Source organism: Somniosus microcephalus, chromosome 7 (genome assembly GCF_052327205.1).
Source record: "Somniosus microcephalus isolate GS21.2 chromosome 7, FLI_Smic_1.0, whole genome shotgun sequence".
NCBI lineage: Eukaryota > Metazoa > Chordata > Chondrichthyes > Squaliformes > Somniosidae > Somniosus > Somniosus microcephalus.
In genome coordinates, this window is record NC_140993.1 from 260,396,682 (window position 1) to 260,500,566 (window position 103,885).

Here is a 103,885-nt window from a genome sequence, read left to right on the forward strand (position 1 = left end):
ATTTCACAGTTCTTAGGACCGCCACACCCACATTGGGCGGGCGCGACTGAAGTTCCGGATTGGGGCGCACAAAGGGCGTTGCACGAGGAAATGACGTCATAATCTGCGCGCGCAGCTGAGCGCGCGCAAACACTTTGCGCCAGCGCTAAATGTCTACTGAAGTTGGGCGTAGGCGCAGATCGCGCTGCGCCCGGCCGCTAAGTGCCTAGCGCTCGAGATCTACTCCTCCTAAGGCGCTAACGGCTGGCGCACGCAACTGAATTTCTAGGCCAGTGTATTTAGACTTCCAAAAGGCATTTGACAAGGTGCCACACAAAGGATTATTGCTTAAGATAAAAAATCACGGGATTGGGGGTAATATTCTGGCATGGATAGAGGATTGGCTAGCTAACAGAAGGCAGAGAGTTGGGATAAATGGTTCATTCTCAGACTGGCAATCAGTAACTAGTGGTGTTCCGCAGGGGTCAGTGCTGGGTCCCCAACTCTTTACAATCTATATTAACGATTTGGAGGAGGGGACCGAGTGTAACATATCAAAGTTTGCAGATGATACTAAGATGGGAGGGAAAGTAGTGAGTGAGGAGGACATAAAAAACCTGCAAGGGGACATAGACAGGCTAAGTAAGTGGGCAGAGATTTGGCAGATGGAATACAATACTGGAAAGTGTGAGGTTATGCACTTTGGCAGGAAAAATCGTAGAGCAAGTTATTATCTTAATGGCAATAAACTGGAAAGTACTGAAGTACAAAGGGATCTGGGGGTCCTGGTGCACGAAACTCAAAAGGTTAGTATGCAGGTGCAGCAAGTAATTAAGAAGGCCAATGGAATGTTGGCTTTCATTGCTAGGGGGATAGAATATAAAAATAGGGAGGTATTGCTTCAGTTGTACAAGGTATTGGTGAGACCGCACCTGGAATACTGCATACAGTTTTGGTGTCCATACTTAAGAAAAGACATACTTGCTCTCGAGTCAGTACAAAGAAGGTTCACTCGGTTAATCCCGGGGATGAGGGGATGGACATATGAGGAGAGGTTGAGTAGATTGGGACTCTACTCATTGGAGTTCAGAAGAATGAGAGGCGATCTTATTGAAACATATAAGATTGTGAAGGGGTTGGATCGGGTGGATGCGGGGAGGATGTTCCCGATGATGGGTGAAACTAGAACTAGGGGCATAGTCTTAGAATAAGGGGCTGCTCTTTTAAAACTGAGATGAGGAGGAACTACTTCACTCAGAGGGTGGTAGGTCCATGGAATATGCTGCCCCAAAAAGCTGTAGAAGCTACATCATTACATAAATTTAAAACAGAAATAGACAGTTTCCTGGAAGTAAAGGGAATTAAGGGTTACGGGGAGCGGGCAGGAATTTGGACATGAGTCCAGGTTCGGATCGGACATGGCCCTGTGGGTAGCGGAGCGGGCCCAGGGGCCGTGTAGCCTGATCCTGCTCCTATTTCGTGTGTCTAATTCTGTTAGATTCAGGAGATGGTTCTGTGATAGTGGATTGGCGGTTAGGATCAGATCAGCCATGATCTTATTGAATGGCGGAGCAGGCTCGAGGGGCCGATTGGCCTACTGCTGCTCCTATTTCTTATGTTCTTATGTTCAAGCAGAGTCAGCATGGTTTTATGAAAGGGAAATCATGTTTAACAAATTTGCTGGAGTTCTTTGAGGATGTAACGAGCAGGGTGGACAAGGGTGAGCCAGTAGATGTGGTGTATTTGGATTTACAGAAGGCATTCGATAAGGTGCCACATAAAAGGTTACTGCATAAGATAAGAGCTCACGGAGTTGGGGATAATATATTAGCATGGATAGAGAATTGGCTAACTAACAGAAAGCAGAGAGTCAGGATAAATAGGGCATTTTCTGGTTGGCAAACGGTAACTAGTGGGGTGTCACAGGGATCGGTGCTGGGGCCTCAACTATTTACAATCTACATTAATGATTTGGATGAAGGGACTGAGTGTAATGTAGCCAAGTTTGCAGATGATACAAAGATAGGTGGAAAAGCAAGTTGTACAGAGGACTCAAATAATCTGCAAAGGGATATATAGACAGGCTAGGTGAGTGGGCAAACATTTCAGATGGAGTATAATGTGGGAAAGTGCGAGGCTATCCACTTTGGCAGGAAAAATAATAAAGTAAATTATTTAAATGGAGAGAGATTACAAAATGCTACAGTTCAGAGGGACCTGGGGGATCCTTGTGCATGAAACACAAAAAGTTAGCATGCAGGTACAGCAAGTAACCAAAAAGGCAAATGGAATGTTGGCCTTTATTGCAAGGGGGTTGGAGTATAAAAACAGGGAAGTCCTGCTACAACTGTACAGGGTATTGGTGAGACCACACCTAGAGTACTGTGTACAGTTTTGGTCTCCTTATTTAAGGAAGGATATACTTGCATTGGAGGCAGTTCAGAGACGATTCACTAGGTTAATTCCAGAGATGAGGGGGTTGACTTATGAGGAAAGGTTGAGCAGGTTGGGCCTATACTCATTGGAATTTAGAAGAATGAGAGGTGATCTTATTGAAACATATAAGACACTGAGGGGGCTCGACAAGGTAGATGCAGAGAGGATGTTTCCCCTCATGGGGAAATCTAGAACTCGGGGGCATAGTTTCAGAATAAAGGGTCACCCTTTTAGAACTGAGATGAGGAGGAATTTCTTCTCTCAGAGGGTCGTAAATTTGTGGAATTCTCTGCTCCAGAGAGCCGTGGAGGCTGGGTCATTAAATACATTTAAGGTGGAGAGAGACAGATTGTTGCAAGATAAGGGAGTGAAGGGTTATGGGGAGCGAGCAGGGAAGTTGCTTTGAGCCCAAGATCAGCCATGATCTTATTGAATGGCGGAGCAGGCTCGAGGGGCCGAGTGGCCTATTCCTGCTCCTATTTCTTATGTTCTTATGAGTCAGGAGATGGGACACTCGCCGCAGAACACCCAGCCTCTGACCCAGTCTTGTAGCCATAGTATTCATGTGGCTGGTCCAGTTAAGTTTCTGGTAAATGGCGAAAGCCCAGGATGTTGATGGTGGGGGATTTGGCGATGATAATGCCGTTGAATGTCATGGGGCGGTGGTTAGACTCTCGCTTGTTGGAGATAGTCATTGACTGGCACTTATGTGGCGCGAATGTTACTTGCCACTTATCAGCCCAAATCTGAATGTCGTCCAGGTCTTGCTGCATGCAGGCATGGACTGCTTCATTATCTGAGGAGTTGTGAAATGGCACTGAACACTGTGCAATCATCAGCGAACATCCCCACTTCATCCCTTATGATGGAGGGAAGATCATTGATGAAGCAGCTGAAGATGGTTGGGCCGAGGACACTGCCCTGAGGAACTCCTGCAGCGATATCCTGGGGCTGAGATGATTGACCTCCAACAACCACAACCATCTTCCTTTGTGCTAGGTATGACTGCAGCCAGTGGAGAGCTTATCCTGATTCCCATTGACTTCAATTTTACTAGGGCTCCTTGATGCCACACTCAGTCAAATGCTGCCTTGATGTCAAGGGCAGTCACTCTCACCTCACCTCTGGAATTCAGCTCTTTTGTCCACGTTTGGACCAAGGTTGTAATGAGGTCTGGAGCTGAGTGGTCCTGGCCAAACCCAAACTGAGCATCAGTGAGCTGGTTATTGGTGAGGAAGTGCTGCTTGATAGCACTGTCGATGACACCTTCCATTACTTTTCTGATGATTGAGAGTAGACTGAGAGAGCGGTAATTGGCTAGATTGGATTTGTCCTGCTTTTTGTGGCCAGGACATACCTGGGCAGTTTTCTATTTTGTCGGGTAGATGCCAGTGTAGTAGCTGTACTGGAACATCTTGGCTAAAGGCACGGCTAGTTCTGGAGCACAAGTCTTCAGCACGACAGCTCGGAGCCCACAGCCTTTGCTGTATCTAGTGCGCTTAGCCGTTTCTTGATATCACGTGGAGTGAATCGAATTGGCTGAAGACTGACTTCTGTGATGGTGGGGTCCCCAGGAGGAGGTCAATATGGATCATCCACTCGGCACTTCTGGCTGAAGATGTTTGCAAACGCTTTGGCCTTGTCTTTTGCACTCACATGCTGGGCTCTGCCATCATTGAGGATGGGGATATTCATGGAGCCTCCTCTTCCCATTAGTTGTTTAATTGTCCAGCACCATTCGCAACTAGATGTGGCACAACTTTAATCTGAATTGTTGATTGTGGGATCGCTTCGCCCTGACTATAGCATGCTGTTTCCGCTGTTTAGCATGCGTGTAATCCTGTGTTGAAGCTTCCCCAGGTTGGCACCTCATTTTTAGGTACACCTGGTGCTGCTCCTGGCATGCTCTTCTGCACTCCCCGTTGAACCAGGGTTGGACCCCTGGCTTGATGGTCATGGTAGAGTGAGGGATATGCCAGGCCATGAGGTTACAGATTGTGGTGGAATACAATTCTGCTGCTGCTGATGGCCCACAGCGCCTCGTGGATGCCCAGTTTTGAGTTGCTAGATCTGTTCTGAATTTATCCCATTTAGCACAGTGGTAGTGCCACACAACACAATGGAGGGTGTCCTTAATGTGAAGACGGGACTTTGTCTCCACAATGACTGTGCCATGGTCGTTGCTACCAATGCTGTCATGAACAGACACATCTGCGACAGGTAGATTGTTGAGGACGAGGTCAAGTAGGTTTTTCCCTCGTGTTGGTTCTCTCACCACCTGTCGCAGGCCCAGTCTGGCAGTTATGTCCTTCAGGACTCGGCCAGCTCAATCAGTAGTGGTGTTACTGAGCTATTCTTGGTGATGGACATTGAAGTCCCCCACCCAGAGTACATTCTGTGCCCTTGCTACCCTCAGTGCTTCTTCCAAGTGGTGTTCAACATGGAGGAGTACTGGCTCATCAGCTGAGGGAGGGTGGTAGGTGGTAATCAGCAGGAGGTTTCCTTTCCCATGCTTGACATGAAGCCATGAGACTGCATGAGGTCCGGAGTCAATGTTGAGGATTCCCAGGGCCACTCCCTCCCATCTCTGGTGAGTCCGTCCTGCCAGTGGGACAGGACATACCCAGGGATGGTGATGGAGGAGTCTGGGACACTGGCTGAAAGGTATGATTCTGTGAGTATGACTATGTCAGGCAATTGTTTGACGAGTCTGTGGGACAGCTCTCCCAATTGTGGCACAATTCCCCAGATGTTAGTGAGAAGGACTGGGCTGGGTGTGCCGTTGTCGTGTCTGAAGCCGGTGCCTAGGTCGATGCCGTGTGGGCCATCCGGTTTTATTGCAGCGGTTTTGTACAACTGAGTGACCATTTCCGAGGGCAGTTACGGGTTAACCACATTGCTGTGGGTCTGGAGTCACATATAGGCCAGATAAGGATGTCAGATTTTCCTTCCTTAAAGGGCATTAGTGAACCAGGTGGGTTTTATACATCAATCCGATATTTTCATGGTCACCGTTACTGATACCAGCTTTTTATTCCAGATTTATTTAACTGAATTTAAATTCCCCAGCTGCCGTGGTGGGATTTGAACTCACGTCTCGTGGATCATTAGTCCAGGCCTCTGGTTTACTAGTCCAGTAACTTAACCACGATGCTACCATTCCCAATTTCTTGGGTTTCCCTGCGTTCTCTAGTTAGGTAGAGATATACAGAAAAGAGAGCCAATAGAGTAAAGAAGAGAATTATTGAAAAAGTGATTGGTAAAAGGTGAAAGAGAGGGAGTCAGTCACGGAGATGCAGACATCACGATGAAGAAACTGAGAGAGAAAGAAACAAGAAAGAGAAAAAAAAAGGAAGAGCAGATCAAGGAAAGTAGAAGGCAAGCAGAAAGACTGAAATAGCATTACATAGAATTTACAGAAACAGGCCATTCGGCCCAACTGGATAATGCCTTTGTTCATGCTCGACACGCGCCTCCTCCCACCCTACATCATCTCACCCTATCAGCATATCCTTCTCTTCCTTTCTCCCTCAAATGTTTATCTAGCTTTTCCTTAAATGTATCTATACTATTCGCCTCAACCACTCCCTGTGGTAGCGAGTTCCACATTCTCACCACTCTCTGGGTAAAGAAGTTCCTCCTGATTTCCCCATTGGATTTATTAGTGACTAGCTTATGGCCCCTAGAAAAGGAACATTATGTGGAAACCTTTTTTTTTACTGATTTCCACCAATAAATTCCTGGACTTTTCTAGGTTGAGAAAAAAACAATTTCTTCCCCATTCTGACCTGCAAAAAGACCTTAATGGATCCTGAGACACGTTTGCATTGTGTTGGTGACACCAATTATGATGATGTAGACAACAGCACCAATTATGATGATGTAGACAACAGCACCAATTATGATGATGTAGACAACAGCACCAATTATGATGATGTAGACAACAACATGTGCAGTAACGTGTGCATCCTGCGACCCAAATTTCAGCCAGCAAAGTTTGCCAAGAAGATAACTTGAGGCAAGTTCAACAAGCAGTTGGAAGATTTTGAGAGAGTTTTAAGGTGCTTGCCACACCTGACCAAGGTGGCAGGCAGCATTCTGATAACTGACCGCACAAGCATCGGCCTCAAGTACCCCACTGATCAACAACCGAGAGACCCAATTCAACAAAGTAAGAGCATTAATGGTTTATAAGGGAGATGACACAAGAAATGAATGAAAATGTGCATCGCGATGCATGTCCACTAAGAACTTTTTACACTGTGGAATGTTAGGTGCTGTAGCTGAGGGCCCCCCACTACCCAAACCCCTCGGAGTGAAGGACAGGGACAGCAGAGACTCACTTTTTGCCGCAAACAAGTGGAGGGCCCCCAGAAAGAACAGCAGTAGAGAACGGGCATATGTTCCAAGAACTGGAAAGTGTTATTGCCAATTCCTATAGTTGGCACACAGCCACTGAATGTTGCAAAATGTTTAATGGCCTTAACAAGTCAGGCAAACGGAGAGGACCCATAATAGTTTACAGAGCAGAAGAAGGCCATTCAACCCATTATGTCTATGCTGGCTCTTAGACTAGAACTAGCCCAAATTAACCACATCGTCCAAAAATGCACTGTCTGCTTCTTTCTGCTCATCAGCCTTATCTGCAAGTGTTCTTTGCCTGCATCTGTGACAGAAGGGAGGCAGGGCCAGGTTGTCTATGCTGCAGCGCAAGGGATGCCGACAACAGCAGATCCATCTCAGGATTTAGTTGCTATGAAATGACAGCCACCAAGAAGCTCACAGCAGCCAGCCATCCTGCCATTCAGTTAGCACCTGGAAAGAGAATTAGTTTGCACATCTGGCACCAAGGGGAAGCATAGTGGTAAGAGGCATGAGGCACACACTCTGGAAGTGCCTTTCATTAGGTGTTTTGAATGGGAGCTGAGTTGATGCACCAAGTGAAGGGTGTGCAGTAGATGGCTGGGGGAAGAAGTTGACAAGACTGTTAATCTAATGGCCAGAGAAAGAAGTCAAGAGGTTTCCCACATGAAAGTAACACGAATGTCTCTTGCAGCCAACCACTGGTTCTCCTCCATAGTCTCTTCAGGCTGTTGCTGCCCCTCTTGACTAATCCCCCTGCTGCCGCCCTTGGATGCTTTACTCCTCTGGAGCCCCAACAATGAGGCCTCTCTCTAAGGCAAAGTTGTACAGCAGGCAGCCCACAACCAAAACCCTTGAGACCTTAGCTGGGCTGTATTGTAGGGCACACCTGGAATGATCCAAGCACCCGAACGGTGCTTTTCAACTTTCCAATTGTGTGCTAATTGATGTTAGTCATCTGGTATCCTGGAAAACGTACAGGTGCTATCAGACAGGGATAGCCTTGATCTCCCAGGAGTAACCCCGAGACTTCCCTTTCAGCGTGAAAGGCTGATGGCCGGCTGAATTACCTCGGTCTTCACTTGCATGATGCAGTGCTGCTGGTTCCAAATGAACTGGACATTGCAAGTGGAATTCCTTCCTGTTGGTGGGAGAGAGTATGTTTGGCAACGTGGGTACAATGTACGAATCAGGATGGTAGGGGAATCCTGATGCTCTGTAAAATTACACTGCTTTCTCACATTGACAGTTGGTTGTCCATGGGAATGTGGACCAAATGGCTTGTTCCAGCGAAATATGCCTGTGCTTGTTCCAGCGAAATATGCCTGTGCTTATTGGCTAATGTTAGTGATCTCCCCAGTCCGGGTCGGGAACGAGTCTACAGCATAGAAGTTCAGGGTGGTTTTGAACAGCACAGTGCCCAACCTGGAGATAGGCTGCAAGTCAGGTTGCAGCACATGGCATAACTTGCTGATGGCTTCCTTTGTGAAGCACAGTCTGTGCTCGTGGGACAAGTGGAGATTTGGTGTAAGGCTATCAGTGGCGCGTGTACCTTGTGCTGACTGGTCAGCCTGGCCCCCCCCCCCCGCCACACCCCCCTCCCACCTTCATCTGTTGCTCCTCATCCTCCAAAAACAAAGATATGAGGGATTTGAACTGGGAACAGTAGAATGGGGGAAGAGGGCATTTGGAGCCCCACAGCAAAAGACACAAAGGCAGTTGGCAAAGCAGTTATGAGCAGTGAGAAAACAAAAGGAAAGCTAAAATGAGCTGAGAAATAAGCTTCACATCAATGCTTAGAAAGTACCTGCTGGCCCCTTCAAACACGCTCGGACCATTTCTATTATGCTTCAATAAGTTGAATGCCCGTTTTACATGGGCATGATTGCCAATGAGTGTAACCTCCATCGAGATCTGTGCCCCCCCCCCCCAAATTCTGGCCTTCTACGTATCCCCGATTCTCATTGCTCCACCATTAGCAGCCGTGCCTTCAGCTGCCTAGGCCCTAAGCTCTGGAATTCCCTCCCTAAACCTCTTCACCTCTAAAACGCTGCTTAAAACCTACCTCTCTGACAAAGCTTTTGGTCGCCTGTTCTAAATAGCTCATGTGGCTGTGTCAAATTTTGTTTGATAACGCTCCTATGAAGCGCTTTGCGACATTCAAGTTGCTATATCAATGTAAGTAGTTGCTGTTGGTAACGATGGATACAAGGACATCAGGCCATTACGATGCTATTTAAATGTGTGCGCCATGGTCGGGCAGGCACTTCATCCGTCTGCCGGAAATTGTGGCAGTAAATTGGGCAGATACTAAAATAGACAGGGATCTGGTGTAACGGATTCCCATCCAGTTTCCCACTTCTATGCAACCTAAATACTACAGAAGGAAAATCTGGCCTTTCAACTCCTGCCCCAACGGTTGGTCTTCCCGGTTGTTTCTGTATTGCTGATTTCTCAACTTTTCTTGATGTATTCTCATTCTGCTGTTTTCCCCATACATTTTAGAGCCATGTCTGTATTACCCTTTTGTCTTTCCCGTGCCTTGTAAAATACTTGGTTCAGGTGACTGTTGTGAGGTATGGTGTGGAGATGCCGGAGTTGGACAAATGTAAGAAGTCACACAACACCAGGTTATAGCCCAACAGCTTTATTTGAAATCACAAGCTTTCGGAGCGCTGCTCCTTCTTCAAGTGAAGTGGAGAGATGCATAAAGACACAGCTTATATAGTCAGAGAATCATGTCAGATGTTTACAGGTAATGTTTCCAACTGCCATTTATCACACCTCGGCAGAGAGATAATCACAGCAATCAAAGGTGTGAATGGTGTCCAAACAGGTCAGTCAGGAAAACATGACATCAAAGAACAATGAGGTGGGGTCAAATGTTGCAGATGCTGGGGTCTGTATGAAAAACAAAAAAGTCAAAAAAACATTTTTTTTGGCTGGAAGTCACAGCAGGTCCGACCGCATCTGTGCAGAGAACAAGCCAACGACGACTCGAGTCTGGATGACCAGTCAGGTGGGGTTACATGTAGCGTGACATGAACCCAAGATCCAGGTTGAGGCCGTCCTCATGAGTGCTGTGATTATCTCTCTGCCGAGGTGTGATAAATGGCAGTTGGAAACATTACCTGTAAACATCTGACATGATTCTCTGACTATATAAGCTGTGTCTTTATGCATCTCTCCACTTCACCTGACGAAGGAGCAGCGCTCCGAAAGCTTGTGATTGCAAATAAAGCTGTTGGACTATAACCTGGTGTTGTGTGACTTCTTACATTTGTTGTGAGGTACACACTCATTTAAACTGAAAACTCCCAAGTAAAACAGATGAAAATGATCAAACCATGTTATTTTATGGAATTTATAAATTACGAGGAGAGATTGCACAAACTAGGATTATATTCCCTGGAATTTAGAAGGTTAAGGGGTGATTTGATCAAAGTTTTCAAGATGTTGAGGGGAACGGATGGGGTAGATAGTTCCGCTGGTTGGGGAGTCTAGGACTAGGGGACAGTCAGAGTCATAACGGCACAGGAGGCCGCCATTCGACCCATCGTGCCCGTGCCGGCTCTCTGTAGAGCAATCCAGTCAGTCCCATTCCCCCGCTCTATTCCCGTAGCCCTGCAAGTTTATTTCCCTCAAGTGCCTGTCCAGTCTCCCCTTGAAAACATTGAGTGTCTCCACCTCCACCACTTCAGTCGGCAGCGAGTTCCAGGTCCTCACCACTCGCTGCGTAAAAGTTTTTCCTCACATCCCCCCTGTATCTCTGCCCAAAACCTTAAATCTGTGTCCCCTAGTCCTTGTACCATCAACTAGTCTAAAAATTAGAGCCAGATCTTTCAGGAGTGAAGTTAGGAAACACTTCTACATGCAAATGGTGGTAGAAGTTTAGAACACACTTCCGCAAACAGCAGTTGATGCTAGATATATTGTAAATTTTAAATCTGAGTGATAGATTTTTGTTAACCAAAAGTATTAAGGGATATGGGCAAAGATAGGTATATGGAGTTAGGTCACAGATCAGCCATGATCTCATTGAATGGTGGAACAGGCTCGAGGGGCTAAATGGCCTACTCCTGTTCTTATGAATAGACTTTCAGATACTTGGGGCCAGAATTCTGCGACTGTTCCACAGGACCCCTGCTGTAGCTTTGCAAGGAGCCCACTGGAATGCCCACAAACTCCATTGGGTCCCAGGCTCATGGTTGGAGTCCCCGACGCCTCTTACAAGGCTATTCATACAAGGGGACATGGAGCCAGGGCGAGGACACTCCAAGGTCAGGAGTTCCTAATGCGTTGGCTCTCAGTCGTAACCTGGCGTAGCATCGGTTAAAATATGCCCAGTCTCAGCAGGTGCACTTTCCATCAACCAGGAGGAAAAAGGGGACCTAGCTGGGGGTTGCTATGGGAGAATGAAACCGAGAGAAAAATCTCAATATATGTAGGGAACCAATGCAGCATTTTAAATGTACTATATACTGCAGCTTTTTAAAAACTTTTTCCCCCTCTATTTGTATCAGCAAAGATTATGGATAATTAAAGTTAATCAGTGCTTTGAATATGCAAATTTTGTATTGTTTTAACACCTTTGTATCAACATACTGTATATAATTAATAGATTAAAAGTGGCCAGTGATGGAAGTGTAAGTGGAATACTATAAAGGGAGCAACAACTGTACTATAAAGATAGCAACAAGACTATACTTTCAAAACAGTAACCAGCCACAGCAATCATTTTTAACCTCACAATGCTACATCAGTGCAGTTCTGTGGACCACTAATTGGCACATTAGACATGAAAATAAAGATGGAAAAAAACTTGAAAATCTGGTTAACATTTATTGGCTATATTCTTACAAGATAATATGCAGAATAAATGTCCAAAGATATTTTTTCATTAACATGAATCAACTGTCTCACCATTCAAAATGTTGCCATATTCAAGAGGTCAATCTCCGACTGAAATACTTGCAAATGTGTAGCTCATGGCAATAACAATTTAACTTTCTCTTTTGCAAAACCAGATAGAAATAAGTAGGAATACGCAGTGCAAGAAAAAGACAAGTGACCATTGCCTAACATTATAGTCAATTAGAGGCATCAATGAACATATACACTTGATGCCTATATTAATATATATATATTTATTATGGTTGCTATTCTTACACTTCATAGCTCTTATTGCAAAGGTAACAACTCGCGCATCCACTGCACCTTTAGGTTGAAGGGCACCACAGAATGAAAATGAGACAAGGAATACTTTTGAAATTTCAGTAACGAGTAGCATTTCAATAGCATATGAATCGGAAAAGACAAGTAGACAGAGTACATGGTGGTTTAACAGATTCACTGCCAATAAGACACCATTCAGCATCATCTGCACAGCATCTCTGGTCCCAGAAACAGAGCGCAAAGGCGTTGCTACGGCATCTGTCCAGAGTGTGGATGCAGTTCATTGTAACTGAGATAATAAGGGCAACGTGGAGTGAATGAGCCAATGACACTTGGATAATGAATGTTCCCAATTACATGGATTAGATACTGTAATACTTTGTAAAAAATGAAATTGACTTCAGGTAGCAGCACAAACTGCACATCAAAAAGCAGCTTTACAATGGATTTAAAAAGAAAAAAAATCTGTCGTATGCAAGTGATGTTTTGTAGGACACAAGAAAACCTTTATTGGTCATTTCGCTTCCCCTAGACCATTTCCCAATTTTAAAAATAGCAAATCTCAAAATAGAAACCATTAAATTCTAACTTCTGTCAAATCAACTTCAGCAGTGGGATACCTAAAAAAAAGTACAAAATAATCAATTCAACTGTTATTGAAGCCAAAGAGTTACAACAAATTGATAGTAAAAGTTATTTACTGTTATGTAAAAATAGACCCTTGTGCTAGACAGAATTTCTACCATTAAAAAAGGTACATTTAACTTAATTGAGACCTTTTCGCCAAATAGTTTTACATATGCCTGAATACCGTGAAAATGTGAAACTGATATGATGCACAAACATATTTGATATCCTAGTACAGTATTTGATCTTTCAGAAATCTCAAGATCATAGCAGACATATCAGCTAATGAAGCTAGATGGTGTGGCTGTTGACCAACTCACATACCAGATTAAGTCAATAGTTTGTTCTTAACTAAACCAGCACAAAACCCCCAAAAAACCAATTGTTTTCCCCCTCCTTTCAACTGTATTTTTATGCTAACATGTGACAGACAATATTTGTTGCACATTATTATACACTTGTCAATGCTGCAATGTTCTGATACTCAGTACCATGAAGATCTCACTCTCAAAATTGTGCTCTTTAAACTGGTGCCTGACGTGTACTTCAATGCTATCTTCAGTCACGAGCACAATTTGTTCAGTGGACTCATTTCCAATTTGTTCAGTGGACTCATTTCCAATTGGATTTGGGATTTGAGGTATGCTAATGTACATTCTCCCACCCACACCCCAAACAGCTGTCTCTTAGCAGCTCAATGGGTGAACAGCTCAAACTCTTCCATTTCACCCAACATAGTTAAGAGGGTTGGGTCCGAGTACTGGCCAACACTTGTGCCTGACTGAACGGTCGTCGGTTTGTAACTGGGCTACGAAATGTTGATCCAACCATCCTTTGGGCAAGAGAAAAGAAGAAAATTGACACTCCATTTGACTCGACCAGTGGCAGCAAGAGTACGGTCACCATTCCACAGGGTTGCAGTGGATACCAAAGCTAATTTTCTCTGTACTGATACTGGTATAGGGTCCGAGAGGCTGCGATGACCCTTTCCTTTAAAAAAAAAGCTGACTACTTTTTTTTCCAACATATGAAAGTTTCAAGGGGAAATTGCCAAGTAATGCTTCACACCAGAACAAGCAACCAGTCTGTTTACAGTTATCCAAGATCATTTTTTTTTCAGCATTTTACACAAGAAATTTAAATCACACAAGAGTCCATAGGTTTTTTTTCTTATTAAAACATTATTAAGGTGCTAAATAGCCACGTCAATTTGGATCAGCATGTAAAACGTGGCTGTCCTTTAGGAAATGGGGGCAAGGGAGAAGGGGGAGGCGGAAGAGAGGAAAAAAAGAGACACACATCGCTATTTTCTGACACTTGCTTATTGAGATGGAGTTTTTTTAACAACACAAATGTATTTAATTAGCTTGGTCCTTGTGCAATCCTGCAATATGTACAGATGAGGGAGACCGTCCAACCCATTCAGACAAAACACCATCTTTGAAGATCAGATTCTTGGCTGGAAGTGGAACTCCTACTTCAACGGACGATGATTGAGTAAATAAAGATGTAACACTATCTGAGTCGCCAGTTTCCTGAACACAAAAAAAAGTTATGAAAAGCGAGCTTCGCAAAAACACCGTTCCAGAAACACATCCATTATACTCAATATTTCCTTATCGATCTCGTCTGTTGCTTTCTTAAAATTCACACTTATTTCAAGCAGTTGGTTCCCTTCTGATTGTTGCAAGCATTTACTGTAATACTTGACGGGCAACTCTTAGGAAGGGCAGACATTTAGGAAGGACAGACGAAAAGGAGGTGGCGCAGCGCTGTTAATAAGGGATGAGATTGGTACGGTAGAGATAAAAGATCTTGGCTCGGCAGATTGTGATGTGGAACTGGAATCAGTTTGGGTGGAGCTAAGAAACAGCAAAGGGGAGTTGTGTATAGGCCACCAAACAATAGTGGTAATGTAGGGCACAGTATCAATCAAGAAATTAGAAGTGCATGTAGCAAGGGCAATACGGTAATCATGGGGAACTTTAATCTACATATTGACTGGGCAAATCAAATTACCACTAATGGTGTGGGGGACGAATTCTTGGAATGCATGCTAGATGGTTTCCTAGATCAGTATGTGGAGGAACCAACCAGGGAACAGGCTATTCTGGATCTGGTACTGTGTAATGAGAAAGGGCTAATCAATAATCTTGTGGTAAAGGGACCTTTAGGGACAGGTGACCATAATATGATTGAATTTTACATTAAGTTTGAGAGTGATGCAGTCCAATCTGAAACTAAGGTCTTCAATCTAAACAGAGGAAACTACAAGGATATGGGGGACAAGTTGGCCTTGGTAGATTGGGAGACTACACTAAAAGGTATGAAGGTGGGCATACAATGGCTAACATTCAAGGAAATAATGCATAATTTGCAACAAACATATTCCTCTAGAGCATAAAAACCCAAAAGGAAAAGTGATCCAACCATGGATAACAAAAGAAATTAAAGCTAGTATTAAGTCAAAGGAGGAAGCTTATAAAGTTGCCAGAAAAAGCAGTCAGCCTGAGGATTGGGATCGTTTTAGAAATCAGCAAAGGGTGACCAAGAAATTGATAAAGGGAAAATGGAATATGAGCACAAACTAGTGAAAAATATAAAAACGGATTGTAAAAGCTTCTATAGGTATGTGAAAAGGAAACGACTGGCGAAGGTAAATGTAGGTCCTTTACAGTCAGAGACGGGATCATTTATAATGGGGAATGAGGAAATGGCAGAGAAATTAAATACTTTGTTTCTATTTTCACGGAGGAAGACACAAAAAACCTCCCAGAAATACGAGAAAACCAAGGGTGTGGCGAGAATGAGGAACTTAAAGAAATTATTAGTAAAAAAACAGTACTAGCAAAATTAATGGGACTAAAAGTCGATAAATCTCAAGGACCAGATGACTTACATCCTAGGGTTTTGAAAGAGGTGGCCATTGGGATAGTGGACGCATTGGTTGTCATCTTCCAAAATTCTATAGATTCTGGAACGGTTCCTGCAGATTGGAGGATAGCAAATGTAACCCTGCTATTTAAGAAAGGAGGGAGAGAGAAAACGGGGAACTACAGACCTGTTAGCCTCACATCAGTAGTTGGGAAAATGCTGGAATCTATTATAAAGGATGCAATAACTGGGCACTTAGAAACGAAGAAGATTGGGCAGAGTCAACATGAATTTATGAAAGGGAAATCCTGTTTAATAAACCTATTGGAGTTCTTGAGGATGTAACTAGTGGAGTAGATACTAGATGTGGCGTATTAGGATTTTCAGAAGGCCTTCGATAAGGTCCCACACAAGAGGTTGGTGAACAAAGTTAGGGCACATGGAATTGGGGGTAATATACTAGCATGAATTGAGAATTGGTTAACAGACAGAAAACAAAGAGTAGGGATAAACAGGTCTTTTTCAGGATGGGGTACCGCAAGGATCGGTGCTTGGGCCCTAGCTATTCACAATCTATAACAATGATTTGGATGAGGGGACTAAATGTAACATTTCCAAATTTGCTGATGACACAAAGCTAGGTGGCAGTGTCAGTTGTGAAGAGGATGTGAAGAGGCTTCAAGGGGATCACGACAGGCTCAGTGAGTGGGCGAGAACTTTGGTAGAAAGGCAGAGTATTTCCTAAATGGTGAAAGATTGGGGAATGCAGATGTTCAAAGGTACCTGGATGTCCTTGTACAGGAGTCTCTGAAAGTGAATGTGCAGGTGCAGCAAGCCATTGGGAAGGCAAATGGTATGCTGGCCTTCATTACAAGAGGGTTTGAGTACAGGAGTAAAGAAGTCTTACTCCAATTATATAGGGCCTTGGTGAGACCACACCTGGAGTATGGTGTACAATTTTAGTCTCCTTACCTAAGGAAGGATATACTTGCCATAGAGGGAGTGCAACGAAGGTTCACGAGATTGATTCCGGTGATGGCGGGACTGTTGTACGAGAAGAGAACCGAGATGAGAAGAAATTTCTTCACATAGAGGGTGGTGAATCTTTGGAATTCTCTACCCCAGAGGGCTGTGGAGGCTCAGTCATTGGGTATATTCAAAACAGAAGTCGATAGATTTCTGACTAGTAAGTAAATCAAGGGATGTGGCAATAGGGCCAGTGAATGGAGTTGAGGACGAAGATCAGCCATGATCTCATTGAATGGCAGAGCAGGCTCGAAGGGCCGAATGGCCGACTCCTGCTCCTATTTCTTATGCTCTTACTTTCTAACACAAACACACCAGCAATAGTATGTATGTGAATTAATGTGTAACCTACATTTCCATCAAGCGTATTCACGAGAAGTTTTAATTTCAGCAGTTTGCGAGAACATTTGTGTGTAGTTTACAACTTGGGAGCATTTCTTCCCACAGAACAGCAGAAATCAGGAACGTGAATGTTAAGCACCTGCAAAGTAGTTAATAGTTTAACAATGGCTGAAACTCTAATTGATCAGGGTCCTGAGGAAAGACTTTGCCCTATTTGGATGTTAGTTCCCTTTTGAAATTCTTATAGATTAGTCAGACCAAAAATGAAGAAATTTATTGCCAACCATTTGAGATAGTTGGTGTGTCTTTTTATAGTTACTTTGGGATGGGCTCTTTGCCCATGAATGGGTGGGTGAGACTGCTGTACAAGGCAGGAAATTCCAAAATGCTAGTATGGTAACCTAATGCCAGTCTCTTCATTTTCGTAAGCATAGTCACAACTCTATTCATGTTAATTCTATGAACAACCACTACAACTTGCATTTATATAGCGTCATTAACACAGTAAAACATCCCAAGGCGCTTTCACAGGAGTGTTATCTGTCAAAATTTAACACGAGTCACGTGAGGAGATATTTGGACAGGAACTTGGTCAAAGAGGTAGGTTTTAAGAAGCATCTTAAAAGGAGGCGAGGGGGAGGGAGGTAATTCCAGAGCTTAGGCCACAAGTGTCAAAAATATCCTCCATTTTTCAATATTTAAAAATACCAATACAGAAATATTCAAGTGCTATTGCATGCAATAATTATCCAAAAGCCAGATGTGAATGTACAGCAGCACGTGTGTTATTTGGTCAGGTCTACATACTATTTGCATGGCATCTTCTATAAAAACATCTTTTCTTCAAATTATTAGTCTTCATTTGTTCATGGCAAATGAAATTTAATATAGATAAGTGTGATTTTTTTTGTATTCGTTTATGGGATGTGGGAGTCGCTGGCAAGGCCAGCATTTATTGCCCATCCCTAATTGCCCTCGAGCAGGTGGTGGTGAGCCGCCACCTTGAACCGCTGCAGCCCGTGTGGTGAAGGTGCTCCCACAGTGCTGTTAGGGAGGGAGTTCCAGGATTTTGACCCAGTGACGATGAAGGATTGGCGATATACTTCTAAGTCAGGATGCTGTGTGACTTGGAGGGGAACTTGGAGGTGGTGGTGTTCCCATGCGCCTGCTGCCCTTGTCCTTCTAGGTGGAAGAAGTCACAGGTTTGGGAGGTGCTGCCGAAGAAGCCTTGGCAAGTTGCTGCAGTGCATCTTGTAGATGGCACACACTGCAGTCACGGTACGCCGGTGGTGGAGGGAGTGAATGTTTAAAGGTGGTGGATGGGGTGCCAATCAAACGGGCTGCTTTGTCCTGGATGGTGTCGAGCTTCTTGAGTGTTGTTGGAGCTGCACTCATCCAGGCAAGTGGAGAGTATTCCATCACACTCCTGACTTGTGCCTTGTAGATGGTGGAAAGGCTTTGGGGAGTCAGGAGGTGAGACACTCGCCGCAGAATACCTAGCCTCTGACCTGCTCTTGTTCTCACAGTATTTATGTGGCTGGTCCAGTTAAGTTTCTGGTTAATGGTGACCCCCCCAGGGTGTTGTTGGTGGGGGATTCGGCGATGGTAATGCCTTTGAATGTCATGGGGCGGTGGTTGGACCCTCACTTGTTGGAGATAGTCATTGCCTCGCACTTCTGTGGCGCGAATGTTACCTGCTACTTATCAGCCCAAGCCTGAACGTAGTCCAGGTCTTGTTGCATGTGGGCATGGACTGCTTCATTATCTGAGGAGTTGTGAATGGCGCTGAACACTGTGCAGTCATCAGCGAACATCCCCATTTCTGACCTTATGTTGGCAGGAAGGTCATTGATGAAGCAGCTGAAGATGGTTGGGCCTAGTACACTGCCCTGAGGAACTCCTGCAGCAATGTCCTGGGGCTGTGATAATTGACCTTCAACCACCACAACCATCCTCCTTTGTGCTAGGTATGACTCCAGCCAGTGAAGAGTTTTCCCCCTGATTCCCATTGACTTCAGTTTTACTAGGGCTCCTTGATGCCACACTCGGTCAAATTCTGCCTTGATGTCAAGGCAGTCATTCTCACCTCACCTCTGGAATTCAGCTCCTTTGTCCATGTTTGGACCAAGCTGTAATGAGATCGGGAGCCGAGTGGTCTTGGCGGAACCCAAACTGGACATCAGTGAGCAGGTTATTGGTGAGTAAGTGCCGCTTAATAGCACTGTTGATGACACTTTCCATCACTTTGCTAACGATTGAGAGTAGACGGATGGGGCGGTAATTGGCCGGATTGGATTTGTCCTGCTTTTTGTGGACAGGACATAACTGGGCAGTTTTCCACATTGTTGGATAGATGCCAGTGTTATAGCTGTACTGGAACAGCTTGGCTGGAGGTGCGGCTAGTTCTAGAGCACAAGTCTTCAGCAAGACAGCAGGGATGTTGTCGGGGCCCATAGCCTTTGCTGTATCCAGTGCGCTCAGCCGTTTCTTGATATCACGAGGAGTGAATCGAATTGGCTGAAGACTGGCTTCTGTGATGGTGGGAACCTCAGGAGTAGGCCGATATGGATCATCCACTCGGCACTTTTGGCTGAAGATGGTAGCAAACACTTCAGCCTTGTCTTTTGCACCCACGTGCTGGGCTCCACCATCATTGAGGATGGGGATATTCATGGAGTCTCCTTTTCCCGTTAGTTGTTTAATGGTCCACCACCATTCATGACTGGATGTGGCAGGACTGCAGAGCTTTGATCTGATCTGTTGATTGTGAGATCGCTTCGCACTGTCTATAGCATGCTGCTTCCGCATGCATGTAGTCCGGTGTTGTAGCTTCCCCAGGTTGGCACCTCATTTTTAGGTACTCCTGGTGCTGCTCCTGGCATGCTCTTCTACACTCCTTATTGAACCAGGGTTGGTCCCCTGGCGTAATGGTAGAGTGAGGGATATACCAGGCCATGAGGTTACAAATTGTGGTGGAATACAATTCTGCTGCTGATGGCCCACAGCGCCCCATGGATACTCAGTTTTGAGTTGCTAGATCTGTTCTGAATCTATCCCATTTAGCACGGTGGTAGTGCCACACAACACGATGGAGGGTGTCCTCAGTGTGAAGACGGGACTTCGTCTCCACAATGATTGTGCGGTGGTCATTGCTACCAATGCTGTCATGGGCAGATGCATCTGCGACAGGTAGATCGGTGAGGACGAGGTGAAGTAGGTGTTTCCTTCATGTTGGTTCGCTCACCACCTGTCGTAGACTCAGACTGGCAGCTATATCCTTCAGGGCTCGGCCAGCTTGGTCAGTTGTAGCGCTACCGAGCCACTCTTGGTGATGGACATTGAAGTCCCCCACCTACAGTATGTTCTGTGCCCTTGCTGCTCTCAGTGCTTCTTCCAAGTGGTGTTCAACATGGAGGAGTACTGATTCATCAGCTGAGGGAGGGCGGTAGGTGATAATCAGCAGGAGGTTTCCTTGCCCATGCTTGACCTGAAGCCAGGATACTTCATGGGGTCCGGAGTCAATGTTGAGGACTCCCCGAGCCACTGTGCCGCCACCCCTGGTGGGTTTGTCCTGCCGGTGACAGGGCTGGTGATGGAGGAGTCTGGGACATTGGCTGAAAGGTATGATTCTGTGAGTATGACTATGTCAGGCTGTTGCTTGACTAGTCTGTGGGACAGCTCTCCCAATTTTGGCACAAGTCCCCAGATGTTGGTGAGGAGGACTTTGCAGGGTCGACTGGGCTGGGTGTGCCATTGCCGTGTCCGTAGCCAGTGCCAAGGTCGATGCCGGGTGGTCTGTCTGGTTTCATTCTTATTATTGAGTTTCGTAGCGGTTTGTTACAACTGAATGTTTTGCTAGGCCATTTCAGAGGGCAGTTAAGAGTCAACCACATTGCTGTGGGTCTGGAGTCACATATAGGCCAGACCCGGTAGGACGTCAGACTTCCTTCCCTAAAGGACATTAGTGAACCAGATGGGTTTTTACGATAATCCGATAGTTTCATGGTTACCATTACTAATACTAGCTTTTTATTCCAGATTTATTTAATTAACTAAATTTAAATTCCCCAGCTGCCATGCTAAGGTAGTACATTTTGGTAGGAGGAATAAGGAGGCCATATACGCCGTAGAAATAAATGTCTAAATGGGGTAGAGGAACAGATGGCTTTGGGGGTACAGATACACAAATCATTAAAAGTAATGACTCAGGTTAATAAGGTCATTAAAAAAAACAAGCACTGGGGTTCATTTCTAGAGGGAAAGAATTGAAAAGCAGAGAAGTTAAGTTAAACTTGTATAGAACCGTGGTTAGAAGACACTTGAAAGTATACAGTTCTGGTCTCCATAGTATAAAAAGGATATCGAGGCACCAGAGAAGGTGCAAAAAAGATTTACTGGAATGATACCAGAACTGAGACATCATACCCATCAGGAAAGATTGAACAGGCTGGGGCTCTTTTCTCTAGAAAAGACTGAGGGGTGACCTGATCGAGGTCTTTAAGGTTATGAAAGGGTTTGATAGGGTAGACTTAGAGAAGATGTTTACAATTGCAGGCGAGACCAGAACTAGAGATCATAAATACAAGATCGACACTAATAAATCCAATAGGGAATTCAGGAGAATCTTATTAACCCAGAGAGTGGATAGAATGTGGAACTCACTACCACAAGGAGTAGTTGAGGTGAATAGCATAGATACATTTAAGGGGAAGCTAGATAAACACATGAGGGTGAAAGGAATAGAAGGATATGTTGATGGGGTTAGATGAAGAGGGGTGGGAGGAGGCTGGTGTGGAGCATAAACACCGGCATGGACTTGTTGGGCCGAATGGCCTGTTTCTGTGCTTGTAATACTTTTGTATGATTGCTTTTGTAGTCATCGAGGTGCGGGATGTTCATGCTGGATAATGGAACACCGTTTCATTTCAGGTACCCAGTGTCACACTCCCAGGCCAGGTACATCATAGTCCGATGCAGAATAAAGCTTCCTATACTCTGCCACGGCGTGTCTCAGCCCCAATGTCAAATGAGAACCAGCTGCACTATTTCCCACAGCCATTCTTTGACATTACTAGTTTAATATCAAATTACTACTAGTTCAGTACCAATTATGGGCAGTTAGGAGCTGAATTTAGACTGGGATTGTTAAAGCCAACCTAGTTGATTTTCCTCCTGGACTTGAAACCAGGTCCCAGAAGTGAAGGGGTAGTGTCTAATCCACTTCTCCTCCCTCTTATCTTATCCCAATCATATATTTTAAAAAAACTTCAATTTCAACCAAACACAACATTGAGTGCTTTGGACAATTTATACCTGGAATGACTGTACAAAGCTGAGGACTTGCAGAGATAGCTTCCTACTGGAATGCAAGAGTTTCTGAAGGCTGTGGAGAGAAGAGTACACAGTACATTAACACTTTGCAAACACATTCGCCACCCAGTTAGACAAGAAAGTCAACATGGAAGGAAATTAAATAACGCAAGTCTACTTTATAGTGCTATGCTCTGTTTACAGTGAGAAAAGGTCCAAATTGTCATGAAAAATGTAAAGGACCAGGTTTTAGCCAAGCAAATTCAGAGCGTTTGAATTCTTTTTAAAAAATAACCTTTTCGTGGGTTTTGTTCATTTTGAATGACCGAGACGGGTTTCTACCAACGCGTTAACTAACTGCTAAAACTACAAAATGTGCACTGACCCAAAACTGTCGGCCTCTCCAATCCTAGTTTTTTTTTTCTCTAACAGCTTAAGCTACTCTCACCTGGAACTGAATTTCATTTCTGGTCATAAGATTGCAAGTTCTCCTCTTCTAACTCCATACATTTTTTTCCAAGGCTAAAATGCCCAGAAGTAAGGACGAGGAAGAATGGGATCATAGCAGATCAACAGGAGGCTGGCTGGCTTGAGATTCTGGGGTCGACAGTGTAGTGTGAAAATTCTGAAACAGGGCCCTTGAACAACAACTTGTTTTTAGGTAGGTTAAACTGAGTACGCCCACGATCTCGGCATTAGGCAGTGCAGATCGGAGAGTTCAGCCTGCAGGGTTCCAGCTCTATCCTTGGTCTGTGTATCTTTCTAGCAAGGGACGACTGAATTTATCAATTTTGTTCATACTGGGTCAAAAAAAAACATTTTGGGCCGGAATCTGCAGCGAGTAATAACGGCGAACTAACAGCAATTGCTGTTATTACCCCTTTGTAACTGACCGCAACTTCAGGACGTAGTACATGCGCATCCTAACGTGGAAATCCTGAAATTGCGGTCTGTCATTCATTGCTCCAACACTGGCTGCGCTGTACACCCACCCCCACAACCGTAGCCAGCAATCAGTGAAACTGATGAAACCGTGGGCTTTTCCGCGGTAACATCGCGGTTAAATACCCCATAAAAAAAGTTAGGCCTTGTTGAATTAGGTGCAACTGGGGTTTTGAACAGCGTATTGACTGCTAAACAAACATTATGGCCCTGAAAAACAAATTTTAATTTTGTGGAGTGTCAAATTTCTCCATTATGATAAAAAATACAACTTTTAAGAAACTGTAAAAAAAATGTTTTTCAAAAGGTTGTTCGTGATATTTCAGGTTCTACCTTATCCCCACGTGAGGACCCCAATCTTTGTTTTGCTCTCTAACATTTTTAAAAAGTCCGAATAAAAGCAGCTTCTCCATTTCCTGGTTCCCTGTGAGCATTCTGCAATGTGATTGGCTGCTTAAACAGCTTGTTGACGTCACAGCAGCTCGCGCTAGGGAATGCCCCATTATGTTGCACTGAAATCACTTGCGCGTCGAAAAAGGCAAACTTCTTGCCACACAGGTCACAAGATCCCTGTGGGCAGCTTTCTTCAGGGCCAGCGGCGAATGCCTTTGCTTCGCTGTTGATCACAAATTCCAGACCAGTTATTTGGTGTTCCTTGTCTTCTGTTTTACAGTGGGTGCAAATCTTTTTTTAAAATGGCAGCAAAATATGCATAATCAATTGGATCACTGCTCAAAAGTCTGATTAAAATCTGCCACAGTATAGTATGCCAAGTTAAGAAAACAGTTATTCAATGAGACAGCACTACCGTTACTCATCACAGCTGTTACTTTTAAGCATTATAACTTTAAGTGCTCAATTAAAGTGCATATATATTTTGACAAGGGACCCGTATTATGTATTTCTAGAGTAGTACCAGGGATGATGGGCTTCAGTTACATGGAGAGACTACAGAAGCTGGGATTGTGCTCCTTGGAGCAGAGGAGGTTAAGGGGAGATTTAATAGAGGTGTTCAAAATTGAGGGGTTTTGATAGAGTAAATAAAGAGAAACTGTTCCCACTGGCAGGAGGTTTGGTAATCAGATGACACAGATTTAAGATAATTGGCAAAAAAAGCCAGGGGAAAGAGATTTTTTATTTTACTCAGCGAATGCACTGCCTGAAAGGGCGGTGGAAGCAAATTCTCTAGTTACTTTCAAAAGGGAATGGGATCTCTATTTAAAAAGGAAAAATTTGCAGGGCTATGGGGAAAGAGCAGCGGATGGGACTAATTGGTAGCTCTTTTAGGAGAGCCGACACAGGCACGATGGGCCGAATGGCCTCCTTATGTGCTGCATGATTCAATGGTATAACTTAGCCGTGTACTAGCAAAGGAACAGAAAAACTATGTGCAAACCCGAGACAAAATTTACCTTTCCTTCCCACATAATCCATGCGTAGCAATTTTCTGACAAACACTTCTGTTCAGTTCTGAAACAAAGAGCGGGATCCCGAAGCACAGCTCCAGTGGAATCCATTCCAGCTCCATTGCGGAAGCTGGAAAATTAGAATATTGCAAAACTCAGCACACCAAATTTTCCTTTTCCCTCATTCTGGTGCAGTGTTCAGCGGGTGCCAACAGCGATCTGGTGCCTTGCCCAAATAGGCCATTTTGGCACATGGAAGCCTTGACAATAAGTGGCAGGAGGCTATTTGGCCTGTGGGATATCACAGCTGAGCCTCATCCTTTCCTCAACTGACACATGTACAAAAACAACACCTTGCATTTATATAGCGCCTTTAGTGCAGTGAAACGTCCCAAGGCGCTTCACAGGGGCGATTATCAAACAAGATTCGACACCGAGCCACATAAGGAGACATTAGGACAGGAGACCAAAAGCTTGGTCAAAGACGTAGGTTTTTAAGGAGCGGCAGAGAACTTTAGGGAAGGAATTCCAGAGCTTAGGACCTAGACAGAGTAAGGCATGGCCACCAATGGTGGGGCGATGAAAATCGGGGATGCGCCAGAGATCAGAATTGGAGGAGTGCAGAGGTCTCGGAGGTTTGTAGTGCTGGAGGAGGTTACAGAGATTGTGAGGCACGCATTAGTCACTGGATAGCAATTAGAAGCAAGAAGCCTAGCTGATTCTTCCCCACTCTAGCTTAAGAGTCCAAATAGTGGCTGAGAGCCACTAACTCAGCACAGACCAGGAATCAAATGTGGGGTACCACATCAGTGTCCGTGTATTCACCGAGTAGCAGGAAGCCCAGATTTTTTTATTTTTTTTATTTTTTATTTTTTTAAATTCATTCTCGGGATGTGGTCATCGCTGGCATTTATTGCCCATCCCTAGTTGCCCTTGAGAAGGTGGTGGTGAGCCTTCATCTTGAACCACTTCGGTCCATGTGGTGAAGCTACTCCCACAGTGCTTTAGGGAGGGAGTTCCAGGATTTTGACCCAGCGACCAGGAAGGAATGGCAATATATGTCCAAGTCAAGATGGTGTGTAACTTGGGAGGGGAACCTTAAGGCTAAAGGGATCAGGGGATATGGGGAGAAGGCAGGGACAGGGTCCTGAATTTGGATGTTCAGCCATGATCTCATTAAATGGCGGAGTGGGCTCGAGGGGCCGAATGGCCTACTCCTGCTCCTAGTTTCTATGTGATGGTGCTCCCATGCACCTGTTGCCCTTGCCCTTCTAGGTGATGGAGGTTACAGGATTGGGAGGTGCTGTATTCTAACTATTAGCACAGACCTAACATTACAGTAATTGTCTTTACCTTCAGCAATTCTTTTCGGCACAGAATCAGCCACGGGCTCATCTGTTACCAACTCAAAGGATTCTGTGCTGCCTTGAGCATCAGAGCCAGATGGGGATTCAAATTCTTCTGAAAAATATTTAAATTCATACGACAATATACTTGAGAGAAACATTATTTAAGGTGGTTTCTAGCTGAATAAGAATCTGAATGAAAATGACAATTGAGCAAATGTATTTGAAGAACATATTGGATGGGCTGGATGGGAGAGTTTTATGGTCTCAAAATGTATTTTGTTGCATCAAGGCAAATCAATATTTTTAACTTTTAAAAAAATAACCTAATTTAAAGAAAAAAATAAAATAAAATACTTGAATTTTTAATAGCACCTTTCATGATCTCTCAGGACATCCCAAAGCACTTTACAGCCAATGAAGTACTTTGAATTGTAGGCAATATAGTAATGAAGGAAACGTGGCAGCCAATTTGCGCATAGCAAGCTCCCACAAACAGCAATGAGATAATGACCAGATAATCTGTTTTGGTGATGTTGGTTGAGGGATAAATATTGGCCAAGACACCAGGGAGAACTCCCTTGCTCTTATTCAAAGTGCCATGGGATCTTTTACGTCAACCCGAGAGAGCAGACGCAGTTTAACACCTCAGCCAAAAGACGGCACCTCCGACAGTGCAGCACCTCCCTCAGTACTGCACTGGGAGTGTCAGCCTGGATTTTTGTGCTCAAGTCTCTAGAGTAGGGCGTAAACACAAAACCTTCTGACTCGGAGGCGAGAGTGCTGCCCACTGAGCCACGGTTAACACCATTTAAGACAATTAACGTACAACACCGTCAAAATTGGATTTCAGCGGAGGATTTTAAAAGACCAAAAAATACGAGAGATTAAAAAGTTGCTCATCAACAACCGTAACTGTCAAAGAGCAGCAACCAGGCAGACAGACTGCTTATTGTGCTTTGCTCAACAGAGGACCTAAAGATGTTGGAAACAACTGTGCCTATGGCCCACGCCTTCACTCAGCTCCTGTTCTCTGCTTTGGCATCGCCTCAGGTGTCAATAAACTGGTTAGTTGTGAGCCCAGCTTTACTGAGATCGTACTAATTACATTAAATAGTTAAGACAGTAGTAATTGAAGGGATTGAACGGATATAAATCTACGACAAGGAAACCCAAGCAGTTTATATACCGATAATTGAGAGTTTTGTAATCTAACTGTGCATTTCGTGTAATGGATTTAATTTTCCATCAGATCAATTTCTGCTGGATGAAGCTGTTGCATCTGACCACAAAGCCCAATGTTAAGTCAATATACATAATGATCCAACATAGGATGTACAGCACAGAAACAAGCCATTAGGTCCACGTTGGTGTTTATGCTCAACACGAGCCTCCTGCCACCTTAATTCATCTAACCCTATCAACATATCCTTCACTTCCTTTCTCGCTCATGTACTTATCTAGCTTCCCTTTAAATGCATCTATGTTATTCGCCTCAACCACTCCATGCAACTTCTTTACCCAGAGTGGTTAGCATGTGGAAGTTGCTACCACATGTAGTAGTTGAGGCGAATAGCATCGGTGCCTTTAACCGTGGCTCACTGGGCAGCACTCTCGCCTCGGATTCAGAAGGTTGTGTGTTCAAGTCCTGCTCCAGAGACTTGAGCACAAAATCTAGGCCGACACTCCCAGTGCAGTACTGAGGGAGCGCCGCACTGTCGGAGGTGCTGTCTTTCGGATGAGATGTTAAACTGAGGCCCCGTCTTCCCTCTTGGATGGATGTAAAATATCCCACGGCATTATTTCGAAGAATAGTGTTCTATTCGAAGAATGAGTTCTCTCCAGTGTCCAGGTCAATATTTATCCCTCAACCAACGCCAAAAAACAAATTAGACTATCTGGTCATTATCTCATTGCTGTTTGTGGGATCTTGCTGTGCATAAATTCGCTACCTTGTTTCCTACATTACAACAGTCTTTCATTGATTGTAAAGCGCTTTGTACATCTGGAGGTCATTAAAGGCCCTATGGGCCCTATGGAAATGCAAGTATTTAAGAGGCAACTAGTTAAGATCCTGAGGGAGAGAGGAAAAGAAGGATATGCTGATAGGGTTAGATGAAGTGGGGTGGGAGGAGGCTCGTGCGGAGCAGAAACACCAGCATAGATCAGTTGGGCCGAATGGCCCGCTTCTGTGCTGTACATTCTATGTAATGTGGTAGCGAGTTCCACATTCTCACCACTCATCAGCTTTTCATTAATGTGCGATTTTACAACAATATTACAAAGCTTTTTAAATGGATTAAAATATTCAATGATTTAGAACAAACTGGTGCGCAAGTTTATTTCCAATGTAGTTTTGATTGTGCAGAGCTGGTCTTTGCGTACCTTTCTCATCCAAGTCTTCACTGGGGTGCCTGCCATTGGTGCGTCGAACACGAGAGTTCAGCATATTCACAAACCCACAGAAATGGTCCAGATCCACTTTCCTCCTCAATGCTTTCAAAGCTCGGTGAGCACACATGTTACTGCGGGAAAATTCTGCAGCAAAACCAACACAAAACATTATTCAGCTATTTAAAAAAATAAACATGTTAAAATCTCATTTTATGGTCCTTCAAAATGAAACAGTTTGTCAAATAAATGTTATACATATATGGGACTGGAAACATTTTTCTACATGGTTCTATTCTGTTATGTTCCAGTCTCCGTATTATAAAAAAGGATATAGAGGCACTGGAGAAGGTGCAAAAAAGATTCACAAGGATGATACCAGAACTGAGGTAATAACTGACATAAATCGTGCCATTTATGTAGAAAGGACTTATGAAATATACTGGGCGGCCTGCTGGTGGCGCTGTCCAGGGAGAGTATAAATACTCGGGCACGGGCCCAGCTTGCTCAGGACATTTTGTAAACAGGAACTAGTGAAGGATAACTAAAGTTCCATGTTGTGAAACAGTCAATTAAAGCCTTGTTTAATACTCTGACCAAGTGCCTAGTAGTTTTCTTACGTCAATAACCATCAGGAAAGACTGAACAGACTGGGGCTCTAGAAGAGGAGAGAGAAAGCGGAGGGGTGACCTGCTCAAGGTCTTTAAAATTATGAAGGGGTTTGATAGGGTAGACGGAGAGAAAATATTTTCACTTGTGGGCGAGACCAAAACTAGGGATCATAAAGATAATCACCAATAAATCCAGTAGGGAATTCAGGAGAAACTTCTTTACCCAGAGAGTGGTGAGAATGTGGAACTTGCTACCACAAGGAGTGGTTGAGGTGAATAGCGTAGATACATTTGAGGGGAAGCTAGATGAGCCCATGAGGGAGAAAGGAACAGAAAGAAATGAAGATAGGAAGAGGGGAGGCTCATGTGAAGCATAAATGCCGACATGGGCCAGTTGTGGCGAATGGCCTGTTTCTGTGCTGTACAGCCTATGTAGTATAGATGTAAAAGGGGTTGTGAAAATTATCTTACAGCAGCAGAAAGATTTATTACATCAAAGTTCCATTATATAAAAGGTAACTGAATTATGCATCCCTTAAAAGGAATCTGGGAATGGAGAAAATGTAAGTAACACAGATTCCAGTGCATCTTAAAACAGAGTCATGCATCAAAGTTGATTTAAAGAGGAAGAGTTGATCAGAGATGCTGCAAGTATTTTCCTGCAATGCATGCTTTAATCAAAATTGATAATGGAAAGTAACTACAGTAGAAATGCTCACCGCCTTTCATCTCTACATCGTCAAAGGGAAATGGAACATAAGTAGTTTCTCCATCACCATGGATACCATAACCCTAATAAACAACAATGTATTAGTTTGTTTTATTAAAGTTATACAAGGAGTCAAACAAACACATTTCAGAGATGTTGAATCATAAAAAGTACAATGTACAATCTTGTTGGAGGAAATACCGCTTTAAAAATATATCAATAAAATTTCTTAGTGGTTTGCTGAGAAATAAAAAAAATACACAACCAAGATTACCCCACGTTATCACACACTTTCTTGTAGCTCTATATCCAGATACCAAATTTTGCTCCAACTGTGTCAGCTGTGGCTCAGTGGGTAGCACTCGCGCCTCAGAGTCACTGGAGCGCAAAAATCTAAGCTGACACTCCCAGCGCAGTAACTGAGGGAGCACTACACGGTCTGAGGTGTTGTCTTTTGGATGAAATGTTAAACCGAGGCCCCGTCTGCCCTCTCAGGTGGATGCAAAAGATCCCATGGCACTATTTCGAAGAGGAGCAGGAGAGTTCTCCCCGGTGTCCTGGTCAATACTTATCCCTCAACCAACATCACTAAAAAAGATTGCCCGGTCATGATCTCATTACTGTTTGTGGGAGCTTCCCGTGTGCAAATTGGCTGCTGCATTTCCTACATTACAACAATGACTACATTCAAAAGTACTTCACTGGACGTAAAGCACTTTGGGATGTCCCGAGGTCGTGAAAGGCGCTATATAAATGCAAGTTCTTTCTTTATTGATGCAACAGTCTCAAGCCTTCCTAACATGCACAAAAAAGACTATTCACAGCACTGACAGAAACCCTTCAGAAAACTCTGTCATGTACCTACTCCAAGTATACATCAGTTTTGTTAGCTTACCGACAGCATTCTTGTTAACTGAACATCAAAAAAAAACCCACACCTCTCCCCGAGTCAGAGTACACGTTTTCCAGCAATTCACGTCAGCAGGTAAGATGCTTGGTTTAAGGGAAATTCAAAGTAACCAGCGTCTAATGCTTTACCTGTATTAATACAGCTGAATGCGTCAGTGCATCATTTAGCATGCTGAGCACGTTTGAAGTGGGAACAACACCGGGATCATGTCCCCAAGAGGTTATAAGCAATCGGTCATAGCCCTGGGAAATAAAAGGGGGGCGGGTGGAAAATTACTGCATTTTTATCAATTCTAAATGATTCTGACACAGCACAAAAATAAACAAAATCATTGCATGTGTAAACAGGAAAGTTATGAACAAATTTGTTTTCTCAAAAATACCTGAAAAACATCTGGAAGTTTTCTAAGCCTTGTTCCTTTTGAAAGTAACAATGATGGGGGTCCTTGTCCAGTAATATGATAGATGTAAAGTTTAAACCAGATTGAACTAACTTCTGGGATGGCTGGTCCTAAGTGCTAATTATTTTGAAGAAAAAAAAAGTTATTGATTTACTAAAAGGATGATGTATATATTGAATTATTCGGTCATATCATACAAAATATGAATCACATGAATCATTAACCTGTCTTTTGCTTTCAGAGGCTGAAGGAGATACTGTATTTCCAGCATGATTTCATTTTGCAGTTTTTCCTTTTATCTTAAGGTACCAACATACCTGTATAAAATGGCTAATAAAATATCAATAGGGCCATAAAATATCAATAGCATATTCATTTAAACTCTAGCAAGTAATGATTAATTAATTAGAGACACATTAACACACAGCTGAGTAAAATCCAACAAATTAGTTACCTAGTCAGTCGTGAATTCCGAGCAAAGACATATGCACCAACGGGTATATAAAAGACCAGAATAGAGGTAGAGGCCCACACAGGAGATAGAGGCCCACAAATAGATAAAAGCTGCCTTAAAGTGCCTATCAAAAATAAGATCCAATGATGCATGATTCCGAATAGGCTATAAGATGAATAATTCGGTAGTTTCACTGGAGTCTGTGTGACATCATTTCATAGACCCACAAGATTCTCTGCCTCATCACAGAACACTCCAGTTACATGAAATAAATGCTAGCCCTCCACACCCACTTCCTTGATATGTTTATACAGGAAACTTTGTGCAATCCGGCACCCACGGGACTGAGCTGCTGCTGTTGCCTCAAAACTGCCGTACTCTCCAGAGTTAATGTTGAGAGATACGGAGATTCTTATCTCCGTATTTGACAACAAACACTGTTGCTTAGCAACAGCTTCTAAACACTCGGATGTGGCCTGCAAGCTCTGTAGCTGAAGCTGTTGCTATAGCTACAGACCTTGCAACGCTTGACTGTTCAAACAAAGCAAAAAATAAAAATAAAAAACGGCTGCTGATTTTTGCCGGTGGCTCCAGATTGCCGGATAGCTCACCTCCGGATAGCACAAAGTTTCCTGTATTTTGACTCAGGAAAAATTACTATGTAGCCATTGGATCTTTTTTTTACTGGAAACATATCTGAGGTTTTAAAGATGCAAAAGAAGATTAAAGCTGGGTTTTGCAAATGACAAAGTAAGTATTTCAGATAATTGTATGTCCTTTCATCAGCCCACTATTCTATTTCTGCGTACAAAACCCAAGTGTATGCTATCTGCAAGTGTACATTATATATGCAAAATACTTTTACAAAGTAGCTCTCAAATGAGACTTGCGTATACATGCATCTGGGGAAAGGGGGGTGGAGGAGAAGAGAGAGGAGGGTGCGTGAGAGAGAGCGAGAAAGAGATGTTGTGAGTGTACTGTCTACTCTCAATTATTTAAATGCTGTAGGGGAAAGGAAAGAAATAACAAAGTGCAGTTTTTGTAAAACGAACTATCTTTCACATATTGTCTGCCCAATTGACACCTTTGAAAGTGATCATGTGGCCTAAGTGGTCAATCTGATAGGCCATGCCACTTGAGATTTTCATGGGTATGAGGAGGATTTTAAGACCAGACACCATTTACCTCATTTAGACAGTTTCACAAGCCTCAGAAGGTCTTTGGAAATGTTAAAAAGTTTTCAAGAGGTTAGAAAAATCCAAATGAACAGAGAAAATGTTTAAGAACAGTTAAGTTATTTTTGATCACGAGAAGTAGAAACTCTAGTGTGTCGCAGCAGCTAATTAAATAGTTCTAGCCACAGTAGAACGTCTGACAGGGAAAGCAAAGTATACGCAAGGTTAGCTGAAGTTAAGGGATTACAACCAAAGAAAGCTGATGGCCAGTCATTGCATACATTGTGCTGATGACAGATTCTGTTAAATATCTGTACGGCTTTACTGTAATCACTAATACACCTTGCAATGGTACCTATCACAGTATCTTCAATCAAAGGTTAAAGGGGCATTTTTGCCAAGTGGTTAAAAATTGGCAGAGACATATCACATCATAGTCAATAAAGTGAAATCAAACACCGAGTTTGCTGCACATTTAGAAACAATAAGTACACAGAAATTAAAAATGACAAATACTACAACACTGTTAAAAGAACAAAACCAACTAAATCTTCCAGTCTCCCTCACTCAACTTCTCATTTCTAGTCTTCCATTTATTATTAACGTTTTATTGTGGCTGATTGCATCCTTTATGTAATTCAGAAGCTCCCACAGGGGAGTTAAACATGTGCGTTGGTGCAGAGAGAAGTGGAGGGAGATGCTGGGTATTTATCCCTACTGCGACGTTCAGTTCATGTTATGGATTGTAATTATAAGTCATGTTTCACTGGGGCGCAACAGGACAATAAAAATATTAAAACTACAGTAGTGTTTTGTGCATTGCTCGTAGCCGAGCATCAACAGCCCGTATAACAGGCCAGCAAATGAGGCAGTGAAGCGGTCACACATGCACACCTCTTGGCACCTGTTTTTGGATCAGATCTTCAGAACTGGCACTTTGACCCCTGCAAACAAAAAGTATGCAGTTCTGTGCATTGCGTAAACCTGACTACGCCTCCGACATACAACTGTTATAGATGCCCGTTCAGTAATTAGACCAATAGCAGGTACAGCTGCCCGATAGCATCCTAGAATCTCTCAGCACAGGGAGGCCATTCTGCCCATTGCGCCTGTGCCGGCTCTTTGAAAGAGCTGTCTGATTAGTCCCACTCCCTAGACGGTCGAGAAGCAAAAAAAAGGTCATACTGGGAGATCAGTGGGCCATTCTGCAACCCGTGTGTTTACCTGTGGGGTGCAGCTGCTTATTGGTCGGATTTCATTGCTAAGCGGTGCCATCGAGACCAACATTGTGTAATTCTTGTTCAGGACTCTGCTGCAGGTGGCAGGATCCAATCCCAACAAGCTCTCGCAGCGCAACAGATCTAATGGAAAACCTGAAGCAGAACAATCTCGTCAGAAAGCAAAAATTTCATTCATAGAACCACTCCTTAAAAAAAAAACACATAATAGGTTCGCTATTATTGACTGGTGCCAGAAAAGATTATTGTCAAAGCATTTAATTCCCTAACTGGCTGTCATTTTAATAGGACTTTCCAATATACCAAGCATGTAGTTATATATAACTGTATACCAGTTATACTTCCAGCAGAGTTTTAAAAAAATCAGAAACTAAACGGTTGAACTTTTCCAACCTCGATTTTGGGGACAGGGGGATTAAAAACGATTAAAATTAGACAAGTAATTAAAAAAGTAACAATTCATTTAAACTATTCTTCAATCAATGAACACTTTATTACAATGATTTTATTATATATGTAGTAATAAAACTGGTTGGTCAAGTTGACGAGTATAGAGATCCACAAGCTTCAAAACCAGTTTCTTCTGGGACTTCATCATATTAACGAACACAGATGTAGAAATAACACGCAATCACTTTTTACCCTCCACAAACTGCATCTCATTTAGAATACTGATGCCCATGTTCTTACCCACTGAAAGTTCTTCTTGCCCTTGGCAAGCTCAAATGGCTCAGCCTTTAAGGACCATCTTCAGGATCATTGTCCTTACCATCAATTCACTACATCTTTACCCATCCTATTTAGTGTCCTCCTTCAACCACATCCCCCCCCCACCCCCCGCCCCACTTGCACCCTTTACTCCTCAAGACACTGGTCCACACCTCCTCCCCACCTCCTCCCCATCCTCTTTGTTCCACTATTGGTAACCACTTGTTCCAGCCACTGTGACCTTGCCCTCAAGCTCCCGCTTAAAATCCCCCCGCCTTACCTTCTCCCTGCTTTCAAAGGCCTAGTGCAAGACTTTATTCTTCAGCCAAACTCAGCCCTGCCCCAAGGTCCATACTACCCATTCTTTCTCCCCTGTCCAATGCCCACTTTCTTCTCTGTAAAATACAGACATCTTACCAGTCTAAGGAGTGCTATATAAATGTAAGTTATCATTGAACCACTAATACTACTTTCCTGGCATGAATCTCTCAACAATAATCAGAAGTCAATCCCACTTTTAAAGCATGCTAAAATGGATTTGAACATTTGCTGATTAACTTTACATAGAATGTACAGCACAGAAACAGGCCAACTCGTCTATGCTTGTGTTTATACTCCACACGAGCACCCTCCCACCCTATGTCATCTCACCCCATCAACATAATCTTGCATATCTTTTCCTCTCGTGTTTATCTAGCTGCCCCTTAAATGTATCTATGCTAGTCCCCTCAACTACTCCATGTGGTAGCAAGTTCCACATTCTAACCACTCTCTGGGTAAAGATGTTTCGTCTGAATTCCCTACTGGATTTATTGGTGACTATTTTATATCTATGGCCCCAAGTTTTGGTCTCCCCACAAGTGGAAACAACATCTTTACGTCTACCCCATCAAACCCCTTGATAATCTTAAAGACCTCTATCAGCCTTCTCTTTTCTAGAGAAAAGAGCCCCAGCCTGTTCAATCTTTCTTGATAGTTACAACCTCTCAGTTCTGGTAGCATCTTTTTAAATCATGTTATGCACCTTCTCCAGTGCCTCTATATCCTTTTTATAATATGGAGACCAGAACTGTGCACAATACTCCAAGCGTGATCTAACTGAGGTTCGATACAAGTTTAACAGAACTTCTCTGCTTTTCAATCCTATCCCTCTAGACATGACAAAGTAACATCCAGTAAAACGATAGCTATAGTGATTAAGTCTTAAACTAATGATTAACCACAGTAAAGTGACCATTGCATCCTTTTAAAAGAAAAAATTAGGCTTTGAACAATTGCTTTCAACAGAGTATAAATCCTACCATTGTTTGGCTGTTCACCATCTGTAACTAGCTCCTTATTATGTCGCAGGAAAAGTATAGTGTTTCTCAGGGTTAGTGCATGATCAAAATACCTCTGGGCTTCCCCCTCACCAGTGTTTTGAACCTTAAATATAAAACAATCTGGTTACTCTGTTTCTAAACTGCATTAAAAACAAAACGTTTGAAACAAAATGACTGTACTATGGTGACAATCAGGGGAAATAAGTCAAATTCCATTTTTATCACGAGATTCCATGATTTTGTAACTGACATTTAAGGGGTTGCAAATCATTAATCCTTCCACTTTTCCGTGAAAACTGCAAACCAGTGGCCTTGGGCACAGTATAAATGTAAACACATTATGGAAGTTCACGAGAAGTCCCCACCACTTATGCGAGTGCCAGGCCATTTCTCTTCACCATAGGAGTCAACTACAAAGGCACCGCTTACAAGGTATTGAGCATGCCAGCTATTTCAGGCAATTCAATAAGCTTTTTGCACCTCCTTAAAGTGAGAGTACCTTAAATACCTAATCCTCTCTGCTGACCATTGTAAACGCTCCGATGATTTCAGGCAAAGTGAAGTGTTTCTTAAATGTCTTTCAGCTTGTACTGCTAACTGTTCACCCGGTATGTAGGAGCAACGTGCCCCAGTGTTGCAGTACAGTCAGACACTGCGACTAGTTTGTATGCGGGGCGAGATAGTGGCCGATTGTCGAGATTACCTGCATTTACTCATTGCAGGGGCTTGATTTTTATTGTCCGGACTCTCCTCTTTAGGATGTTAATGACGCTCCTTGGCCTCACCCCTCCCTATCTCTGTATCCTCCTCTAGCCCTACAACCCTACAAGGTCTCTGTGCTCCTCCAATTCTGGCCTCTTGCACATCACCTTCGCTCCACCATTGGCGGCCGTGCCTTCAGCTGCCACGGTCTTAAGCTCTGGAATTCCCTCCCTAAACCTCTCCGCCTCTCTACCACTCTTTCTTCCTTTAAGTCGCTCCTTAAAACCTACCTTTTTGACCAAACTTTTGGTCACCTGTCCTAATATTTCTTTGTGGCTCGGTGTCAAATATTTTTCTGATAATTGCTCCTGTGAAGCACCTTTGGACGTTTTACAATGAGAATGGCGCTATATAAATGCAAGTTGGTGTTGTTTACTCCTACATGAACAAGGTAGAGCTGAAAAAATGTGCTTTGGTGCAATTTTGGGCTGGGTACTATAGCAATACTGACACGCTCTTCATTCGGGACTTCAGTTTTACCACACACTGCGTACAGCGGGCAAATTGTGTCAACACCAATGCGTCCTCTATAAGCAGTGGGAACTGTACCATAACTAAACTCGGTACAATATATTATACTGTTGATAAAATTGAGCTCTGTATGGCTTTGCTACATTCTAAACAAAATAAGCACTTTTCTAACGATGAATTTAAATTAATAGTGATTTGAAAAACCTCAATTTTGAATGACTAAAAATTCAGTTATTTCAATTTAATATTTTAAAGCCTCCTCTGTTCTAACAGTTTGCAATCTAAAGCTGTATACGGTATTGTCTCTAGATCTAAATTATAATTATCATTGTCACAGCTGCAAATGTACATGAATACAGAAACTTTGCATTCTAATCAGCTCAGAGAATCTTTTTGCTGGTTTGATCGAACATGCAATGATGCCCAACAAAAATAATATATCACATTATAACGTGAATTGAATGTAGTGGGTATGATTAAGAAGTTTGCAGATGGCTTGCATCCCAGGTTGCTAAGGGGATTGGGGGAGGAGATAGAGGAAGGGTTTGCCATAATTTTCCAATCTTCCCTAGATGCAGGGGAGGTGTAAGGACAATCCTGGTAACTACAGGCTGGTCAGTTTAACATCAGTGGCGGGTAAAGTTTTAGAAACAATAAATCAAGGAAAAAAATTAACGAGCACTTGGAGAGGTTTAAGCTATTTAAGGAGAGCCAACACGGATTTCTAAATGGCAGATTGTGTTTGACTAATCTAATTGAATTTTTTGATGAAGTAACAGGGAGGATTGATGAAGGGAATGCAATGGATGTTGTCTGCATGGATTTTCGGAAGGCGTTTGACAAAGTACCACATAGAAGGCTGGTTAACAAAATTGAGGCACATGGAATAGGTGGGTCAGTGGCAGCTTGGATAAGGAATTGGTTTAAGGATAGAAAACAGAGTTGTGGTAAATGGCTGTTTTTCAGACTGGAGGATGGTAGACAGTGGTGTTCCCCAAGGGTCAGTGCTGGGGCCACTGCTTTTTTTGATATGACCTGGATATTGGAATAGAGAGTAGAATTTCTAAATTTGTCAATGACGCCAAACTTGGGCTTGTGGCAAACAGTGAGGATGATACCAATCGATTGCAACAGGACATAGAAAGGCTAACAGAATGGGCAGACAAGTGGCAGATGGAATTTAATACAGAGAAGTGTGAGGTGATGCATTTTGGCAGAAGGAACAGGGAGAGGCAATATACACTTAATGGCACAGTTTTAAAGAGTGTGCAGGGACAGAGGGACCTGGGAGTTAATGTGCATAGGTCCCTGAAGGTGGCAGGACATATTGAGAGAGTGGTTAGCAAAGCATTTGGGATCTTGGGCTTCATAAATAGAGGTATTGAGTACAAAACTAGATAAGTTATGCTGAACCTTTATAAAGCGCTGGTTAGGCCACATTGGAGTTCTGGTCACCATACTTTAGGAAGGATGTGAAGGTCCTTGAGGGGGTGCAGAGGAGATTTACCAGAATGGTTCCGGGGATGGGGGATCTTAGCTACAAGGACAGGTTGGAGAAGCTGGATTCGTTTTCATTAGAGCAAAGGAGATTGAGGGGTGATTTGATAGAGGTGTACAAGAAGATTATGACGGGGTTGGATAGGCTAGACAGGGAAAGGTTGTTCCCACTAGTTGATGGTACAAGGACTAGGGGACACTGATTGAAGGTTTTGGGCAAGAGATACAGGGGGGGATGTGAGGAAAAACTTTTTTATGCAGCGAGTGGTGAGGACCTGGAACTCGCTGCCTACAGAAGTGGTGGAAACGGAGACACTCAATGGGAGATTGGATAAACACTTGAGGGAAATAAACTTCCAGGGCTACGGGGATAGAGCAGGGGAATGGGACTGACTGGATTGCTCTACAGAGAGCCAGCACGGACTCGATGGGCCGAATGGCCTCCTTTTGTGCCGTTATGACTATGACTAAAATCGGCTGTGTGGTTGATAACGAAGAAGAAAGCTATAACAAGGCATGGGAATACACATTAAATGGTAGGACACTGAAGTGTAGAGGAACAAATGGACCTTGGAGTGTAGGTCCACAGATCCCTGAAGATAGCAGGCCAAGTAGATAAGGTGTTTAAGAAGGCATACGGAATACTTGTATTCTATCCCTCGGCTAATAAAGGCAAGAGCAGGGAGGTTATGATTGAACTGTATAAAACACTAGTTAGGCCACAGCTAGAATACTGCATGTAGTTCTGGTCACCACATTACAGGAAAGATGTGATTGCACTAGAGAGGGTACAGAGGAGATTTACGAGGATGTTTCCTGGACTGGAGAATTTTAGCTATGAGGAAAGATTAGAATGGCTGGGTTTGTTTTCTTTGGAACAGAGGAGGCTGAGGGGAGACCTTATTGAGGTGCATAAAATTATGAGGGGCCTAGTTAGAGTGGATAGGAAGGACCTATTTCCCTTAGCAGAGGGGTCAACAACCAGGGGGCATAGACTTAAAGTAATTGGTAGGAAGTTTAGAGGGGATTTGAGGGGAAATTTCTTCACCCAGAGGGTGGTGGGGGTCTGGAACTCACTGCTTGAAAGGGTGATAGAGGCAGAAACCCTTACCACATTTAAAAAGTGCTTGGATGTGCACATGAAGTGCCATAACCTACAGGGCTACGGACCAAGAGCTGGAAAGTGGGATTAGGCTGGATAGCTCTTTGTCGGCCGGCGCGGTCACGATGGGCCGAAATGGCCTCCGCCCCTGCTGTATATTTCTATTCTATGATTCTATGAAAATAGTCTTCACGTACATTGCCACACATCATAGAATCTTACAGCACAAAGAAACATAGACGATAGGAGCAGGAGTAGGCCATTCGGCCCCTCGAGCCTGCTCCGCCATTCAATGAGATCATGGCTGATCATCCAAATTCAGTACCCTGTCCCTGCTTTCTCCCCATATACCTTGATCCCTTTAGCCTTAAGAAATATATCCAACGCCTTCTTGAATATATTTAATGAATTGGCCTCCACTGCCTTCTGTGGTAGAGAATTCCACAGGTTCACCACTCTCTGCGTGAAGAAATTCCTCCTCATCTCTGTCCTAAATGGCTTACCCCTTATCCTTAGACTGTGACCCCTGGTTCTGGACTCCCCGACCATCGGGAACATCCTTCCTGCATCTAGTCTGTCTAGTCCTGTTAGAATTTTATAAGTTTCAATGAGATCCCCTCTCATTCTTCTAAACTCCAGCGAGTACAAGCCCAATCAACCCAATCTCTCCTCATACGTCATTCCTGCCATCCCAGGTATCAGCCTGGTGAATCTTCGCTGCACTCCTTCCATGGCAAGAACATCCTTCCTCAGATAAGGTGACCAAAACTGCACACAATACTCAAGATGTGGTCTCACCAAGGCCCTGTACAACTGCAGCAAGACATCCTTGTTCTTGTACTCAAACCCTCTCGCTACGAAGGCCAACATACCATTTGCCTTCTTAACCGCCTGCTGCACCTGCATGCTTACCTTCAGCGACTGGTGCACAAGGACGCCCAGGTCTCGTTGCACTTCCCCTTCTCCCAATCTATTGCCATTCAGATAATAATCTGCCGCCTTGTTTTTGACACCAAAGTGGATAACCTCGCATTTATCCATGTTATATTGCATCTGCCATGCTTCTGCCCAATCACCCAACCTGTCCAAATCATCCTGGAGTTTCTCGGCATCCTCCTCACAGCACACATGCCCACCCAGCTTTGTGTCGTCTGCAAACTTGGAGATATTACATCTAGTTCCCTTGTCTAGATCATTAATATGTATTGTGAATAGCTGGGGTCCAAGGACCGATCCCTGCGGTACCCCACTAGTCACTGCCTGCCACTCGGAAAAAGAGCTGTTTATTCCAACTCTTTGCTTTCTGTCTGCCAACCAGTTCTCTATCCAAGTCAATACCTTGTCCCCAATCCCATGTGCCTTAACTTTACACGCTAATCTCTTATGCAGGACCTTATCGAAAGCCTTTTGAAAGTCCAAATACACCATTCGGCCCACTGTGCCTGTGCCAGCTCTTTGAAAGAGCTATCCAATCAAGTATTTATCCAATATCTTTGAAAATTACTATTGAATCTGCTCCCACCACCCTTTCAGGCAGCGCATCCAAGATCGCAACAACTCGCTGCGTAAAAAAATTTCACCTCATCTCCCTCTGGTTGTTTTGCCAATTACATTAAATCTGTGTCCTCTGGTTACCAACCCTCCTGCCACTGGAAACAGTTTCTCCTTATTTACTCGATCAAAACACCTCATTATTTTGAATATCCAGTGACTTGTGGAATACTTTAAGGCTAATTGCAGTAACCTCTCCCCAACAACAGTAACATCTCCCTAATAACACATACCTTTTCAAGTTCCACAAGGAAGCTGTCCAGTGACTCATCGGATAACTTCCCAACTTCAAACATCGTGACAGCATGGCTCTTCAGGTTCTGCAGAAAACGCAATGAAACATGAACAAAACAAACACACAAAATACAGACAAGAAACTTTTCGCATTAAAAATGCCAAATGTTTGCAGTAATGCCACGTGGAAAATGGCCCAAAATTTACCCTACATTTCTAAATTTATTAATTTGGTGAAAACTAGTTCATGCTATTTAGCAGCTCCAACATACACAACATCAAAATTTCACACAACATCTAAGCAACTGTAGCACTGTAAAACAAATATTGTTGATCTGTGACACTTGGTTCCTTTTCTTTACCACTTACTTGGCGTTGAATGACTACAACATTGAAATTTCATATGTAGATTATTATTATGCCACATCATCAAGTCCCACTCCAGGAACTGGAGCACATGATCACGGCTGATACCTCAGTGCAGTACTTAGGGAATGCTGTACTGTCGGAGGGGATGTTAAACCGAGGATCTGTCTGCCCTCTCGGGTGGACTTAAAAGATCCCACGGCACTATTTTGAAGAAGAGCAGGGGAGTTCTCACCACGGTCCTGGCCAAAATTTATCCCTCAATCAACATCACTAAAAGCAGATTATCTGGTCATTATCACATTGCTGTTTGTGGGAGCTTGCTGTGCACAAACTGGCTGCCGCGTTTCCTACATTACAATATAACTACACTTCAGAATTTCTTCATTGGCTGTAAAGCGCTTTGAGACATCCTGAAAGGAACTACAGGAAACTCTCGTTTAAACGGCACCTAAATATCCGAAATTCTCTATTAACCGGCAAAATTCATACTCTGAAAATAACTTAATAACCGGAAATATTGCCGAGTCCGAATCAGAGTCTCCCGCGGTGGCCGAGTTAGTCAGTGGGGGTCCAAACTGCCACTACTCGGCTTCTTGACGCTGTTGGAAGTCCAATTACTGTACACTGCACATTTCTTGATTTTTTAAATTTTTGTTTGTTAAAAATAGCCTCGATAGATAACCCTCTCCGTCATCCGGAATTTTTAATCAACCGGTACCATCCTGGTCCCGTCGGTGCCAGATACCAAAGAGTTTCCTGTATATTATATATACACACACACACACACACACACACAAGTCTTTCTTATATAATAGTACTAATCGCTATACAACAAGGAAGGAAGATTTTAAGACACTTCACCGGTGAAAGGTTTCCCATCATTAAAAACGCAGTAAGGGTTGAATCAAACAGGAAGGCGATTCGTTTAGTGTGTCCACTGGGCAGGCTCAGACTGCTCACGCTAGCAGTGTCAGCTGAAAATCAAGAAAACAATGATCGCTTAAACCCAAAATAAAGTTATAGACACTCAACAAAGCTAGCAAAATACTTGAATGACCTATCAGCTCTGATCTGCAAAGGGCACGACATATGGAAGTTCAGTGCCAACTCGACTTCTTCACAAAATTTACTGCAGATTTTTTCTGTTCTTCACTTTGCGGTGAAGTGTTTGAAGGCTTGAAAAACCCAAAAGATTAGAAAGCCATTGAAGGACAATGGCCCGGATTTTGCGGTGGTAATGACGCTGAAAGCATCAGCATTCGTCGCCATTACTCCTCTGAAAGGGACAGCAACTTCTGGAATCAACACATGCGCAGATAAATGCAAAAACCCAGAAGCTGCGGTCAGTCATTCCCTGCTCCTCCACAGGTTGCATTGTGGAGCTTCCCAGAGCCGGCAATCAATTCAAATCCTAGTTCCTGAAGAAAACTTCCCCCATTATACTGGAATATCACTGTTAAACCCCCCTGAAAAGTTAAGCCTTGTTGAAAGAGGTGTAACTGGGTTCTGAATGGCATATTGACTGCTGAACAACCGTTCTGGCCCTGAAGAACTAATTTCATATTTGTGGAATGTCAAATATTTCCAATAAAATATGATAATTACATGGCTTTTAATATAATTTTTTTTAAAGTTTGTTTATGATATTTCAGCTTCTACCTTAATCCTATGTGTCTGTCTCAAACTTTATTTCGCTCTCTAACATTTATAAAAAAGTAAATTATAATCTGTGCATTTTACTTCCTGGTTTGCTGTCTGAGAATCCTTTAATGTGATTGGTTGCTTAGCCAGCTTGACGCCATCACTGTTGCTGGACGCTGGAGATTCATTTGATTTGGCGCCAGATTCAAACTGAGGTCGGGAGAGCCGAAATTCAGGCCAGAGATCATTAGATCTTTGTGGGCAGCTTTCTTGGAGGTCAGCGGCGTTGCTTCGCCGCTGACCACAAATTCCGGGCCTATGTCTTTAAAGTGCCAATCGGACACAGTTTGCTTTGCTTTTAAGTGCAATAGCTTTTTAGGACAAGTTACCACATACATTTTGAGAACAATTATCAAATAAGTTATCTAAATGTATGAACATTGTTCAGTACCACATGTTGTAAATATGATAAAACTAACTCCAAGACATGTACTAACCTATGTCTTCTTGACTAGCTGTATCCGTGTCTGTTGTTGATGACGTTACGTCATGCACAGGACTCCGGTTTTCCGTCCCATCCCACGACAGCAGCATCTTCTGTGGGTCCATTGCACACCTACATGAAGCAACAAAGCACCACTGATATTAACACAGCTTTGGGTGGAGTTCTACTTAAACAACTACAAAGTTGCACACTTGGAATTTGTTATGTGCTCAGGTTTAAAGAATGTTTATTTCACTGAAGAAAATAAGAGATAGAAACTATGCAGAGTGTTTTATAGGCGTTTACTGCAGTAACTGATTACTATAAATCTTGATGGTCTCAAATCTACCCTCCATTTTTGCCTCTTATTTCCAGTGACAGTCAGTGCTGAACACGGGTTTGAAACACATCCATTAAAAACAAGAGCTGGAATTATTAGTGTGTTCTGCATTTCATACTTCAAACACACGACCAGGTGGTACAATACAGACAATATAAATATTCTAACAAATATCTATAGAGTTTAACACAAAAGCAAAATACTGTGGATGCTGGAAATCTATAGAGTTTAACATTGGATGCAAAATGTATTTTGAAAATTACAGGCAAAACAGTGAAAAGGAGGGGGAAGAGAACAGGAAAGGCCGGGCACCCCAGGCAACAGAAAAAAGATAGAATTACAAAAGAAAGGATTTTTAAAAAATGACAAAGAATGCAAATGAAGAACTTTAAATAGCTTGTACAGTGAAGTGTACTCAACAGATATCAAAGCACTGAACTGGGTTCTGACAGCAATGCATTAAACCCCATTTCTTTCAGATTCATTTGCAAAACATTAGCTGATAAACATTTAATTTTTATTTTCCCTGGTATCAACAGAACTGATCAAATTTTGTATTGCAGCGAAAAGATTTTGTAGACAGAAATGCTCTTAAGCAGGATTTGATCTGATAAGAAATTATCTTAAAAGTTCCATAATCTTGTGTTTAATGATTATATATATATATATATATTCACCACTTACTATACTATAGTATAGTAAGTGGTGAATAGCTTCAGCAGCTTAGGACACTCATTCATAAAGATGCAAAATAAAACAAAGTCTGATCTGTTAACATGCCAAAACGAACAGCACTTACCAGGTTTTCCTTCGCCAAATCCATATTGGTGCAAGCAAAAAATTATCAGAATAAACTTCAAAGCATCATCCCATAAGAGCAATACAAACCAACAGATGTAATGCGAAATATCCTTCACTCCAAGGAGCAAAGACTATTTTATCTGTATCTCATTGAGGTATACATGTTTATAGACTGCAGCTTTCTTTTCAAAAGCTAAGTTCCGAGGTCGGGTTCATCTTTGGTGCGGGGTGGTAGCCATTTTCAATTAAGTGATGTCGTAGCTTGTACAATTGAAAGAACAACTTCAAAATGCTAGTGCAGCTCGTTAATGATTAAATGTACAACCATCAAGAAAGACTGAACAGGCTGGGGCTCTTTTCTCTCGGAAACCAAGAGACGGCTGAGGGGTGATCTAATAGAGGACTTTAAAATTATGAAGAGGTTCGATAGGGTAGACAGAGAAGATGTTTCCACTTTTGGGGGGGGGGGGGGGCGAAAAGAGAGAGTCTAAAACTAGGGGCCATCAATATAAGATAGTCACTAATAAATCTAATCAGGATTTCAGGGAAAAACTTCCTTACTCAGAGTGGTGAGAATGAGGAACTCGCTACCACATGGAGTCGTTGAGGCAAATAGCAAAGATACATTTAAGGGGAAGCTAGATAAGTAAATGCGGGAGAAAGGGATAAAAGGACATGTTGATAGGATGAGAAGTAGTAAATAAAGTGGGAGGAGGCTTGTGTGGAGCATAAACACCGGCATAAACAGGTTGGGCCGAATGGCCTGTTTCTGTGTTGTAAATACTATGATAGGCCCTGAGTGGTGCAAAACGGTGTGAAGACGGTGAAAACAGTTTAGTGTGTATTTTATATAATGGCTGCAATTTTAGAAAACACAAGTAGGGCAGAAATTCTTGTACAGAAAACTTTCGATTTACCGGCACCTAAATAACCGGAAATCTCGGTTAACCGGCAAAATTCAGGAGTAGGTTCAGGTAACTTTTATTACTTTTTTTTTTACTCCATTTGTTGCTGTGCAAGGGTGTGGCTGCAGCTGTTGCTAAGCTACAGAGACGCTTGCAACTTGTGCCCATTGTTCTGAAGACAGGGTTTGTTGCTTTATACGGAGCTCTCAGCTCCGTATCTTTTACTATAGCGTTCGGTTATCCGGAATTTTTAATGAACCGGCACCACGTCGGTCCCGTCCGTGCCGGATAAAAAAAAGTTTCCTGTATCTCAAGAAATTCAATTGCTCATTTTCTCTTTATTCTGTGGCCAGGGAAATAATAAATTCCGTAGAATTCACGAGAGAGAGAATCTAGGTCCCAGTTCAGACCTCCCTGGGTGGGAACAGGTTTTATGCTAATGCATCTGCAAAAGTGTGAGCAGCAGCTGCAAATTTCTGAGAAGTTTGTAATGGTGTCCAATAATGCTAGGGGGGTTAGGCAGCTCTTCACCTCTTCAAGATCACTCAGCAGGTTAGAAGGCACCGTTTTAGACAAGGTGAGTGAAGGGAGGAACTATTAACATTGCTAAAGACAATCACAGCACCGCCTACAGGTGTAACAGGTACTGCAGGTGAAGGTTGTCACTTTTAAAATGAGCGCTCCCATTGACAAGCCTACAAAAGGAGTTTTCAATGCACTGAGGTAGAATGTTGTGACTTATCATTTTTAATATGCAATAGATACATTTCTAAATTAGTACTTAGTGAACAATTTTGCTTCAGTGAGCCAACATATTGCTGAGTCTCAAATTAACCCAGATTATACAGGTGAAGCAAGTTTTCATTTCTCACCTTCCCAGTTGAAGAAAATTCACAATCTATAGCTATGTAGAGTGTGATCCGTATAGATTTAGTGCAAAAGCCTTCCCTTACTTTAATCTGTTGACAGATGGAACATTCCTCCATGTTGGATGAAGCTGCTCTGCATTTATCACTTGTCCTTTTCTGTGTGCAAACCCCAGCCGACAGTACATGGACACTGCATTCTGAAGAATCAAAATGAACATTTCCATAAATAGGTCCTCAAATAATGATTTTCCAAAAGAATCACCACCAAATATATCTAAAGGACACATTAGGGTATCTTTTCCTTTCAACGCAGTTCCAGGGATGAAGGATTAGTTACGTGGGCAGACTGGAGAAGCTGAGGTTGTTCACCTTCAAGCAAAGAAGGCTAAGAGGAGATTTCATAGAAGTGTTCAAAATCATGAAGGGTTTAGATAGAGTAAATAAAGAGAAACTGTTTCCAGTGGCTGAAGGGTCGGTAACCAGAGGGCACACATTTAAGCTGACTGGCACAAGAACCAGAAGCGACACGAGGGAAAACTTTTTCAAGCAACAAGTGGTTAGGATTTGGAATGCGCTGCCTGATAGGGCGGTGGATACAGATTCAATAGTAGCCTTCAAAAAGGGAATTGGATAAATACTTGAAGGAGAACAAATTGCAGAGATATGAGGAAAGAATGGGGGAGTGGGACTAACTGGATTGCTCTTCGAAAGAGCCAGCAAAAGACTCAATGGGCCAAATGGCCTCCTTCTGTGCTGTACTATTCTGTGATTCTACAAGACCAAGATGATTTCTTCTCATTAACGACCAATGGAAAATATGCCATATAGCGTTGTGCATTAAATAAAATAATAGAAATTGCCTATGTAAACTTGTCACGCTCTAATTACACCCTCCTGCCAGTGACAGCGCTGCAGTCCCCCACTGGTGTAATTACAGCCGGACAAGTTTTACACGGGTAGTTTCCAGTATCAAAGTGGGCTCGGAAATTTATAATGGTAAATGTTAGACAGGAAATGTATGCAAATGTTAAGTTTTTTAATATAATACTGGGAGATCTCGTGTGGCATTGCTTGCAGTGAGTCAGAGTATTCAATGTTTTATAATAATAGGACTGTTTATATCATGTAGTGGGATAAAGGCCACTGACTTCAGTGACTGAGTAAGTGAAATTCCATTTGTATTAAATGGCATTCCGGAATTTTTACTGGTATTTTAGAAATTCAATTTCACAACTATAAAAAAGTAGTACATATATGTTAATCAAACTTGCTTGCATCTACACTATTGTTCCTTGCAGCATTTTGAAATCTCAAGTCATATCTCTGGAAATGTGAGACAACTTAAAACATCACACAAGCAAAAGTGGAATAATTCTAAAAAAAAGGTTTAAGATTACACTCACCTTTACCGTGTCTGGGGATCTGAACCTTAATTTATACATATGTAAAGCATCATACATACCTTCACAAGGGATAGATCTATTTCCAGCACATTCGCCAACTGAAAAACATTAAACAAATCATTACATTCTTCAGAGATATACTTTCTGAACTATAGGCTCCTGAATTTCTGCAAAGGTTATTCCCACCCATACTGATGATGACTGTCCCTCAATCTTGCCATCTCCCATGAATGAGCAAACTGACCATGGCATCATGGTGAAGGAGACCATTCAAGTGGGGGGAGTGAAAAGGAATGTAGTTCTGGTAGGGGACAGTATAGTGAGGGGAATAGATACTGTTCTCTGCAGCTGTGACCGGGAGTTCCGACAGTTGTGTTGCCTGCCCGGCGCCAGGGTTAAGGATATCTTGTCGCGGCTGGAGAAGAACTTGGGAGTGGGAGGGGGAGAATCCAGTTGCTGTGGTCCACGTGGGAACCAACAACATAGGTAGAACTAGGAATAAGGTTCTGCAGAGGGAGCTTGAGGAGCTAGGATCCAAATTAAAAAGCAGAACCACAAAGGTAATAATCTCTGGATTGTTACTGGAGCCACGCGCAAATTAGCACAGGGACAAACAGATTAGAGGTTTCAATGTGTGGCTCAGAGTGCTATGGGAGGAAGGGGTTTCAGTTCATGGGGCCCTGGCACCAGTACTGGGGGAAAGAGGGAGCTGTTCCGTTGGGATGGGCTCCACCTAAACCGGGCTGGGACCAGTGTCCTGGCGAATCGAATAACTAGGGCAGTAGACAGGGCTTTAAACTAATGAAGGGGGGGGGGGGGGGGGTGTGAGATGATTCAGGAAAGAGTAAATTTAAAAGCAGCAAGAGAAATGTCAAGGCTCTAGAGCAGAGTAGAGCTTTGGGTAAAAATAAGCAGAGGGGGTCAGGAAGGGACAGAGAGTGTAACAAAGGTAATAAGGCATCAGTGACTAAGGTGACATCAGGGAACAATAGAAAAAAGTCAAAGCTAAGGCACTATATCTGAATGCACGAAGCATTTGCAACAAAATAGATGAATTAATAGCGAAGATAGAAATTAATAGGTTTGATTTAATAGCCATTACAGAGATGTGGTTGCAAAGCGACCAAGGTTGGGAACTAAATATTCCCGGATACTTAACTTTTAGAAGAGATAGGCAAAATGGAAAAGGAGGAGGGGTAGCCCTGATAATAAAGGATGGGATAAAGAGAAGAGAGAGAAAGGATCTTAACTCTGAAAATCAAGTAGTAGAATCAGTTTGGGTGGAGCTAAGAAACAGCAAGGGGCAGAAAACATTGGCGGAAGTGGTTTATAGGGCTCCAAACAGTTGTTGTAATGTAGGGCAGAGTATAAATCAGGAAATTAGAGGTGCATGTAACAAGGGTAATACAGTGATCATGGGTGACTTTAATCTACATATAGACTGGGTAAACCAAATTTGCAGTAATAGTGTGGCGGACGAATTCATGGAATGTATGCAAGATAGTTTTCTAGGTTAGTATGTTGAGGAACCAACTAGTGAACAGGCTATTTTAGATCTAGTATTGTGCAATGAGAAAGGGTTAATTAATAACCTTGTAGTAAAGCGGTCCTTAGGGAAGAGTGACCATAATTTTATATTAAGTTCGAAAGTGATTTAGTTAAATCTGAAACTAGGGTCTTAAATCTAAACAAAGCATACTACAGGAAACTTTGGTTCATCCGGAGGTTGTATGTCCGGAAACCTCGATCTACCGGCAGAAATCAGGAGCGGTTTTGTTAGGTTTTTTCTTCTTCGAGGTTTTTTCTTCTTCTCGTGGTTTTGTTTTCAACAGTCGGGCTCTGGAAAGTCTCTCTGAAGCTGTTGCTAAGCTACAGAGATGCTTCCAAGGTACAGGCCGACTGTTTACAAGCTGTTGCTAAGCAACAGTGTTTGTTGTCAGATACGGAGATGAAAACCTCCGTATGCTTCAACATTAACTTTGTATGTCCGGCAGTTTTGATAGATCGGCAACAGCTCGGTCCCGTCGGTGCCGGATATAACAAAGTTTCCTGTACATAGGTATGAGGGGCGAGTTGGCTAAGGTAGATTGGGAAACTATATTAAAAGGTATGACGGTAGACAAGCAATGGCTAGCATTTAAAGAATTAATACATAATTCACAACAAATATACATTCCTTTAAGGCACAAAAACCCCACAGGAAGTGGTCCAACCGTGGCTAAGAAGAGAAGTTAAAGATAGTAATAGATCAAAGGAAGAGGCTTATAATGTTGCCAAAATGAGTAGTAAGCCTGAGGATTGGGAGGATTTTAGAATTCAGCAAAGGAGGACCAAGAAATTGATAAGGAAAGAGAAAAAAGAATGAGTAAATTAACGAGACATAAAAACATTGTAAACGTTTCTAATAGGTATGCAAATAGGAAGAGATTAGCGAAGGTAAACATAGGCCCATTCAAGGCAGAGACAGGAGAAATTATAATGGGCAATAAGGAAATGGCAGAGACGTTAAACTTGCCATAGAGGAAATGCAACAAAGGTTCACCAGACTGGTTTCCTGGGATGGGGGGATTGTCCTATGAGGAGAGATTGAGTAGACGAGGCCTATATTCTCTAGAGTTTAGAAAAATGAGAGGTGATCTCATTGAAACATACAAAATTCTTACAGGGCTTGACAGGGTAGATGCAGGGAGGATGTTTCCCCTGGCTGGGGAGTCTAGAACCGGGGGTCACAGTCTTAGAATAAGGGGTCGGCCATTTCCTAGGAAAAAAACTCTCCCAAAAGTCACTTATAAGTGCACTTTCTAAATCCCAACTGCCTAGCCCTGTACAATTAAAAAAACTCAAATCTCCTCTTAGCCTTCCCAGCTTTAGTGGAAATAGTCCCAATTTCTCATGTCCTTCCTCGTAATTATAATTTCCTATCTCTAGCATCACTGTGGTCAATCTACGCTATTCACTGTCTATAGCCCTAATGTTCCTTCTATAATGTAGCACTCAAAACTACACACAGTACACCAACTGTGGCCTAATAGGAACATAGGAGGCCTGTATACTTTACTACTACTTTTAAACTCTTGCATTCTATATTCCTTTTAATAAAACCCAAAATGAATGACCTGGTTTCAAAACTTCCACTGAATTTCACTACTTTCTAATGTCGTAACAGTATTTAGTTTCTAGTCTAGGACTTCAAAGGAAAAAGTTGCTCATATAACAGGCACACAAAAGAAACAAGTCAGATGACGTGAATATTTCAGGAAAGAAAGCAAGAAAGAAATTGCATTTGTTTTGCGCCTTTTACAACCTCAGGACATCCCAGACTGCTTCACAGCCAATGAAGTACTTTTTTTTTTGTTAAATGTAATCACTGTTGTAATGCTGGAGACACGGCAGCCAATTTGCACACAGCAAGGTCCCATAAACAGCAATGAGATCATGACCAGACAATGTTTGTTTTTTAACCGGACGTTGGTCGAGTGATGAATGTTGGCCAGGACACCGGGGAGAACTCCCCTGCTCCTCTTCGAAATAGGAAAATGGGATCTTTTACATCCACCTGAGAGGGCAGATGGGGTCTCGGAGCAACGTCTCATCTGAAAGACATCACTGCCAACAGTGCAGCACTCCTTCAGTAATAAGAACATAAGAACATAAGAAATAGGAGCAGGAGTAGGCCAATCGGCCCCTCGAGCCTGCTCCACCATTCAATAAGATCATGGCTTTTTTTTAAAGTTTGTGTGATTGCTTGTTTGCACTGGGTAAGAAAATACATAGTACAAGATTTCTACTGTTTGTCTCCCCTACCTCTGCAACATTGGTTTGCTCATCGATAGAAACAAAAATCTTGTAGAGAAGCGTTTCAAAGTAATCACCTTGGACCCGGTTCATCACAAAGCCCTCCAATGGTGGAACTAAACAGGAAGGGAAAAAATTACATTTCCAAGATTAATTTTCCAGCACTCATATAAAGCTTATAAATAGCGGAAACACTAAATTTGAAATTGACAATTACAAAAGGATTAGGTGTTTCCCCAATGAAGGGGCTTTCATAATCATCCCTCCCTCCCCACAGCACAAAACGCAACTTCACGAGAGACCAACCAATAAGAACGTACATAAGAATATAAGAAATAGGAGCAGGAGTAGGCCATTTGGCCCCTCGAGCCTGCTCCGCCATGCAATAAGATCATGGCTGATCTTCGACCTCATCTCCACTTTCCCGCACTATCCCCATATCCCTCGATTCCCTTAGTATCCAAAAATCTATCGATCTCGGTCTTGAAAATACTCAACGACTGAGCCTCCACAGCCCTCTGAGGTAGAGAATTCCAAAGATTCACCACCCTCTGAGTGAAGAAATTTCTCAGTCCTAAATGGCTGACCCCTTATTCTGCGACTGACGTCTGGTTCTCGACTCCCCAGTCTAGAAGTATCTGATTGATGGGCCACAAGTAACTTTTTTCCCTTCCTTTTTCTGTGATCACCCCATGCCAAAAATACTTATCCAATCTTCCCTTAAAAGATGCAATACTCTCTGCCGCTGCCACGCCCTGCGACATCTTTAAATTGTTGAAGCTCACTGTCATGCTTGTGGACTGAACAGAGCTGTTCTGCAAAGCGATCGCCCAATCGGCGTTTGGTCTCCCCAATGTAGAGAAGACCGCATTGTGAGCAGCAAATACAGTATACTAAGTTGGAAGTACAAGTAAATCGCTGATTCACATGGAAGGAATGTTTGGGGTCCTGGACAGTGGGAAGGGAGGTGGTGAAAGGGCAGGTGTTGCATCAGGGCGTCTGGGAGTGGACAAGGTTTGAGCTGGTGCTTGGGGTGGGGAGCCCCATCAACACAGGGCCAGAGGGATGGTCCGCACTCCTGGGGTCTACCCAGCTTTCTACATAGGATTATATAGGATATACGGCACAGAAACAGGCCATTCGGCCCAACCAGTCCATGCTCCACTCAAGCCTCCTCCCGTCTTTCCTCATCTAACTATCAGCATAACCCTCTATTCCCTTCTCCCTCATATGCTTGTCTAGCCTCCCCTTAAATGCATCTATACTATTTGCCTCAACTACTCCCTGTGGTAGCAAGTTCCACATTCTCACCACTCTCTGGGTAAAGAAGTTTCTTCTGAATTCCCTATTGGATTTCTTGGTGACTATCTTATATTGATGGCCTCTAGTTATGCTCTTCCCCACAAGTGGAAACACTCTCTCTGTATCCACTCTATCAAAACCTTTCATAATTTTAAAGACCTCTATTAGGTCACCCCTCAGCTTTTATTTTTTCAAGCGAAGAGAGACCCAGCCTGTTCATCCTTTCCCACCACATTCCCAGGCCACGGGAGCTTCCCGCTGTAATCATTTACACCTCCTCTGTACCCATCTTTTGTTTCTTTACTTGTCCAATTCCCACCCCCTTTTGCCTTGCACCAAAACTGTTAAAACATCTTCCAGTTCTGATGAAAGGACAACAACCTGAAACGTTAACTCGGTTTCTCTCTTCACCGATGCTGCCTGACCTGCTGAGTGTTTTCTCGCATTGTCTGTTTTTAATCCCACAAACAGCAATCTGTTTTTGGCGTTCCTTGAGGGATGAATGTCAGCCACTACACAGAAATCCTCAGCTCCTCTTTAAACAGTGCCATGGGATCTTTCACGTCCACTTGAACATTTAGATGGAGTCTCGGCTTAACAGTGCACCTGGAAGACAAACCACCGCCCCCCCCCCCCCAACCACCTTCAACAATGCAGTACTGCACTGGTGTCAGCTTAAATTATGGGCTCAAGTAGTACTACACAGTGAGGTTTGAACCCACAACATTCCAACTCAAGAGGCGAGAGTGCTACAAATGAGCCAAGCTGACACTGGAGACCAAATTAAGACATTGCTACCAAATCCTTTTACACAATTTAAAGAATTTATATGCTTAAGAGTTTTTTTTTTTATACGTCATAATAGGGACTCAAGTGGCCTGTTGAGAAGATTCCAAAAGAAAGGACATCAACCCTAGGATTCCATCTTAACTAATATTAAACCGCTGGCTTCCTATGATAGATTTTGGAAATTACTTGGTGGGAAGGGGGAGGGAAGAAAAAACCCAAACTAGGTCATGGGGGCAGCACGGTGGCATAGTGGTTAGCACTGTTGCCTCACAGCGCCAGGGACCCGGGTTCGAATCCGGCCTCGGGTGACTGTCTGTGTGGAGTTTGCACATTCTCCCAGTGTTTGCGTGGGTTTTCTCCGGGTGCTCCGGTTTCCTCCCACAGTCCAAAGATGTGCGGGTTAGGTTGATTGGCTATGATAAATTGACCCTTAGTGTTAGGGGGATTAAATACGTGGGGTTATGGGGATAGGGTGGGATATGTGTTGGTGTAGGGGTTACGGGGATCGGGTGGGATATGTGTCGGTGCAGGCTCGATGGGCCGAAATGGCCTCTATCTGCACTGTGGGGTTTCTGTGATTCTGTGATTTCTGTGATATGGCAACACAGTTAATGCATCACAGAAATGGTAGAGCACAGAAGGAGGCCATTCGGCCCATCGTTTCTGTGCCGGCTCTTTGAAAGAGCTCTCCAATTAGTCCCACTCACCTACGCTTTCCCCCATAGCCCTGCAAATTTCTCTTAAGTATTTATCCAATTCCTTTTGAAAGTTACGACTGAATCTGCTTCCACAGCCCTTTCAGGCAGCGTGTTCCAGATCATAACTCGCTGCCTAAACATATTTTTCTTCATGTCGCCTCTGGTTCTTTTGCCAATTACCTTAAATCTGTGTCCTCTGGTTACTGGGTAGCAACGTCTTAATTTGGTCTCAAGTATCAGCTTGGCTCATTTGTAGCACTCTCGCCTCTTACTGGAAACAGTTCCTTTTATTTACTCTATCAAAACCCTTCAAGATTTTGATTCTATCAAATCTCCCCTTAACCGTTCCTGCTCTAAAGGAGAACAATCCACATTTATACCACTGTTAAAATCATCAACACAAGGGATTAATTAATTCATAAGTCCACTCACATCATATGTTCCATTGTAAGGCTAATCATGAGGGTTACCAAAGCTCACGTGAAAGGAACTGCTCACCTGCTATGCAGCTGTCATCAGATATTGGTACATCAAGGTAAATGAAACCTTTGTTATACAAACCTGCAAGGTAAGAGGCAAACCAATTAAATGCAAATAGAAAATCTTGATACATGCTGCATGGAAAACACAAGTGTGCAGTTTTGCGCCACACACAAAAAAAAAAAAAAATCACTTATTGGTTGCAATTTGCTTGGCAACATTAAATAAAAATAGTGAGGTGTTTTAATGTTGAGAAGCTGAACACCCCCCCCCCCACCCCACTTTGGGCATCTCAGATTAGGTATAGCCTGGTTAGACATACAGTAAAGCACCCTCTACTCCTCCCCAACAATCTGTCTTCACTCCAATCTCAGAAGAGGACTCCCTACTAGAGCAGTGTGACATTTTTCCATCTCCATCAGTTATCCTCTGACATTTTATTTTATTCATTTATGGGATGTGGGCGTCACTGCCAAGGCCAACATTTATTGCCTATCCTCAATTGTCGAGAAGTTGGTGGTGAACCGCCTTCTTGAACCACTGCAGTCCGTGTGGTGAAGGTACTCCCATAGTGCTGTTAGGGAGGGAGTTCCAGGATTTTGACCCAGCGACGATGAAGGATCGGCTGATATACTTCTAAGTCAGGATGGTGTGTGACTTGGAGGGGAACTTGGAGGTGATGGAGTTCCCATGCGCCTGCTGCCCTTGTTCTTCTAGGCAGTAGAGGTCGCGTGTTTGGGAGGCGCTGCCGAAGAAGCCTTGGCGAGTTGCTGCAGTGCATCTTGTAGATGGTACACACTGCAGCCACGGTACGCCGGTGGTGGAGGGAGTGAATGTTTAAGGTGGTGGATGGGGTGCCAATCAAGCGGGCTGCTTTGTCCTGGATGGTGTCGAGCTTCTTGAGTGTTGTTGGCGCTGCACTCATCCAGGAAAGTGGAGAGTATTTCATCACATTCCTTACTTGTGCCTTGTAGATGGTGGAAAGGCTTTCAGGAGTCAGGAGGGGAGACACTCGCTGCAGAATACCCAGCCTCTGACCTGCTCTTGTTGCCACAGTATTTATGTGGCTGGTCCAGTTAAGTTTCTGGTCTATGGTGACTCCCAGGATCTTGATGGTGGGGGATTCGGCGATGGTAATGTCGTTGACTGTCAAGGGGCGGTGGTTAGACTCTCACTTGTTAGAGATAGTCATTGCCTGGCACTTTTGTGGCGCGAATGTTACCTGCCACTTATCAGCCCAAGCCTGAACGTCGTCCAGGTCTTGTTGCATGTGGGCATGGACTGCTTCATTATCTGAGGAGGTGTGAATGGCACTGAACACTGTGCAGTCATCAGCGAACATCCCCATTTCTGACCTTATGTTGGAGGGAAGGTCATTGATGAAGCAGCTGAAGATGGTTGGGCCTAGGAAACTGCCCTGAGGAACTCCTGCAGCGGTGAGCTGGGGCTGCAATGATTGACCTTCAACCACCACAAGCATCTTCCTTTGTGCTAGGTATGACTCCAGCCAGTGGAGAATTCCCCCCGCCCCACCCCGATTCCCATTGACTTCAGTTTTAATGGGACTCCTTGATGCCACACTCAGTTAAATGCTGTCTTGAAAGCGAGAGGGTTTGAGTACAGGAACAAGGATGTGTTGCTGCAATTGTACAGGGCCTTGGTGAGGCCACACCTTGAGTATTGTGTGCAGTTTTGGTCGCCTTATCTGAGGAAGGATGTTCTTGCCATGGAAGGAGTGCAGCGAAGAATCCCAGGTTGATACCTGGGATGGCAGGAATGAGGAGAGATTGGGTCGATTGGGCTTGTACTCGCTGGAGTTTAGAAGAATGAGAGGGGATCTCATCGAAACTTATAAAATTATAACAGGACTAGACAGACTAGATGCAGGAAGGATGTTCCTGATGGTTGGGGAGTCCAGAACCAGGGGTCACAGACTAAGGATAAGGGGTAAGCCATTTAGGACAGAGATGAGGAAGAATTTCTTCACCCAGAGAGTGGTGAACCTTTGGAATTCTCTACCACAGAAGGCAGTAGAGGCCAATTCATTAAATATATTCAAGAAGGAGTTGGATATATTTCTTAAGGCTAAAGGGATCAAGGGATATGGGGAGAAAGCAGGGACAGGGTACTGAATTTGGATGATCATCCATGATTGCATTGAATGGCAGAGTAGGCTCGAGGGGCCGAATGGCCTACTCCTGCTCCTATCTTCTATGTTTCTATGTTTGATGTCAAGGGCAGTCACTCTCACCTCACGTCTGTGATTCAGCTCCTTTGTCCATGTTTGGACCAAGTCTGTAATGAGGTTTTGGCAGAACCCAAACTTCAATAAGTGGGTCAATTTAATACCAATCAATGTTGAAAAAGAGCCAAGTTTGTTCTGTGAACGCATGGTCACCATGAAGATAAGTACATGAGGGAGAAAGGAATAAGAGAATATCTTGATGGGGTGAGATGAAGTAAAGTGTGTGAAGCATAAACACCGGCATAGACCAGTTGGGCCAAATGGCCTGTTTCTGTGCTGTAAATACTATGTAACTTAGTTGAAAACGCCAAACTCACTTCGTTTAGGATTCTTATCGCCAACAGGTAGACGAGACCTTTACCCCAACAACCTGGTTAAAAAAAAAACCTGATGACCTGTTCAGGTAGTTAAAATGCAAAGTTTTTGCTGGGAGTAGTTTCCTTGCACTGCCAGCTAAATGCAAGGGTCCTACGTACAATGAGATTCACACCAGTACATAATAGATGTTCATGCCGCAAAACATCCCATAACTATACAAATTGGCACTTTTAGTCAGAGATGATACAAGTGGCTGTTGAGAACAGGGAAAATAATTCATTAAAGATGCAGTCGTGCATCTGCTGGACCAAGCTTAGAAAACTGTACTCCACACCTGGCCCATATTGTAAGCCAACACAAGTCAGATATCAGGTTTCCGGGAACAGAAGAGGAGCGGAGTCGCAGGCAGATGACAAAGATGCTCTTCAAATAAGTACTAGTCCAGACAACTTTCACCTACAGAAATTTACAGTTCAGTAATGCACGAGAGAAAAGCTCTTCAGCTTCACTGCCAAAATGATGGGGCCTGCTTAGGTGCTGCCAAGTCTTGCCGTCCCTTGATGAGCGTGACGTTCATTGAAATAACTTGTCTCACTGTTCTATGTATTGAACAGATTTTGCAGAAATTCGGGTCTCCACGGGTGAGTACGCACGGGGTACTCACCCGTAAGCCCAATGGAAGTGCCGGTTTCGTGCATGCGCGGGATACCGGCACTTCCGGTCCCCTGAAAGAAGAGGTTAAGAGGTGGAACGCGTGCGTGGGAGAGGCAGCGCGTGCGCATTGAACTTACATTTTTTTCCCAGGTTTCTCCGGGAAGGTAAGTCTCCAGAAGTTACACATGTAAAAAGCAGTCGCAAGGCCTACTTTTAACAAGGTAAGTGGTGAATTAATTAAAATTAAAACATTTTTTCCACAGGTTTATTATTTTTATAAATACTTTGAAGAAAGGCAAGTTTATTTTTAGCCCCGTTGGAAAATGTAATTAATTTTTTCAAAAATTTAAATTATTGTTTAAAATAGTTATTTCATGTAATTTATAGTTTATTTTAAAAATAAAAATTGATGTTTTGGGGCTTATAGTATTTATAGGTTTGACAGCCCTTCCTGTCAAACTTATGAATGAAGCATTCCCTGCTACCATTGGCTCTCCATGGCCCATGTGATCCCAGGGGACGCATCGAACTAACTGCACACCCCTGGGATACGCAAGCACTGCGCGCCGGCAGTTGGAGGCGGCCCAGGATCACAATTCCATGGGGGCCCACAGCTCAACAGCTGGCGCGCTAGGTAAGTGCAGGTCGGAGGCTTGCACCCGCGGGAAGCCCCCGACCCAAATTTCTGGGTCCTGTTCTCTTTCAGGATCTTCGTACTCTCAGCATTTTGCATCACCCTGAGCTTGATCCTGGCCTGCAGCCACGAGGTCTTTGTTGGAAAGTAGTTGGGTGTCCTGGGTCACCTTTTAAGTACAGCCACTTACTAACACCACCCTCTTCCATCTTGTGCAACTCTTCGAATAACTGGCCAGAGGCAACTGCACTGCTGAATACTGTATCTGGCAGACAAGCGCTCACAGCCTTAACCTTGATGACAGTGATCATCAGCTTGGATATTAGGCCACAATTCCTTTCAAAATTTTGGTGAGGATGGCCCAAGGAACACCGTCGCAAACTGCAGCAGTAAACGGCACTCTTTTACATAGAGTTTCCCCCAACATATTGGATACTTCCATAAAAGAGGGATGACAACAACTAGTGCTTGCATCCTTTCTTGAGAATTTGCAGAACACACTGCTCTGCAGGCTGTAGGAGCGCCAGCAGGCTGGGCTGGGAGAAAGGGAAGGGCGACATGATACTTGTGAACGGTTTCAGCTGCAAGGTGCACTGAACCGCCATCTACGAGGATGGTTTTTGTCGGAATTTTCTGCTGCCGTAAGTGATGACTCATGCAACACCAATTCCAATTTTTTTACTTGAACGGTATATTTTAGTGATCTGTGTACATGGACCCCTAAATCTCTTTGGACCTTCACTGTTCCTAGCTTTTCACCATTTAAAAAATACTCTTTATCTATCCTTTTTTTGGTCCAAAATGGATAACCTCGCACTTACCTGCATTGAAATCCATCTGCCACAACTTTGCCCAGCATGCAGATAACTGGGCCATTGGTAAGACTTGAGTTTCAGGGTTCAGCAAGACAGGTTTTACTGTAATGTCATTCCTAAAGAATATACTCACCGAGGACCACATTGTGTTCCAATATTCCAGCCAGCTGAGGTCCCGAATCAATGATTTTATCAATAGAACTCTGCTCGGACCCTGAACAAATCTAGGGGCAATAAGACAGCCATTCTCAACATGATCTCAGCTGATTCTCTGTTTGAGCATATTAAAGTATTTACAAGACGGCAAAGTTACCAGTTATAAGTATATGTGCTGAGTTGCCAAATTGGAGCATTCCTGGATACCACACGGACATACTTTCAGACGTGGAAACAGGATCTAACTACAATCAGACTTTACAGACCCTGATACAAGCCTCAATTCAGAAGTAGCAATAATAGGTTTAAATTACTCCTAATGTTGCCAAGACTTCTTGAAATTTCTACATGCATTGTTTTGTACATTTCTTAGATACGTTTCCAAAATGGCATGAACATTTTTCCTTAATAAGTTGGTAAAACAGTGTTTCTATTGGCAGAATAAACAAAAAACACCTGAAAATGCTGGAAACACTCGGGGGAGAGGGGTCAGCAGTATCTGTGCGACCAGTTGTTTGTCGAGACCCACTTTTATAGCCACAGCTCTTAAGTGTCAGCCATGTTCAGTGGGTAGCACTCTCACCGGAGTCAGAAGGTTGTGGGTTCAAGTCCCACTCTAGAGACTTGAGATCAAAAACTCTAGGCTGACACTTCAGTGAAGGGAGTGCTACACTGTCTGAAGTGCCGTCTTTCAGAGGAGACGTTAAACCGAGGCCCCGTCTGCTCTCTCAGGTGAATGTAAAAGATCCCATGGCACTATTTCGAAGAGGAGCAGGGGAGTTCTCCCCGGTCTCCTGGCCAATATTTATCCCTCAATCAATGTCACTAAAAACAGATTATCTGGTTATCACATTGCTGTTTGTGGGAGCTTGCTGTGCGCAACTGGCTGCCATGTTTGCAACATTACAACAGTGACTACACTTCAAAAGTACTTCATTGGCTGTAAAGCGCTTTGGGGCGTCCGGTGCTCATGAAAGGCGCTATATAAATGCAAGTGCTGTCTTTTCTCTGCCCCTGTCTCCAGTTCAAACTCACTCCACATGGATTCCAGCTTCAATGTCACCCTGTTTCAGATCCACCCACGATCACTGATATCCGAGAGATATTCAACATTCAATCAAGCATTGCTCGCGGTGCTTTGTTAAATCCACCCCCTCCACCGTGCTCCCAAACTCTCTCTTTCGGAGCAGTGACCCACTTTATTTCAGAGCTGCCCCCCGGTCCTCAATGCCACATCAGGCAGCAAGGACCATAAGCTTCAACAACTTTTGGATGCCAGCCTATCTCCTGATCCCTTCTTCATTTTCTTCCAACCAGTATTCCTGGTCATATTTTCACTATGCCATCTGACCTGCCGCTCTCTGACCCCGAAACGTCCTCAGCTTCATAGCCCTACACTCCCACCTCAACAAACTTCCGTGCTCAACCGGACGCTGAGCTATTCTTCTTCTCTCTTCACATCCATGCCTAATTTTTTTGGGCCGAGACATCCCACCATCGTGTCTTGACCGGTCGGCTGTCTTCAGCCTCCTCAAAGCACCTGGACCACTCCCTCTGGCCTCCTACCCTCCTGTCGATTTTTAAAAAATCATTGAGAGATGAGCCACATCATTTTCTCCATTCCCTTCACTAGCTCTAATCTATTTCCCGCCAAACCTGCACCTTTCCATTCTCATGGGTCCAATCTCTTGAAGAGGCGGCTGAGGAGTAACCTAATAGAGGTCTTTAAAATTATGAACGGTTTTGATAGAGTAGACACAGAGTGCTTCCACTTGTGGGGAAGAGCAAAACTAGAGGCCATCAAGAGAAGATACAGGAAGCTTTTTTTTTTTTTTAATTCGGCACGGACGGGACCGACGTGGTGCCGGTACATCAAAAATTCCGGATAACCGAACGCTATAGTAAAAGATAGGGAGAGCTGACAGCTCCGTATAAAGCAACAAACCCTGTTGCACTGTAGAACAATGGCCTCAAGTTTCAAGCGTCTCTGTAGCTTAGCAACAGCTGCAGCCACACCCTTGCACAGCACAGATGGAAGGCGGCAAAAAAATATGAAGTAAAACCTACTCCTGAATTTTGCCGGTTAACCAAGATTTCCGGTTATTTAGGTGCCGGTAAATCGAAAGTTTCCTGTAGTCACCAAGAAATCAAATAGGGAATTCAGAAGAAACTTCTTTACCCAGAGAGTGGCGAGAATGTGGAACTCGCCACCACAGGAAATTGTTGAGGCAATTAGCATAGATGCATTTAAGGGGAGACTAGAGAAGTACATGAGGAAGAAAGGAATAGAGGGTTACGCTAATAGAGAAAGACGGGAGGAGGCTCGAGTGGAGCACAAACGCCGGCATGGACTGATTGGGCCAAATGGCCAGTTTGCGCTGTATATACTATGTAATCCTAACATCATTAGCAAACCCGCTGACAAAGGGGACGTTTTTATTGTATGGGGGAAAAGGACCTTTTGCTCGCTACTGCTGAATGGTAACTCTGACAACAACTCCCATCTCCTCCTGGCCCACGATGCTACTACTGAACACCATGCCATCATTTCCCAGGCTGTACTGACCTCACCGCTTGGCGATCTTTCCCCGTACCCCCATAGCCTCCAACCTCATGGCCTCCCCAGCCCCACAGCCCATTTCTACCTCCTCACCAGGACAGAGAAACAGGACAATCCTGACAGACCCAGTGTTCCAGCCTACTCCTGTCCCACCAAACTAAGTTACTCTTAACCCCAGCACTGCACTGGAGTGTCAGCCTGGATTTTGTGCTCAAGTGTTAATGTGAATCTAATTAGCCACAGCTCGAAAACTTAACTTCCACTATAAAATATTACTTTTGTCTGTTTATTTTTCCTTTACCTTAATATCATCCTCTGTGATGAAACCAGATTGCACCACCCACCATGGTTCAATGGTAATCTCCACGGGTTTCACTGGCAGCAGGTCACGAGCCGTTTTCCGCCTGAAAAATTTCTGGAATAATGGTTGTTTTGTATAATTAGTGAACTTCTACATCTGCTGGCTAAATATAGTCCACTCTGCAATTAAGAAAGGCCAACATAGCAAAGTAGTTACCAAGGAACTAGGTTTAAGAAAAAAAGCTATTAGCTCTTCAGTGGAGTCCTTATAACACCTTGTTCTACGTCATACATAGAATTTCTTTTGATGAGTTGTGTGCTCATGAAGGTGAGGGATCTCAGTGCTGTATGATGGAACACTGTCCCATTTAGGACATCCAGTATTGGCATCAGCATCAGCACTTCATTTCATTGGATGGCAATACGTAAAACATGCACTTAATTGAATGAGCTATGAACTAATTTTCTTCATAATTTTACTACATCTTATTGTCTAAAATGGGGTGCCTTTACAAATACCCTCCCAGATTTGTTCATATAGGACTTGCAGGTTTTCGGATTATAGCAAAACACACCAATTTTCTCTATGCCACGGTGGCATAGTGGTTAGCACTGTTGCCTCACAGCGCCAGGGACCCGGGTTCGAATCCGGCCTCGGGTGACTGTCTGTGTGGAGTTTGCACATTCTCCCCGTGTTTGCGTGGGTTTTCTCCGGGTGCTCCGGTTTCCTCCCACAGTCCAAAGGTGTGCAGGTTAGGTTGATTGGCTATGATAAATTGACCCTTAGTGTTAGGGGGATTAAAATATGTGGGGTTACGGGGATAGGGTGGGATATGTGTTGGTGTAGGGGTTACGGGGATCGGGTGGGATATGTGTCGGTGCAGGCTCGATGGGCCGAAATGGCCTCTATCTGCACTGTGGGGTTTCTGTGATTCTGTGATCTGTGATAAGCTGCGCGGCGCTCTAGAGCACCTGCACAGCTGGCTCACCGGCTTTTCAACAGGAAACTACGCGCATGCGCAGTATTTTGAATGGGCCACGCACCCAAAAAAAGTAAAGGGAGCATTGGGACCCACATGTGCAAATTAGATCTAACCATGACTGTTCAGTACCAGGTTATCCATAATAACCCGAATCATAGTCTCCAAAAAGCTCTTTTACCGTATTTAGTAACTGCGAAACCTGACAGCGTACAGCACACTGCTCACTGCTCTTTCGCCAGAGACCCAGGTTCAAATCCAGCCCAGACGAATGGGATGGAAATATCTCCGTTGGCTTGAAGGGCCCTCCATTAAATAATCTTTGCAGAGCTCAGATCCACGTCCTATTTCTCATGTGTCCGTTGCATAAAACTGCTGAAAAGTTGCCACAAATTGAGCACAAGCAGCGATAGAGAAGCTACAACAGCTAGTGTGGCAAATGGAAATATTCGCACTCGAGGAACTCGAGCACATTGTTGGGCCATGAGAGAGTTGTATTCTGCATCAGGAAACCTTATACCCAAGAATGCACAATAATGAGACAAGGTGTCCAATTTTCCAATATAGAATCACATCAACTTCAATAAGTAAAAAAAAAAAATTCTTTAAAACTAAAAAAATACAATGGGACTCACTTTTGATGATCTACATTGGTTCATGAGGTCAATATACTGGTTCCTTCCAATTCCCAGAAGCCTCAGACCTTTAAAATAAATTGGAGACCATGCTCAAGAAAAACTTCATTACTCCTATTTTAAAGCTATTCTCTAACATGTTAGCTCTACTATCTCTCCTTTAAGTCAGCTCTTTAATAGCTCACGTTGCAGCAGCTTTATTGTTGAAACAGTTGCAAAACGTCCGTCACATTCTGAAAACTAAACAACGTGCATTTATAGAGCATCTTTAACACAGTAAAAATGTCCCGTGGCGCTTCACAGGAGTGTTATCAGACAGACTTTGACACGGAGCCGCATAAGGGGATGTTAGGACAGGTGACCAAAAAGCTTGGTCAAAGGAGGTGGGTTTTAAGGAGCGTCTGAAAGGTGGCGAGAGGCGGCGAGGTTTAGGGAGGGAATTCCAGAGCTTAGGGCCCAGGCAGCTGAAGGCACGGCCGCCAATGGTGGGGCGAGGAAAATCGGGGATGCGCAATAGACAAGAATTGGAGGGGCGTAATGATCTCGGAGGGTTGTAGGACTGGAGGAGGTGTTAATAAAATAAATACGCATTTCAGACAGGCCAGTTCTGAAAGAAATCAATACCAACACAGCCAATACTTCATGCACTTAGTTTCCCCTTTTCATTGAAATCACAAAGCAAGTTACATAAATTTAAAACAGAAATAGACAGTTTCCTAGAATAAAAGGGAATTAAGGGTTACGGGGAGCGGGCAGGAATTTGGACATGAGTCTAGGTTCGGATCGGTCATGGCCCTGTGGGTAGCGGAGCGGGCCCAGGGGCCGTGTAGCCTGATCCTGCTCCTGTTTCGTGTGTCTAATTCTGTTAGATTCAGGAGATTGTCCTGTGATAGTGGATTGGCGGTTTGGATCAGATCAGCCATGATCTTATTGAATGGCGGAGCAGGCTCGAGGGGCCGATTGGCCTACTCCTGCTCCTATTTCTTATGTTCTTATGTAAGTTACTTTCAAATTACTACATAACTATCCTGAACTTAGTACAGGAAACTCTTTTTTATCCGGCACCGACGGGACCGGCGTGGTGCCGGTTGATCAAAAAGTCCGGATTACAGAGAGGTATACTTACTAAGGTACGAGAGCCCCGTGCACAGCCACAGATCCAGGCGTCCCTGCTGCATGGCAACAGGTGCAGGAACCCTGGTTACACGGCCACAGATCCAGGAACCCCGGTTACACGGCCACAGATCCAGGAACCCTGGTTACACGGCCACAGATCCAGGAACCCCGGTTACACGGCCACAGATCCAGGAACCCCGGTTACACGGCCACAGATCCAGGAACCCCGGTTACACGGCCACAGATCCAGGAACCCCGGTTACACAGCCACAGATCCAGGAACGGCCACTAATATGAAGTAAAACTTACCTGAACCTACTCCTGAATTTTGCCGGTTAAGAGAGATTTCCGGTTATTTAGGCGCCGGCGAAAAGAGAGATTCCTGTACGTTTATTTTTGTGTCTGCCTAGTTTTATGGATTAAAAAAATGACCAACCGGTTTTAAATGAAATGTGTCGCCTAATTCTGAAGCAGCAACAAATTTACAAAGCACCATATTTTTAGTGTTCACATAGTGTGCAAATGATCAATTTTTGTAGAAACTGTTCCATTTATTGACACTGCTGCAGCAGAGCCTATTCTGAAGAACTTTCAGATTCTTTGTTCTGTACATAAAAAGCAAGCAAGTTCTGAAAGCTCATTTTTTGATCAGTATTTTTTTACATTTCAAAGACTTCCAGTTACTTTTCTAAGCTATTCTCTCTCCAAACAACAAAAAACAGGTTTAGATACACAAAATGGCATTGTCCAGGGTGAGCACAGAACCTGATCCCAGGCCTCACATCATTGCCCATGGGTGCGCGAGGAACCTGCTCCTAGGTCCCAGCCAATGGCACCCTAGCTGGTCAGTATCAAGGGTGCATTCGAAACCTCGTCCCCAAATCATCATCCGGGTAGGAGAATTGGTCTTGACTTTAGTGTCTCCACCCCATCTCCTCACTTACGACACAGAGATCAATATGGAAAATCACAAACAGAAATATGCATCCTCAGTGAAATGTGCGCTAAAAAGACTTGCATTTATGTAGCGACTTTCATGACCTCAAGTTTTGCAAAAGTGCAGAATTAGAAGCAAATTTTTTAATATACTAACCCAGGAGGACCTACTTTTATAATAGTATTATGAACTGTTAGAACAATTTAGATTAACTATTAATAGATTTGGATATCATACATTAAAATAGATCATTTAAAAAAAATTCAAACACTTCATTAATACTGATTTTTAAAATTCAGTTGCTCAGCCATTTACAATACATGCAGAACCATGCAATGTCATGGGAACCTGAAAAATAATAGATCTCTGCGCTCCTCCAATTCTGGCCTCTTCAGCATCCCCGATTTTCATCGCTCCACCATTGGCGACCAAGCTTTCAGCTGCCAAGACACCAAGCTCTGGAATTCCCTCCCTAAACCTTTCCGTCTCTCTTTCCTCCTTTAAGACGCTCCTTAAAACCTAGCTCTGATCAAGCTTTTCGTCATCTGCCCTAATATCGGCTTATGCGGCTCGATGTCACTCCTGTGCAGCGCCTTGGGATGTTGTACTACATTAAAGGCACTATACAAATGCAAGTTGTTGTTGTTACTTGGTAGCCCAGCAGGCGGCACTCTTTTGAGCTTGGGATTAAGAACTTTTGTTCATCCAGCATAAAAGATCAGTTTTATTCAGATAGCAAACGGGTACGATAGACTTACAATCAGCAGCTGTGAAGTTAGGTAACGAATCATAACTTTTTTCACTGTTCATGATATCCTAAAAGGGAAAAGAAAATGTTTTAAAATTTTTTTTTTTTTTTTTTTTTTTTTAAATTGAGTTGTGCACAATAGACGACAGCTGCCTTGCAGTTCAACACGGAAGAGATACTGTTCCTGAATTTGTAATTCTACTCTTACACTGGTCTATAAAATCAATCCACTGGCAGCAATCAGCCAGCTCACAAGTACTGACGCAGCTGGCAATTTCTGCTCTTGCATTCACCAGTTTTAAAAGCAGCGGCCGGGATTGAAGGTGCTCTGGCTGGTGACACAGAGGACATTTACACTTCGCCAGTTCCGACGAAGGGTCATCGACCTGAAACGTTAACTCGGTTTCTCTCTCCACAGATGCTGCCTGACCTGCTGAGTATTTCCAGCATTTTCTGTTTTTATTTGAGAATTAATGAAGTGTGGCTACACTGTTTAACTACTTTAGTTTGGAGAGTTTTGCTCCAGGCAGTTTTGTATTAGAGAGGATGAAGGTACCAAGCACATGGAGAAACACAAACTAATGGGGACCAGTAGATACGGATTTAGGTTAAGCGAATAGGGTTAGATGAATAGGAGTGGGAGGAGGCTCGTGTGGAGCATAAACACCGGCACGGATCTGTTGGGCCGAATGACCTGTTTCTGGGCTGTACATTCTGTGTAGAATCATCGAATGATACAGCACAGAAGGAGACCATTCGGCCCATCGTGCCCTTGCCAGCTCTTTGGTAGAGCTATCCAATTAGTCCCACTCCTCTGCTCTTTCCCCATAGCCCTGTAAAGTTACAGATAATACTACGTAACTTTTCAATCATCAGCATTTTTATGTGCCAGGTTATAAATGCATTAGCACACCGTGTAAAGGTTTAATTAAAAAAGGAGGTAACTGGAAGGAAACTATTCTTGTATGACTGAAGATTTCTTTTCAGTTGACTCGTTCAAGATGGCAAACCTTTTTTTTCCCAAAAAAGGTTATTTTGGCTCCTTAAGCCACACATTAACTGTGAGTGAAAAAGCAGCGGGGAAACTGCTCACAAAACTCCACAAATACTGCTCCGAATGGGCCAGCAAAATCCAATGGCAATTCTCCCCTTGCCCCACCGCCCCCGATTTTCCATCCCCATGTGGTGAAGGATCTGCCATTATTCAACACCATACCAGCGCAAAAGTTAAAGAGAAGTGTGACATAAGAAAACTACTAAGCACTTGGTCTAAGTGTTAAACAAAGCTTTAATCAACTGTTTTACAACATGAGATCTAGTTGTGTCCTTCACTAGTTCCTGTTAAAAGAATGTCCTGAGCAAGCTGGGCCCATGCCCGAGTATTTATACTCTCCCTGGACAGCGCCACCAGCAGGCCGCCCAGTATCATTTCATAAGTCATTTCCACATGACAAGATTCATGTCAAAGTGTATTAACAAAACGAACAGCCGGACAGTTCTCATAGTTAGAATCATAGAATGATAGAGCACAGAAGGTTGCTATTTGGCCCATTGCGCCTGTGCTGGCTCTTTGGTAGAGCTATCCTATTAGTCCTACTTGGGCATCGCACTGTTAGAAATCTGGGCTCCAATGAATGGGACCGATAGGACAGTACTGACCCCAGCTGAAATGACTTTGGTCAGTCTTAATCAGATTCCTAGTGGATGCAAGTTTACAACATAAAAATGTCCACACAACTGAACTGCCAAATTGCAGATCTCTCCCAGAGTATGCACCAATTTAAATGTTACAGGATATAAGACCTTTACATGTCAGTTTAAAGTTACTGAATGCTTAAACTCACCTCCATAATTCCTATATAATAGGAAAAGGGTGTAACCCGTAGTCCCTTCACCATAATGTCAGATAAATGATATGGATACAGCACGAGATGTTCTCTGCTATATTTAAACAGCTCTTCGTAGTACTTGCGTTCATCTTTCTTGATGTATCGCACTGGGTTCGGGTGGGGAGAAATAAAGAGAAAACAAACAAGTCAGCAATGCAGTGGAATTAAAACCACAACAACTTGCATTTATATAGCACCCTTAATGCAACAAAACATCCCAAGGCACTTCGCAGGCGCGTTATCAGCCAAAATTTAACACTGAGCCACATATTAGGACAGGTGACGGGTAGGTTTTCAGGAGCAACTTAAAGGAGGAGAGTGAGGTAGAAAGGCAGAGAGGTTTAGGGAGGGAAATCCAGAGCTTAGGGCCCAGGCAGCTGATGGCACAGCCGCCAAGGGTGGAGCAATGGAAATCGGGGATGCGCAAGGAAATGTTCCCTTTAAATGTTTTTGGGTGCGTGGCCCCTTTAACGGGCTGATCAGCCCATTCAAGTTCCCACACATGCGCGTTTTTTCCTATTGTTAAGCCGGCAAGAGGCCTGTGGGAGCTGCAGACAGCTGTGTGTCCGTGCAGCTTAAAGGGAACATTGGCACAAGGGTGTGTGCAGGTTGTGTGAATAGTCAGACTTTCTTTCAGACTGGATAATGTAGGGCAGTCCGAAACATGCCAATTTGGGCTACATAAAATAAACTAGACATAAAATAGGAAGATTCCAATCTAATTTCTGACGTACGGAATTAGAGAAAGGGGGTCAAGGGGGTGGGGGGGGGGGAAAAGAGAGAAATTCATCTTTCATTAATACATACTTTGAGTACATTGGTGGTGTTATGCAGGATTTAGCGCTTAACCTTTCACATGACAGTACAGGACCTGATGAATGAAGTACATACAATTCAAAATACTGTACATCAGGCTTCAATAATGAAGGCTCCACTTACCCAAGTTACTTCTGTACCGCAGCTGATTGCGGATGCTGTAAAGCAGAACCTGTTTCTCGTATTCGCGCTGCGAGTTCCCGAGACTCTGTAAAAGACATCACAAAGCAGTATTATAATAGCAAAATACTGCGGATGCTGGAAATCTGAAATAACAACAGAAAATGCTGGAAATACTCAGCAGGCCAGGCAGCATCCGTGGAGAGAGAAACAGAGTTAACGTTTCAGGTCTGGGACCCATCATCAGAACTTCCTGGAGTGTTTACGGGATGGTTTCCTGGACCAATATGTCAAGGAACCAACCAGAGATCAGGCCATCTTAGACTGTGTATTATGTAACGAGAAAGGATTAATTAGCAATCTTGTTGTACGAGGCCCATTGGGTCGGAGCGATCATAATATGATCGAATTCTTCATTAAGATGGAGAATGAAGTAGTTGACTCAGAGACTAGGGTCCAAAATTTAAATAAAGAAAACTATGATGGTCTGAGGCGCGAGTTGGGTAGGATTGATTGGGGAATGTCACTCAAAGGGTTGACGGTGGATAGGCAATGGCAAACATTCAAAGACCGCATGGATGAACTGCAGAATTTGTTCATCCCAGTTTGGCATAAAAATAAAACAAAAAAGGTGACTCAACCGTGGCTAACAAGGGAAATTAGGGATAGCATACGATCCAAGGAGGACATATAAATTGGCCAGAAAAAGCAATAATCCTGAGGATTGGGAGCAGTTTAGGATTCAACAAAGGGATTAATTAAGAAGGGGAAAATAGAATATATGAGAGTAAGCTTGCAGGGAACATAAAAACTGACTGTAAAAGCTTTTATAGATATGCGAAGAGAAAAAGATTGGTGAAGTCAAGCATAGGTCCCTTGCAGTCAGAATCAGGGGAATTTATAATGGGGAACAAAGAAATGGTAGACTAACTAAATACATATTTTGGTTCTGTCTTCACAGAGGAGGACACAAATAACCTCCCAGAGATGCCGGGGAACATAGGGTCTGATGAAAGGGTGGAACCGAAAGAAATCAGTATTTGTAGGGAAATGGCGTTAGGAAAATTGATGGGACTGAAGGCCGATAAATCCCCAGGGCCTGATAATCTACATCCTAGGGTACTTAAGGAAGTGGCCCTAGAAATAGTAGGTGCATTGCTGGTCATCTTCCAGAACTCGATAGACTCTGGAACAGTACCCATGGATTGGAGGATAGCTAATGTTACCCCACTATTCAAAAAAGGTGGTAGAGAAAAAGCGGGGAATTATAGACCGGCAAGCCTGACATCGGTAGTGGGGAAAATGCTAGAGTCCATTGTAAAAGATGTAATAACGGAGCACTTGGAAAGCAGTGACAGGATCGGACAAAGTCAACATGGATTTACAAAAGGTAAATCGTGCTTGACTAATCTACTGGAATTTTTTTGAGGATGTAACTGGTAAAATAGATAAGGGAGAACCAGTGGATGTGGTGTATTTGGACTTTCAGAAGGCTTTTGATAAGGTCCCGTATAAGAAATTAGCGTGCAAAATTAAGGCACATGGGATTGGGGGGCAAGGTATTGACTTGGATAGAGAACTGGTTGGCGGATTGAAAGCAAAGAGCTGGAATAAACGGGTCGTTTTCCGAGTGGCAGGCAGTGACCAGTGGGGTACCGCAAGGATCGGTCCTAGGACCCCAGCTGTTCACAATATATATTAATGATCTGGACGAGGGAATTGGATGTAATATCTCCAAATTTGCAGACGACACAAAGCTGGGTGGGAGGGTATGCTGTGAGGAGGATGTCGTGAAACTCCAGTACGATTTGGACAGGTTGGGTGATTGGGCAGAAACATGGCAAATGCACTATAATGTGGATAAATGTGAGGTTATCCACTTTGGTGGCAAAAAAAGGAAGGCAGATTATTATTTGAATGGCAATAGATTGGGAGAAGGGGAAGTGCAACGAGACCTGGGTGTTCTTGTGCACCAGTCGCTGAAAGTAAGCATGTAGGTGCAGCAGGCGGTTAAGAAGGCAAATGGTACGTTGGCCTTCGTAGCAAGAGGGTTCGAGTACAGGAACAAGGATGTCTTGCTGCAGTTGTACAGGGCCTTGGTGAGACCGCACCTTGAATATTGTGTGCAGTTTTGGTCGCCTTACCTGAGGAAGGACGTTCTTGCCATGGAAGGAGTGCAGCGAAGATTCACCAGGCTGATACCTGGGATGGCAGGAATGACGTATGAGGAGAGATTGGGTCGATTGGGCTTATACTCACTGGAGTTTAGAAGATTGAGAGGGGATCTCATCAAAACCTATAAAATTCTGTCAGGCCTGGACAGACTAGATGCAGGAAGGATGTTTCCGATGGCCGGGGGAGTCCAGAACCAGGGGTCACAGTCTAATGATAAGGGGTAAGCCATTTAGGACTGAGATGAGGAGGAATTTCTTCACCCAGAGAGTGGTGAACCTGTGGAATTCTCTACCACAGAAGGCAGTAGAGACCAGTTCATTAAATATATTCAAGAAGGAGTTGGATATATTTGTTAAGGCTAAAGGGATCAAGGGGTACAGGGAGAAAGCAGGGACCGGGTACTGAACTTGGATGATCAGCCATGATCGCATTGAATGGCAGAGCAGGCTAGAGGGGCCGAATGGCCTACTCCTGCTCCTATCTTCTATGTTTCTATGTTTTAACACAGCACCAAGAACATGCACTAAACACATACTTCAGTATTTAATGGTTAATTACAAGGTGCTTTCTCCAAGATCAAAACTGGGATCATGATCTGATTGCTATACGTTAATGCAATTTCATTCTTAAATGCAGAATTGCAGTTTGATCTTAAAAGCTTTATGTAATACTTTAGATCCATCTGTACGACAGTTTTATTTGTAATGGAGACTGATAACACCCAAATACTAAGAAGCTAAGCAGTGCATGAGATGAATTTGCACTGAGTCAGAAGGTTGTGAGTTCAAGCTCCACTCCCGGGACTTGGGCACAAAATCTAGGCTGACATTCCAGTGTGGTACTGAGGGAGTGCCGCACTGTCGGAAGTGCCGTCCTTCGGACGAGACGTTAAACCGAGGCCCCGTCTGCTCTCTCAGGTGGACGTAAAGATCCCACGGGACTATTTCAAAGAAGAGCAGGGGATTTCTCCCCGGAGTCCTGGCCAATATTTATCCCTCAACCAACATCACTAAAAGCAGGAGATGAAAACTGCAGCACAGGGCACCAGTGAATCAGTAAACACAGAGTGGCACAGCAAACATCAGCGAATTTAAGAGTTAAATGGAGAAATGGGAGTAGCCAGCAGAGAACATCGAGAGGTACAGAAGCATGGCTGGCAGCAGCCGATCAATAAATTCGTAGTACAGCAGGCATACCAACAAATCAATAAATGAAATGGAGGGTCGGGCCACCGACAGAAGCTTAATGAATGCAGTGGGAATGAGTCGATTAATTGAGCAGTGGGCAGACCAAAGAAAAGTCATTAAATTAACAAAGCAGCAAGTAACAGTGAGCTAACAAATTCATCGAGCAGTCGGCACTACAACATCTTAACAGATTAATGGAACAGTGAACACAAATCAAGTTAATGGTACTGCAGCACACCAACAAATGGATAAACTAATGAAGCACGTTGAATTAATAAATTCAAAACAGGCACACCAAATCAAGCAGCAGTGAATTAATACATTCATAAAGCAGAGTGCACACAAAAAAAAATTAGCAATGCAGCAGACAAAGCAACAAAGTGAGTACGTTAATGGAGTAGCAGGCATTAGTAAACTAATGCATGATCAGGCGCCAGTCAATTATGGGAATGGTGGTTGGCGGGAGGGGGGAGAGAGGTGGGGGGGGGGGGGGGAAGGCGTTAATAGTCCATGGGATTAGAGGTCCCAGTTTGCGATTCCAAGGGTGCAAGAACCAAGGTGGTAGGCTCAAGACCAGCCACTTCTTCATACGTCACCAGGGAAAGCCAATAGAATGGGTAAGCCAGCCCAAAACTGGGCGGCCAGCAACAATATCAGCGGGGAAAACTGGGATTTGCACAGGCCACAGTCCAAAGTGGGCCTATGGGTGGGAAACGAAAGTCTGCAGATGGGCATGGAGGGCCAGGTGCCCATTTATCGGGTGAAAACCCCCAAAGATTGAGATTTAAACGTCTGATAAACCGGGGGGGGGGGGGGGGGGGACACACCTAAAAGTCAGGGGGGTAGAAATTCCTGTTAAATCAGGTCAGATTTTAATAACTTGCTCCACAGTAATAACTACAACTACTAGCCTTTATATAGCACCTTTAACATAGTAACACGTCTCAAGTGGCGTTATCGAACAAAATTTGACACTGAGCCACATAAGGCCACATTAGGACAGGTGACCAAAAACGTGGTCAAAGAGGTAGGTTTTAAGGAGCGTCTTAAAGGAGACAGAGGCCTCTAGTGGTCAAACACTGCATCTGCATCGTGACTTGACATACCAAAAGTGCATTGGAAAAGCAGACACAGTGGGCCAGAACTTCGGGTCCCCACAGGTGAGTACGCGCTGGGTACTCATGCATAGACCCAACGAAAGTGCCGGTTTCGTGCATGCACGGCGCATGCGTGGGAAACCGGAACTTCCGTTCCCTTAAAGGAAGGGGTTCACAGGTCGAACGCGTGCGCCGGAGAGGCAGCGCGTACGCCTGGAACTTCCGTTTTTTTTTGCAGGTTTTTCCGGGAGGGTAAGTCTCCAGCAGCTACGCTTGTAAAAAGCAGTCGCAAGACCTGCTTTTAACAAGGTAAGTGGTGAATTAAGTAAAATTAAAACATTTTTCACCACAGGTTTATTATTTTTAAATACTTTAAAGAAAGGTAAGTTTATTTTTAGCCCTGTTAGAAACTGTAATTCGTTTTTTCAAAAATTTAAATTGTTTAAAATAGTTATTTTATGTAATTTATAGCTATTTTAAAAATGTGATTTTTTTAAAATGTATTTGAAGTTTTAGTTAGGTTTTGGGGCTGAACTGTATTCATGGATTTGACAGGTCTTCCTGTCAAATCTATGAATACAGATTCCCTGCTACCATTGGCTCTCCATGGCCCACGTGATCCCAGGGGACGCTTTGAACTAACTGCGCCCCTGGGATACGCAAGCACTGCGCGCTGGCAGTTGGAGCAGGCCCAGGATCGGAATCCCACGCGGGCCCACAGCACAACGGCCGGCGCGCTAGGTAAGTGCGGGTCGGAGGCTTGCACCCGCGGGAAGCCCCCCGACCCGAATTTCTGGGCCAACGACCCGTAATTTGCGGTCAGTGGTGAAGCAACGGCGATCGGCGCTGACCTCGAAGAAAGCTGCCCACGGAGATCTCGCTATCTCTGTGGCGAGAACTTTAGCTTCCTCGACAAGAAATTGATTGCAGCGCTGTCAAAAGGGCAACTCCAGTGAATAGCAGCAGTGATGTCATCAAGCTGTCTAAGCAGCCAATCACACTGAGGAATTCTCAGACAGCAAACCAGGAAATAAAAAGCACTGATTATCTGCACTTTTTAAAAATGTTAGAGCACAAAATAAAGATTGGGGCATACACATGGGGTTAAGGTAGAAGCTAAGATATCATGAACAAATTTTAATTCTTTTTAAATCTAGTAATTTTTAATCATAATGGAGAAATTTGACATTCCACAAACATAAAATTTGTTTTTCAGGGCCAGACGATTCTTTAGCAGTCAATATGCTGTTAAAAGCTCAGCTACACCTATTCCAACAAGGCTTAAAATTTAATGGGGTGTTTAACAATGATATTAGTGGGGAAAAGCTTGCGTTTTTGTTCATTCCACTGATTTCTGGCTTTCGGGGGGGGGAGGGGGCGGGGGTCCCACAAGGCAGCCTGTGTCGGAGCAGTGAATGACTGACCACAACTTCCGAATTTCTGCATTTAGCTGCACATGCACTAAATCCTGAAGTTACGGTCAGTTTCAGAGGAAAAATTATGGAGAATGCTGCATACCATACACAAGACCTTTAGTAACACTAGACATATGCTACATAGGAACAGGAGTAGGCCATTCAGCCCCTCAAGCCTGTTTCACCACTCAATTACATCATGGCTGATCTGTAACTTATCTCCATCGGTCTGCCTTGGTTCCTTAACCCTGAATACCCTTGACTAATGAAAATAGGCAGAAGGTCACCAGCATTTTCTATTTTTAACTCATTGTATACAAAGTGCAGACACAGCAAATGGCATATGACCAGTTAATCTGTTTTTGATGCAATTGCACACAACGCTCTTACATTTTTCAATCCTTTATAAAAGTTTGCTTCATTGAACTGCTTGTCCACAGATCAAACTTTTAACTTTATATTGTACTCCCAAGATAAAACTAAATATGGAATGTAAAGCTGAAAAAGTGTGAAACATTTATATAGTGACTTTCACCACCTCAGGACGTCCCAAAGCGCTTTTCAGCCAATGCAGTACCTCTTGAGGCAAACAACGTAACCAGCCATGGGAAGAATGCCAGCTGGGAGAATTCTCTACTCTTCCTCAAAATAATACCATAAGATATTTACAGCCATTTGAACTGGGAGTCAATTTACATCATATCTGAATGACAGCAGCTCTAACAATGCAACACTTCCACCTGTACCGCACATCAGCCTAAATTGTGCACACAAGTCCTGGAGTGGGCCTTGAAGGCACAGCTTCTGACTCAAGACGCGAAAATGTTACCATTGAGCCAAGCTGACACAAGGTACTGTGCAATCATTTTGCTCATATCTATCATCTCATTATTAGTTGTAGAATCACTATTAATCTTTCTAGCAAGAATTAAATAATTACAAATAATTATATTGGGGGGAAAAAAATCATTCTGCACAAAGCATAGAAGATAGGAGCAGGAGTAGGCCATTCGGCCCCTCGAGCCTGCTCCGCTATTCAATCAGATCATGGCTGATCATCCAAATTCAGTACCCTGTCCCTGCTTTCTCCCCATATCCCTTGATCCCTTTAGCCTTAAGAAATATATCTAACTCCTTCTTGAATATATTTAATGAATTGGCCTCAACTGCCTTCTGTGGTAGAGAATTCCACAGGTTCACCACTCTCTGGGTGAAGAAATTCCTCCTCATCTCTGTCCTAAATGGCTTACCCCTTATCCTTAGACTGTGACCCCTGGTTCTGGACTCCCCCCGCCATCGGGAACATCCTTCCTGCATCTAGTCTGTCCAGTCCTGTTAGAATTTTATAAGTTTCAATGAGATCCCCTCTCATTCTTCTAAACTCCAGCGAGTATAAGCCCAGTCGACACAATCTCTCCTCATACGTCATTCCTGCCATCCCAGGTATCAGTCTGGTGAATCTTCGCTGCACTCCCTCCATGGCAAGAACATCCTTCCTCACATATTCTACATCTTTTCGCCCAACTCGCCAGTGACCAAAAGATAGCATCTCTAAATGACAGCAGCTGAATTCTGTGCAGCTCAGACGTTGCCTCACCCAGTGAGTTTTTCCCGGTACTGTACCATTAGATTCCCATGATGGAATATATGCCACCCAGCATTACTTATTGCATGCAACACTCTTTCATTTCCTCAATCCTTGACAAGTTTACTTAGTCGAATTTGTCGAGTCCACAGATTAAACTTGAGTATATATTGTACTCCCAAGATAAAACTAAAACTGATATATGGAATGCAAGGCTTGAAAAGCACTTCATTTTGCAAAACAAGACAAACTTAACTGGTAATTAAATCAATAGCTGCAGCCAATAAAAATAGCTCTGCTTCATTTTAAAATTTCCAATTTATATCTAACAGTATTAAATGCATATCATCACAATTCTTTTATAAAAAGGTCCAATCTCATTCATCTTCATGTATAGTTGCTGCTCAAGAAATAGAAACATAGAAAACTAGGAGCAGGAGTCGGCCATTCGGCCCTTCGAGCCTGCTCCACCATTCAACATGATTATGGCTGATCCTCTATCTCAATATCATATTCCCGCTCTCTCCCCATACCCCTTGATGCCTTTTGTGTCTAGAAATCTATCTATCTCCTTCTTAAATATATTCAGTGACTTGGCCTCCACAGCCTTCTGTGGTAGAGAATTCCACAGGTTCACCACCCTCTGAGTGAAGACATTTCTCCTCATCTCAGTCCTAAATGTCCTACCCCGTATCCTGAGACTGTGACCCCTCGTTCTAGACCCCCCCCAGCCAGGGGAAACATCCTCCCTGCATCCAGTCCGTCTAGCCCTGTCAGAATTTTATACATTTCAATGAGATCCCCTCTCATTCTTCTAAAAAAGAAAGCAGCACATTGATACAAATACCTTCAAACAACAAAATTTAATACCGAGGAATAAGCTGCATAAAAGAGTGAGTGTGTTGGACAGTACTAGAGAAAATAGTACCTCCATATTAGATAGGAGCAGACTAAGAAAGGCTACGAAAAATTCAAAAATGGGTTTAGAATTCATGTACAAAGTGTGGTGAATAAGGTTGGTGAGCTACAAGCACAATTAGCTGTGTGGCAATATGAGGTTGTGGCAATAACGGAAACATGGCTTAAAAATGGTGAGGACTGGGCACTTAATATTCAATTCAATTTCAATTTTATTTATCACATAACCAAATACAAGAAGTGAAATACAAGAAGTGAAATCCAGTCAGTGAAATGCTTTTTTCTTAACGAGCCAAGCGCACCAAGCAGCAAAGGACACTTAGCTGCCTGGTACGCACGGAGCCCGCAAGGACGGCAGCCATCTTCATCGGCGCCATCACAATAGGATCCGCTCTCGCCTCGCTCCGCCTTTCCCGCACTCCTGCCCGACTCAAGGGTGCAAGGTGTTCAGAAAAGATAGGGAAGGAAAAAAGGGAGGTGGGGTGGCAGTGCTGATTAAGGAAGACATTGTAGTGTTGGAAAGGGAGGATGTTCTTGAGGGGACAAGGACAGAATCCATTTGGTTAGAGTTGAGGAGCAAAAAGGGTATGATCACGCTATTGGGGGTATTCTATAGGCCTTCGAATAGTGAGAAGGAGGTAGAGGAGCAAATCTGCAGGGAAATCGCAGAGATATGCAAGAGCTATAGAGTGGTGATATTGGAGGACTTTAATTACCCAAATATTGATTGGGATAATGCTAGAGTAAAGGGAAAGGAGCAGGAGGAATTTCTGAAATGTGTTCAGGAGAATTTCCTTGACCAATATGTTCTTGGCCCAACTAGGAAGGAGGCATTGCTGGATCTGGTGCTGGAGAATGAGGTGGGCCAGGTTGACCAAGTGTCTGTGGGAGAACACTCAGGTACGAGTGATCATTGTATTATAAGATTTAGATTAGCAATGGAGAGGAGCAAGGAACAATCTAGAGTGGAACTTCTAAATTGGAATAGGGCTAACTTCAATGGGATGCGAAAGGATCTAGCCAGGGTAAAATGGAACCAAAGACTGACAGGAAAAACTGTAACGGAACAATGGGTGATCTTTGAGGAGATGTTCCAAGTACAGGCTAGGTACATTCCAACAAGAGGGAAGGGTAAGGGAACCAAAGCAAGGGCTCCTTGGATGACAAGGGAGATAGAGAAGATGATGAAACAAAAAAGAGGGTGTATGATGCATGTCAGGTGAATTCTTCAAGGGAGAACCAGACCAAATACAATAAGTTGAGAGGGGAAGTGAAGATGAAAATAAGATTGGCAAAGAGAGAATATGAGAGTAGAATGGCAGTTAACATAAAAGGGAACCCAAAAATCTTCTACCGGCACGTAAACAGTAAGTGGGTGGGATGGGGCCTATTCGAGACAAAGAAGGTGATATATGCTTAGAGGCGCAGGGCAAGGCTGGAATACTCAATGAGTACTTTGTATCGGTGTTTCCTAAGGAGGTGGATGCTGACAAAATATCAGTAGAAGTGGAAAAGGTAGAAGCAATGGAAGGGGTGGAAATTGATGGACAGGATGTACTAGAAAGACTGGGTATGCTTAGAGTGGACAACTCGCCTGGTCCAACTGGCTTGCATCCCAGGTTGCAAAGGGAATTGGGGGAGGAGATAGCGGAAGGGTTTGCCATAATTTTCCAATCTTCCCTAGATGCGGGGGAGGTGCCTGAGGAATGGAAAGTGGCAAATGTGACACCATTGTTCAAGAAAGGGTGTAAGGACAATCCTAGTAACTACAGGCTGGTCAGTTTAACAAGTGGTGGGTAAAGTTTTAGAAACAATAATCAAGGAAAAAATTAACAGGCATTTGGAGAGGTTTAAGCTAATTAAGGAGAGCCAACAGAGGTTTGTAAGAGGAAGATCGTGTTTAACTAATCTAATTGAATTTTTTGATGAAGTAACGGAGAGGATTGATGAAGGGAAAGCAATGGATCGATAGCAAAATACTGCAGATGCTGGAAATCCGAAATAACAACAGAAAATACTGGAAAAACTCAGCAGGCCAAGCAACATCCGTGGAGAGAAAATAGAGTCAACGTTTTGGGTCAAACCCTTTGTCAAGACTGAAGGCCAGGCTGGGAGAGAACAAAAGAGAAGTGAAGAGACATTAAGAGGTATTCAAAGCGAGACGAGATGGTGATAGGACCAGTGGAGACCAAAGACGGCTCTAGATTAGGTGTGAAATGCGCTGGCAGAATGGGAGACAGCTGCCATGTGGGAGAGAGAAAAAGGGGGGGGGGGGTGGAAGGGCCAAAACAAAGGTGTGGATAAAAAAATAAGTTAAAATGTAATGGGGGCCGAGGTTATGATCTGAAATTGTTGAACTCGATATTGAGTCCGGAAGGCTGTAAAGTGCCTAATCGGAAGATGAGGTGCTGTTCCTCGAGCTTACGGTGAGCTTCCGTGGAACAATGCAAGAGGCCGAGGACGGTGAGGTCCGAGTGGGAATGGGGCAGTGAATTAAAATGACAGGTGACCGGAAGCTCAGGGTCATCCTTACGGACTGAACGGAGGTGTTCCGCAAAGCGGTCACCCAATCTGCGTTTGGTCTCCCCAATGTAGAGGAGACCACATCGTGAGCAGCGAATACAGTATACTAGAGTGCAAGAAGTACAAGTAAATCGCTGTTTCACCTGGAAGGGGTGTTTGGGGCCCTGGACAGTGGGAAGGGGGGAGGTATAAGGGCAGGTGTTGCATCTCCTGCGCTCGCACGGGAAGGTGCCAGGCGAAGGGGAAGGGGTGCTGGGGTGATAGAGGAGTGGACTAGGGTGTCTCGGAGGGAGCGGTCCCTACGGAATGCTGAAAGGGGAGGGGAGGGGAAGATGCGTTTGGTGATGGGATCATTTTGGAGGTGGTGGAAATGGCCTCTGTTGAATGTGGAGGCTGGTGGGATGAAAGGTGAGGACAAGGGGAACCTTACCGTGGTTCCGGGAGGGAGGGGCAGGGGTGAGGGCAGAAGTGCAGGAGATAGAACAGACACGGTCGAGGGCCGTGTCAACCACGGTAGAGGGGAATGCTCGGTTGAGGAAAAAGGAAGACATGTCGGAAGCACTGGTGTGGAAGGTGGCATCGTCGGAGCAGATGCGGCGGAGACGGAGAAACTGGGAGAATGGAAGAGAGTCCTTACAGGAGGCGGGATGGGAGGAAGTGTAGTCCAGGTAGCTGTGGGAGTCAGTGGGCTTGTAGTGAATGTTGGTCAATAACCTATCCCCAGAGATGGAGATGGAGAAGTCGAGGAAGGGAAGGGAAGAGTCAGAGATGGACCATGTGAAGGTGAGGGAAGGGTGGAAATTGGAGGCAAAGTGAATGAAATTGTCTAGTTCAGGGCGAGAGCAGGAAACGGCACCGATACAATCATCAATGTACCGGAAAAAGAGGCGAGGGAGGGGACCCGAGTAGGACTGGAACAAAGAGTGTTCCACATATCCCACGAAAAGGCAGGCATAGCTAGGACCCATGCGGATACCCATAGCAACACCTTTGATTTGGAGGAAATGAGTGGAGTTAAAGGAGAAGTTGTTCAATGTGAGAACAAGTTCAGCCAGGCGGAGGAGGGTAGTGGTGGATGGGGACTGGTCGGGACTGGAATGCAATGGATGTTATCTACATGGATTTTTGGAAGGCGTTTGACAAAGTACCACATAGAAGGCTGGTTAACAAAATTGAGGCTCATGAAATAGGTGGGTCAGTGGCAGCTTGGATAAGGAATTGGCTTAAGGACAGCGAGTTGTGGTAGATGGCTGCTTTTCAGACTGGAGGATGGTAGACAGTGGTGTTCCCCAAGGGTCAGTGCTGGGGCCACTGCTTTTTTGATATATAAATAAATGACCCAGATATTGGAATACAGAGTAGAATTTCTAAATTTGCCACATTCCCAAGTTTGGTGTAATTGGCAAACAGTGATGATGATATCAATCGACTGCAACAGGACATAGAAAGGCTAGCAGAATGGGCAGACAAGTGGCAGATGGAATTTAAGAGAGAAGTGTGAGGTGATGCATTTTGGCAGAAGGAACAGGGAGAGGCAATATACACTTAAAGGCACAGTTTTAAAGAGTGTGCAGGGACAGAGGGACCTGGGAGTTAATGTGCATAGGTCCCTGAAGGTGGCGGGACATATTGAGAGAGTGGTTAACAAAGCATATGGAATCTTGGGCTTCATAAATAGGGGTATTGAGTACAAAACTAGATAAGTTATGCTGAACCTTTATACAGCGCTGGTTAGGCCACAACTGGAGTATTGTGTGCAGTTCTGGTCACCACACTTTAGGAAGGATGTGAAGGCCCTTGAGAGGGTGCAGAGGAGATTTACCAGAATGGTTCCAGGGATGGGGGATCTTAGCTACAAGGACAGGTTGGAGAAGCTGGATTTGTTTTCATTACAGCAAAGGAGGTTGAGGGGTGATTTGATCGAGGTGTACAAGATTATGACGGGTTTGGATAGGCTAGACGGGGAAAGGCTGTTCCCACTAGTTGATGGTACAAGGACTAGGGGACACAGATTTAAGGTTTTGGGCAAGAGATACAAGGGGGACGTGAGGGAAAACTTTTTTACACAGCGAGTGGTGAGGACCTGGAACTCGCTGCCGGCGGAAGCAGTGGAAGCGGAGACACTCAATGTTTTCAAGGGGAGACGGGATAGGCACTTGAGGGAAATAAACTTGCAGGGCTACGGGGATAGAGCGGGGGAATGGGACTGACTGGATTGCTCTACAGAGAGCCAGCACGGATTAGATGGGCCGAATGGCCTCCTTCTGTGCCGTTATGACTTTCAGAATGGCACCAGCTACGAGGGATGGAGCGGCAGGGATGCTGCAGCAGGGGTGTGGGGGAATAATAGCTTCAGGTGACAGAAGTATTCAAGATCTCAGGTTCACTGATCAAACGAACAAACCTGAACAAACGAACTTGCATTTCTATAATGCTTTTCACAACCGCAGGATGTCCCAAAGCTTTTTACAGCCAATTAAGTACTTTTTAAAGTGCAGTCAATGTTGTAATGTAGAATCATAGTGCACAGAAGGCGGCCATTCGGCCTGTCGAGCCCATGCCGACTCTCAGCTCATCCCACTCCTCTGCCCTTAGCCCTGCAAATTTTTTTCCTTCAGATACTTATCGAACTCCCTTTCGAAAGATAAGGTTGAGTCTGCCTCCACCACCCTTTCAAGCAGTGCATTCCAGATCTTAAACACTCGCTGCGTAAAAGTTTTCTTACGTCGCCTTTGGTTCTTTTGCCAATCACCTTAAATCTGTCTCCTCTGGTTCTCGACCCTTTTGCCAATGGGAACAGTTTCTCTCTATCTACTCTGTCCAGGCCCCTCATGATTCTGAAGATCTCTCCTCAATCTTCTCTGTTCCAAGGAGAACAACCCCAGCTTCTCCAGTCTATCAACGTAACTGAAGTCCCTCATTCCTGGAATCATTCTCGTAAATCTTTTCTGCACCTTCTCTAAAGCCTTCACATTCTTCCTAAAGTGTGGTACCCAGAATTGGACACAGTACTCCAGTTGGGGCCAAACCAGTGTTTTATACAGGTTCATCATAATTTCCACACTTTTGTACTCTATACCTCTATTTATGATGTCGTAAGCCTTTTTAACTGCTTTCTCAACCTGCCCTGCCACCTTCAACGATTTGTGCACATATACCCCCAGGTCTCTCTGTTCATGCACCCCCTTTAGGATTGTACCATTTAGTTTATTTGTCCTCACCTCATTCTTTCTACCAAAATGTACCACTTCACACTTTTCTGCGTTAAATTTCATCTGCCACGTGTCCGCCCATTTCACCAGCCTGTCTATGTCTTCCTGAAGTCGATCACTCTCCTCCTCACTGTTCACTATACTTCCAAGTTTTGTGTCATCTGCAAATTTTGAAATTGTGCCCTGTACACTCACTTCCAAGTCATTAATATATATCAAGAAAAGTAGTGCTCCTAGAACCGACCCGAGGAACACCACTATATACCTTCCTCCAGTCCGAAAAACAACCATTCACCACTACTCTCTGTTTCCTGTCACTTAGCCAATTTTGTATCAATGCTGCCACTGTCCCTTTTATTCCATGGGCTTCAACTTTGCTGGTAAGCCTATTATGTGGCACTTTATCAAACACTTTTTGGAAGTCCATATACACCATGTCAACCCTCTCTGTTACCTCATCAAAAAACTCAATCAAGTTAGTTAAACACGATTTGCATTTAACAAATCCATGCTGGCTTCCCTTAATTAATCCACACTTGTCCAAGTGACTGTTAACTTTGTCCCTGATTATCATTTCTAAAAGCTTCCCCACTATCAAGGTTAAACTGACTGAATGTAGTTGCTGGGTTTAACTTTACACCCTTTTTTGAACAATGCTGTAACATCTGCAATTCTCCAGTCATCTGACACCATTGGAATATTATGGCCAGTACCTCTGCGATTTCCTCCCTCACAATTCCCTCAGCATCCTAGGATGCATCCCACCCGCTCCTGATGATTTATCTACTTTAGGAAACGCGGTAGCCAATTTTCACACAGCAGGCTCCCACAAATAGCAACCAGATAATGACCTGACAACCTGTTGGTTGAGGGGAAAATATTGGCCAGGACACCAGGGAGAACTCCCCTGCTCTTCTTCAAAAGAGTGCCGTGGGATTTTTACGCCCACCTGACGGTTTAACGTCTCATCTGAAGGACAGCACCGCTGACAGTGCAGCACTCCCTCAGCACTGCGCTGGAGTGTTAGCCGAGATTTTTGTGCTCAAGTCTCTGGAGTGGGACTTGAACCCACAAACCTTCGGACTTAGAGACGAGAGTGCCACTTGTTCCCTGGTTCCCCCCACCCCCAGCCTACCCTACCCTACCCTTGTCACACTGCCCACCAGGGGCCGGGCCGGGCTCACCTGCTTGACGTTGCCTGGGAGCTTGGACCACGGGTAGTTCTGACGGATGTGAAACTCCACGTCAATGTTCATGGCGAGCGGCCTGTCGGTCCGGCCCAGAGCCAAAGCCAGAGCAGGCCCGGCCCGGGACCGCCTGCTGTCGGGGCTTTGATGACCGGCTTTGTCGGTTCCGCTTAATCCATGGCGACGCACCAGAGGGAGAGGGGTGTGTGTCTGAGAGAGGGGAAACCAGAAGGCGACCGGAGCTCAGAGTCTGCACCCCAGGCCGGCCGACCGGCCTCTCGCTCGCTCCCTTACTGCGGCCCAAGGGCGCTCACTTCCGACTTCACGGGCAACCGGACGCCATCGCTGTGGGCCGGCACTCCGCTGCGTGCGCGCACCCTCGCCTCAAACGTGCGCGCTCCGTAAACCAGTCAGGTACCTGCGTGCGCGAGAGGGAGGGCGTGGCCGAGAGAGGGGCGTGGCCAAGAGCGCGAGGGGGCGTGGCCGAGAGAGAGAGAGGGAGGGGCGTGGCCAAGAGCGAGAGAGAGAGGGGCGTGGCCGAGAGGGCGAGCGAGAGGGGCGTGGCCGAGAGAGAGGGAGAGAGGGGCGTTGTCAAGAGAGAGGGGCGTGGCTAAGAGCGAGAGAGGGGCGTGGCCAAGAGAGAGAGAGAGCGAGAGAGAGGGGGCGTGGCCGAGAGAGCGCGTGGGGACGCGTGGCCGAGAGAGGGGGCGTGGCCAAGAGCGAGTGCGAGAAGGGGGCGTGGCCGAGAGAAAGAGGGCGTAGTCTAGAGTTCGCGCAGGCGCTCGCTGTTCCGACGTCAGAGGGTGGCTGCTTGCCTGATTTAAAGAGGCAGCGAGCCGGTGCTGCTGCTGCTGCTGCTCTGGGTGGTCAGGTGCCAATGGGAGAATTGTCCCATTGCCCAATGGGCAAGACAGAGACATAGAAACAAAAGCTCACGCCTGGGTGCCCCTGGAGATGGAGCACGCGGCGTCCACCGGCACACTTGAGCCCTTCCGTGACCGGAGCTTTATCACCCCCCCCAACAGAATTTTAATTTGAGTTGTTCATTTTTTTTTGAGATTTGTTTAATTTGCAGTTTATTGGTTGTGCCCCTTTAAGAAGGGAGCACTTGCTGCCATTTAATTGATGGTGGCAATTGCCATCAATCAGCGTTACCAACATAACAGGTAGACAGAGAAACAAATTATTTGGTCATTATTACTTTGCAGTTTTTGGGAGCTTGATGTGCGCACTGTCGCGTTTCCCTACATTACAACAGTGACTGCACTTCAAAAAGTACTTCATTGTCTGTAAAGCGCTTTGGGACTTCGTGAGGTTGTGAAAGGCGCTATATAAATGCAAATCTTTTTTAGAATTATAGAGCACAGATGGAGGCCATACGGCCCATTGTGCCTGTGCCGGCTCTTTGAAAGAGCTATCCAATTAGTCCCACTCCCCTGCTCTTTCCCCGTAGCCCTGCAAATTTCTCCTTGCGGGAGTTCTATTTTTTCCAAAAACCACAATTGCGTATTTGAGTGGTACAACACCTGGCAGTATGTTTGGAACAGTTGACGATTAGTGGTGGTTACATACAGGTAACAAGGGCTGCACCCATTCATTGTTTAATAGGACGATAATCCATAAGGAGACACTGGGTTGCTCAAGTGTCACCAACAGAAAACCAAATAAAGGGGCACAACTAAAAATCACAAAAACCAAAGGAAACTTATAAAACTTAAATAATAACATTATTGCTATTATCCACAACACACTCCAGTACCTGCGGTACCCACCAGTCAGTGAAGGCCTCAAGCACACCACGTGCTCCTTCTCCAAGGGCATCCAGGCACGGACAAGGCCACGGAAGAGAGGCAGGTAGCCAGAGCCACCCCCCCCCCCTCCACCCCGCACCCCCACGGGCCATATACAACCTGGACTTCTGTATGGTAACTTGGCCAGGCCCAGGAGCAGACCCACGAGGAGGTCTTCCGACTTGCCCCTCTGCACTGGGTGGCCAAAGATCAGGAGCGTGGGATTGAAGTGGAAGCAGAAGTTGAATAGCAGCCCCTTCAAATAATGGAAGAGGGGGCAGCAACATCCCACACTCCATGTAAATGTGGAACACGGACTCATACAGGGCGCAAAAGTTACAGACTACCTGGGAGTCTGTAAAATAGCTTAAGTACCTGTTGGACGGTACTGCTCTGTGTAACATTCTTCAGCCCAGATTACCAATGGTGCAGTGAGGATTTTACCAGAATGGTAGCGGAAATGAGGGACTTCAGTTATCATAGAATCGTAGAATGATACAGCACAGAAGGAGGCCATTTGGACCATCTTGCCTGTGTTGGCTCTTTGAAGGAGCTATCCAATTAGTTTCATTCTCCTGCTCTTTCCCTCATAGCCATCCAAATTTTTCCTCTTCAAGTATTCATCCAATTCCCGTTTGAATGTTACTATTGAATCTGCTTCCACCACCCTTTCAGGCAGTGCATTCCAGATCACGACAACTCGCTGCATTAAAAAATTCTCCTCATCTCCACTTTGTTTCATTAGCCAATTACCTTAAATCTGTGTCATCTTGTTACCAATCCCTCTGCCAATGGAAACAGCCCTCCCCACTGATGTGCCTCAATAAATCCGAGACTCGATGTTAGCGAAACAAAACAAGGCTTTTATTGACTTAGAAGGTAACACACAGAGGAGAATGTATCTTCCATCCAGAGGTCTGCCGTACTGGATGTGCTGCAGGCTGGGCCAGCTTACATAGGAGCCAGGTATGGGCGGAGCCCTACACACAGTACAATACAATGGAAATGAAACTGAAACCAACCACAGTCACAGGCAGAGAAATACTGATGAGTGATGAATGGAATATTTCATCACACCCACCCACTCCACCAAAACTCTGCAGGGAGTCTATAGAACATGGGAACAGGAGGAAGCCTTTCAGCCCCTCGAGCCTGTTCCGCCATTCAATTAGATCATGGCTGATCTGTATCTTAACTCCATCCACCCGCCTTGGTTCCATATCACTTAATAGCCTTACATAACAAATATCAACCTGAGTTTTGACATTTTCAATTGACCCCCCAGTCTCAACAGCCTTTTCGGGGGGAGAGTTCCAGATTTCCACTACCCTTTGTGTAAAGAAGTGCTTCCTGACATCACCCCTGAATGGCCCAGCTCGAAGTTGGCATGAAGTATGTAAGATCAACGAGGCTGCCTAAAGTAAGTGGTGAGGTTAGAGTTCAATGACAAGATATTACTGACATTGTGGAGAATTGGCAATTGGGGTGTCATCAGCAACAGATATTCAAATTTAGGACATCTTTCGCTTTTTCTACTGGGAAACCTACATGCAACAATAACAACAACATGCATTGATATAATGCCGTTAAATAATAAAACGTCCCAAGGTGAGTGACAAATCAAATATGCAAATCAAAGCATTCAGGTTCATTTTTTTATTGTTCACTCAAAACCTTGTGTTGGTAATGAAATTATAAAAATGCAGTTGCTTTTCTTTCTGTCAGTATGAATATTCTGTAATTTAAAATGTAAAGAAGCAGTGTCTTCAGAACGAGGTGCTTTAATCTTTTCATTTCCTGCCTTTTCTTTCTCAGTTCTGCAGAAGGGTTTCGACCTGAAACATTAACTCTGTTTCTCTCTCCACGGATGTTGCCTGGCCTGCTGAGTTTTTCCAGCATTTTCTGTTGTTATTTCGGATTTCCAGCATCCGCAGTATTTCGCTATTGTCTGCTTTGATTACAACATGTGCAAGTGATAGAGTGATGCATTTTGATTTATTTATGTCAAATGGTGAATAATTTAACATAAAGAATATTTGCCTTTAAGGTACTATAACAACAACAGCTTGCATTTATATAGCGCCTTTAACGTAGTAAAACATCCCAAGGCATTTCACAGGAGCGTTATCAAACAAAACTTAACACCGAATCACATAAAGAGATGTTAGGGCGGGTCAAAGGAGGTAGGCTTTAAGGAGTGCCTTAAAGCAGGAGAGAGCGGTAGGGAGGAATGGAGGTGTAGGGAGAGAATTCTAGAGCTTAGTGCCTAGGAAACTGAAGGCACGGCCACCAATGGTGGGGCGATGGAAATCGGGGATGTGGGAAAGGCCAGAATTGGAGGAGCGCCGAGATCTCGGAGGGGTGTAGGGCTGGAGGAGGTTACAGAGATAGGGAGAGGGGTGATTTGAAAACAAGGATGAGAATTTTAAACTCCAGGCATTGCTGGACCGGGATCCAATGTAGGTCAGCGAGCACAGGGGTGATGGCAAGTTTGTTTAGGCAGTGTCAGTGATTACATAGAACTTACAGCACAGAAACAGGTCATTTGGCCCAACCGGTCTGTGGCGGTGTTTATGCTCCACACGAGCCTTCTCCCACCCTATTACATCTAACCCTAACCTTCTATTAGAAAAGGTTTAATGTAACCTCTAAAACAGTTTGTACATCCATATCAATACATGTATCATGGAAATCATTAGCTGGTGCAACCATGAGCTGGTACTGACTGTTCACCGCTGATAGCAGGATTGACCTTATTATGTAGATAGCAAAGGTAGTTCATGTCAGTCAAACATTCCTGGTTTCGGTGTGTGTCTTTGGAAATCAATAAGTTGTTTTTACCTCAGTTACGTATTTGCTAATGCCAGTATGTTTGTGGTGGCAGAATACAAAAGACTACGCTACATAAAGCAAAAAAGATAGTTCATTTTTTTATGGCAAAATAAAAATAGGAAGGTAGTTGTACTTGTTAATTTTGTGCAAACTGTGAATGTTACGGCTAGGATTGCTGTAGTCATAATCAGGACATTTGAAAGGTCGACCTAAAGTGATTACTTTTCAGAGAGGTGGGTGATAATGATTATTTGTTATTTATTTTCAACAACAACAACAACAAATTGCATTTATAGAGCGCCTTTAATGTAGTAAAACATCCCAAGGCCCTTCACAGGAGCGTTATCAAACAAAATTCGACACCGAGCCACATAAGGAGCTATTAGGACACAAAAGAGGTAGGTTTTAAGTACAGACTTAAAGGAGGAGAGACAGACGGAGAGGTTTAGGGAGGGAATTCCAGAGCTTGGGGCCTTGGCAGCTGAAGGCACGGCCGCCAATGGTGAAGCGATGGAAATCGGGGATGCTCAAGATGCCAGAATTGGAGGAGCGCAGAGATCTCAGAGGGTTGTGGGGCTGGAGGAGATTGCAAAGATAGGGAGGGGCGAGGTCATGGAGGGATTTGAAAGCAAGGCTGAGAATTTAAAAAAATTTCTGTAGTGAAGCTTTAACAGCAGCAATCTTGTGGATATTTTTAGCAGCTCTCAAAGCAGAACTGCAACACAACATGCTGTGAAATATATCCAGTCAAGTAGCAGAATCACCAGGTTCAGAGAATTATGAAACCACAGATAAAAAACACAACCAGTGCTCCCTTTTCATAGCTTCCTCAATTCCCCCCTAAACCTCCCTTAAGTACTTTTGCAGTGTAGTCACTGTTATAATGCAAGAAATGCGGCAGCCAATTTGCACACAAATAGCAATGTGATAATGACCAAACTATTTGTTTTTAATTATGTTGGTTGAGGGATAAATGTTGGCCAGGACACCGGGGAGAACTCCTCTGCACTTCTTCTGTATATTGCCATGGGATCCTTTATGTCAGACTTTTACGGAGCCTCGGTTTAACGTCTCATCCAAAAGACGGCAACTCCAACAGTGCAGCACTCTCTTAGTGTCAGCCAGAATTATGTGCTCATGTCTCTGCAGTAGAACGTGAACCCACAACCTTCTGAATCAGAAGCAAGAGTATTGCCCACTGAGCCACAATTGAGGTTCATTTAGTTTGCCTTCTACCATCCTGGTAGTCACATGATACAATGATAATGGAGTTTTATGACTAATTATAGCAATCAATTTCTATCCATTCGTCTACAACATACCCAGACGTGAGGCGAGGAAAACCCCCAGCGGTGGAGAGCTTTGGGAACTTGCCTGTGATATAGAGTGTGTAACAACTGGAAACCAATGGAGCACCATGATCAATTATCATGGCCAACGCCTCAAATCGGAGTTTAGCTACCCAGTACACTCAGAGAGTGGTTAGAATGTGGAACTCGCTACCACAAGCAGTAGTTGAGGTGAATAGCATAGATGCATTTAAGGGGAAGGTAGGTAAGTACATGAGGGAGAAAGGAGTAGAAGGATATGCTGATAGAGTGAGATAAATTAAGGTGGGAGGAGGCTCGTGTAGAGCATAAACACTGGCATAGACCTGTTGGGCCAAATGGCCTGTTTCTGTGCTGTAGATTCTATGTAGTACCTGAGCGAATTATTTTTAAAAAGATGACTTTGTGGCAGAGCCACTAAGGGACTCTGAACAACTGTACATAATTCCCTTTAACAATCTGTTAGCTACAGCCTGAACCTGTATCTTTGTATATACTGTTTGCATGTACAGAGCGCGGTCCCTTTAAGAGCGCCGGCAAACGCGATGACATCATGCCGTTAATCACATGATTCTCCAACGGCGGGAAAAACATGATGACGTCATGACGCCGTCCACGGGACTGCCCTGGCAGTCCTCGTGGAGCCTTTGAACTGTGAAGACTTGTATCCGTAGTTCTTTTGCATTTGTCTGTTAAACTCAGTTAGTTTTACATTAAACTTCTTTTGATTGCTCGCCTGAGTCGACCTCAGTCTCTTGATAGGAATTAGACCATTCCTACATTGGTGACCCCGATTTTTGCGAACAATATTCGCAGAAGGAACGAAGCATGGAAGCAAACGCCGTTGCATTGAAGCTGCAGCAGTTCTGGGAGCAACAGGCGACCTCGTGGTTTATCCAAGCCGAAGCCCAGTTCGCACTGCGGAACATCGTTGCGGATCAGACCCGATACTTTTACGTGGTCTCCGCACTCGACGGCTCCACCGCCTTGCAGATCATCAGCCTGCTTGAGAACCCCCCGGACGACCGCAAGTATGAAACACTCAAGGTGTGGTTGCTACAGGTCTTCGGGCTCACAAAGTCGGAGCGCGCCCGCCGACTGCTCGCTATGCCCGGCCTCGGGGACTCCAAGCCTTCCGAGCTAATGAGCCAAATGCTCACGCTCCTGGGCTCCGAACTGGAATGCTTCCTCTTTAGGCAGCTATTCCTCAGCCAATTACCAGAACAAGTACAAGCTGCCCTGGCCAAGTCCGAAGTCACAGACTGCGCAGCGCTTGCTGCCGAAGCGGACAAGATCTTCGCACTTACGCAGCAGTACTGCGATGCCACGAGGTGCCCATCCCCCACAGACGCCGGCCCAGCTCCTCAACCCACGGGGCTGTGCTTCTACCACGCCCGTTTTGGCGCGAAAGCAAGATGTTGCGCCCTCCCTGCAGCTTCTCGCCCAAAAAAAAACAGCAACTCTGCCAAAAGAGGATCGGGTCTAACGGGTGTACCGCGGCTGCGATGGCAATTGGAAATTCAGGCAAGCTCCTGTTTATCACCGACTCCCTCTCCGGTCGGCGATTCCTATGCGACTCCGGGGCGCAATGTAGCATCCAACCCGCGTCAGCTCTTGATGTACAGGCTGGAAGGCACGGCCTCTCCCTCGAGGCGGCTAATGGCGGGGCTATTCGGACCTTCGGCAGACGGCGGGTCCAGGTGTGCTTCGGTGGCCAGCGGTTTTACTGGGAATTTGTTATGGCCAAGGTCTCTCAAGCCATCCTCGGTGCGGATTTCTTGTGCGCCAACAGCCTCCTGGTCGATGTAAGGAACCGATGGTTAATCAATGCGGCTACGTTTCACTATATCCCTTGCCACCGCGGTAACGCCATGTCGCGCACCGTCTCCTGTGCTTTCCTGACTCCGGATGAGTTCACTCGCCTGCTAGGCGAATTCCCAGACCTGACCAGGCCCACCTTCTCCTCTACGGCCACGAAACATAGTGTCGAACACCACATCACCACTACTGGCCCCCCGGTCTACGCACGGACCCGGCGCTTCGAACCTGGCAAGCTCGCGGCCGCGAAAGCGGAGTTCGCCACAATGGAATGGTTAGGGATTATTCGCCGGTCGAATAGTCCCTGGTCTTCGCCTCTCCACATTGTCCCGAAACCTGGCGGCGGATGGCGGCCATGCGGCGACTACCGACGCCTAAACGACGCCACTACTCCTGATCGGTACCCGATCCCTCATATCCAGGATTTCTCTGCCCATTTGGCGGGAAATACCATTTTTTCCAAAGTCGACCTTGTCCGTGGCTACCACCAGGTCCCGGTGCACCCACAAGATGTCCAAAAAATAACAAAAAGATTGATTAAGAAAGGGAAGATAGATTATGAAAGTAAATTAGCAAAAAATATAAAAACAGATCGTAAGAGTTTTTATAGTTATATAAAAAGAAAAAGGGTGGCTAAAGTAAATGTTGGTCCCTTAGAGGGTGAGACCAGGAAATTAATGGTGGGAAATATGGAGATGGCAAAAACACTGAATGAATATTTTGTATCAGTCTTTACAGTAGAGGACACTAAGAATATCCCAACACTGGACAAATAGGGGGCTATAGGGAGGGAGGAGCTAAACGCGATCAAAATCACTAAGGAAGTGGTACTCAGTAAAATAATGGGACTCAAGGCGGATAAATCACCTGGACCTGATGGCTTACGTCCTAGGGTCTTGAGGGAAGTGGCGGTAGGGATTGTGGATGCATTGGTAATAATTTTCCAAAACTCCCTGGACTCAGCAAAGGTCCCGGCAGACTGGAAAACTGCTAATGTAACACCCTTATTTAAAAAGGGCAGTAGACAGAAGGCTGGAAACTATAGACCGGTTAGCCTAACATCTGTGGTAGGTAAAATTTTGGAGTCCATTATTAAGGAGACAGTAACAGGAAATTTGGATAATCATAATTTAATAGGACAAAGTCAGCATGGTTTTATGAAGGGGAAGTCATGTTTGACAAATTTGCTGGAGTTCTTTGAGGAAGTAACATACAGGGTGGATAAAGGGGAACCAGTGGACATAGTGTATTTAGACTTCCAAAAGGCATTTGACAAGGTGCCACACAAAAGATTATTGCTTAAGATAAAAAATCACGGGATTGGGGGTAATATTCTGGCATGGATAGAGGATTGGCTATCTAACAGAAGGCAGAGAGTTCGGATAAATGGTTCATTCTCAGACTGGCAATCAGTAACTAGTGGTGTTCCGCAGGGGTCAGTGCTGGGTCCCCAACTCTTTACAATCTATATTAACGATTTGGAGGAGGGGACCGAGTGTAACATATCAAAGTTTGCAGATGATACTAAGATGGGAGGGAAAGTAGTGAGTGAGGAGGACATAAAAAACCTGCAAGGGGACATAGACAGGCTAAGTAAGTGGGCAGAGATTTGGCAGATGGAATACAATACTGGAAAGTGTGAGGTTATGCACTTTGGCAGGAAAAATCGTAGAGCAAGTTATTATCTTAATGGCAAGAAACTGGAAAGTACTGAAGTACAAAGGGATCTGGGGGTCCTGATGCACGAAACTCAAAAGGTTAGTATGCAGGTGCAGCAAGTGATTAAGAAGGCCAATGGAATGTTGGCTTTCATTGCTAGGGGGATAGAATGTAAAAATAGGGAGGTATTGCTTCAGTTGTACAAGGTATTGGTGAGACAGCACCTGGAATACTGCATACAGTTTTGGTGTCCATACTTAAGAAAAGACATATTTGCTCTCGAGTCAGTACAAAGAAGGTTCACTCGGTCAATCCCGGGGATGAGGGGATGGACATATGAGGAGAGGTTGAGTAGATTGGGACTCTACTCATTGGAGTTCAGAAGAATGAGGCGATCTTATTGAAACATATAAGATTGTGAAGGGGTTGGATCGGGTGGATGCGGGGAGGATGTTCCCGATGATGGGTGAAACTAGAACTAGAGGGCATAGTCTTAGAATAAGGGGCTGCTCTTTCAAAACTGAGATGAGGAGGAACTACTTCACTCAGAGGGTGGTAGGTCCATGGAATATGCTGCCCCAAAAAGCTGTAGAAGTTACATCATTACATAAATTTAAAACAGAAATGGCCATCCGCCATTTCCGGTTTTTGTTGGAAGGATGTCCTTTCACCGCTTTTGTGGACCATAAGCCACTAACTTTCACCATGGCCAAGACCGCCGAACCGTGGTCAGCCCGACAACAACGTCAGCTAACGTTTATATCTAAATTCACTAGATATTCAGCACGTGGCCGGTAAAGACAACCTGGTGGCAGATTGCCTCTCCCGCGCAACCGTTCATGTGGTCCAGCTTGGCATCGACTATGCCCTCATGGCCGCAGATCAAGCCTCGGATCCGGAGGTGCAGGCTTACCGAACCAGCCCCTCTAGCCTCCAAGTGGCCGACGTCAAATTCCATGCCGCAGGCATCACACTACTTTGTGACGTCTCCGTAGGAGATCCTCACCCTATCGTGCCGGTCGCCTGGCGCCGCAAAGTGTTTGACGCCATACACGGGTTGTCACACCCTGGAATGAAGGCCTCGCAAAGGCTGATGTCGTCCAAGTTCGTTTGGCGGGGCATGCATATGGATGTCCGCGACTGGGCCAACACCTGCGTGGTCTGCCAAAAGGCCAAGGTGCAGCGTCACATCAAAGCTCCATTGGCCACCTTCGCTGTTCCGGAGCGACAGTTCGATCACGTGAATATGGACCTGGTGGGGCCACTTCCACCTTCCCATGGGTTTACACATATCCTAACGATGGTAGACCGCACCACTAGATGGCCAGAGGCAGTTCCCTTGTCATCCACCACTTCGGCAGACGTAGCCAGGGCGTTCATCTCTTCTTGGGTCACCAGTTTCGGGGTACCTGCGGACATCTCTTCTGATCGTGGACCGCAGTTTTCCTTTGAGCTCTGGAACGCAGTGGCTCAGGGGCTCGGCATCAAGCTACATCGCACCACAGCCTACTATCCACAGGCGAATGATTTCACAGGTCGCTCGAAGCCGCACTGCGGGCCAGCCTCCAAGGCGCTGGATGGGCGCCGAGGCTACCATGGGTCCTGTTGGGTCTTCGCACGGCACCCAAGGAAGATCTTCGCTCGTCCTCGGCAGAGCTCATCTATGGCCAGCCGCTACGCGTACCAGGGGATTTCCTTCCGACTCCAACAGAGCTATGGTCTGCATCCGACCAACTCATCAGCCACCAGGAGGCAGCCAGGTGTTTCGCACCTGTACCAACATCGCAGCACGGCTTTCAGAGCTCACACATCCCAGCAAAGCTGAAGAACGCTGAATATGTGCTCATCCACCACGACGCTCATCGGGATCCGCTCAAGGCCCCTTACACTGGTCCTTTCTGCATGCTAGAGGCAGGAGACAAAAGCTTCTCGGTGGATATCGGGGGTAAACCGGACCACATTTCGGTGGACCGTTTGAAACCGGCACACTTGGACCTTGACCGTCCTGTCGAGACCGCACAGCCGCCAAGACGCGGTCGACCACCCACAGTTGCCATGCCAGGACAAGCGCAACCACCTGACAGCCCGTCCGCCGTCCAGCAGCTTCCACTTCAGGAGTACAGAAGTCGCTCTGACAGGCTTGTCAGGCCTCCTCACCGTTTGACTTTTTCCGTTAAAGACAATTCTTGGGGGGGGGGGCGCATGTGGCAGAGCCACTAAGGGACTCTGAACAACTGTACATAATTCCCTTTAACAATCTGTTAGCTACAGCCTGAACCTATATCTTTGTATATACTGTTTGCATGTACAGAGCGCGGTCCCTTTAAGAGCGCGGGCAAACGTGATGATGTCATGCCGTTAATCACGTGATCCTCCAACAGCGGAAAAACGTGATGACGTCATGACGCCGTCCACGGGACCGCCCTGGCAGTCCTCGTGGAGCCTTCGAACTGTAAAGACCTGTATCCGTAGTTCTTTTGCATTTGTCTGTTAAACTCAGTTCGTTTTACATTAAACTTCTTTAGATTGATCGCCTGAGTCGACCTCAGTCTCTTGATAGGAATTAGACCATTCCTACAACTTGTGATTATGCGCCAATACTCTTAATCCAGACTGTCCCACCGATCTCTGTGCTGTCTCCAAACAGGCAGAAGGGAGTGTCAACATTGTATCATCTCCTATCCCAGTGTGGGGTGGCAGCTGTTTTCGAATGTTGGGGCTGAAGTTTAAAGTCCTGTATTGAAAACGTTGGGCCAGGTGAGACTTTTCTCGATGTAAAGAAGACGCAGTGGGAACTTAAAAAAAAAAGAAAATGTAGTCTTTAAATGAGCAAATGGTTCACAGCGTAATTCATGATTAGTAATTGTACTGCTACTATCGCCTCGCAGGTATTACAAATATGCTTTTGCCTAATTATGCAGTTTTGACCCTGTTTTAACACAGTAATTCCTTCTTCTGATCTGCAGGAATTCAAATTATCAATATTTTAAATTAATGTGTCTCTATGAAATACACCGTTTCCAATGGGAGCATATTTCTGAAAGCAGATCCTTACATTCTGTCTTAAGGAACTCCGTGTTTCAAACCCCAGTTCATAGAATCATCATATAACACAGAAGGAGACCATTCGGCCCATCATGCCTGCACCACCTCTTTGAAAGAGCTGTCCAAATAGTCCCACTCCCTCCTGCTCTTTCCCCATAACGCTGCAAATTTTTTCCTTTTCAAGTATTTATCCAATTCCCTTTTGAAAGTTACTGTTGAATCTGCTTCCACCGCCCTTTCAGGCAGCGCATTCCAGATCACAACAACTCGCTGCATATAAAAAAAAAATTCTCCTCATCTCCCCCCCTGGTTCTTTTGCCAATTACCTTAAACCCGTGTCCTCTGGCTCTCCTGCCAGTGGAAACAGTTTCTCCTTAGAAACTGAAGATATTTTCCACAGTGCCACAGAATATATTTACCATTGAGCACTGCGTGCAGATTGACATGGGTTGAGACAGCTAATACCCTGTACTGCTTTTGTAATGTTTTTATTTATTTATCAGCTTTTCTCTCTTGGCATACCTCAGCCATAAGGCCAATTTTATGAATTCAGGTTACCAACACCTGTATACTGTATTTATATTTGGTATTTGTTGGTACAGAAAGTGAGAGGGGCCATGTAGCCTGATCCTGCTCCTATTTCGTGTGTCTAATTCTGTTAGATTCAGGAGATGGTTCTGTGATAGTAGATTGGCGGTTAGGATCAGATCAGCCATGACCTTATTGAATGGCGGAGCAGGCTCGAGGGGCCGACTGGCCTACTCCTGCTCCTATTTCTTATGTTCTTATGTTCTTATATTGTCTCACCAGGTTTATGTAAATCTATCAATAGGTTCACAGAAGTCCTCATTGTGAACTGGGATGCATGAAGTGAACCTTCTCATCTTCTATTGCTTTGGCTGCTCAAAGCTGACACTTTGAATATTGGTGCATAGAAACATAGAAGATAGGAGCAGGAGTAGGCCATTCAGCCCCATTCAATGAGATCATGGCTGATCATCCAAATTCAGTACCCTGTCCCTGCCTTCTCCCCATATCCCTTGATCCCTTTAGCCTTAAGAAATATATCTAACTCCTTCTTGAATATATTTAATGAATTGGCCTCCACTGCCTTCTGTGGTAGAGAATTCCACAGGTTCACCACTCTCTGGGTGAAGAAATTCCTCCTCATCTCTGTCCTAAATGGCTTACCCCTTATCCTTAGACTGTGACCCCTGGTTCTGGACTCCCCCGCCATCGGGAACATCCTTCCTGCATCTAGTCTGTCTAGTCCTGTTAGAATTTTATAAGTTTCAATGAGATCCCCTCTCATTCTTCTAAACTCCAGCGAGTATAAGCCCAATCGACCCAATCTCTCCCCATACGTCATTCCTGCCATCCCAGGTATCAGTCTGGTGAATCTGGTGCAAGATGGTTTATGGTGTAATTTCTCTTGATCATTGTAAAATGTCCATTGTACCTTATATTTGACAAATACGTTGCACTGCCTTTTCACTTGCAAGTTTCCCATTATACACTGCTGCAAATCATGTTTTTACAATCTTTTACTGGTCTTTATGCAATTGAGCCATTTGAAGTATAATGGGTTTCAACATTTTAAACCCCCGTCCCACGCAATACATTGCCATTGGAAAACTACGCACAGAGTGGTAGGATTTCAGAGAGCCAAAGTTTTGTAATGAAGTTAATTATTTACTAGCTTATCTCCCATGGCATCGGCCATATACGGGGGCTGGTTTTACATGACTCAACTGAGTGGATATACTTATCAGGAAAGCCTGACCAGACTGGGGGCTCTTTTCTCTAGAAAAGGGAAGGCTGTGGGCTGCCCTAATCGAGGTATTTAAGATTATGAAGTGGTTTGATAGGGTAGACATAGAGAAGATGTTTCCACTTGTGGGGGAGATCAGAACTAGGGACCATAAATATAAGATAGTCACCAATAAATCCAGTAGGGAATTCAGGAGAAACTTCTTTACACAGAGAGTGGTGAGAATGTGGAACTCGCTACCACAGGGAGTGGTTGAGGCGAATAGCGTAGATGCATTTAAGGGGAAGCTAGATAAACACATGAGGGAGAAAGGAATAGAAGGATATATTGATGGGGTGGGCGGAGGCTCGTGTGGAGCATAACCACCGGCATGGACCTGTTGGATCGAATGGCCTGTTTCTGTGCTGTAAACTCTGTAAGATGATCTGCATCATTCCACTCACAATTCCTCCAGGGGTTTGCCTGTTTATTTTAAAGATAGATATTCCCCCTGCCCTTTTTCTGTTTCTATTAATATACCTGTTTGCCTCACGCTGAGTTTCTGAAGAAGGGTCTGAACCTGTCAGTTTAACATCTATTCTCTCCACAGGTGCTGAATACATGGGAACAGGAGCAGGCCATTCAGCCCCGCAAGCCTGTTCTGCCATTCAATTTAGATCATGGCTGATCTGATGTGTGTTTCGAATGTTCTCTGGTTTTTGTTTGATATCCAGCTTGTGCATTGTTTTGCTCTAAACAGTGTTTTTATGTAAATCGCTAGGTGCATTTTAAGGTAGTCTGTCGGTTCCATTAAAGCACATTTTGCATATTAATTATGCAAACACAAACGTACATACATACAATAAACTAGATAAGAACCCCTGATAACAAATTATGCCTGATCTCAAGTGAAGGTGAAATTCAGTACGCCAATAGATTACTTCACATTATTATATTATAATTCATTACTTGTTATTATTAACATTTTGAAACCATTTTGAAGAATGGCTGGACAACTCTCCCCAGTGTCCTGGACAATATTTATCCCTCAACCAACATCACTAAAAACAGATTATCTGATCATTATCTCATTGCTGTTTGTGGGAGCTTGCTGTGTGCAATTTGGCTGCCGCGTTTCCCACATTACAACAGTGACTACACTTTAAAAAGTACGTCATTGGCTGTAAAGTGCTTTGGGACATCCTAGGTTGTGAAAGACGCTATATAAATGCAATTTCTTTCTTTCTTAAGAAAGGCACTGTGGGTTGGCACTCGGGTGGTTAATGATTTGATGCAATTGATTACGTTTGGGCGCACATTAAAACCTTCATTGCTTTTGGCACTTTGGCCTCAAGAGTGTTTGTAGAGCAGTTTATGAATCTGCCTTGCCAGTAGTCATTGATGCAAAAGTTGGCTGAATATTTTCAGTGTTAGAGAATGCAGGATTAAGGGAGTGGTGACTGAGGTGACCCAGACTGTGACTGCAGGGGAGGAGACTCCCCGACTGATTTGTATCCAGTGTTTCAATTTACTTTGTCCAGTCATAGAATGAACCAAAACATGCTCCAAACTCCACCATTTCCTGGCTACCAGCATGGTGGTGTTGGAGTGCACTTTATGAAAGAGGCTCTTTAGCTGTTCCTGGAGCTACACCTGACTGGTTTGGATGGCGCCGGAGGAGCTGGCGCAACGCCTGTCCTGGGCCAACGTCCGGCTCGCGGCCAAAGCCATCGAGTCGCTGAAAGTGGCACTGGGCCCTGACTCCACTAGGTGTATCGAGGAGGCTCAAGCACGTGGGGCGATCCCGTCTGGACTGACACCCGTCCGGACGGAGTTCCTCATCGGTGCCCAGCCCCTAAACCCCTCTCGGAAGCCGGTGCCTCACAACTTGAGCCATCGCCGGGAAATGCCCTCCGTGCCTTTTCATTCTGCGCGGAGGGGTTCCCTGTATGGGCTGCTCTGGCACACCCTCCATTTTGCATCCTCGTCTGCCGTCCGGATACGCCTTGGCGCACCATCTTGCCGTCCGGAGGAGGCGGGGTTCCCCAATGGAGGGCTCTCTACGCGGGAGTCCTCCCTTTATCTATTGGGGACTTGGCCTGGAGGGTGTTGCATGGAACAGTCCCGTGCAATAAAGTTTTAAGTAGGTTCATGGACTCCCAGGCCGCCTGTCTTTTCTGCAGCCTGGAGGAGTCTGTGTTCCACTTTTATATAGAGTGTGAGAGGTTGCAGCCCCTCTTCCATTATTTGAAAGGGCTGCTCCTCGATTTCTGGCTGCACTTCAGTCTCACGCTCCTGATCTTTGGTCACCCGGTGCGGAGTGGAGCGGGCAGGTCGGTGGGGGGGGGGGGCCTCCTGGTGGGACTGCTCCTGGGCCTGGCCAAGGTTGCCATCAACAGGTCCAGGCAGCGGGCGGTCGAGGGGGTCATTCGGCCCGACTGCCTGTCTCTCTTCCGCGGCCACGCTCGCGCCCGGGTAGCCCTGGAGATGGAGCACGCGGTGTCTGCCGGCACGCTCAAGGCCTTCCGCGACCAGTGGGCACCGCAGGGACTGGAGTGCATCATCACCCCTGGCAACCAAATTTTAATTTAATTTAAGTTTCATTTAATGTTTTATTAGGTACAGTATTTTTGTTTATGGGTTGCTCAAAAAGACTACGCCTGATTGGAAACTCCCCAGTACAATAACAATGCTCCTTTCAATGTGTGCTGTACTGTCAAGCCCTTAAGAGTCATTGATCGTCTCATCTGTAATTCATATCATCATCAGTGAAACATTACTGACTAATTCAAATCACAGCACTTTGAGACAAGATCAAGTGCAAAATGTGTGCTTATTGCAGAAAGGATTGATGTTAGGTGTAACGAAATTAGATAAGAGGGGAAATGTGATGTCAAATGTGAGTCACCAGAAGGGTTTATCTTCAAGAGTTAGTTTTATTGTTAGTACAGAGGATTATGATTCCTCATTATATTTTTTCTATTCATTTCTGTTCGAGTAAATTTAAAGAGTAAATTGTATGTTTAAACTGTGGTTAGAATGGGGAACTCGTTACCACAGGGAGTGGTTGAGGTGACTAGCTTTGATGTAGGGATCCCTCCCCAACCACGGGGGATGCGTCCCTGAAAACCCCTGTGGCTAGTAAAACCACGGTTGGCAAATTCAGTATAAATGTGTATAAACACAATAAAAAAGAATATAAAAAGCATAAAAATCATGTTATTTACCTTATTCCTAAATTAAAAACCGCGGATACGCGAATTTCACGGCCGCGTTTGGCAAAAATTGCCGCAGAGTGGAAACCGTGTATACGCGAAATCCACGTATGGCAAAACCGCGGTTGGGGTGGGATTCCTGTATTTAAGGGGAAGCTAGATAAACGCATGAGGGAGGAAGGAATAGAAGGAAATTTTGATGGGGTTTGATGAAGAGGGGGGTGGGAGGAGGCTGGTGTGGAGCATAAACACCGGCTCGGACCAGTTGGGCTGAATGGCCTGTTTCTTTGTTGTAAATACTTTGTAATACTTTATAATCCAAGTGAGGTTCAGAAGGTACCCGTGCATATTAACCATTTACAATGTATGCTGCAAATGTAATATGTGGTTACATAAAAGGATATGCAGAAATGGTTAGATGAAGTAGGGTGGGAGGAGGCTCGTGTGGAACATAAACACTGGTGTAGACCTATTGGGCCGAATGGCCTGTTCCTGTGCTGTAATTTCTATGTAATGGTTCCCTCCTTCTTTTCCCCAACTCCTCTTGCCCCTTCATTCTTCCTTATCCCAATCCTTTACCCAGGTGTGACAACATTGCACATTCTCCAGAGCGAGTTAAAGCCTACTCCAAATAATGACGCCATCATCACTGAGTGTCGTAATGAGCGGAATGGTCGTGAGCATAAGATCCAAATTTTAAAAAAAATATTTTGCAAGGAGCCTTTCCTTCGGTTCCTCGTTCGTGTGACTAAAAATGGTAAAAAAAAATGAAAATGTTTGCACGTGTTATCACTTAGGCATTTATAGAAAACATGGAAAGTAAGTACATGAGACACGTGCACAACAGAGGTCCACAGAAGACACAAAACAATAAAAAAACTTGCCTTTCACGACCTCACGACATCCCAAAGCACTTTACAGCCAATGAAGTACTTTTGAAGTGTAGGCACTGTTGTAATGTAGGAAATACAGTAGCCAATTTGCACACAG

The 103,885-nt window shown here is 44.4% G+C and overlaps 1 protein-coding gene across 1 annotated transcript; it reads right to left on the minus strand.

Moving 5' to 3' along the window:
* Positions 1–11,599: 11,599 nt before the first annotated feature.
* Positions 11,600–85,854, minus strand: fam91a1 (family with sequence similarity 91 member A1). Its single transcript, XM_085993659.1, has 24 exons — positions 85,456–85,854; positions 70,163–70,247; positions 69,179–69,330; positions 67,345–67,402; positions 64,534–64,601; positions 62,920–63,033; positions 60,036–60,126; positions 55,255–55,317; positions 51,977–52,083; positions 48,232–48,270; positions 46,854–46,966; positions 43,868–43,986; positions 42,591–42,703; positions 41,360–41,446; positions 35,723–35,846; positions 33,700–33,848; positions 30,829–30,963; positions 30,575–30,688; positions 29,547–29,619; positions 28,211–28,363; positions 25,833–25,940; positions 24,486–24,609; positions 22,135–22,204; positions 11,600–14,114 (listed from the first exon to the last, which is right to left on the minus strand). The coding sequence occupies exons 1-24, from the start codon at positions 85,525–85,527 to the stop codon at positions 13,938–13,940; spliced, it is 2,508 nt and encodes an 835-aa protein (XP_085849785.1). The 5' UTR covers positions 85,528–85,854; the 3' UTR covers positions 11,600–13,937.
* Between the last annotated feature and the right edge of the window lie 18,031 nt (positions 85,855–103,885).

Coding starts and splice junctions, on each gene's coding strand:
- fam91a1 (XM_085993659.1), bottom strand. CDS start 85,527: ATGAACATTGACGTGGAGTTTCACATCCGTCAGAACTACCCGTGGTCC. Junction 63,034..64,533: donor ACCAATGTAGATCATCAAAA/GTGAGTCCCATT, acceptor CCATTATTCCAG/AAATTTTTCAGGCGGAAAAC. Junction 41,447..42,590: donor TGATGGGAAACCTTTCACCG/GTGAAGTGTCTT, acceptor CGTTTTCTGCAG/AACCTGAAGAGCCATGCTGT.